The sequence below is a fragment of the Ruditapes philippinarum genome, unplaced genomic scaffold (assembly GCF_026571515.1).
Source record: "Ruditapes philippinarum isolate M1 unplaced genomic scaffold, ASM2657151v2 ctg1780_1_1_1_1, whole genome shotgun sequence".
In the NCBI taxonomy this organism is placed as follows: domain Eukaryota; kingdom Metazoa; phylum Mollusca; class Bivalvia; order Venerida; family Veneridae; genus Ruditapes; species Ruditapes philippinarum.
Window position 1 is genome coordinate 1 of NW_026857615.1, and position 144179 is coordinate 144179.

The 144179-nt window shown below is 33.4% G+C and overlaps 11 protein-coding genes across 14 annotated transcripts in view; all 11 read left to right on the plus strand.

Moving 5' to 3' along the window:
* Nucleotides 1-270: 270 nt before the first annotated feature.
* On the plus strand, nucleotides 271-12495 carry LOC132750346 (kinesin-like protein KIFC3; the record flags this gene model as incomplete). 4 transcript variants are annotated; one of them, XR_009628533.1, is given in 12 exon segments in its annotated part: nucleotides 271-498; nucleotides 1308-1419; nucleotides 2214-2395; nucleotides 2848-2952; nucleotides 4253-4380; nucleotides 5016-5133; nucleotides 6368-6497; nucleotides 7480-7677; nucleotides 8406-8557; nucleotides 9915-9990; nucleotides 10452-10472; nucleotides 12304-12495. XR_009628533.1 is itself a non-coding variant. In XM_060740311.1 (11 exon segments), coding segments are annotated over 10 exon segments (1389 nt in total), but the record flags the coding sequence as incomplete, so codon positions are not given.
* Nucleotides 12496-27201: 14706 nt separating this feature from the next.
* On the plus strand, nucleotides 27202-41881 carry LOC132750347 (uncharacterized). Its single transcript, XM_060740312.1, has 4 exons — nucleotides 27202-27598; nucleotides 36895-37022; nucleotides 37381-37617; nucleotides 38488-41881. Exons 1-4 carry the CDS (start codon nucleotides 27401-27403, stop codon nucleotides 40442-40444), a joined length of 2520 nt encoding a protein of 839 aa, XP_060596295.1. The 5' UTR covers nucleotides 27202-27400; the 3' UTR covers nucleotides 40445-41881.
* A 1842-nt stretch (nucleotides 41882-43723) lies between these two features.
* Nucleotides 43724-46367, plus strand: LOC132750348 (uncharacterized). The gene is made up of 4 exons (XM_060740314.1): nucleotides 43724-43934; nucleotides 44463-44628; nucleotides 45040-45759; nucleotides 46047-46367. The coding sequence occupies exons 1-4, from the start codon at nucleotides 43872-43874 to the stop codon at nucleotides 46223-46225; spliced, it is 1128 nt and encodes a 375-aa protein (XP_060596297.1). The 5' UTR covers nucleotides 43724-43871; the 3' UTR covers nucleotides 46226-46367.
* A 2438-nt stretch (nucleotides 46368-48805) lies between these two features.
* Nucleotides 48806-53149, plus strand: LOC132750356 (uncharacterized). Its single transcript, XM_060740321.1, has 6 exons — nucleotides 48806-48947; nucleotides 49323-49388; nucleotides 49941-50100; nucleotides 50770-51465; nucleotides 51728-51945; nucleotides 52154-53149. The coding sequence occupies exons 1-6, from the start codon at nucleotides 48876-48878 to the stop codon at nucleotides 52589-52591; spliced, it is 1650 nt and encodes a 549-aa protein (XP_060596304.1). The 5' UTR covers nucleotides 48806-48875; the 3' UTR covers nucleotides 52592-53149.
* Nucleotides 53150-55851: 2702 nt separating this feature from the next.
* LOC132750351 (uncharacterized) lies at nucleotides 55852-57210 on the plus strand. The gene has a single exon (XM_060740317.1). It carries the CDS (start codon nucleotides 55852-55854, stop codon nucleotides 57208-57210), a length of 1359 nt encoding a protein of 452 aa, XP_060596300.1.
* Nucleotides 57211-64366: 7156 nt separating this feature from the next.
* On the plus strand, nucleotides 64367-65422 carry LOC132750352 (uncharacterized). Its single transcript, XM_060740318.1, has one exon. It carries the CDS (start codon nucleotides 64367-64369, stop codon nucleotides 65420-65422), a length of 1056 nt encoding a protein of 351 aa, XP_060596301.1.
* A 5588-nt stretch (nucleotides 65423-71010) lies between these two features.
* Nucleotides 71011-72150, plus strand: LOC132750353 (uncharacterized). Its single transcript, XM_060740319.1, has one exon. It carries the CDS (start codon nucleotides 71011-71013, stop codon nucleotides 72148-72150), a length of 1140 nt encoding a protein of 379 aa, XP_060596302.1.
* A 7674-nt stretch (nucleotides 72151-79824) lies between these two features.
* On the plus strand, nucleotides 79825-82617 carry LOC132750349 (uncharacterized). The gene is made up of 2 exons (XM_060740315.1): nucleotides 79825-80340; nucleotides 81024-82617. The coding sequence occupies exons 1-2, from the start codon at nucleotides 80039-80041 to the stop codon at nucleotides 82372-82374; spliced, it is 1653 nt and encodes a 550-aa protein (XP_060596298.1). The 5' UTR covers nucleotides 79825-80038; the 3' UTR covers nucleotides 82375-82617.
* A 6780-nt stretch (nucleotides 82618-89397) lies between these two features.
* LOC132750350 (zinc finger protein 521-like) lies at nucleotides 89398-125488 on the plus strand. The gene is made up of 14 exons (XM_060740316.1): nucleotides 89398-90009; nucleotides 95785-95835; nucleotides 96263-96436; nucleotides 110365-110582; nucleotides 112243-112382; nucleotides 116293-117598; nucleotides 117844-118044; nucleotides 118608-118741; nucleotides 119173-119386; nucleotides 119959-120279; nucleotides 121274-122891; nucleotides 123386-123514; nucleotides 124572-124693; nucleotides 125018-125488. Exons 1-14 carry the CDS (start codon nucleotides 89970-89972, stop codon nucleotides 125207-125209), a joined length of 4860 nt encoding a protein of 1619 aa, XP_060596299.1. The 5' UTR covers nucleotides 89398-89969; the 3' UTR covers nucleotides 125210-125488.
* Nucleotides 125489-132299: 6811 nt separating this feature from the next.
* LOC132750357 (uncharacterized) lies at nucleotides 132300-133892 on the plus strand. The gene is made up of 2 exons (XM_060740322.1): nucleotides 132300-133013; nucleotides 133411-133892. Exons 1-2 carry the CDS (start codon nucleotides 132332-132334, stop codon nucleotides 133818-133820), a joined length of 1092 nt encoding a protein of 363 aa, XP_060596305.1. The 5' UTR covers nucleotides 132300-132331; the 3' UTR covers nucleotides 133821-133892.
* Nucleotides 133893-137435: 3543 nt separating this feature from the next.
* The window catches only part of LOC132750354 (ankyrin repeat and SAM domain-containing protein 6-like), a gene marked incomplete at its 3' end in the record, with an annotated part of 15261 nt that continues 8517 nt past the window's right edge, over nucleotides 137436-144179 (plus strand). Inside the window, exons 1-4 of the mRNA XM_060740320.1 lie at nucleotides 137436-137717; nucleotides 139384-139927; nucleotides 141672-141716; nucleotides 143640-143847. Of these exons, the coding sequence (XP_060596303.1) occupies nucleotides 137568-137717; nucleotides 139384-139927; nucleotides 141672-141716; nucleotides 143640-143847 (947 nt within the window). The remainder of the gene's footprint in view (nucleotides 137718-139383; nucleotides 139928-141671; nucleotides 141717-143639; nucleotides 143848-144179) is intronic.

Sequence of the window (144179 nt, forward strand, 5' to 3'; positions counted from 1 at the left end):
TACTAGAATTTTAGAATTAATAGGTCATCTTCTGGCAGATATTATCGTTTAAGGTGACATGAATGGTGACATTGTCATACTCTCGGTGCCTAATAGGGTGAATGCACCCTCATTCAACCTAAAATACATACATAGTAGCAGAAAGCATCAAAACATTCTAAATTCTTTAAAATTAAAACTATACCAATGGATATAATTTCTAAATTTTCACTTATAGTTTAAAGAAACCTATATTTTGTTCAATTTCAATGTTGTTAATGTATATTTTAGATGCAGCAAGCCTTTGCTGTACAGATTGAGGAGGCTGTACAGACGGAGAGACAGACGACGGCAGAGAAAATGTTGTTCCTGGAAACCAAGTACAGTGAATTGATTGATCAGCTACGTAACATACAGCCTATCTTGTCCGAGTTTATAGAATCTTATATACTCCTGCAGAAAGAGGTTACACAGTTTCCTAAAATTATACGTAAAACTGTCAACAGTGTGAAGAAAGAGGTTTGTTTGAATTTATGTAATCTTCATATGATTTTGTTTAGAGCTTAATGGTCTAGTACATGTATGCAACTTGATTAGCATTAATTAGACATATCATAGAAATTTATTTTGTCAAACCTGTGAAAAAAGGCCATGGGCTGTCAATGAAGGTTTGTCATAAAAGTGGTCTTTAGTTACAGGTTGGTCTTTATTTAGAGGTGGTCTTAAATATAGGTTTTTCTATTTAAAAAAAGAAGGAAAATTTTATAAAACAATTCTTAGGCTTGGTTTGTTATATTTTCTTTGACAGGTTTAATGCCAGTCTATATTGACAACATGTAAAATTCTTTTTTTTATCACATGAAATTTTAAGCCGGAAAATAATGGAAAAGAAAAGAAATCAATATTTGATGAGCAATTGTTTTATGTAATTTTTCATATGTTATGTGTTTAATGATGAACAAAAACATGATACTTGCATCACCTTGAAAATATATACAGGCAATATCACATCATGAATTTACAGGGCGTTTTTCACTTCATTAGCAGGGGCCCTTAAAGTGCTAATTTATCTGAAGAAAATTCTTTAAAATAGAATTAGATTAAATTAATATGAATTCCCCCCCCCCCCAAATTAAGGGAAGGGCCCCTTCCCTTACCTATGAGAAGACAAATCATTCATTTTTTAATAAAATAAAATTTACATTAAGTTTTTTCTACATTCCGTTTTATTTTTCTCCAAATTTAAGTGAAGGACCCCTTACACTACCTGTGAGAAAACAAAGCCTTGCTGAAAAGTTTTGTGATGTTGTAATTTTCATGTTTTACAGGTGGCAGGTGCTATAACAGGTGTTAGTGAGTACAACAAGGAACTGGTACAGAAATATCAGAAGGAGATGAGACTGAGGAAAAAATATCATAATGAACTTGTTGAACTTAAAGGTATGGTAAACTTTATATTAATTGTCACCTAAGTGCAATAACTGGTTAACTAATATTAAATTAAGAAGAGCTTTACCCATTTGATGCACTAAGGTGTCATAATGTTCAATAGAATAAGGGCTTAATGTTCAATAGAATAAAGATGTTTCATTAGATTAAAGTTGTAGGCGTCCGTGGCCGAGTGGTTAAGGTCTTTGACTTCAAACCACTTGCACGAAGGGCACTTGATGTCTTCCTCCACCAGTAAAGCTGGAATGTCGCCATATGACCTATACGGTGTCGGTGTGACGTCAAACCAAATTAAACAAACAAACAAATTAAAGTTGTTACGGGAAGACATTATAACTGTCATAGGTGTATAAATTCACCTTAGGGAAGTAAGAGGTTAACACCCATTTAAATTTAATAGGAGACGAGTTTACCTGTTTACTGCACTAAGGTGACAATATTATATGATCAGTATGAAAGAAATGTAAACTTAATGACTGAGCTTCACTGTCAAATTCTCAGAATTCAGGAAACGTCATGGTAACAGATTTGGGATAGAAGTTTGTTTTTTTTAATCTGGGACTTATTTTTTTGTTTGTTTTTCATACTGTGATACAAATTTTGTTATCATTGTTACTTGTAGATTTATGTTTATATTTTGTGTGTTTAGGTAATATATGAGTATTTTGTAGCATAAGATCTCTGATTAAAGATATATTTATGTTTATATTTTGTCCGTTTAGGTAATACATGGGTTTTTTGTCTTGAAATTGTTGTAGATTTATGATTATATTTTGTGTGTTTAGGTAATATACGGGTATTTTGTCGTGTACGACCTCTCATTAAAGAAGATGGTAACGGTCAGCAGGCTGAGAACATTGTTAGTCTAGATAATGATGATGACGGTGTACTATATATCAACAGTAAAGGTAGAACACAGACCTTTGACGTAGATAAAGTGTTTGGTGAAAAAAGTACACAAAACCAGGTAATTAATCAAATTTTACTATCTTTTGTTTTTATAAATATAACAGGATTTTTTTATCTGATCAACAGATCTTAATTTCTGTTCTTGTACAAAATTTCTGTAAGGATTGAAATAAATAGTATATCAGTTCCTTTAAATCAGTGTTTTACAGGAAAATCAGTATAAATTTGGAAACAAATCATTATAAAATAAATCCATGCGCAATAACTAAGACCCCATTTTAAGTAAATCAATACATCAGAAAATATTTTTACAGACGACACGGAAAAGGTTGGGTAGTTCTGTTTGTCTGATAAAATCATCTTAATATTGCTTTATGGTACTGAATTTGTGGCCGGAAAGTGCTAGGAAACCAGTAGCCTGTCTGCAAATATTACTTGAATTTTTGTACATTTTACAGTCATGTCATCACTAAAAATGTGTTTATTTAAAGATATAATTTATCATTTTAGGTATTTGAGGAAGTGAAGGCATTGGTAACATCATGTATAGATGGTTATAATGTATGTATATTTGCCTATGGTCAGACTGGAAGTGGTAAAACTTATACCATGGAGGTAGGTTAAATGATTAAGATGCTTTGCTGAAGTACAAAGGTACATTGCTGCTGTATTTTTTTTTTTAGTCTTATATGTTCGATCTCTGAATGTGATAATACATGATTAATGAAAAATATCCATAGCTTTCATTTCTTCATGGCTGAATTAACCTCAACTTTGGTCATTTGATGGTTATAATTCCTAGTATAACATCAACCTAATACACAAATGAAATTATTTGTCTAGAATTGACATTATAAAGCATTATTTTGTAAACATGAAAGAGTGTTGCTAAATTCTATATATTTTTTTTTCACTAAGTAAATACTACAATAAAGCATAAAAATATTTTCTGTTTTTATGCCCTTCACTGCTTGGGGTTTGGGGGATATAAATTTGCCCTTTCCTGTTTATCAGTGTTACTGTCAGTTCATAGACTTACAAAACAGTGAAATGTGTGGGCACACCCTGTATCCTTTTGATTTGCTATGTATTGTTCCATGTTTAATATAGAATCAACATTGCATGATTGACGATATATAGAATCAACATTGCATGATTGACGATATATAGAATCAACATTGTATGATTGACTAAATATAGAATCAACATTGTGTGATTGATGATATATAGAATCAGCATTGTATGATTGACGATATATAGAATCAGCATTGTATGATTGACAATATATAGAATCAACATTGTATGATTTACGATATATAGAATCAGCATTGTATGATTGACAATATATAGAATCAACATTGTATGATTGACGATGTATAGAATCAGCATTGTATGATTGACAATATATAGAATCAACATTGTATGATTTACAATATATAGAATCAACATTGTATGATTGACGATATATAGAATCAGCATTGTATGATTGACAATATATATAATCAACATTGTATGATTGACGATATATAGAATCAGCATTGTATGATTGACAATATATAGAATCAACATTGTAATGATTTACAATATATAGAATCAACATTGTATGATTGACGATATATAGAATCAGCATTGTATGATTGACAATATATATAATCAACATTGTATGATTGACGATATATAGAAATCAGCATTGTATGATTGACAATATATAGAATCAACATTGTATGATTTACAATATATAGAATCAACATTGTATGATTGACGATATATAGAATCAGCATTGTATGATTGACAATATATAGAATCAACATTGTATGATTGACGATATATAGAATCAGCATTGTATGATTGACTTAATACAGAATCAACATTGTATGATTGACGTAATATAGAATCAACATTATATGATTAACAGGGTACTGAGAGTAATCCAGGCATAAACCAGAGAGCTCTAGCAGAACTGTTTGAGGAGACAGCGGCCAGGGTAGACTGGGAGTTCAGCATTACTGTTAGTGTGATAGAAATATACAACGAAATGATCAGGTACTTTATACTGTCTCAAAATCTTCCTCCATTTTAACCCTTCACAACCTGATTTTGTGTTATGAATTTGGCCTGCGTTTGATTTAAATTTGGGACAGTCCATCTGAAGTGTAAAGGTACAAAAATTGAGCTTTCAGGTCAGGTGCAGCAAGGCTTTCTTGGTTCTAAAGTGGAGGCAGAGGCTAATTACTTATGGTTACATTAGGGTGAGGGATAAATAGTGTATCAAAGGGTTAATATCCAAGTGATTCCAAGCCAAGATTATTTTCTCGAATATTTCGGAGGGGGGGGGTGGGGAATCATCAGAAGTGCCAAATTTCTGCATTACTCAAATGCATACTGAATGTAAGATTGCGTATTATCATTTCCATAATATGTTTTGAAGTAATGCTGTTCAAATTTCACTAAAATTTTGTTTTCATTCTTGCAATTAACCGTTCTAAAATATGGCCATTTAATAAATTACATAGGGTGTATTTACAAAATATTAAATTTTATTTATTTTGCAGGAAAAATATGAGGTAGAATGATGCTTATTTCTTTTAAGCGCAATGTTTAATAGATAATTTTGTGTTTGTAATCAGGATATTTCTGTGTATTCATGGTTGTTTTATTTTTCCTATTCTATTTACCAGAGACCTTCTAGGTGATGATACATCATTTAAGATGGAGGTGAAGATGAACCCGGACGGTGGCTATCATATACCTGGACTGTGTTATGTTACTGTACAGTCAGTAGCAGATGTAAATGAGGTAAATATTAGCTCAATATAGTAGATGCTAGCTGAGGACTTAATAAAATATGATGCTAGCTCAGGATTAAATCAAATATTTAACATTTGATGTGTCTTGAACAGCTTGTTTAAAATTGAATGCAGCAGATACATATTTCTTGTTATTTGTAGAATATGAATTTTTATATATTAATGAATTATTTCATACATGCCATAACGTCCCGTATACCCAGGACAGTCCCGGAAATAAGGTGTCTGTCCCTGAGATGATTTATGTCCCGGTAAAAAAAAATCTAAAATAATCGACTTTGAAGCAAGAAATTTTACATTTTTATATAATTTTATTGTCAAGTTTTATAAACTAGTCTAGAACGCTAATAACGAGCGATTATCCCCTAACAGTAATGGTGACACTAATCCTTTGATTGGTATATCTACGTGCCCCTTCCAACAAATAATTATCGGCAATAATTTTGATCAATTAAAAGATTAATTGTTTACCCCATGTGGCTTCCTGAGCGAAGGTGTCATACACTGTAATTAACAACTGGCCAGTATAAATTTAATCCTATTAGTGGTCAAACACCGTGAAAATTACCGCTAAATTTGAGGTGATAAAATCTACAAGATTCAGCGAATGTTTCAGGTTAACGACATGGCTAATTGTCATTACTTAACATAGCTTTATTCTATTCTGTGACTGATTGAATTAACGATGCCTAAATACTTAAAAATGATAGAAAAACTATTAATATTTATTGACATTCTGTCTTTTGTTTATGGTGTCATTAAATTTGCAAGTTGTAAATACTGGTAATATAGGTTGTATGCCACTATGTAAATTTTAAAAAAAAATACGTTTGCTGATCAATGCCCCACCTCCAAATGAAAAGTGTCCCGGAAATGAGTGTAAAAATTATGGCATGTATGATTATTTTATTTTTTTTTTCAATGTAACTAATAGAAATTTGAAAACCAACAATTGACTGCATAATGACCATTCTATAAAAGGATAATATTTGTAGACTACTGGAAACAGTTTGATATTTTATTTGACATATCTAAAGTTTGTTTTTAGTTGCACAGAATGTTATCATTCGTAGATATTCTAATCATGCAAGATACTTGGTCATTCACTCACTAAACATTTACTTGACCAGCCATAAATTTATATATGTTAAATTAAAGCAACAATCGCCTGTCTCGTCGTTATCTCTTTTGTTGTCTCAAAGGGTTTAATTGTTTCTCTACAGTGTTTCAGAATAGGAACACAGAACCGTGCCACGGCAGCCACGAACATGAATGAACATTCTTCACGATCTCACGCTCTCCTATGTGTAACTGTGATAGGCTTCAATAAAACCACTGCTGCTAAAACCACAGGTTTGTTACATCTAATCCTTTTCATTTCAATATCAAATATATAATAATATATATACACCCACCCCCAAATTTTTTTTGACCCCTACTGTTGCTTTAAGTTTGTTGCACCCGAGGTTAAACAAAATCATCTTTCCTGTTTTTGCGCAGTATGATATAAATTGTGTTTGTGTGCCTTTAAGCCAAATAAAACCAATAGAAATCTTGAATGGATTTGCCCATCTTTTAATCTGGACAAGACCATTCACCATTTTTAGGGACAATTTTAAGATTTGTTCTGAGTGAACAGTGCAGACCATGATCAGATGATATTATGTACTGGCTGATCTTGGTCCACACTGGTTGCATTGGTAGAATTTATAGCATCCATGGTTGCATTGGTAGAATTTATAGCATCCATGGTTGCATTGGTAGAATTTATAGCATCCATGGTTGCATTGGTAGAATTTATAGCATCCATGGTTGCATTGGTAGAATTTATAGCATCCAGCAGGCTAAAGGTTAATACAGTTATACATGTACATTAGTAATTCATGTTACTTAATGTTATTTCTTTCTCTTTTCACATATATCTCTTAAATGTGCATATCATTCTTTGAAATATTGTTATGTTTTATAGAATTTCTTCTTTTATAACTGATGCAGACACAGGTTTAATTCTTCTATGTGATGAAAGTCAGTAAATCACATAATTATACCCCTTTAATGTGCAAATCATTCTTTGAATTAATGTTATGTTTTATAGAATTTCTTCTTTTATAACTGTTGCAGACACAGGTTTAATTCTTCTATGTGATGAAAGTCAGTATCCAAGTGAGGGAGGATGAAAAATATTAAAAGTTCATTTCTAATAATTAAGTCATGCTTCGGACTGTAGATTTATACCTAAACATACACAAATTCACCACTATGTACACAATTTATGCTTAAAGAACAGATCACTGTTGTGTAAACAACACATGTAGAGAATTATTTTGATTTACAGGCAAGCTCAATCTTGTTGATCTGGCTGGCTCAGAGAGAGTAAGCAAGTCTAAGGCTGATGGTGCTAGACTGAAAGAAGCCCAGTGTATAAACAAGTCACTGTCATCACTAGGGGACGTAATCTTTGCTTTAAGGTCAAAGCAGAGTTACATCCCTTACAGAAACTCCAAGTTGACCTACTTATTGCAAGATTCATTAGGTAAGTTTATATTTTACTACACATATAATTGCTTATGATTTGGAAAAGAAATGGTGTTATTTTGATAATTATTTTGTCACCTTAGTGCAGTAATGGGTTAACTCCTTATATGATTTACTAGGAGTTAGCTTGTTACTGCACTGAGGTGACTATTTGTCCATTCCATCATGTAATGTTTAATGAAATGTCACCAAACTGTATAGTGAGTTACTAGTTGCATGCTGACAGTGTCTTAATATGTTCAACTGGGGAAAGGGTTATTTCCCTTTATATAGTCAAAATTATGCTTGAAGGGGTCTTTCTTGTGTTATAGAGCCAGTCTGCCTTTTTAGGTCAATAATTATTTTTGTCACTATTGATAACAAATATAGCATTTTTGGCTGGGTTGCACAAGTGCAAACCCTGGTTATAGTATGGTGAATGTCATGCGGCGTGTGGGCAGGGAAAAATTTTTCATAACAGTTTTCTCAGCACTGAATTATCACAGCCTCTTGATATTTGGTATACAGCATTAACATGTGGTCTCATATGGTGGGATTTCGATTTCAGGTCTGTCGCTCATCCACTTCCTGTTTACCGACTTAGTTAAATTATTTTTTGACGTTAATGGTAGAAAATTTTCGTAATTCTACAGCATCATGATATTTAAAATGCAACCCGGCCATTTCTGTCTTTGACCATTTTTATTTGTATCAAATGAGATTTGTACAGCTTATAATTCTTTGTAGGTGGTGATAGTAAAACTCTCATGATCACGCAGATTGCCCCAGTTAGGAAAAATGAAGGGGAGACAATCTGTTCCCTCAATTTTGCACAGCGTGTTAGGAATGTAGAACTTGGTGCAGCCACTAGAAAGTTGGAGAATGGGGATGGGACAGAGGTAAACACTAAGATTTATTTCAATAATTTTATTCCAAATGAGTTTATTGACTGTCTTCACTGCAAATATTAACACTCCACTCATCAAGTTGTCATTTAATGCATTGATCAGGGTTTTTAACTCTGAAATATGACTTAACTCTATCTTGATCACTTGCACCACACTGTCCTGTACATACTTTGAACTCCTACATTTAAAAAAGCTGTCCAGCAAAATTAAGGTCTGTGGTTCTACATAGATGCCTGTTTGTGTCTGAAATAATGCATGGAGGGGCACCTGAGACCTTCCTCACCAGCTAAGCTTGAAAGACACTGTACAACTAAGTGCAGGTGTGGCATAAAATTAGTCAGAAGGAAGAAAATGTTTAAAGGTGCATGCCTCCAGATGAGCCAAAGAAAATTAAACTTGAGAAAAATGTAGTAAGATTTTAAGAAAAGTAAAAAGATTTAAGATTCAAGTAATAATTTACATGGTATATGCAATTAGGACTGATTTTACAGTATTTGTCATCATATTTCTACTGAGTTACTAACTATTTTTGCTTATTTTGACCTATTTTTGTAATTTATATGGATTACAAGTGCTGCTTGCAATGTGTAAATTATTTCACTTTTAAATACATTTCTAAAATTTTCATGAAAATAAGTGTGAATCTGGAGGCATGCTGCTTTAAAAGCAAGCCACTTTTAAATAACTTGAAATTACTATTAATATCTGTATTTATCACTGTATTTCATTTTCATTTACGTTTGTTTTTCTGGTTACAAACACATTAATAATAATTTTGCACATTAAAATTTCTTCTCACTACCAACAAAGTTTTTGTTAATAATTAAACGTTATCTTATTCTAACATCTGTTGCTGCTCAAAGTTGCAAAGGCCATTCAAAATAATGTAATTATGTTTTAGCGATTTTATGACAGTATGCAAAGATACTTTATACATGTCAAATGATTTTAAAATAAAACTTAATCTATTCCTGAATTTACTTGTTCTTTTATTGAAAAATGTTGGAAAATATTGTATTCTAATGAAAGCTGTAAGATTTTGGCAAACATTAAATGAATCAGTAAAGTTAAAATTTGCTTTAAATTATCAATTTGAGCTAAAATTGGGGGGAAAAAATAGTCTCTAAAGAACGCCTAAAACAGTAAAATTGAAACAGTTGCAGGTTTGGTTAAATTGCACCTGTTCATGAATAGTACTGGACAGTGCAAGCTACCGTCTACACACCTGCTGGCACAAACCAACTTGATGGAACATAATTTTGAATGGCCTAGCGTTGTTGATAATGTTTTTGTTAATTTATGGTTTAACAACTTTAATGATAATCACCTATGTGTATGTCTATATTAGGCGTTTCAGACACCACGTCGTGGAGTACGAACCTAAATCATCAACATCATCATCACCTTATCATCATTCATCATCAGTAAGAATCTTTCCTTTGTTAATATATAAGATTATCATCTTTTTTTCCCTGTCATTGTGCATGATACGGTGAAGCAACTAACATTGTAATCTACTTCCCTTTTATCCTGTTAGGTTTTGACCCTATTCTAGATATTTTGTTTTGGTTAGTTTATTAAGCTGTCTTATAAAATGTTCAAATTTCTACTTTGGAAGCTTACTCGAGCCTAGAAAAATATTTTAATGGAGATTGGCAGTCTTCCTATGACCATAAAATTTGATATATCTTATTATATTTGACAATGGTTTGGAGGCAAAATTTATATTCAGTCATTTTTTCATCCTTATTTATTCACAAGTTTGGCAGCTTGCCCACTTTTATTTAAGGTTTTTTTTTGGTGTGAATTGATACAAATGTGATACTTCCTGATTAAAGATAAAATTTCATCTTTTAAAATCTGGCCAATCATAAATTTGTTGCAGGAGGTGTGCATTGAAGTTAAGGTATAATCCCTAGATTGGTTATTTGCTTGTTATATATTCTTGTATATTTATTTACACATTATTTACGTCCAGTCTTTTTAATGTGTTTGCTTTTGCATGTTGTGTTATGGTTTGATGTTTGTTTATATAGTACAGTTTTTCACTGTTCACTATATAGTCTTGTTTTTTTTATTGTTTGTATACTCAGTTAACTAGAATATATCATATTGAAAATAGATTTTTTTATGAGATTTATTCATGATAATGAGTAATTTGGGAAGTCCCCACTTGAATCCACACTTCATAGCAGCCATATCATTTTGAAAGATCTGAAAAAAGTACCAAAGATTGAATAATTATAGCTTTGATTGATCAGCATACCCTTCACAGCTGTCAGATCACATACACTTCACTGCTGTAAGATCACATACCATACACATCTGTCAATCACATACCCTACACAGCTGTCAGATCACATACCCTACACTGCTGTAAGATCACATACCATATACATCTGTCAATCACATACCCTACACTGCTGTTAGATCACAAACCCTCCACAGCAGTTAGATCACATACCCTCCACAGCAAGTAGATCACAAACCCTTCACAGCTGTTAGATCACATACCCTTCACAGCTGTTAGATCACATACCCTCCACAGCTGTCAGATCACAAACCCTTCACAGCTGTTAGATCACAAACCCTCCACAGCAGTTAGATCACAAACCCTCCACAACAGTTAAATCACAAACCCTTCAAAGTTGTCCGATCACATACCCTTCACAGCTGTTAGATCACATACCCTTCAAGCAGTAAGATCACAAACCCTTCACAGCTGTTAGATCACATACCCTTCCATGTGTCAGATCTCATACTTTTCAATCAGTAAAATCACATACCCTTCACAGCTGTCAGATCACATACTCTTCAAGTAGTAAGATCACAAACTATTCACAACTGTCTGATGATATACTCTTCACAGCTGTCAGATCAAATACCCTTCACAGCTGTCAGATCATATATCCTTCATAACTGTTAGATCACATACACATTACATCTGTCTTGTCACATATCCTTAACGTCTGTTCGATATTATATTGGCGGTTAACAAAACTTTTGCTCAATTTGAGTTATTCAGGTTCATTCCTGAAATAATTTAAACCCCAAAAATTTATTTGTAGAAAACCACCAGTTTGATACTTGAAAATTCCATTAAACTTTATGAAAAGCTTTAGAGTTATGCCCCATTTTATTTTATAATTTTTGTCAGAATGAGTTATAATTTCAAAACTTATAATGAAAGATATCAACATGATAATTGGAATCCTTGATAATCATGACCATGCATTGTTGTAAGACTATTTTCCTGAAAGCAATATTTTAGGAGTTATATCCCTTTTTAATCTATAATATTTATAAAAAGTGGATATTGATAGTTGTTGCCCTTTACAGATGACCGTTAACACCAGATGGCAGTGCTCTTGTTTTATCTTGTATTTTTATCTCCTTACTGTAAAGATTTATAATCATGTGTGTAAACTGTGTTCTTTTGCATGCAAGTTGTATTTATCAAACATTTAGTATGTTGTTTGTACTTAAACAAAATAACTTGTTTTAAATGCAAGAAATATTTTTAAGCATTAAATTTAATGGAAACTGTACCTTAAATAAATTGCATTATGGGGTCATATTGTGTTTGAAGTTATACATAATATTTTATGACACAAAGATAGTTTATGACACAAAGATCAGAAAAGATCAACAACAAAATGTGACTATAACCATTCTTTTAGATACATTATGTGTAAATGTGTAATTTCATTCTTTTATTTGATTTTTGCCTATTCCAGAATGATCCTTCTTCACCAGCTAGAACATATTCCACACCACAGAGAATGAACATGGTTAACAAATCAAGTACACCTACATCTTCATTGGCGCTGAAATCAAGCACACCTTCAAATATTGCAAATAAAGCCAGTACACCTTCTTCCAGCTCGAAACTCACACCAGTACGACATGCAAGAAAGAAATAATAATTACATGTATTTAAATATAAAAGAAATACAAGCATAAAGTCTTGCCAAGTTACACATACTAACACATTTGTTAAGCTTTTAACATAGAATTACTCAGTGTAAGCTTTGATGGTACCTAAATACATATACCAAGTAACCGATGGTGTAGAGGAATGTCCGGTCAGACCTTGTACATGTGGCAAATTTCTGTAACTAATACTCTTAGCATTTAAAACAAGCTCTTGCCATATTAGGAAAATGAATGGATTATTTATAGCTGATATTAAATGACTATATCTAACAGAGTTTAAATATTAGTTTTTTGATATTAAAGAAATATGGGCATAACAAGATATTATAGGATTTCTTAATTACAGGTTGTGTTTATTTTTAAAGACATTTTTCAATTTTGAAAGAATGTTCATGCACCTTACATATGCTATTTATGTACCGGGAATGATTTCTAGGTGCACTTGTACGTTTGTTTAAATAACAGATTTTTCTTTGTTGATTGCTTATCATAATAATTTTAACTTGTTTACAACTTATTGCATTGGTTCAGATACCAGTTTAATATTCAGGGTTTCACTCTTTATATTAAAATGCTAAATAAGAACTTGATATATTGGGCAAATTTAACCAAAAGTCACAATTGAATCACCATTCAAGATTTTATTTCAAGGCCAACTTGTTTACTTCTTGTTTACTTCTGAATTGATAACAAATATTTTCATTTTGAATGAATTTGATAACTGGTATATAATTTATTTTGATTTTGAATCAGTTTAGTTAGTTAAGGCACAGTGATTGGTTAACTATTTTAAGAAATTAGTGGGTTTTTTCCCCAGCCAGTGGTTAACAACAACAACAAGTTTAAACTTTGAAATGCCTGTACTATATAAAGCTGATGTTACATGCATTTAATTATTAGACTGTAACCTTGCAATTTATAGCTTGTATAATGAACAATTAAAACTACACTATGATTGTCCAGTGCATGATTTTATTGCCTATACTGCTGACCCATGTGTTCTTCGGATTAAGAATTGAGAAAATCATGACATTGTTTTTGTCTTATTTTTTATCCCACCTGTGAGATTGGTTTCCAAAAAATGGTTTGGATTGGTTGCACAAGTAGGACACCGGGTAAAAAATGTGTTTTAAAAATGTAAAATTTCAAATGAAAAAAAAAATTGAAAGTTCAAGAACCTTGACATAATATTACCCTTTCTATGACGGTATATCAACTGCCATTATCCACACACATACATTTCCTCCTAAACCACAAGGTGGGTTTTGATCAAACTTTACTGTTGGCGATCCTCTACAAATACTACATGAATGCTTCTATTCTAATGCATAACTAAGTCACTGCAGCTAAACATGTACTTTTAAGATGAAACCCAGAGCTTTACATATTTGGCATCACCTTGTGTCTGTTACAAAGGCTGTATTAATTATGTTCATGGGGTCAAAATATGCCCGCACTGGGAGTCGCTAGTTTTGATACACTTAAATAAAACAGGTGCATTCGCGCCGCCTTCACATCCACTTCTGAAATGTTCCCAAATAAACCCTTAATCACCTGAATTTAAAAGATTAGCTGTTCTTATTAAAAATTTGTATTCAAAATTTTCTACTCGCAAATGTCAACGTAACGATCGATGCTCGCATTGGTCAATATTTTCCATCTCCGCTTTCTGTCTGTCACCCAGTAATCATTTAGTACTGTTGAAATGGGAGATCGGGACAGCATTAACATTGACAAACCGTATTTGAATGTCTGAATACAACAAAAAGGGTCCAACTGCACAATTTCACACCTTTTGTCCACATATTTTCCCCGAGGGACTCCTCCTGTACCTATCCCCACTCGTAGCTACTCATACAAGCGGATGGTCTTGTACATTGTCAGCCCCTAATTTCCCTTGCGCCACAACTTACCAGAAATCATAGAACCACCCCTGTAAGAAAGCACAGTAGATTTTAGATAATTTGTTTGAAACTACAATGTACAAAGCTTTGGTATGTTGGCATGTAGTATTGCCAAGCGGACCTTAATAGAACTTACACAAATCACGTCCTTTTGGTCACAAGTCAGACTTAAATTATGGGTTTTAAAAAAAACTAATTTAGAAACCACAGTGCATAGAGCCTAGATATTTGGCTTGCGGCATCATCTTATGGTCTTTTAAAAAAACCAAGCTCCTTATTCATAATTTGCCCTGCCCTAGGGGTCACTTTATTTACAGAAATTTATACAGAATTACATACATATTTAGAGTCTCTTATATGAATCTACCCAGAGCTTAAGTATTTGGCATGCATTGCCGTAAATGTATGTATTTCGCCCATAGTTTAATGACAAAGCCCAGGGGGAACTTAGTTTACAAAGAAAGCAAACTATAGAAGTCTTATCAGCAGGAACCACTATGACCATCATTAGATTAGATTAGATATTTGGATTGTAGCATCCGATTGTGGTCCTATACAAACTTTATGAAAATCATGCTTCTTTGGTTGGGTCGAAGTTGGACCTGACCAGGAGGGTCACTTAGATTACATAGACCATACTTTAGATATTTGGGACATGTAATCTTGAGTTTATTAACAAAAGTTACATACTAGAAAATCACGCAACACAAACTCTTTAGCACACACACGCACACTGTTAAAACTTATTTTGTGTAAATTATTTGTGCATCTATCACAACTTTTCAATTTACCAAAAAACGCAGGTTATGCAATTAATCATATCATAGTTAATCTAATGATCAGTGACAAAAACAGTTTTGCGTTTAGATGATCATAAGAAGATAAATAAATAATCGTCACATTTATCTCTCGTTTGAGTTTATTTGCGATGTTTGTTTTTGCCTCTCTATTACTGATCTCTATTAAAGGCACATGATGCCTCAAAAAATAATATATATAAGCCGCGTCACGACAAAACCAACATAATGGGTTTGCGACCAGCATGGATCCAGACCAGCCTGCGCATCCGCGCAGTCTGATCAGGATCCATGCTGTTCGCTTACAAACCCTATTACAAGTAGAGAAACTGATAGCGAACAGCATGGATCCTGATCAGACTGCGCGGATGCGCAGGCTGGTCTGGATCCATGCTGGTCGCAAACGCATTACGTTGGTTTTGTCGTGACGCGGCTCATATTTTTTTTACTTCTTTAGAAAGGGCCACCATGAAGTTCATTACGTTTATATAATGGTTTTAGAGCATGCTAGGTGTTTGTTACCTGAAGAAAGTAGCGCTTTATGTAAAATAATTTGTTATAGATGTAGCAAAATGTAAACAAAGTAGTATTTTAAATTCCATACGAAATACCAAATAACTATATCTGTAGGCAACAGAAGAAAAATAAATGATTCGAGTATTTGTATTTTGCCAATGAGTAGCTTTTCGAACCTAAAAAAGTACACCAAAATGGGAAAAAAAAATTTTGAGAAATGAAAATAAAAACATTTCTGGTGTGTGATGGGCCTTTAAAATTTGTTACAGAACTTTATATACCATAGTTAAATGTGTGTGCTTGCAACTGTTTTTGCATATTACCCAACTTCATATTCTAACTTCATTTTAAATATTACTGTGTCTACTCATGCAGTAACATAAATAACACATAACATTACACTTTTTTTTTTTAGAAATTTATGTCTTTGTACGATGAATTAAACTCGCATATTTGTTTGTTATTTTCTCACGTTTACCAACTGAATGTAACCTATCCGTGTTGAGCGCACGTTCGGCCACTTTCGTTTCGTTGAGTTCATTAATTACCCTGCAAGAAGCAGCAAAAACATATCGCCTTTTAGTTACCATAACAACAATATGAATTGGCACATTAGACCAGAACATTAACTTTTGCATGCTTTTTACATATAACCTTCGAAAAGAAACTGTTCATTCTACTGAAATGTTTAAGGAACAGCTTTTCAAAATTCAAAGAAAGACATAAAGATTAACTCCAAATTTACACGGAATCAATTTTAAGACATGCCGACGGACAGGATGTCGAACCCCCGCTCGTCTTAATTCAAACCTGAACCTATAAGCTTCAGATCAAGGAGAAAGATGTATACATAGGTGAGATGTGCGCAACACATCCTCTTTATACCCAAGATTGCATTATCTTAGGTGTTTTTGGCCTCTGACCCGATGACCATGTTTATGTGCTTGAAACAGTGTCTTATGATGAACATTTATCCTTAAAAACTCAATGCATGTTATTTGAAAATTCCTCCATGCACACAGAAGTTATGGCATGGACAAGTTTAGATACACGCACTCACACACAAACATTGAACAGCTATTTTGACAACTATGTCGAGCTCAGCGTAAGCAGACTCGACAAAAATCCTCTGACCACAAAGCATAATACATCAAAGCATAAGCAAAATACAGTGCGGACAAGCAAATTTTGATATTTTTCGCGCGACACTCCGCCTCACTATGGAGAACATTTGGCACAAGTTATATTAAAATCCCGCCACGCATGTAGAATGCTCCGGACACGGGGTTTGCGCCGACCCCTAAGTGTGACATTCGCCTTTGAGTGGCGGACCTGGTTTTGCGAATGACACACCACCCTATCATGGTGAATATTTGTATCAAACTATTTTATGATAAGACTACATAACTCTTCAAAGAATGAGCAAGATATAGACCGGATAAATCTAGACCGACGTACGGACTGACGGACGCACATACACCAAACTGCCAAAAGTGAAAAGTAGCGACTGTTGTCTCAGATTTTGAATCCAGTCAATCAACAAAGAACAAGTCAATATATATATATATATATATGTATGTATGTGTATGTATGTAGCCCCCCCCCCGCCCCCTGGCGGTGTGTGAATAAGATGCAAGGCTGCAGGACAGGGCTGGGAATCAAAACTGCGTCGTATCCTACAAAATGTAAACAAACGCCGCCATCTTGGAACGAAAATGTAGGTTTTTGTTTATAACTCTTTTTGTTGGAAATGACTGAAAACCAGATATATGTATTAACACGCTACACTATTTTCCGCTTCGTCTGGTATATGTTGCTTGCACAATCATTTTGTAAATCAAAAGTTATAGCGAACTTGCAACTCGAAGTGGAGCAGAATTTTTATGCAATTGTGTGGATACGACGCAGTTCATATTGCTTTATCTATCGTTTTTTCCTTCAAATCAATTATATACTCGTTTTCAGAGTTCACCATTAACTTCAAAACATAATTTTGCATCATTTACTAAACTTTCATTAAAAAGAGTTGTTTATTTTCCAAGAAAATAATAATTTTTTCGAAATGATACGACGCAGTTGAAAATAAAATATGATACGACGCAGTTGTATTTTCATTGCAGGCTGCATATTGGTTAAACTATTTAAATCATGTGCTAGGTATGCTAATACCGGTAACGTCCAACAACATTTCTTGTTTACAACTAAAGTCAAAAGCAGAGGTCACTCATTGGTTCCATAAAAATGGAAATGTAATACAATTCTATTAAGGATGCATTTTCGTCGCATATTAGTTCCTATCATAAGCATCTGTAAATTCCGAAAAGCTGTATCAAATGCAATATACATTGTACATTGAAACACGTGATCGCACACCCATATGACAACCGTGAACGTGTTCCAGTGTTGCCTTAGCATGCTTCTAAAATTGTTCTCGTGAGTTCGAAATGGGAGTGATTACTATTTTTGATACAAAATTCAATATTCCAGTGTAACCTCTCCTGGACCCTGTATTAATCAGGAATGACATTTTTTTTAAAGAAGATAAAGAATTACATTATTACATAATGTACTTATGTCTTTTACGTGCCGATTTTATTGTATTCATTTTCTTAATAATCGGTGAGAACAGATGAGCTTTATTATTTGAAACTGAACATTAAATTTTTAAAAATATATTATAAATGGTTAAGCTAAAATATATTTTTGCAAGTAGGTTATGCGTTCGGATTAGTCATTTTATGTTCAGCGCCGCGGAACTTTACCGCTGATTTTGTCGTATTGCATTTCTTTATCGCCGATGAGGAAAGGTCTAAGGAATGTATTTTCTATATTTGCACTTAAGTATCATTCTTCTCCATCAAAAAACTTTGAGTTTTCAAAATCGAGTTACATATGAGACAACTACAAATTATTTTGTAAAGAAGGTGTCCGTTTTGCAAAAGTATTTTACGCTGTGCACCGATACAGATATAGGCAGACATGATCTTTCAACAGTATTGAAGAAAATTTAGGTCAGATTATCGCATCGAATTTTCAACAGACTAGAGACATGGCATCTTAAAGCTACAGTCTCACTTACATCCCGGCAGAGCCCCGGTAGACGTCCGGGGTGATCCGGGAACGACCGGGGTATGACCGGGAACAACCGGGGTACATCCGTAACTCCAAACTCCTCGCAGCGGTTACTTCCCCTGATCTGTACAGTTAAAGTAGCAAAGCGTGACGTAACCGCTGTGAGGAGTTTGCCGTAACTCTGCCGGCAACGTCCTGGATGATCAGGGATGATCCGGTAACATCCGGCATTCGACCCCGGATGGAATAAAATATTTAATATCACCGGGGTGGTCCGGGATGATCCGGGAAGGTATAGCTTTGCCGGCATCATCCTTAGCTCTGCCGGGAACGACCGGGGTGATACCGGGAAAGCACCGTAGCTCTGCCGGCACAAACCGGGGATGATCCGGGGTATGATATAGCCGGTAGAGTTACGGTAGAGCTACGGTAGAGCACCGGTATATGCCGACAGAGCCCCGGTAACTACAGGCAGAGCCCCGGAGGATAAAGGTAGAGCTACGGTTGATCCCGGTAGAGCCCCGGTTGAGCCCCGGCAAAGCCCGGATCATTTCAAAAAAATAAGGACAATTTGTGATGATTGAACTTGTTTGTATTAAAAGCCTTCCCATTTCCCTTCTATCCAGTATGGCATAAGGATTTTTCAGAAAATCATCATGAATTACTATTCTGGAACAATAGACATTATATTAAATAAAAATTATGTATCAAAGTTATCATTTTCGGGCGTTTTCAATCCACCGGGGTTCTATCGGGGCTCTGCCTGGATCGTCCTGGGCTCTGCCGGGGCTCTGCCTGGATCGACCGGGGCTCTGCCTTGGTCAACCGGGGCTCTTCCGGCGTCATCCGGGAACAACCGGGGAAGCACCGGCATGAACCGTAGCTTCACCTGGGCTCTGCCTGGATGATCCGGAGCGCATCCTGGGTGGTTAGTAGGGAACTACCGTAGTGCTGCCGGGGTAAGTGTGACCGCAACAATAATTTCATCCCGGATCGTCCCGGATCATCCCGGTAACTTACCGGGATGGTCCTGGGCTCTGCCGGGAGTAAGTGAGACCGAGGCTTAACATACCTTCATACTAAAGTGTGATTTTTATTTGATAATGAATTGCCTGAAAACTTAAACAAAAGTTTTCAGAAAATGACTTCACAGAGGATTACCCCCTGTTTACATTGAACATTTCTCTGCAGTCATACCGAAATAAGAAATTTAAATGTTATTCTCTTTATAATTAATTCAAATATTTATAATCTTAAAACTTCACGCCAGAAATTAATAAAAAGCTGCTTATTTGTACAGCTGACGTTAACAAATTTTGTTGAAAAAAATATCAGACAGGTGTGTCCGACCGAAGCCGAGCTGTTTATGTTTACTGAATTCAAATCACTTGAACTGAACTGCTATTAATTCGAAAACCACCAGGGACTTTTTATTCTTTCGTGTGGAAAACCTATCAAGCTAGTTGGTTCTCTGCAGTTCAACATTTTGCCTGAAATAATTCACAAAGGCGCACCTAAGGTCCTCGCCCCTAGTAAAGCTTATGTCTAGAATGAAAGTTTGAAGACAAACCACAAAAAGCAATCATTACCCAGAATACACAGAACCAGTTAACTTAGAGCGTAGCTAGCCAAAATGAATTCAAGTTAATAGATTTCTACATTTTTTTTTTAGAAAAAAAATTTAGGGATAATATTAAACATACAGAAAAATATAAGAAATTATTTCAGATATTATGATCAATTAGGTAACATGTTCATGTTTAACTGAAAAGTAGCTTCCGCAATGTAAACTTTCAAATTAAATGTTATATTGGACATTCTTAATAATCAAAAGCAACGAAACATAGCTATACACCGCAAATGATCTGGGGTTTTTTTTATCTAGCGCAAGTGATTATTCCATAAAATAGAAATAAATTGCCAAAATTATCCCTGTTGAAAAGACTGCCAAAAATACTACTGCGTCGTATCATATTTTATTTTCAACTGCGTCGTATCATTTCGTAAAAATCATTATTTTCTTAGAAAATAAACATCTCTTTTTAATGAAATTTTAGTAAATGATGCAAAATTATATTTCGAAGTTTATGGTGAACTCTAAAACAAATATATAATTGATTTGAAGGAAAAAACGATAGATAAAGCAATATGAACTGCGTCGTATCCACACATTTTCATAAAAATTCTGCCCCGCTTCGAGTTGCAAGTTCGCTATAACTTTTGTTTTACAAAATAGTTGTGCAAGCAACATATACCGAACGAAGCGGAAAATAGTGTAGCGTGTTAATACATATATCTGGTTTTCAGTCATTTCCAACAAAAAGAGTTATAAACAAAAACATACATTTTTCGTTCCAAGATGGCGGCGTTTGTTTACATTTTGTAGAATACGACGCAGTTTTGATTCCCAGCCCTGAGGATGATTATTAAACTTTAAAAAAAAGCTTTTTTATATAGAACACTTGTCTTGGTGCTTGATTGAAATTGCACAACAAATATTCATTTTTTGCTAGGTTTTTTATACTCTTTTTTCCCTGCTTTTTCCCCAAGGAATTCATTTTTATGATTTAATGCATGCCATGTGGAGCTTTATCACATAATTTCAGTGAAGTTTTTGAATAAATGAATATGTTTGAACAATTACAGAGTAAGTTTACAGCATTCCGAACGCGTAGTTATACATGGCATATTGAAACGTATCCGCTTCAATGCAATTCTTTCAAACATTTTCTATTGAAAAAAAGTTGTTTTTGTAACTGCATTCTTTATTTGACTGAAATGTCAAGGTAGGTGATACTATATACATATATAATAACCTACTTGCTGCAGTAAATACTTTTAGGTCAACATTCATATTTTTGGCTAATATTCCGGAGGTAAATTATCACCATTTTGTGCTTAAAATGGGTCCGTTCTCGACAGCGGAAGCTGCTTTTTGTGTCCTTACGGGTGGGAAGATCCTCATTAAGCCTAGAATGCATGTACATACAAACAGGTTTTAGATTAAAATGCGACTAATCTTGGTCTGCACTGGTTACATGGGTGAAAGCAGTGCCCGCGAACAGGCTAAAGAATTATATTCGCTATATGTAGAAAACAAATTTGCCATTATTGCATTAATGTACATGTACTTATATGGATTATGATTTCGGCCAACTCAATCCTAGCCCTCTTTATTCCATAGTAAATCAGTCACATTTGGGGCTTAATTTTAGGTTTAGAAATATACTGTCTTCAATTTTAAACGCCAACACTATTCAGGTAAAATGAGATCAGAATTATATGATGTTAGCCATTTAGATGCTCCAGAAAATCACTCCTGTAACTGTCCAGTTTCAAAACTCTTGTGTGCTAGAGCGAAGTACATATTTAGTCCTTTCATCCAGAAATGAGGTCCAAAGCAACTTTTAAAAGAACCAGCTATCATATAAAAACATACACAGGTGTAATATATATTTACTTTAAGTATAACAAATCAAAAAAGGAATGATTTTAAATAGGGCACTTTAAATGTTTTTAATTGTTTTTCTACAACAGGTTGGGTCTAATATTCCGTACCGGGGTAAAAGATACTGTGACATAAGACTAATAAAAGTACATGCAATGATGTTGCAACATTTTAAGTATTCAAAACACGAACATACTAGTATGAGATGACCTTAAATATATTATTTCTTAAGATACAGATATGAAATATCAGTATTATGTTCGATGCGTGCACTTTTATATTTTGTCTTTTTAAATAAAATTGAGCCGCGTCATGACAAAACCAACGTAATGCGTTTGCGACAAGCATGGATCCAGACCAGCCTGCGCATCTGCGCAGTCTGATCAGGATCCATGCTGTTCGCTTACCAACTCTTTTACAAGTAGAGAAACTGATAGCGAACAGCATGGATCCTGATCAGACTGCGCGGATGCGCCCGGCTAGTCTGGATCCATGCTGGTCGCAAACGCATAACGTTGGTTTTTGTCATGACGCGGCTCATATATAGTTTATAGCTAGATAAAATCTCTTATGACATTGTGGCTATATTTTTTTTTTCTTAAACACAAGTTCTCAGTTCGGTAGTTATACGCCACTTTTGCTTTTATGTTAATTTATTCTGTAGTTCAATATCCAGATTATATCATTGCGGAATTTTTCAGCCACATATGGGGATATGATTCTGCTTAACAGATATTTGTTATAATGGCATAATTAACTTTGCCCATTTTTCACTTTATAAACTGTAGTTGTTTTTATTGATCTCCCCATACTAGTACACAGTTATTCTGCTTATCGGCCGATAAATGTACGACAGGTTATATGGCCCCATATTAAAGTGTTTTTTTGAGATATAACCCTAGCTATATCGCAGACAGTCGTTCATAAAGGGCCATATAACCTGTCAGATATATATAACGAATTTAAAATACAGCAAGCATCTCTCTTCGGAGAAAATAGTGAGATTTCTTCATAAATTCATAAATTGACAGTAGCAACGTCACGATTATCCAATAAAAAGCGACGTTACACACTCATTAAAATAAAAAATAAAATTTTATTCCATTCCAAAATTATAAGTACATGTATCTCGACATCTTAAATATAAAATATTACCAGTACAGATGTTCTAGATTTTTCCTTATGACAGGTTTTCTAGATAGAACCAGAAAATAAATTTCGTCATTTTCGAGACAATGGTCCTTAAATTTGTGCATATGGTATGGCGATTTTATTTTGTCTCTTTAAATAAACTTTCTATCATCTATTTATATGAACATCGGGAAATGAGAATCAATCATTGAACTGACAAAAATACATCTTTTTAAAAACAACTCATGGAAATGCATTTCATAACGAATATGCTTAAATCTCATTTTCAAAATGAATAACGTTACAAAATCCACAGATCCATACAATAGACGAGTAAGAAAATGTGAAAATTACTGACGAATTCTTGGAAGTACCTACTTATTTATTATTCAATTGTCTAATGTGAAATAATTTACATCATCTCATATATTGACAATTTATTAAGAACTCGTAAATGATTGTCCCGTAAGTGACTCAGTCTCCAGATGCTATGGATTGACAGAAAGAAATGTAAATACTTTAAATTATATATTTATAATGATTTAAGATTAACTTATTTTTATTTATGAAATGGAGCAGATATTCCTTTGGCAAGGTTGGGCAATATTAACAATATTTAAACAATTGAACTGAAAATAGTAAAAAAAATGAGTAAAAGATCGTATAAATGGTCTTAGAAGTTCAACAAAATTGCTAGATTTGCATAAAAACCAAGTTAGTGTAAACGAAAACAATAGTACGAATCAAATCAAATATTTTTCCTCCTAGAAAAATCACTGATTTATAATTTTCTTTTGCTCTGGTCATTTACGGGACAAGTCAATCTTATTACTATTATCTTATAATTGAACTGCAAAACAATGTACAGTATGTTTGTTTAAACAGATATTAAGTATCTAGATAAACTTAAGTATTTTATATCAAGATGCATGAAAAGTCATTGTCCATTTAAATGAAACATCTATGAAAATGTTATAAAGTTTTCAGAATGTATTTAATTAAGGACAAATACTAGTTAGTTCTCACTATATCTGCTCCAAAGAACCTTCTATCTTACAATTAATACAATATCGAATGAATATTTCCAAATTAATTTTACCATTTACGGGACAGTTCAGCCAGATACGGGACAGTTCAGCCAGATACGGGACACGCCTGTTTTCATGTTTACTTCATTTTGTGATTGAAGTATTAGTTTGAATGTATTCGCATATGAAAGTAAGTATCCATTGAACTCTATAATTGTCAAAACGTCTGAATACCAACTACAATATCAAAATTATGATTTTTAGAAGCTATCTGCAAGTGAAAAAACACATTTCAGATGCGTATGTTTAAAAAACATGGATACTTCTTTGTTTTCGTGGAAGAATACTATTCCAACAATACCAACGTCCATTAACAAGTTGAAATAATTCAACAAATCTAGCAGAATAAATCACAAGAGAATGTGAAAGAGGGTGAGTCCCGTAAATGATAGGCTCGTAAATGTTGAGAATTCCTGTTGACAAGGGAATTTTATGAGAAATTGTGGAAAGGTTTACATGAATGACAGAATATAAGCATGGCAAATATCCGCTCTAGATATCTGAAGTATTATAACAATGAAATAATTGAAAATATATTGCAAAACGCATGGTATTGATGAGACTCGTAAATGATTTTCTAAAAAATACGCTTGTAAAATCCAAATTAACGTGAAATCCTTAACAAAATGGTAACACAGATACTCTTAATCTTCATACTTTATGTTAACTATGTTACTGTAGACTTAATATTGCTATTGAAATAACCATTTATAAGTTACCATGTATAATTAACATTGTTTTGCAATTAAGACTCGTAAATTATTTCGACTTTGAAGACAAGCAATTCAAATTTGATTTTGAGGAAATTAATTTTCGTAATACTAAAAACAGTTTTATATGTCAAAATCTGCAATAGAATAACTAAAATAAGCTATGTTTACTGTTAACCACGATTATTTGTACGAAGATACGTGCAATGAAACATACTTCGATTTAGTTGAAGACATGCTGTTTTTTGCAAGGAGCGATTGTCACTAGCAAAATCAAACCAATAGGCTAGTAAACTTGAGCTCAAATAAAATCTTTGATGCAGTACCAATTGTTAAAACATTTTACAAGAATGTTCGGGCTTATAATATCTCCACAAATTTTCATAGAACATTGAAGACATGGAATGTCGTACTTAAGTGAGAATGAGTGTACAAACGTGCGGTATTATGACCGTCAGACTCGACCACTGCACGAGATTATCATTATTGATAATCTGTATAATTTTTAAAATTCTATATAGGTTTATTATTTTCTTCTGGAGAATATGAATTATATCCCATTTAAAAGAGATGTGCATTATTGACTATGCTCAGCAGTTTTATAACGGACTAAAATGTATATGAAACATTTCTTATAGTCAAGATTTATTATATATGGTGGCTGATTTATGCCATGTATTTTTAATTTTAAGCCACAAAAATGCAAAAAAATGGGAAAACGCGATACGGCAAAACCCAACTACTCTCTCATTGTGTTTTCGCATTGTCGTGGCAGAAATTTAGAAATAAATGTACATTGTATGAGATTCAGCATTTGTTTTAACTTAAAGCACGATTTTTATTGAATTTGGCCGTATAAATCTCCACGTTATTTCTTCTTACCTTTATAAAGCATTGTATCAAGTTTAAGACAATTGAAGAAAAGTTTAAAAACCAGTAAGTTCAATTGTTGTAGGTCACCGGTCAGACATATTATAACAAGGGACAGAAATGATTTTCCCGCATAGGAAAAGGCCACAGTGACATATCGTGTTTTTTTGTGTCTTTTTTTTAAATCTCGATCTAGTTATACAACTGTATGCGCAGTGCAAAATGATAGAAATGTTGAAAATGTGTAAATGAAATTTTAAATATTACGCGGTTCTTTTTTGTATATTTATCTATCCCAACAAATTTAAAATAGACCTAGATTCATATAATGTTGCTATTGGATTGCTGACTTAATTAACTGTAACAAATCATTCCTAATTCACAAAAGTTTATTAAGTCATAAAATTGATTGAGTTTATTATTAGTTTTTACTTTTACTTATCTTATTTTACTAATTTACCATTGGATATGTAACTGCACTTTGTTATTGCTTAAACCAAAATTCAAACTAAACTATATACATGTATATATTAAAACGTGATAAATGTTCCTTGTGCAGTGTTGAAATAGATAAAATAATAATGTTTAAGAAATAACATAGAGTTTGTTATTTCTTAAACATTATTATTTTATCTATTTGGGTTTTACGTCACATCGACATAGTAGAGGTCATATCGCGACGTTCCAGCTTTACTGGTGGAGGAAGGCCTCAGGTGCCCTGTCGTGCATTATTTTAGGCACGAACTGGTACCTGAGTAGAACCACCGACGTTCCGTAAGCTAGCTGGATAGCTTCCTCACATGAGAGTATCCAAAGTCCCTGTCGGGATTCGAACCCACAGAGGTGAGGGGCAAGTTTGTAACCACTCGCCCACGGACGCCCCCTTTATTTTATCTATATATATATAAATTGATTAATTTTGCTGACCTTAAAGCTTTCGAGGTATCTTCTTCTTCATCCGTGATAAAGAAAATGAAATCCCACCTCATTCATTTCAAAATTATAACATCTCTTATTTAAGTGCCGAGTTGAAGAATCAAATAACGAAATGTCAAGTTTAAACTACAAATGGCCCTAACAGACCTCCGTAGATTTCAGCTTTTATATGCACATCACGCATAAAACGCGTACTTATCGAAAGAAAATACAGTCAGTTATACTTTTGTCCGTGTTTACTGCCATTGTAAATGGACAAAACGAGTTAAAACTTACAGAGCATGAACAATTTTTAAATGACTTAGATGCGGCATGACACCAGGTCATTTTATATGGTCGGCGGTTATAGTAATGCACACATAAACTAACCTTAAGTCTTGCATGAAACCATATCTACTTTAGTCTACATTGGAGCTGTAACGGTTGATGGATTATACAAATAGAGATTCGTACAAACTATCATCCAGAGGACCGGAGGTTGAAGAAGGTAAAATGACGGCTAAAAGGGAGTTTTGTTGCGCGCAGTTATTCGGAGCATTGTTGTTTTGTGTTGGACTTGTCGCAGGCATACTGATAGGAATATATGTGTATCACGGTGGTCCGGATGCTGAAGTTACATGCAAGGTAAGCATTTTATAAACGGGATATTTATTTCAATAATTTATTATTTATATAACAATCTGAAAAAATAATCGCTAAAATAATTTTGCGTAGACTATGCATTACTTCCATAATGGTGTTGTCTTAATTTTGAATTTGAAATAATAAATAAATAATATTTTGTTAAATAAAATTAGCCGCGTCACAACAAAACCAACATAATGGGTTTGCGACCAGCATTGATCCAGACCAGCCTGCGCTTCCGCGCAGTCTGATCAGGATCCATGCTGTTCGCTATCAGTTTCTCTTCATGTAAAAGGGTTGGTAAGCGAACAGCATGGATCCTGATCAGACTGCGCGGATGCGCAGGCTGGTCTGGATCCATGCTGGTCGCAAACCCATTATGTTGGTTTTATCTTGACGCGGCTAATTAATGTCCTGACATCACCACTAGGTACAAGAAAACGAACATGAGTGTGACTGATTACCACAAAGAACAATAACATAAAACCACAAACATACACGACTGAATTAATTACAATGAAGCAATGGTTTTAATTGTTGTCAACTGTAAAATGTATCACTTACATTAATTAGTATTTTTCCATGTTGTTGATATGGCGATATTATACATTTGTAGCCGTTTATGGAGCTCACTTTGTCTGTTTATTTATTTGAATAATGAAAAATTCTCTGTTCTGGTAGAGGGACTCCACTGAGATTTTTTGACATGACGGGAATGAAAATATGTTCTAAGATTTGTGTACCATTTGATGTAGTCCTAGATCTAGAGCAATAACTAAATCTTCCGAGGGATCACTTTGCTTCCAGATTTTTATACTTCACAACAGCAGGTGTTAAGTGCCGTGTGGCAGTTGTAAAAAGTTGCCCCGTACTTCACTTCAGTGTTGTTATATCTTTCTGGTCCTTCGGGATTATTGATGCCAGCACTATTAAGTGTTGAGAATTGAGTACCGCTCTTGAGTACCGCTCAAGCTGGTGCTAGAGGGCGTGAGGGATGTTGCACTTATTCATTATCCCTCATGTACAAACTCAATCAAACCGAGTCTGCAATTTTCATGTTATTTTGTTGTAATTAATGCTTCCGAGGGATCACTTTGTGTCCAGGTTTGTTTGCAAATTTTCAGACCATTATCTAACGCCTTTTTCGACAATAATCTTTTTCAGTGGAGCCCCTTTAGTATTTCAACAATAATTTGTTTTAATGACAAAATAGAGACGCACCCGGACCAACAAAGAAAACAACAACAACAACAACCACAAAATATTAATGTTCTTCCGATTTGACAACATACTTTACGGTTTTTGTCCAGTTAACCATAACTTTTTCTAGCTTTTACAATCGTAGCCTCGTTATGTTAACATTACACATTCAGCGATAGCCATACCGGAACACCGTAGAGCATTAAGCCACTTTTAAAAACACAAATATAATGTAAACAGCGGTTTGACAGATACTCGAAATATGCAAATTTATCTTTTAAAATAGATTCCTGTTTGTGGAGAAGGTTTAAAACGCAAAAAATGATGAATTCGATATTCGACGACGAATAGAAAAAAAATATTTGTACAATATTGATGAAAGCTATCAGTTCAATGTAATTTTAATGGCGTACGCTACAGTTACATAAACTTTAGAAAATCTGTAAACATAAAGTGCGAAATAAATTTCGTTTTAAAGTTATCTGGTCATCTGCCATTGAATCTACCTTACATTATATAAATTATTTTAATTAATTTCAAGGGGAGACAACATAAAACCTTATTTCTACTATTGATAATGCTTATCATTTTATCATATAGATCACAGTACAATTTCATGGAATTGCCTTATATATTTGTTATCCCATGTTTTAAGTCAAGAGACCGAAAATTATTTTAACATAAACTTTTTTATATAAGAAAATCGGCAAAAAAATTAGGTAAAAAAAATAAATAAATAAATAAATAAATCGCTGGGTGGATAAAGAAGATAAAGTAGATGTTCTTTCAATCTTTGATTACCAATTAACCTTTACTCAGCTAGCACCTTATCCTATAAAAGCTTTAGAGGTGTGTTCGAGTCCAATAGAATACAGTTTTTGTACTCAACAAGGTCTATTTTATTAAGAACCGGGAATCTTATGTAAATTTGGCAACATTTGAAAAGTAACATTTTAAAAATAACATTTTAGAAATAATAAATAAATGAATGAATGAATGAATGAATGAATGAATTGAATGAAGGAAGGAAGGAAGGAAGATGAGCGAACGAACGAACGAACGAATGAATGAAACCAAACAATATTCTTTTTCAAAGTTTTTAGTTCCTATAGATATTATTAATAAAGATTTAAGTTACAGGTATGTGCCTATAGTAAGTTGAAAAATAAACTCAAGATTTGGTTGGCGTAACGTTGATGCTTTTTTGGTTGCACGCTATATGTTCATAGTATTTCTTTCCGCTGACATATATTTTGGATAAATCATATTTAGCACATATATTTGACCTTGAGGCTGTTATGAAACTTATCTTATTTCACGATTTAATAACATGGCGACACGGTGTAATGATTTGTACTTTAGGTGGTATGCGAGACTGCTTCAAAGTGCAACTATAAAATAACATTTAAGATAAAATTTAACGACTACATATCAAATTTAAATAACAAAAGTGCATTTAGTTTTTGCTACATGTTTCACTTTCACATAAATAATTTTCACGACATTAAAAGCTAACAATCGATTTGATAACATTAAAAAAGACAGTCGTTTAATTATTCCGAACGTCGAGTCATACAATTTATCATAAAAAATAAGAAGAGGTCACTAAAATGACGGCGAAAAGCGGGTTTTGTTGCGCGCAATTGTTCGGAGTGATATTGTTTTGTGTGGGTTTGGTTGCAGGTATATTAACCCATTACTTCATGAGCATTTTGTGAAAAATGGCTGTTTTCATTGAAAAGTCTCCCGTTACAAGTTCAAATTGCTATAATACTATAAAAACTGCTTCAACACTAATCAAACTTGGCACAAATGTTGACTGGACCATTGCCCTTGCAACAACATACTCAGGCGTAAATTTTCTGTTACCATGGCAACGAGGGGACATCTCAAAATTGCCAAAAATCACTATTTTGCATTGATTTTTTCCATCATAATTGATTTCAAAGTGCTGCAACTTCTCAATGAATTGAGATAGAGTCAAATGCTTTTCAGCGTTGGTTACACGTTACCTTATGATCAATCTGGGGTCATTTATAGCCTCTCACAAGTCCAAAATTTTCTTGGCGATGAGGGGGACTCCGCCCCCCTTCAAACCACCCAAACAGAAGGGGGCACATCCCCCTTCTGGCAACCCCCTGATGTATCTTTTGGTTGGGGGGCCGCGCCGAAAAAGTGGTCACTTTTTTAACAACATTTCTCAAACAAAAACAAGTGTTGGGGGCCTAAATAAGGCATCTTTTCACCATTTGAGACAACAAAAAGGGGGGGGGTGAAAAAGGCGTTAAAAGGCGTGTATATGACGTAATGGGTTAATAGGGATTTATGCGTATCATGGTGGTCGTGATGCTGAGGTCAACTGTAAGGTAAACTGTATTTTTGCGTTTTCTTTTGAGAAAAATGGTCATTTACAACGCAAATAAGTCTTATACTTTTTCTTTGCAAAACATGCAAGAAAAAAGAGCAGAAAGCTCCCTATGGGCCATTTTTATCAACGAATCATAATTATTTGAAAGAATTTTTGTACCTAATCACATAATTATCATTGTCTTTGGTGTCATATTAATTTCAGACTAATATCTTTTTCTTTATAAAGATTCGTTACTCTTTAAGATGCAAATGATTCTTCTTAGCCTATTTGGGCAGATCAATATATCAATAGTATTGAAAACCAAATAAAATTAGCTATGGCAAAATCATCACCATCAACAGTTGTCCTTGTATACAAATAGACGGTGTTATACCGGGCGTATTTTTAGTGAATAGAGTGTAAGTTTTATGATATAAGATAACAAGTGGACGTATTCGTATTTGATTTGTATTCGATTACCGAACAGTTTGCTTTAAGGTGCTTTGACAAGCACAGGATGTTTTTTTTTTAATTAAAAAGGCGATCATCTATGAAACACTTCTATGAAGATTTAACGAGGTTGACACAAAGGTTCAGATGAAAATACATGTATTGTTTAAAAATGTAAACGGACGGACATGCCGTGAGTGACTAATGCCCTTTTTGCATCCACAAGTTAAAATGCCAAAAAGAAGTTTCAGTTTCAATTTTTCATTAAACCAAGGCATGTATACTATGCAACTCGTTATAACAAACTGTTGAACAGAAAAAATAACAGTCATAAAAGAAAATCAACTTATATCATATATAAAAGAATACAATTATGACAAGGCAGAATTAATAAACAAAAGTAAGAGATCAATACTCATTTACAATGAAATTTTCAAAGGATTGGAGCATGAGAAGTATAATCTAAATTTAGATATAATATTTTCACAAAATAGAGATAGTTCAAGTTGTATTGTTTTGTCACAATTCATCCATTAATCCCTCAAGATTAAAAATATTGGGATGAATATAAAAAATCTGGAAACAAAAGATTTACGTCTAATCCGAATAATAAAGAGGTCGAAACATATAAGGTCGTCATAAGATCTACATAAAAAGAAATAAGTAGATCTGAACTTTAGTCAGATTGGTCTAATGGCATTAAAAACTGCGTACAAAAATTTGGAATATCAAGGGACCATCATTTGCAATCGTGGAAAGTCATATCAAATGCACAAAGGTTTCTTACAATATTAGCAATAATTTGACTTTCACCTATGCCAAAGTATATCTTTCTTTTTTATTCATCGATAAATTATATTTTTGTAGCAATTACTATAAAACAGATTGATTTTCCTGAAATAATCACTTTACAACAAACCGTATGTTCATTTTACCGTTGGTGTACATGCTGAATACTGTTGATTGATTTCATCTTATAAACCCCCAAAATCATACTAAATTTTTGCCGTTATGATTAGAATTTAACTTAATCTTACTTTCGGCCATATCAGTTAATTACAGACGCAAAAATTTAAAAATGAGAAAACGTTATATCCCATAATGTGTCTAAAACATTGTTTTCAATGGTTTAAATGATTTGTAAATTCTGGGCATCTTAAATAACAGATATCGAGTGTAAATGAAGTCCTGCAATCTTTGAATATGACCAATCACTCTATGAAAGAAAAGGAACGATAAGTAACGAAGCAAACATACGACTAAAACTTGTTTATGAGAACATCAAATTGTTGAAAAGACGGTTTAAGTTTGCACTCTTTAGTTTAAACAATATTTTATTACTATTTTACAACATAAATATATACAGTAAGCATATACAATCACACTGATATATTTCGTGGATTGGAAAACAAGTCAAATGTGACTTATGTAAATTCCTTTCCACACATAATGTACTTGCAATAAAAAATATGCACATATTTGGTTAGAATAGTACAGAAAAGGGAAATCAGATAAATAATTAAAATGAATAAATTTGCACTCTTTAATAAATAATCTGTACATTCAAATAGCCGTGTAAAGATCTTAAAAGAAACATTTTATGTGGATTTTTAAATTAATAGCTAATAGGAGTACACAAATATCATTTATATAAACCACTTCAAAGTGTTTTTCCTCCAAATAAATGGTACATTAATTACGATACTGTACGATTGGAACGCACCGCCCATGAAAGAAGCCTTTAATAGCCAGTCAATCGGATTTAAAATCAACCAAGTAAGGAAAACAACATAGGGTATAAATATATAGATCTTATGAAACTTAATAAAATTTATCAACAGTAAAATTATATAGGTTCCATTATTATATGGTTGATTCCCGACAAAGTTGCAACATACAATGTCTCTGTTATTTAACACACATGAATAATGTACGTTAACAGAATAAAATGTTTCGGAAAAAAAATATTATTTTGAAATTCGTCGATTTTATAACATCAATTTTAAATGATATTTTTTTTTTCAGCATTAATGCATTGATATATTGATTCTGGGACAGATTGATTGCAAACATGTTGCTACTGATTTTTTTGTTTGACACTGTCCGCAAAACTAAATCAAACTACAAAAGTACAGATGATCAGATAATTAGTGACTTTATGATTCGATCTACGTTTACAAAACAAATAACATGTATTGGGAGTATTAGCTTTTAAGCATACGTTCTATAACACATAGAATATCATAAAGATATATAAGACATTTTAAACAATTCCTTGTTCAATCTTTCACATTTTATAGTGCAAATAGTAGAGCAAATGTCAATAAGTTTTACTATTTAAGTCCATTTGTCCATTGCGCGCTTCTTCTCACCATTGCGGTCTGCGGCGTCGTTATTATGTCGCAACGCCACTGCCACTAATAAATAATTGTCGCACTTACCGCCAAATTTTGCACCATTGCCGCTAAATATCGCAAAATCTTCTGCCGTTAAACATCGACTTGCCCCTCACCACTGTGGGTTACACATCTCCTAAATAGGCTTTGGGCGAATATGAAATTCCCAACCTCATGCTATGGCCCTGAATATTCAAGGCCCCGACATATCAGCTCAAATCTTGTCTTCTTATCCTCGCGAACAAACTACTCTAGGTTGCTCGGAGTCATATCATGTAAGTGTCCAGTTACGTGAAGTTTTATATATGTATAAAGTTATCTTTCTAAAACAATTTCGAAACATCCCAAGAATTGGATTTAAATAAGTACAGCAAATGTTTATTTACGTTATAACTAAACGTTAATATTAATGCATTCAATCTTTCAATGAAAATTACTGGCTCAGACTTTATCGAAAATAAATTTCTAATTATATCCCTTTATTTACATGAAATGTTAAATTCAAATTATGCTTTTTAAATTTACAATATTGAACATCAGATTTTTGAAAATCTGATTTATGCTAAAAAAAACACATAAAATATTGCGTTACAGAGTCTTTAAAACTTCTCATTAAGAAACAAGTCACAAAGTTGTTATTATGTTTATTTCTGCTAATCATGGAAGTACTTGTCCGCCCATTTATTAAAGAGCAAGCTTGCAATATGTGCCATTTCCTTATTGATATTGGTAAGGAGGCTAATTTTCAAAGTTATGTCTTGAACTAGTTTATACACAACAATATTAATGAAAATATAAACAATCAATTTACGTCATGAAATTCTAAAGAGAACATATATATATTTTTTTTGGAAATTTTTGACTTTACAGTTTTTTTTCTACTTTTTATTTTATGTATATAACAGAATCATCTGAAATTTGCAAAACATAAACGTTTCAAAAAACGTTTTATCTGCACTTTGCTTGCAAATATTAACCTGGGGGCATTTTTGCTAAAGGAGGCATTTAATTTTTATATTCGACTGAGATAGATATTTCTACAGTTAGTCAGTCATAAGTACAGAGCCGGTTCAGTCTACACGGATGTTCAGCCTGACTTACATGTATCTCTTTACTGGTACAATCATTTCGGTCCCAGCAGTGTAAAGGTGCAGTGTTGTTAGCAGTTGTCATATTTGCACAAATGCTTTTGATCTTGGCTCATTCAAAGGTTTAAACAAATTCTGCTATACAGTTTTCAATCTGTCTACATGTCAATATAAAGCTGTTTCCATGCACCTTTGGCATAAACATCTTTTTCTGTCATCAGGCATTTTTTTGTACATATTTTTGTTTTGCATTATAACTAAATGTTAGATTTAATTACTTAAAAAGGATGTTATATTAAATATATTTCAAGCAAGTCACGTATACTGTCATACCTATTTTATGCTCTGTAAATCTATAAGAAGGCCTTTAATTATAAGCACAGCTTTCGGTCCCTATCCTTTTTCAAAATTCATGTTTGTATTGTGTACATTATTTCTGCTATTATCTGTATATATACTGTGAATTTGTTCGAAATAAACTATGTTTAACCTATCACCAAGGGGCTCTTTGGCACAAATTTTGGTACCGACTAAGATGACTTCGTTTCAACCAATTATCTTTGTACATCACAGCAAATCCTTTCCTATCTGATAGATAACTGGTCCCCAGATCACCTAGATAACATTATTATTGACATAATACAAGTTGTTTAACATGGATTTAGATATTGCGACATTTATCGGTAGTGTTGTGACATTTAACGGTAAGGGAAAATGGTGAGACCTTTAACGTCATCATTGCGACATTTAATTGCAAAATACATTGAGACATTTTGCGGCAAGTGCGACATTTAGCGACTTTGCGTCATATAACATCGTCATACGGTCTCTTTCGGTGCAAAATGTAAATGTGAATGCCAGTTATTCTGTAAAAGAAGGCCTATTGGAACTATTTATGTATAAATAAGTAAGTCGACACGAATGATCTTAGCTTTCCACAGGTTGCCATAGAAACCACAAGCGTACTATACTGGACGAATTAGCTATATGGTTAAGCTAGCCCAAACAAAGAAGAACTGAAGAAAATTTGCATACACGTCAATTACAGACGTCTTAACTTCAAACTATTTAATCACACTTTATATACACATTGCATCGTGCTACATACACGTTCTTTTTATCTCTTTTAAACTAAAATCGTAATTCAATTAGCAATATTGTTATTTAAAAATAAGCATATAATTTGAAAGTACACCTATTTGTTAAATCATTTTAAAAAAACATTTGCTTATTTGATAATGTTATGGTATACTTAATAGATATACATGTATAGCGTGAATGTTAGATATATTCCAACAAATGACTGTTAATAATAAGCATGGAAGTTACAATAAGCGTGGAAGTTACACAGACAAACAAATGAAATTTTTTTTCAACTACATTGTATCTTTTAATAGGGACATAACTAATCTTTATCTTTTCTCTCTTTTCTTTTCTTCTTATTCTTCATTTATCTTTCCTTTCTTTAAACACTTTCTTTTCTCTCTTTCATACATACTATACACTTTATAATACTATCAGCTTTTATTAGCACTCATTTTCTTCTGTCAAAATCTTTTATAAAAAGATCTTAAGATACAAATATACTTGTCATTATTTGATAACATTGATTTGACATTATTTTTTTATGAATTCAATTACATGAACTATGATTTGAATGTTTGTATATTATGATTGAAAAATAAAAGAGAAAAAAAAACAACAAACAAATGAAATCCTAGTTTGAAAATAATATTGCTTTAACGAATATAAAGCTAATTTAACGCTTTAATATGATCCAATTTATTAAAATATTTGTTATATATATTCCAGAATCTTCCCGATTCAATGATGGGAGGACAAACAACACCAAGACCTACAGCAAAGCCTACGACAATGTCACCGCAAGTTACTACCACTGATAAAGTTCAACCTTCAGATGACTGCAAGAAATGTAAAAGGTAAGTATTTATACAACCAGCAACTATTGTTTACAAAACAGTTATCATACTTAAAAATAAATGTCTAGAAAAAAGAGATCCCTTGGAAGCATTTAAAACAGTAAAATTACATAAAAAATGCAGACTTAATTTGATTGAGTCTGTACATGAGGGATAATGAAAAAGTGGAACATCCCTTACAAATACAACTAAGAAGCGTATATTTAGTATTACCGTCTATAAACAGGCTCAGCAGAACATAGGGTGTTACATTTTCAATCTGACGTATTCTTAAAAGTTTACGTGATATCTATTTCACTTATTATAGCGAAAAACTTCAATTAATCACCCTTTCCTTTATGTTTTTTATAATTTTCAGCCGCCAAGCGCGTATGGAATGGGATGGCTCCGATCCTGAAATATTTTCACCTCTCACATCAGAGGAAATGTTGAAAATATATAATTTCTTGGTAGACAACAACTACGTATATAAACGTAACGTTAGCGAAGAAAGTGTATCTTTAAAGACCAATTATGTACCTTACATGTACATAAATCCTCCGAAAAAGAGCGAGGTGCTGGCATATAAGAAAGGAACTGGACCCTATCCAGGGAGGTAATTGGACTTTCAGACAATTAACAACTTATTCCCACTAGCCTTTTTTGTTTTGTTAAAAGCTAAATACCAAAAATTACCTTCTATAGCCAGATTTAAATGGAGTTTAGGATTTTAGCCATTTAAAGATTAATTTGTTTTCTTTAAAAACGAAACCAGCTAAACAATTACAATATAAATAAGCCTTGCTGAATGTAAAACTGATGATATTAAGCGGTCGTTATAAATTGTTAAGTACATCACTGATTCATTTGAACTCATACACTGCTGCAAAAGCGGTATAAGACTCTGTAATGCCTCGTCCGATAAAAGTTTAGCTGTGTTTCTCATCCAATAGAATTCAGTATTATGCACAAAGCATGTAATACCCTCATAATATCATTCATTTGTCTTATTAGGGACTCCACTGAGGTTTTTTTGACATGATGGAACTGAAAATATTTTTTCCAGATAAATGTACTATTTGGTGTAGGTTTAGACCTCTAATCATTGTGCAACATTTTAGATCATTCGCGCACTTGGTTTTACAGAGTAATTATTCAAATTGTAAAAAATGACCCAAAATGAAAAACGTTTAAACGCTTTCACTTAAATTCGGCTAAGAAAAGCATAAAAATACGATTTTCTATTTATCTCAAAGTATATTTCTTACCTATATTTGCATATATTTCTGTTTAAAGTGCTGCAGCTCATTTATCTAAGAAATTCAAATGTTATGTTTTTAGGCTTTTAAACTTCGATGGAGTCCCTTTTATATACATGTATAGTTGTAACTGTATTAAAATGAATGCAACGATTACAGTTAAGGCTGATATATTTTGGGACATTTATCTAAATTGAATATAAATCTTGATTTTCTTCATGTTCTAGGTACGCCAGGGTACATGTTGTAAGAGGCGACCGAACCATTCCGGATTATATGGAATATAAAATTGGTCCACTCCAAGCACAAACAATGACAATAGAGCAGCTGTTTGCAGACGGAGAGCTTGGCTTTAACAGTCGACCATATGACTATGTTGAAACAGCCGTTTATGACAAAATCCTGATACCAGAATTCGAAATACTCGCCCCTTTGACTAAAGAAAGCTTTGACGGAGCCTATTACCCTAAAGAAGGAAATGACTTCTCGTTCTGGTATTTCAATGGTCCGCCTGGTGATAAAGGTGATGAAAGGGAAACAAGGCTTGTATCATATCTAAACCCACTTGCACCCAATGGTTATGACTTTTTAGAATTGGATTTTCTTCCACTAACTGCCACAATTCATTGTCCTGGAAATGATTTTGATAGTTGGTACGTCTATGATTATTATTATCTGAACCAAGGACCTTTCGCGAATGCTTCTGCACTTATGAATGCATATAACAGCGGATCCAAAAGGAAATTTGCTCTACCAGCTGGTTACAGGAAAACCATTTTGGATCGCCATCTACCAGATAGAGATAGTAATGAACCTTTTAGGAGATATTCGAACATGCCAGCACCACGAACATACGAACCGGAAGGTCCGCGTTACTCTATCAAAGGTCATCAAGTTGAATGGATGGATTGGCAATTTGCTGTAACGTCTGGTCAATTACGCGGACCAGCCCTGTATGCGATTTCTTTCAAAGAAATGAGCATTGCTTATGAATTATCTCTGAATGAAATAGGTGTTATATATGGAAGCGGTGCGTCTGCTCAAACTAATGTCATCTATACTGATTCTTCTTACGGGATAGGAGAATATTACGGTGTTATCCAGACGGTTGATTGTCCTGAACACGCCACACTTTTGGAGACAAGTCACTGGGACGTTTATCTGTCTGAGTCAGTTGTACACAAGTCGATTTGCGTTTTCGAGGCCGACGGTGAAAATGCACTTTGGAGACATAAGGGATGGGATTTCGAGGGAGGACTTAGAAATAACTATCTTGTGGTTAGAGTTTCTGCTACTATAGATAATTATGATTATATTGTTGAATGGCATTTTTACCTAGACGGAAAGATTTACACAATAGTAAGCGCTAGTGGGTACATACAAGGAGCATTTTGGGACAATGAAAATCCATTTATGGGTGCAGATAAAAGCCGGGATGCTTTCGGGTATAAAGTCAATACCAACACACATGGACAAATTCACGATCATATGTTTGGTTTTAAAGTTGACCTTGATATTCTTGGAACGGACAATACAATGGAAGTTATTCATTGGAAAACGGCCGATGTTTTAACTGCTTTACGAAGTCAGGTTCCCGATGTAGATACAGTACCACCATATTTCAAACATAACATAACAAGATATCTTCAGTATGAGTACGTTGAAAAAGAAACTGCAAATCGAATTAATTTAGATGAGCCTAAGTTCTGGGTTGTTGTAAATGAGAATGAAAGGAATAAATGGGGTGCACAAAGAGGTTACCAGATAAAACCTTTAGCGACAGCTGCACAGACAGTCACCGATGCTCATCCTGCAATGCCAGCATTATCTTTTACAAAATACCATTGTACAGTTACAAAACGAAAAGAGTCTGAACAAACATCAACCTCTTCAAGTGATGTTAACAGGCTTGACAAACCCATTGGAGATCTTGAGAGAATGTTAAACGACGAAGCTATTCGTAACACAGATATTGTCAACTGGGTGTCTGTCGGCTTTCTCCATTTACCAACATCTGAGGATTCTCCGATGACAAATAGAGTTGAGTCTGGTTTCATGCTAAAACCTTTTAATTTCTTTGACAAGACTGCTGTGTTTGATTTGCAAGGAGTCCTAAATACACGAGTAAATTGGAGAACAGAAAGACCGCCACCACACGAGCCGTGTTTAGAGCGAATGCCATAGTAACATATCTATAACACAATTTAACAGCTCAAATGTGATCAGGCTCAATATATATGTAAATATACAGCAATTTGTAATTGCAGATTGATATTTCTGTAACGAAAATTACTTGATTTCAATAATTGTTGTATCTACAAATAATGGCAAATTTGTGAATATTTTATCAGAATATTAAAAATGTATGAATGAGCAAAACAATCATCGTAGACAATAGAAAGCATATTATCTACAGATATCATATCATTTCAAAGATGAGACAGGTCATTTTAAGAAATCCAATCATTATAAACATTGAGAAACATTATGTGAATAATTCTCTGAAGGTCATTTAAAAGAGTGATATAAATTTTATTTATATGATATTTACATGACGTATAACTGCATGTGTGCAGTAGATTTGACAACATTACTTTTGTACATGGCATACACAGACTGACACTTATTTCTTAAAAAGCAAAAAGAGGAAAAAGTCTCTTTAATCACCTGGACCTGGTTGTTCAAAACACTGGTTAGTGAAACGGATAAAAACATTATCCACTGGTTAGAATTTGTCTGTTGGATAAATTCAGTTTCTCAAAAGTTATTTATTTCCGATAACAAAAAAAACCCCTCTTTTTTCAAATTTTGAATTGAAATTGCTTTCAATAGCTAGGCAATATTTTAGCTAAGGAAATGAGTACTGATACTTGTATGTTTTATTGAAAAAAGAGAAAGTTATGACTGTTTGACAGAACAACAACAACAACTCCGAATTGAATTGAAAAGTGGTTCCAAAAGCACCTTTTTAAAGAGATGTTTAATTTAATTATATGTATAGGAAATTTTCTAGTTAAGAAAAACTAAAAATATATGTGTAAGAAAAATCTAGTATCAAACATGCTCAAATGATTTTTACTATTTTAATGATGATGGCTAACCACTGGTTATGGGCATTATCCGGTGGTCATAGGACTGGTTAAAGTTAACCACTGGATAACTTAACACATTTATATGTTACTTAAGTTTTGAGCAACATAATTTATCCAACAGACATCTTTTAGCCAGTGGATAATAATTTTATTGGTTATCACCAACCAATGTTTTGAACAACCGGGTCCAGAAGATTTTTCTGAAAAAAGGCAGGCTTCAAAAATAGTTTTTGTGATATAAGCCATCAATCTTTCTGATTACAGTGCAGTAAACGCAACCGTTTCATTAAAATAGGAATTGAATAACTGTGACACGTTAAAGTGATATTTTACAAAGCAAATGTAATGCTGTTCTTTTTCATTTCTTCAATTGTGGTCTTATTAACCCATTGAAACTCTTTCTTTTACTTTGTTATTAACAGTTGTGATAATGCATGCATAAATTTGTGTTGTTTTTTTAACCATATAAATTACTCAAGAATACTATTTTATATGATTTTAAACAGATTAAATTATATTGATATAAGTTTCTTTTTGTCGTAATCTTATCAATTATTCTGAAACACTGAAAATACCTTTAAACTACACAATAAACGAGTAACTCCACATGCAGTTTTTACTACATTTTTTTCAATTAACGTTTACAAAGTGTTTCACTTATCAAGAAAACAGTCTTGATGCTACGCGTTCCTTATTAAAAAACAACAACAATTAAATGAAAAGGCAGCCTTTAACATTTAATGCATTTAATGTATTTTGTGTTAATGCATATATGATACAATATTCACTCACATATTTCACTTGCCTTATCTAAAACTAACATGAATGATTTGATAAAATAATCTTCACATTGTCTAAAGCTTTATATAAAGTTAACTTCCATTATAAATCGCGGCGGGTATACTAACAGAGGAATGCTATCCCACTAAGTTTACATTCTCTTACGATTACTTCCCTTTACCAGATAAATTGGAAAGTCGATTAAAAAATTATGATAGTAGTTCATGTAAGGTGTTATGAACACAAATACATACTACATATAGTTAAGACCTAGGATACATTTTTATCTGTATTTATTTTCAAGAAGAACTTTTCAATGAACAGCGTAGTTAAAGAGTTAAAGTTGCATGTCTCCAGATAACCCGAAACATCCAAGAGAAATCTTGAGAAAAATGCACTTAGAATTAAAGGAAAGTAATAAGATTCAAGATTCAAGAAATAATTTGTGCGATTAAAAATTTATTTTGCAATATTTATCACCATATTTCTACTACATGACTAACGAGGACTATTTTTGCACGTTTTGATCTATATATTTATGATAAATTGCGTTGACTGTAAGAGCCTTTTGCAATGTGCATCAATGCATGAATCAGGAGGCACGCTGCTTAAGGCTATCAAAGCAGTACAGGTATAGGATTTCGGCTTCGGTGAGTACCATGTTTTATACGTAGACAATTCAACAGTCTAGACCTTGATATATTAACCTATTAAAACAACAAAGGACACGTACGGTTCACAGCAAAATGATTCCTCTTTTAATATGAACACGAATCAGTCTGTTATTTTCTTATAGTCTTTAAATGTTTTGTTTACACCCTCTAGATTAAAAGCCCATAATTCTTCACCGGAAATAGAGGAGCATGATGCGCTCTGTGTGGCGGTCCATACTTTATTCCCGAGGATAAAACGTCAACACTTGTTGTGCAGTTACTACCACTTACTGGTGTTGTTTATGAGACTTGCGAGTACTAAATTAACCTGAAGTTGCGTCTATTGCATTAACTTTTCTTTTCATAGAACTTTGTCTGTTCCAGATTGACATGCAACCATGATACGGTTGGTGGTTGACATATTCCTCACTTGAATACTTTTAAATCACTCCCAGGATATGTTGTCTGTTCTTTTTGTCTTTTGACAGCTTATCTGTGATATTCATAACCTCTGATCTTCTTTCAAAATTCCATTTCATTTAGTTTCGGTTAGGGCACATGCATTTTATTTTGATTGCGGACCATATGCCGGCATATGCCGTTTTTCATGGTATGGCACTAACGTGTCATATTGAAGGTTCCATGATAACCGCCATATAAATATATCTGCGGATGTTTCTAAGTTCAAAGTTTCACCATTTTCGTGTTTAAATTTTAAATTTTGCTGACGCCGGTGATAGCGGGCGTGGACGGTGAATTGCATTTTCCAGTACCGTGCATGAACAGACCCAATCAAACTGCCTGAAACATTTTCAATATTGCCGCGTTGGGCTTTCTTTAGGGATTCTGTTTTTCCTAGTACAAGTCATCCTGGTGCATGTTCCTTTGGCACCGGTAAATAATTGTTTTATCTTACCTACTGATCAACATAAACACCAAATGAACATAATTTTATAATCTCAGATTTTACCTGCAGTGAGTTCTAAGATATCTAAAACACGCAGTAGTAAAGTGACCTGATGTTTGGAAACTATCTGGAAATTCACCTGTTATAAAAATATTGCTGGCATGTAGTGTAAAACAAACATGGATGCTAGAATTATTTTACTTACTGTTATGTGTACAGTTAAATGTACGTCAGGCCAGGGGGTAAGTATTTTTATAACCATTTTACAATGCATTTAATCTTCATTGCCATTTTTTAAAATAATTTTATAGGATTCAATAAAGTTTAAAATGATAAAAAAAACATTTTGATGAATGCATTACATTCAGTTTCAATTTTGTTTTCTAATATGTTTGCTATGTACATATGTAAAAATGTTTGTCTAGTGATAAATCGCTGTTCAATATTTGGCGATATTTAAATATTATCCTTTAGTTTTGAGCTAGTTTACACTGCTGCTTGTACGTGACCATTTTTAGCGTCCATTCTCAAGAAAAATTCTCATAGACTTTTTATGTTCCAAACCAATAATGAAGGTACCTAAAGAACTAGACTTCTGCCCCGCCACTCTGAACTTTCACTAAATATATCAAGTGCATGCGTTACAAATGAACAGAATAGGGGAAAAAACAACATGTGCTTGATCTTTATGCGATTGATTTACAATACATACGAATAGGACATCAATGTATTGAATGTCGCCTATATAATGGTCCTTCTTATATTCACAGCAACTCGGATTACACACTCAATCAGAGAATGGTTTCAACGACTTGTTCAGCGCTATTCGTCCGGTAACTTTACATGTCTCGAGTAATGATGGTAAAAACCAGGTGACGATAAAGTACAAGCTAAAGGTCAGCACGGTATCATTCTGGAATATAGAAACAACAGATGGTAATTGCAAATATCCACAGTAATATTCATTAAAGAGATTTTATGCCCCTCTAAGCCCATTAAAGGATATATAGTGAATGATTTTGTGAAAGTAAATATATGTTTACATTTTGCCATAGTTCCTTTCAATTATATAATATACTTAATGAACGATAAATAACTCATGTGAAAAAAGGAAATTTCTTTAAATATCCATCTGATTTACCTGTAAAATGAGTAGGGCGGTCTTTTATGTTATCCTGAAAAAAATCCAGTATCATCTATTGGTCAATTATGACAGTCAATCTTTTGAAATTGAGCATAGTATCACTATATCTTATAAAGAATTATTATGAAAACGAATGCGTGATTAATTTTGATTGAATCCATTGTTCATACCCATAATTTAGTTTTACTTCGATATATTTTCAGCATCCGATTTGACATATAGTCTGGGTAAATTATCAAGTGATGGGGAAATGAATGTGTCGTCAATAGAATTAAATGCACGCACAGATGAATCTGAATTAAACTTCCACATTTCTTCAAGCATTGGTGAAGTTGTCTTGGGGCTGAATTACACAGCGCTAAAAGAACAAGTTGTTGAAATTGAGATACCGGATATAGGTGTAAGGCCTATGGTGCCTCCAGTTTATAAGCCAATGGCGTCTGAGTCGGCGTGTACTGAACAGTTTATTTATGTGAAATTCGAAAGAGACGACGATGGTATAAACCTACGGTATGGCAGAGACGTCGAATTTATATTTGTTGACCCTTACCTTTATGAAGGATTATTACTCAAAGAAGGAGACTATGATTATGATCATTTTATACAGAAGACAAAACATTACTATGGCATGGAAATAGAATTAAAATCAGAATATATACAGAATGGGAGTGAAATACAGGCGAAATATGAAAGTTATAAACATTTTGGAGATGAAATAAATAAATACGTTAAGCAAGTGTCAAAGACTGTGTACTCAGTAATCAAGCCTCCTGTTCCTGTAGAATATGTTATGTTTCATAATGAACTGGGGATGTTTCAAGAAGCAAAGCAAACCATTGACATACCGAGAGAATTGGTAAACTGGGCAGTCACCTGTGCAGCATTTGGTGTTCCCAAAGCAAAGATAGAAATATCTGATCCAAGTAAGTTTTTGTAAAAGGTCATTTGTAGTTATTTAGTTTTTAAGGATAATTTGGCACTCAAAGTTAACGATGTAAGAATAGCAAATCAATCAACCAGAAAAATTACAATAAAAGTTTTTGATCTTAAAGTTCTTTGAACTGTTTGACATCAATCTGAGGGAAAACAAGCTAAGAATATATTTTGTTTTAAATGTATATTTCTATAGTGATTAGAGAATTGGAAATGCTATGATTAAGAATGGTATAAACAAAATAGTACTAACATTTTCTTCACTTTATTTTTTCAGGTGGTAACATTATGTCAGCAATAGAAGTAACGCCAGGTAATGGTATGACAACGCATGTCTTTGCACCATTGACAAATATTGCGCGGGACAAAATGGCGGGAGATTATAAGTGCGTGGCTAGAAGTGGTCTTGCAGTAATAGAACAAACAGTAACATTGAAAGCTACTTCAACACCTTAAAACTATTCCAGATAGTCTGAACGCTGAAATTAATTAATTTGAACGGACTCCTGTTAGGACCGATGTACATAACATCGGCAAACAGTTGAAAGGTGTTCTTTTACGAACTTGTAAATAATTGTTTAATAAATATACATATATCTTTAAAATTCCTTTGTACCTAATACCAAGTTGTCGAGAGACATATATGTAGAGTTCTTTGACGCCTGTAACTATTGCATCATGAACGAAAGTATAACCTGTCAGGTATTTTCACCATTTTTTCTTTGTAGACGCTATTATATTTAATATCATCATGGTTTTTGGCCATAGTCTATGTTTGTTTGTTTTCTGGATTTAAAACCAATTTAAGCACCTTTTCTGACATGGAATCTCCAAATAACGGATTTTTCTTTCTGAAAATTGTTATTGAAGTCCGGGAAAATACTCCTTCTTAATTTAAAAAAAATCTTAAACTATCATCTTCAAAATAGGCAATCTGACAATTTCATTCCTATTATGATATCATTCTTGAAATAAGACACGCTGATCTGGGACACTAACACATAGTTTATTTATTGGTAGCTTAATTTTTGTATTTTGATAATGACATCCCTTAATTTGCATGTGGATTGTCCAAAATTCAAATCAGGACTTTATTATAGGAAATCAGGTGCAGTGATATTAACTGAATATTCTGTATAATTAAATAGTTATAGATCTACAATAATTTAAAGAGGCCTACAGCTTTTATTCTTTTTGTTGGAAAAACAAGTCCGTGTTGTTTTAAACTTAGTAAGTTGTTTCAAACTAAGTAAGTAAGTAATTGTTTCTTGAAAAAGTACATCATATCACTGTAAAGGATTCTTCAACACAGCGTCACCAGAGCTATTTATAACGCGTGAGTTGATTCAAAAAATTTTGCCACAGGTCTGTGAATTTTTTATGCCTGAACTTGCAAAGAGAATATCGTAGTTTCCATATGTAAATTTGAAATGTGAAGCTTAAGAAAATGGGATTAAAATATCTGTCATCTTTTTCCGAATGCTATAAGCTCACACCTGTATTCAAAAACTGAAATCATCATGGCTATGTTATATTAAGATTTAACTGAATTTTAAGTAGTTTCTTTCTGTAATACAAACCAAGACTTCCAAATCTTTATAAATCTAGACATATTGATTATTTATTCTCTATGTAAAAGAATATTAATGGTGTTAGTAGTTTTAACAAAAATTTATGCACTTTAATATATAAAGAAAGAACAAATATTCGGTCCAAAAGAATGACTATGACACGCGGAAATCTCCCGGACATTTTTCTTTGGTTAGGGCTATGGGCCTTATATTGCTGTAAAGAAGACCTTCCGAACTGATGGAAAAACTAATCCGCAAAAACATAAGACAGACGGTGTTTTAACGACTGGCTCGAGAAAATTGAAGTTGCAAAAATGACCATGCTACGCAGAAGTCTCCCGGACACTTTGCTTGTTGTCGGGGCTTTGATCCGTATATCGCTGTAAAGAGGACCCTCTAAACTAACGTAAAAATATCAGACAATGCTGTTTTAAATGTTGACTCAAGAAAATTGAGTTTTGTACGAAAATATAAACACTTTATATACAGAAAGAAAGAACAAATCGCCGTTCAAAAACGAATACGCAGTTGAATCAGAAAAATGATTCTTAAACGATTGCACCGTAAAAATTGTATGTGTGTGCTTTTTTTTCGAAAATTCATACAGAAAGAACAAATCGCTGATTCATGGGTAAGGGCTTTGAGCCTTATATTACTGTAACATTTTTAAGTGCGCGAGTAGGCGAAATTTTATATTTCATTCCTTTTTTGTATAAATAACACATTTCGGTCAAATTTAGATGGTTAGATAATTTGTTTTTTTTTTTTTGGAACATTTTTGCCAGTCCTCGTATAAACATACACCTGCATGTTCTTGAAATATCCAGAAAATGAATACATGTTAACCTGGCATAGATAAAAAAGGCTGGCTGATAAGGAATTGGAGTTCACAAGTTAACATTTGAAGTGGTCTAATCAGGTAATAAGATTCTGAGGTTATCCTTTAGCTGTTAACATTAAGAACTAAAAAAGTAAAGAATTAATTCAATCAGTTCAGGCAATTTCACATTGCTTGCACAATGACTGTACGTTGGTAGGAACATATTTACAAATTACAACAATATGTACATGCACAGTAAATAAGGGAGTAGGATAGCCTCATTTTATTTCCAATAAGCAAGCTAGTAAACGAAATCGAAAAAAAAAACACATTCAAATTTGTCGTGTCTGTGTTTTTAAAATTTTGCATTCTTGTGTGTGTATGGGGGAGGGGGGCTGTGCCGGGTTGTGAGGCTTGATTTCGCAAAGACTTAATTCAATGCTAATATTAATTTTATCTCTAAGATTTTATTAGTTTAAACTGAATAAATAGACACCTATTTGTAATAATTACAAACCCCTATGTAATTTTCAAATTAAGAACCTTTTTTTCTCTTCTGACATTTTCCTGTTAAATGTATTTCAAAAGCATATGGTCCAAAATCGCGAATTTCCAGGTATAAATTCCCGCAGATGTAAACTCACCTATTTCTCTGAATCACATCGCGTGCTTAAAGATTATCTTCATAGAATGATTGAATATTCGCATTGCCAAGATGGAATGTAAAACATGCATTATTTATTTTTGCATACTATTTTTATCACATAATGGAAATTTTAACGCAGTTGTAAGTGTTTTTATAAGCTTTTATTTTTATTTGTGATTTATACATGTACATTGTATGTTTAGAAAAGATAAGTGATTAGTGATCGGATCATGGGTGATAACTTAATCTTACAATGCAGCAAATGCATGGACTTTTTTGCTCGTTAAAGGGTAAAAATGTTTGTACGGTTGTTTTGTATTATGTAGATGTTTAAAATAACAATAGTTCTATCAATAATCATAATACAATGAAAAGAAGATCATCAAAATCACAAAGTCCAAAGTTATTTTACATACACGTATGTATTATATGCAGTTTCACATTTTTGTACTTATATCTATATCATTCTGCAAAGCAATGGTGTTGTTTATCACATATGTTAAAGTGTTGTTTCAGACTGCAGAAACTACTGCCGAGGAAATCAAAGGAGAACAGCAGAAGGTTTATCGCTGGAGACAATATGTAAGTATGAACACATCTGCGGTTGTTTCAAAATTCAAAATTTCGCCATTTTCAAGTTTAAATGTTGAATTCTGCTTAAAATATGATAAACAAGATCAACAAGGAAAGGCGGAGTTAGGCGTTAAGACGGTGCTAGGGGGTGTGGACGGTAGTTTGCACTTGGCAGTACCGTGGACCCATGAGCAGGCCCAATCAAACCGAGCTTGCAATATTTTCAAAGTTTGCCATTTCGGACTTTCTTTAGGGTTATTTATATTTCTCTATTTTAACGGAATGGATATCAAATCCGTATTTCCTACCCGTCAATCTTTATGTGACTCATATGTATATATGTATTCAAGAAAGCTTAATGTAATTGATACATCTCTTGCTTCTTAGATATTTAACCATGTAATGCTTTACATTGTACACTGGATAATTTTATGTTTTAAGACCATAAATTCCATTGTTTACCCTTTCTTTCTAGCTTATACTTAATTACTGTTTGTTTAACTCAGAGAATTGTAAAATGATATTTAATATTATTATAACGATATAACAATATTTTGCCAGGACTATACAGGGACGGAAGAGATTGACATGACGTCATTAGAATCAGTGTTTTATCCTCTTATACTGACGTCAGAGTTACATGGAGATCACGTGGAGATAACGATGTCTTACACTGAAAGAATTACTTCGACACCGTTTTGGCAAATGAAGTTTGATGGAGGTAAACGGAACATCAATTACAAAGAAACAAATCGCTCGAGAAACTGACGCATGGTGTAAAAGAAATTTGTCTGGTTTCAAGTTTTCTTTTTATTTTGTAAAGGGACCGCTGACGTCAGTCTAATCAGATCCACATTTAGTATTATGATTATTTACAATTAAGGCGCCATTTAAAAAATAAAAAAAATGGCACCTGATGATATTCATGCGACCAGTCCAGACCATGATCAGCCGGCGTTTTCATGCCGCCTGACCATCATCTGTACTATACGATAGTCAGTACATAGATGTAAAATCTTAAAAATGAAGAATGAATTTGTCCAGGTTATAATTGGACAAATTCATTGAAGATGTTAAGCTAAGTAACCGTTCAGTCTTTAGCTTATCAACAATGTTACATATTTCAATGTTAATTTTGTCTGATTACTCATTCCATTTTGTTATTTGCGATTAATTTCTGTAGAACACTTTATACAAATATTTGATGCTACATCTTTATCAGATACAATGCTGATTATTGACTTTTTATGATGATTGTAACAGAAATAATAACAATTTTAATAGTATTATTTTGTAATATCCGCATCTTTTTTTTATTTAATTTTAAAGATATATCGTGGGCTGTATTTGCAGTATTTCAACAATTTTTAATGTCGCAATTTATTTTCAGTATCTTATACAATTACTCAAGGAAACGTTGTCAGAAGTGGTAAACGTGTATCAACGACAATAGATCTGCCCGTTTCCTGGAAAAATTATCAATTTCTTGCGTTTAGTTTATCTTCCGATATGGGAATATACTATATTGAGCTCAATTATGACGCCTTAAGTGAGCGTTCTGTCGATATGAGTGTTCCGCGCATGGGAATGAAAATGGTGTTGTCAAAAACATTCAAAAATGAAGAATTTCCTGTCAAATTAGAGAGAGATTCGTCTGTTAACGAAACTTGCTTCACATTTTTAGTCTGTAAAGCTTTACTTAGGACTGTTGACAAAGCAAAGGAAGCGGTTGAAAGGTTGCACGGCTTTGGAGTGTACACGAAAAATAAAACAGATCAACAGCAGGTGAATGTCTTTGGTATCATGGATGACTATCTCGACTACGACTCAGAAGTGGTTGTGTTTTCTTATTGTTCAATTGATGATATGGTACCTCCCCGTTGGTACCACACATTAGGAGTGTTCAAAGACATCAAATTAGTTGCGTACACAAGAAGGAATAGCGAGAAGAACGTAGATATGAAATTTGTTGAGGGGCTTTATGGAGAAGAAGATACAATGAGTGTTGATGATAACTTTGCTCACAGAGCAATTAGCTGCGAGGTATTTGGTTACCCTAAACCGGTAGTGTCTATCGAAGACAAATGTAAGCTGATCATTTTAAGGCATAAACAATTATATAAATATTGTAACAGAGTATTTTATATTATCATATAATTTTAACTCCAATCGTATGAACTTAACTTAGCCCAAATTGAAGTATCCATACTATTTATTTATCGTATTCTTAGTCTTCATTTCAATAAGAAACAAAGTGTATATTAATTTTTGTACATTGTTTCGTACGTCATTTGGCTGAATTTGCTCGCAGTCTAATCTTTTACGCATCATTATATTAATTCATTTAGATGGAAGGTCTATTCCAACTGTAAAACTGAAACAGGCCTCCAGCATGAGTAGTCATGTTATTTCCAGCCTTGAAGGGATACAACTAGATGAGGCTGTTGGCAAGTACAAATGTATAGCCACCTCTGGAAACAGAACAATTAGCAAGACAATTGATGTGAAAAAGATGATTAGACCAGAGATACTAATGGCGGAAGTTGTTGTTAACAACACTGAAGAGGTGAGGTTGATAAGATAAACGAGTCGAGCTTAATGATATTTTTTATGTTTAGATATCGTTATGAACGAATTTTATTTATAAAATACCAATAAACAGAAAATTTTTGTTACTCCATTTGTTAAAAAATGTGGGTTCAATTATTGCTGTAATTAGTAACATCGCCGATATCCAAATGCGTATTACTAGTTCACGATGTATATGTTTTCAGATCATTGCATTTTGTGTAGCAAGAGGACAGCCGGCGCCTAAAGTAAGTTTTTCAGTAAATTTTGCAAGTTATACTAAGATAGAGAAACGACCGCTGCTAGAGGTAGAAAGTACCATTCAACACTCTACAGTTTCTAGATATTCACAGAAAGGCGGTCTAAGTGTTGACAAATGGTTTGAATACAAGGCTGAGAGATGTCCAAAGCCAGAATATTTCTCGCAAACGTCAGTTCAGGAACATCATGACGTCACAAAGACTATGATAGCAGTGAAACCTCTACCATACCTTTCCAGACACCAAGTTCGTGTTCTATATTGTACTGCAGAAGGGTATGACAACGTATATTCTACAACTAAGGTGACCTCAAAAGTCTTTAGTAAAATGAAGATGTTTATGAAAGCGGCGAAAGCAGTATCATTCATGCACGTGTTTGGCTAGAACGATATGATGTTTTAGTACAAGATTACTAGATGTATTTATTCAAAATTAAAGAAATTACTTTGGGACTCTAATATAATGACACTTTATTATATGCAAATAGTTAAATGATGTATGTATGTGTTTAATTAGTAATTCAATTGCCTATGAACGCTAGGTGTTTGATTTTACAAATATCCTCTTTTCATTTTAATTCCAGATAATGATTTGATATTCACTACTTTAGAGAAAGACCAGTCCGCACTTCCATGCATCACTTGTAAAACATCACTTTATTAACGGTGTAAGTTCCAAATTCAACGCAACTGTCTTGCCAGAAGCCAAGTTATGTAAAAAATATCTATTATAGTTTTCTTTTCCTATATTATTTCAGGCTGTTACTGCATCGTGTTCTGTAAATATAAAACATCTTGGATTGTTAAAAAAAACACACACACAAAACATATTTTAGTTTTTTCTTAATTTTGATAAAATTACATAGTTTAATTATTGATAATATATAAACATGCTTGCCTTTGTTTACACGAAATAGGAATTGTTACATAAAGATGAAATATTTATGATATGTTGTCATATCTTGTAACTGTTACAGTCTGAGAGTTCGTGGAAAATATTATATATCAAAAGAATACGTAACACTTAAAAAAGGAATTCTTTATTTTGTGTATTATTTCCTACCCCGTGAATTCTCCACGCTGCTTTCTATCTTGTGTAATAGATAACGAAAACGTAACCAGGTAGTGCATATTTGAAATGCCATTAATTCTATGGGTTTATAAAGAAATAAAGATATAATTTGAACAATCTAAGACCGTTCTTTAATTGATACAAAAACTTTTTATCAATGTTACACAATTTCAAAAACATTTTTTTAAATACTTAAATAAAGTGTGTTGTATGTGCCAGGAAAGAAAAATTAGACTAGATAACAGAATTTTCTTTAACGTTTTCCATGGTGAAGGATAATGAAAGCTGAAACAAAATAATGGAAGAGGACATTGGGGTTATGTGCTCCTAAAGTGTTTTTACTCCTTTAGGTTATTTTAAAGAGCAGATAACTCAAAACTGAATATACCGATACATTATTTCATTTCAAAATATATTTGGCAATTATCTTTCAGTCATTATGCAAAGTTTTAAACAAATCCAATTGAACATACATTTTTGTTAAGATTCATTGAGTAAACCTAATGCAATTTTCTGGAAGAACATGTCTATCATTTTGCATAAACATCTATACAATAAGCTTAATAGCATAGAATTTCAGCAAAGTTTGCTCCATTGCAAGATATAAAGTAACTGATTCGAACTGAGATACCAAATTTGGTGTTGCTTGCTACAGCTTTCTGGTTATTTGGTCTTTAAAATGGCTTTAAATAAGAACTTACTTTTAGGGTCAGATAAAACAAAAAAAGTTTGGTGACACCCATTTTGTCTATAAATTTGTTTCAATTATGATTCTTTTGAATCCTGAAAAGGTTAAGAAAATTCTGTTCACTACTTTACATTTTCCCTTTAAAGGAGAAAATATATAAAAATGCTTTATTAGAGTGATCTCTGAACTGAAAAAGTCGAAAAGATGCAGTTGGTGTTTCCGTTAGATCTGTGAAGAAGGAAGCTTTTCGTTAACTATTTCATTTGGCCTACCATTGACATACAAAAGAAGGTTAAATCACCGAACAATCAATAATTCCGCCGTGATATAAAATTAGCCAACATTTAATTTCAGTCGCAAAATAATTAAAAAAGAATAAATGCAATTATTTTTAACATACTTTTGCATAGTTAGTTTTGATAACAATTATATTTGATATGTAACTTTGTTGTAGATTTTTTATTTTACTCTATTATGCATTTTTATTAAAAAAAAACAAGCAGCATTCGACCGGCACAAATATATTTTTATTATTTCTATATATTTTACGACATAATTGTATTTATATTTATTACCACTTATAGCCTAAGAGAATCAATATTGAATGGTAAAGCTGGGTACTGAATAATTTTCATTCAGAGAGATTAAGGAAATTCATCGGTTGAGAAATTACTGTTCTACATGATAAATTCGATGAATTGGTTTTGAATAAAAAAAAAAGAACAACATGTATAATATGATCACGAAACAGTTCATTTAGTTTGAATTACATTTTGAATTTATATTTTCCTCTATCCACACGATTTCGATATTTCTATTCAACTACATCGTCCATTCAATTTGGTGGCAAAAAAGCTAATAATAATATACAAATAAACATTAATCTGAATAAGCATGTGTAAAGCTCTTGTAGTGCTCAATGTGTCATACTACCTGATATCTATAGGTTGAAATATCTTTTTTTAAATACTTACAAATATGTTTAATGTCATCAATAAGTGTTGATAAAATGCAGATAATTATATTCAAAGTGTTTACCGCGTACATGTGTTCATTCAAATTTTTATATAAGCAAAAGTCTTAAGCGTACTTAAGAGTGGATATAATAACGATGGAACATACTGTATGTTACGCTCACTTCGCAGCTCACTGAATACACTCACGCTAAGAAACTGAGCGATAGTGAAATATTCGACCGATGCGCAGGAGAGTAACTTTATGTAAGTGCAAAACGAAGAATATCATGTATACGGTTGAAGAGATAATACTGTAATGTCTAAAGACCTTTCAGTTTAACAGGACCATAACGAAGTGCTCTGACTGTCATTCATATTTTATAAATGAAATAAATAAATAAATAAATAAATAAATAAATAAATAAATGAATAAATGAATAAATAAATAAATAAATAAGAAAATATTTAAAAAAGGTCGAAAAGTTATGCTTAGTGTTTTTGTAACTATGATATAATTTTGACCTGTGAAAGAAGACTCATTTAAAAGACTTATCCGTTCATTATTTTTTGGCCTACCAATGACATTCTAAGCAATTAACAGTTTCGCCGTTATGCATAATATTATATTTTACCACATAGGGAATATTTGAAAGACCTGAGCACCTAATTTATTTCATGCAGAGACGGAGGATTAAGTTTGGTTGAGAAATCATTGTTCTGCACTGTGATTTCGATGATCTTTTTGAAGAAAAAAAAGCTTCCATTGCTAAAATATTTTTTTTTAATTTTAAAGCGTGTGAACCGTGCAATTCAGTGTGTCACTTGGACAAAGATTTGCCAAATGATCTGTTTATGTTTAGACATTGTTATGGACGAATTTTATTTATAAATTACCAATGAGCAGAGAAAGTTGCAAGAGACATGTAAAGATGTCATCAACAAGGGATGTTCAATTTCAGATGAAAATATGCAAAGTGTTAACTGCTTATGTGGTCATACAAATGTTTATATTAGCAATAGACTTAAGGGTGGAGAAAAGCAATGGAGCAAATGTAAATATGAAAACAAGGAATATCACGTATACGGTTGAAATACCAAACAATTGCAGCACGGTTATAAGACAAATTAGTTCATCCAGTCAAAAACGAAGTGCTCAAAATGCAAGTCATATCTATTGCAATGGTCGATACAAAATTTACAATAACTATTTTGTGGTTCTTTCTAAAGTTATCGTAGATCCCAGCAAGTGCACCGGAAAACGAAAAGGAGGCGAAGATGTAAGTGAAGTGTTAAATCAAACCGAAAGTGATGAATACTGTATCGCAGAACCAGGATTTTTTAAAATGTCATGTGAACAGAAACCTTACCATCTATTTTTAAATAAAGGGCATTTTAGACAATGGGATGCATCTCTTGAAATCGTAAATGAAAGCACATTAGTGAATTACACAGAACAGGATGTTACTTTTGCAATTGTCCGACGAGATTATGCCAACTTGTATTGGGTTATAGTTGATCTCTATGATATATATCACGTGGCACATTTGCTAAATCTTGATATCAAACGTATTGAAATATTGATTGTGGATGCTCACCCAAGCACGCCACTTGATCAACTTTGGTTACAACTATTTCCAAAAGTAACAAGAGTAAGCCATCTTACTCACAAAGTGTTGTGCGGCAACCTAGTGTGGGGTATGCGTGGTTTAGACAGTCCACTTGTGAAATATAAACCTACAGAGAAACTTTTCTTACAGGAATTTAGATATTTTGTTTTATCACAGATAAAGCATTCATCAAAACTTCAAGAACTTAATTGTAAGAACATAACAATTACAATAGTTTTCAGAAGAGATTATGTCGCTCATGCGCGGAATCCATCTGGCAGAGTAAACCGTAAAATGTCAAACGACCTTCAACTTTTACAAAGTATTTCTAATATATTTAGAGGTCATAACGTAAAAGGTGTTCAATTAGACATTTTACCTGTTGAGGAACAAATTCATCTGGCTGCTCAAACAGATATTCTTGTAGGAATGCACGGAGCAGGACTCTCTCATAGTGTATTTTTACCTAGTCATGCGGCATTAGTCGAACTTTTTCCATTGGATTTTCAGACATTTAGTCATTTTCAGTTTATAGCGAAATGGAGAAATTTAACATATGCAATGTGGAAAAATAGAAACAGCGGACGAGAAAAGGACAAAGATTCTACAACAGTTGACATTCCAAGTATACGTTCAATAATTGATAAAGTCTATAGCAAGATGTGTAAGGGTGAGAATTGATAACGCTTTCATTCTGATTTTAATTTATATGAAAAAAAATATCAATGGTTTCATGATTATGAATAATTAAATATGTTAAATTACCTGGTCCTCAGTTTTGGCTTTTATTAAACTTTTATTCTGAGTTCTGTCTCGAATCATGCGTTTTATAACGATAAGTGTAAATTCTGCGTCAGTTTCTGACCAATCAAATACGTTGAACTGGACAGTTTTCTTTTAACATCTGGATCTTTTGACTCCTTTTCTATACGATTCTCAAGAAATGATAGTAACCATCTGTTCAACATAGAAATTGTAAGTCAAATATGAAAAACATGTTTTAAATCATAATTATAGTCTTTATTTCAATTTTAAAAGAAACATATTTGCAACGCCGTTGGTTTATTTTGTCGTTGACCTAAATTCGCCACCCCTGTGTTAACAAAATGAGCTCAAATCATCATTTATGAAAATAACTTTTTTAATCTAAAAAAACATAATTGTGAATTTATTATATAATAGTTTCAACGGTATATATTGTTTAATATGCAAATGTAATGTTCGGACAAGGTCGATCTGTGTTACCATTTTAAATGATTTAAAAGTTAGCAGTAATTCGCTAAGCAAAATCAATTGACGCATCCAAGAGGAACAAAAAGCAGTCACAGACTCCAAACAGAAGGAATTATTATAGAAAGAGGATAATTCATATGAAATATATATCAAAGGGCGGCAATGCCACTAGAGTACAAAGTTTGTATATGGGCTCTGACTCAGCTAAAGTGTTTTTATGTACTGTGATACGTTATGTTAACTTTAGAAGTTACAACTCAGCTAAGGTATTTGACAAGTTTTTGTGGTGTGATGATGATTCGAATATTAATTATCAAAAATGAAAATTTGTACACGGATTTGTCTAAAATGTCTATTTTTTAGTTATGTGATGATAAATATTTTTATTTGTTTCATATATTTACATGACAATAAATGGAATGCTCAAAAAGAGTACTTCAAAGGTGTAACACTAAAAGAACTGGCGTTTGATCAAGATGTTAAACTCGAGAAAACTTGGATATTTACTTCGTATGGTATCAAAGTAATGAATCAGATAAATGTGTCGAAATTTGATCACCCTCTTCTTGCAAAAATGAAAACTGAAAAACAAGCATATTGTAATGGAAGTCTTATATCTTACAATAGATACTGTGTTATTTTACGACAAGTGATAATAAACATATAAACCATTCTTCATCTTTTAGTAAAGGCGGGGAGAATATAAGTGAGGTAATTTCACAAAAAGAACAAGATGAGCTCATCAAAACAAAACCAGGATTTTTTCAAATGCATTGTGATACAAAACCAAATAAGACATTTTTCAACAAGGTTTGTCATTTAAAGAATTGGGCTTATTCGTTAGAAATTACAAGTAAGGTACAGTCAGCAACTATAACAGAAGATCTTCTTACGATTGCTATTGTACGGTATGACTACGCCAATTTATACTGGGTCATGGTAGATGTCTATAATATATTCTTTATTACATCGATTCTAGAAATGAATCCAGAAAACATTCACATTTTGATTGTAGACGCACATCCAATCTCGATTGTTGACAAAATATGGACCTTGTTATTTCCAAAAGTCACCAGAATTGGCCATTACGGATCGAACGACACAATCATGTTTAAGACACTTCTATGGGGATTGCGCAGGGGAGAAAGTCCACTTCTGAAAAAAGGAAATTTTAGATCGTTTCCTTTTCTGGAAGAATTTAGAAATTTGGTTTTATTAAAGACATCTGATCATCGAATAACACATCCTATCAATTGTTATAACTTGACAATAACAATAGTCTTACGAAGGGATTATGTTGCACATCCAAGAAATCTATCTGGAAAAGTAGGTCGCAAAATAGCAAATGAAATAAAAGTATTGAATAAAGTTTCGATAGCATTCAGAAATCACAGTGTTAGAGGCATTCAACTTGATAATTATACCGTTGATGAATAGATTCGACTTACTTCGCAAACAGACATTCTTGTTGGCATGCACGGGGCAGGACTGTCGCACGTGTTGTTTATTCCCAAACATGCGTCACTGATTGAATTATTTCCAAGTACTTATTCAACCATCAGTCACTTCGAGTTTATAGCTAGATGGCGAAGAATAAATTATTTCAAATGGAAAAATTCAGACCGAAAAATGGAAGTGGATAAATACACAACTAAAGTTGATGTTAAGGTTGTGACTGATTTATTAATGCAAGCACACAAAAAAATGTGCTCATAAATAGAATAACACAGAGAACTCTGCTTAGAGCATTGTCTTATATGTAATATTCTTTCCCCCCTACAATCATTAACTTTTAAACAATAATAATAATGGTATAAGACTGTTTCCCATTTGAGTTTTTTCTTTTGAGACAAAAGTATCTGCTGCTGTGTTTTAAGTGATTGAAGTGGTCAGGATAAGGTCGTCACTGAACAGTATAGTGTATTGAAATTAATGAGTTGCTTAACATACTGCTGGATAAGTTGACATTGACAACTCTCTGTTTTACCATCTAAAAGGTCAATTATGTACTTTATAATCATCCCAAAGAATTAATATTTTGATCTATAATCAAAGGCATGTACGTTTTTGATAATGCCGAATAAAAATGACGATGAAACGGGTGAATAGTTTGCACGCTACTATTGTATTTATTTTAGCAAAAGGTGATAGATAGGTGATTGCAAGATAAAAGTGGTTTCAATAAATATTAAAATCACTCCACGAATAATTTATTAATTATAATGCACTTGAGAAAAATTATAGAAATGGTTGACATATTATAATTAGTTACGTACTATTAAAGATGGTTATGGTATCATTAAGAGTGTTTTCATGTGTTGACAAGGGAGCTTAGTATATAAGTTGATATATTTGAATCTACCACTTCTCTAGCGTGTACAGAAGTTATTAGTTCCTTGCGAAAGTGAAGACACTTAGAACTGGTAAACTGCTTGACAGCCTGCCCAGCCGAAGCGGTGGCTGAACTGTGCTCTGGTAAAATCAATTTGGCTTACTGCCGTGATCCGGAGAGCAAACTACCAACACCATCACATCATTGAATTTCTGTTGTTCAGATTTATCTCACTTTAAATGTTTATTGACGTATCAAGCACATTACATGTAGATACATCTTTATGAAATTAACATAAAACTTTAGACGGATTACAATGCGTTAAAAACATTACCCGAAAAAAAAGAGAGAAGACATTTAAGGCAAATGTACGACAAATGTACACATTTTTTCGTGGTCTATTCTATGAAATGCATAATTTAAGTTTCCTAATGTGCGTATTCTATGCTTAATGAGGGTGCCTCCGCCCTTTCAGGCACTGAAAGTACGGATCCCTAATTCTTTTTAATTGATTTTCAAATCAATTGGTCGAGTGTTTATGGTCGTTGCCTTCGAACGACTTGCTTCTCACCTCTGTAAGTTTGAATCCTGTAAGAGCTTCGGATTCTTTCATTTTAGATAATTATCTTTTGTGTGAGAAAGTTATCCAGCTAGCTTACGGAACGTCGTTTGATCAACACCGGTGCCGTCTCCCTCCACCAGTTTAGCTGGAACGTCGCCATATGACTTTTACAACCAAAACAAACAAACAAACAATAACTAAAACAGCCGTTACTATCATTTATTATTTCTTTAGCAAATTGTATTCAACATTAATCTTTAAAATATCGTTTATAGACATATGTTACGTTTTACTTTCCGCATGTAGCATTCGAACAATACAAATTTCTGCATACATCATCTGATTGAATGAGTCCCCAGATTAAATGTACATTATTTTTTACTTAATCTATATATCTTTTCGCAATATGTGGCCAGCCACAAATCATTTTTTACATTCTTTCTTGTTTCTTTGAATGCAACATTGCGGATGCTTCCTTAGAACGAATCGATATTACGTGCAGTTCAATGTGTCATTAGACACAGATTTGCCAAATGATCTTTTTATGTTTATACATGAATGAATTTTATTTATAAAATACCAATAACAGTGTGGCAATACCACGTGACTATGACGTCATTTTCGGCATCATTTCCAAGACAAATATTGCTCGATTCGGAAAAGAAAATAGCCGTAAATATTTTATTTCTGTACCAATTTCTTTGGGATATGCACCAGTCTACGGGGAAAAATATAAGCTTTCCACAGAATGTTGGATCTTTGTCAGTTTATAAGCCGTTTTATCAAACACTTTGCATAACCTTGGAAGTTGCTTGTATTAGAGCGGGCTTCAGTTGCAAGCTATTTCGTTTTCTGGCGTTATTTGGTCTATGCCATGATTAAAAAGTTAGGTTTACATCAACCGGGGGTACGGAAGGCAAAATCCTACCTTAATATGTTTATATGTTCATTATTTATGGCGTAAATCTTGCCTTTTTCTTCAATTGTCAATTCTGGCACCAGTTCCAAGTCGAAAAAAAAAGACTACAGTTTAAAGCAGATTTTATAATCCGTTGCAAATGCAAAGAAACATGCCTTCCGTTCTCTTTCTATAATTATGTTAACCATGAAACACATTTTATTTACTATACAATTTACATAAACACAAATGAATATTTAAATGATTTATACTCGCTGCGCTATAAGTGATTTTAAAAGTCGTAAAATTGTTGTCTGTATTTGTAAAGAAATTGATTTGCTCTTTTCACGGTATCTATTAGTGTCATGTGTAGCAATACTAAACGTGGAATATTCAAAATTGAGAGAAAACAGAAACCCTAAATATCGCCCAAAACGGCAAAATTGAAAATGTTGCAGGCTCGGTTTGACTTAGCTAGCCTGTCCAATGAACGTGCACATTCAGGATCACTTCCATTTGTATGCTGTGAAAAGCGTTACGCCTCAACGCGGCAATTTTAAAGTCAAAGGTTATTCTTTTGTAAAGAGTTATTTCATATATATACTTGGTAAAGAACCTGTATGATAGATTCAGCTTTTTAAACACAGTGGCACTCGTTGATAAAAAATATTTTTACATCCTGGTTTCATACCCACGGTAACCGTTTTTCGTGAACTGGATATAACTTCGTTCACTTAAGAACACTAAACACTTTTTATTTTATTATTGAATTTATTTCTGTTGATAAACTGCATATCTGACAAATTAAGTTAATTATATCAGTCAACCCAGCTTTATCAGAGAGGTCACCAATACACATTGTAAAGAGAGGAAGGGGTTTGAAAACATTTAAATAGAGTAGAATGTTTTAACAATAATGTCTCTATCAACTGAATAAAAACGATAGGGCTATTTGGGACTATTTCTTATCGATGTGGTCATTGGCTGTAAATGCGTGGATTATTGCACGCGGCATGACCTGCAGATGTCCTCAACAGGATTTTTGTAGCATTTTAAGATTTAAAAAAAAGGACCTCATATTAAAATCTAACATATGATAAACATAATGCATATGCCAAATAAGTGAATTATCTGATATGTAAATAAAGAAGTAAGTCATTTGACAGTTGATAGATAAAAATTGAATATACTCTTCAAATGTAATCGTAATTTTACTAAGCTTATGTAATCTATCAATTATTCAATGGACGCATCAGTGTCATATGGACCCCAGTCATAGATCTTGCCATGTTGCTATTACAGATGTTAATGTAAATATTTATATAATTATTGATAATCATTGTTATTTCCGTCTTTTTAAATGTTTTGTTTCAAGAAATTTGACTGTGATCGATGACTGTTAGTTTGTAAAATCATTTATCTGTTTACTATTTTCTACTTTGTTTACTCCACATGGCGGCCATTCTCGTTCTTTATTGGCGACTCATGGCTATTTTGGGCCTTTTTGATAAATAGAGAATCATAAGTAATGCAACTAAGTAACAATACTATCAGGTTTACACGGCAAAGTTCCAAGTTATATGTAATGATATTTAAAAATTTAAAATTGTTCTGCACAAAGAACAAAATCTGACTGATGATGAAAGTGCTTATAGTTTAATAAGCATAAAATGTCAACGTCATGTTAATGCGCGTGACAATTAGATTCATGACTTTAATTCCGATACATGATACATGTGCATAGTACTTCAAATTGTGATTTCGTTTATCAAACTCTATAGAAATTTATTATACGGTAATTCCAGAAAAAATATAGTATATTCCTTTTAAAAGTCTCTCTTTTGAGGACAGAAGAACATATTCGTCACTTTCACGAGTGTGACCAGTGTTTGTCAGTTACTCTTTACAAAAAATAGACTGAAAAGTTACCTTAAGCTTTACAACACTCGCGTTAAAGTGTAACCCTTTACGTAGCATACAAAAGTGTTTTTTTTTATTTTAACTCTTTCGCTCACTGAGAACACATATATTTCTTATCAATTTCGCCAGTGTGAAATAGAATAAAACATATTTTACTACATCATGTACATAGGATAAGATGAGCAATACTTTAAACATCTTCAAAACGAAACCAAAATATTATTTTTCGATAGGAAGGACTAAATCTATGTGTTTTGACGTGCACTATTGCGATACAAGTAAGTGTCATTTGCTTTAAGGAACAATCAGTTTTTTCACAATTTCTCTGTGAAAGATCAACAATAAAAAAACTAACTTGTAGAAAGAGATCGGTAGGCATGTTGCTTCGCATTTGCAACGGATTATAAAATCTGCTTTAAACTGTAGTCTTTTTTTTCGACTTGGAACTGGTGCCAGAATTGACAATTGAAGAAAAAAGTAATATTTATGTCATTCATAATAAAAATATGAACATATTTAGGTAGAGTTTTGCCTTCCGTACTCCCGGTTGATGTAAACCTGACTTTTTAATCATGGCATAGACCAAATAACGCCAGAAAACGAAATAGCTTGCAACTGAAGCCCGCTCTAATACAAGCAACTTCCAAGGTTATGCAAAGTGTTTGATAAAACGGCTTATAAACTGACAAAGATCCAACATTCTGTGGAAAGCTTATATTTTCCCCCGTAGACTGGTGCATATCCCAAAGAAATTGGTACAGAAATAAAATATTTACGGCTATTTTCTTTTCCGAATCGAGCAATATTTGTCTTGGAAATGATGCCGAAAATGACGTCATAGTCACGTGGTATTGCCACACTGAATAAGCAGAGAAAGTTGAGACATGTAAAGATGTCATCAACAAGGGATGTTCAAATTCAGATGAAAATATGCAAAGTGTTAACTGCTTATGTGGTCATACAAATGTTTATATTAGCAATAGACTTAAGGGTGGAGAAAAGCAATGGAGCAAATGTAAATATGAAAACAAGGAATATCACGTATACGGTTGAAATACCAAACAATTGCAGCACGGTTATAAGACAAATTAGTTCATCCAGTCAAAAACGAAGTGCTCAAAATGCATGTCATATCTATTGCAATAGTCGATACAAAATTTACAATAACTATTTTGTGGTTCTTTCTAAAGTTATCGTAGATCCCAGCAAGTGCACCGGAAAACGAAAAGGAGGCGAAGATGTAAGTGAAGTTTTAAATCAAACCGAAAGTGATGAATACTGTATCGCAAAACCAGGATTTTTTAAAATGTCATGTGAACAGAAACCTTACCATCTATTTTTAAATAAAGGGCATTTTAGACAATGGGATGCATCTCTTGAAATCGTAAATGAAAGCACATTAGTGAATTACACAGAACAGGATGTTACTTTTGCAATTGTCCGACGAGGTTATGCCAACTTGTATCGGGTTATAGTTGATCTCTATGATATATATCACGTGGCACATTTGCTAAATCTTGATATCAAACGTATTGAAATATTGATTGTGGATGCTCACCCAAGCACGCCACTTGATCAACTTTGGTTACAACTATTTCCAAAAGTAACAAGAGTAAGCCATCTTACTCACAAAGTGTTGTGCGGCAACCTAGTGTGGGGTATGCGTGGTTTAGACAGTCCACTTGTGAAATATAAACCTACAGAGAAACTTTTCTTACAGGAATTTAGATATTTCGTTTTATCACAGATTAAGCATTCATCAAAACGTCAAGAACTTAATTGTAAGAACATAACAATTACAATAGTTTTCAGAAGAGATTATGTCGCTCATGCGCGGAATCCATCTGGCAGAGTAAACCGTAAAATGTCAAACGACCTTCAACTTTTACAAAGTATTTCTAATTTTAGTACTATGCACATGTATCATGTATCGGAATTAAAGTCATGAATTAATTGTTTAGAGGTCATAATGTAAAAGGTGTTCAATTAGACAATTTACCTGTTGAGGAACAAATTCATCTGGCTTCTCAAACATATATTCTTGTAGGAATGCACGGAGCAGGACTCTCTCATAGTGTATTTTTACCTAGTCACGCGGCATTAGTCGAACTCTTTCCATTTGATTTTCAGACATTTAGTCATTTTCAGTTTATAGCGAAATGGAGAAACTTAACATATGCAATGTGGAAAAATAGAAACAGCGGACGAGAAAAGGACAAAGATTCTACAACAGTTGACATTGCCAGTATACGTTCAATATTTGATAAAGTCTATAGCAAGATGTGTATGATTAAAAATTGATTAACGCTTTTATTCTGATATGATTTTATATAAAAAATATCAATGCTTTCATGATTATGAATAAAGCCTGTGATATAAAACCTTGCCTAACATATAGAGGAAATGAATCAATCGAAACTTCTTATAATTGAGACAGATTGTCGTAAGCAAAAATTGGTTAGATATATTAAATTATCTGGTCCTCATTTTTGGCCTTTATAAAACGTTTTTTCCCCTGTTCTGTCTCAAATCACGGTTTTTTTTTTAATGATAAGTGTACATTCTGCGTCAGTTTCTTAATTACCAATCAAATATGTTGAACTGGAAGTTTTTTCTTTAAAATCTCGGTCTTTGGACACGTTTTTTACGTGTTTCAAGAAATGATAGTAACTATCAGTTCAACATAAATCATATAAGTCAAGTATGAAAAAGCAACTTCTAAATTATAGTCTATATTTCAATCATATTTGCAACGCCGTTGGTTTATTTTGTGGTTGACCTAAATTCGTCAACCATGTGTTAACAAAACGAGCTCATTTTACCATTTATGATAATAACTGTTTTACAGCTAAAGAAATATGATTGTGTATTTTTAAGAATGTTCAAGAAACTAATGTAAAAATATTATGCTGTAATGGACAAGTAAAGTCAATCTGTAAGTTAAAACAAACAAGTTAAAATCAGATTCTGTAGGCCCTGCTAATAAAGCCTAAAACGAAAGTTTGTTACCAATTACATGTGCTTAGAAATATCATAGGTATTATTTTACCAATGTTGTTTACCGTCAAAACATCAGAGACAAACATGCATAGATGCATAAAATAGATGAACTGGAGACAATTTCATTCAAGTTACCAAAAAATGTGATCGTCGAGTCAAGCAAAAAATGCAGCCCGTTTCCTAGACATGTTTAGGAAAACAATAGGGTATGTCCAGACATCTGACAACGCTTTTTATAATGGCAAAAAATAAAATGTAAAAATATACATAAATAAAGTAATTGTCAGTCTTCTTGAAATATAGACAAATGTCTGGCAAATTTCAAGTATGAACAACTTCTGATACTTACGCATTTATTATATATTAGTTTCAAGGATATGCATTGTTTTATATTTAAATGGAATATTAAGTTACCTTTTTTAAATGATTTAAAAGTTAGAAGTAATTTGTAAAGCAAAATCAATGAACGCATCCAAGACGAACAAAAAGCAGTCACAGACTGCCAATTCCTCCTCTAAACAGAGAAATATATTTTAGAAAAAAATTTTTTAGATTAAATATACATCAAAGGCCAATAGCTCAAAAGTTGATATATGGGACCTATTCACCCATGAAATGTCAAGCTGATGTCTCTTGAACATATCAAGTTATAGCAGGAAAAGAAGCAAATTAGGCATAAAAAAAGGACAATAACACGAAATATATAGATGAGTACATTCCTTCTTACTCTAATTTATCCTCAAATTAAGTTTCGAATCTCTAAAGCTTTAAAGGAACTCAATAAACTCAAATGAGATCCCAAAGCCTCAAGCCATAACTTTAAAAAAATCTTATCTAGATCAGCTGGTGCACTTAAAATAGAAAGATATACAAAATATAATTAAGAAATACAATGTATACTCAGAAATATATTTAAAATCGTAGTTTTGTGCTATTCTTAGCCTGATTTGAGTGTAAGCGATGAAACATTTCCACTTTTGAGTCATTTTTCACAATAAGAATAATTATTTTGGAAAAAGGAGCGAATGATCTGAAATTTTGCACTGTCTAAATTAAATAATGTTTCAAATTGATATTGTAAAAACTTTTCCAGTTATGTTCTGGCCGAAAATAAAACATGGAAAATAACAAAGAGCAATAAGGTAAAAATATGAAAATGAGAATCATCATGTTTGTACAATGCATTTCTCCACAAATGAGATCTAACCACCTTTGAAGTTGATATCTCAAATACTTTTCGAGTTAAACTCAAGATAAAAATTAGCATGAAAATAACAAAAGAAAATAACTTAAAAGTTGTGATGGTTAGTTATCACTATTGTGCACTGCACACATAAACTGATACCTCTATCTGTGAAGTTTCAAATTGATATCCGAAATACTTAATAAATTATACTTTGGACATAAAAAGAACGAAAAATAACAAAAGATAATATCTCAAAAAAATATAATGGACAAAGTTATCATTTCTGTGCATTGTATTCCTTCTTAATGATATCTATTAACCTATAAAGTTTTAAATTCATATCTTAAATACTTTTCAGGTAAAATGAAAAAAATAGAAAGGACCATAACTCTTAAGGGTGTCGTGATTATTCTTGTGCACTGTACTTCTTAATGAGATATACTAGTATTTATTTATGAAGTTTCGAGTTGATATCTCAAATACAGTTTGAGTTACGCACCTGACAAAAAAATGTAGAACATTTTTTTTTCATTTAATGACGACTTCGTCACATGTCTTAAACATAAAACTTGTTTCCGCTAATTTTACAACGCATACGAAAAAACTCCCTTAAATATCATAACCTAATAAAGATAACAACGTATACATTCCTTTGAAGTGTAGTCATTGCATGCCAAGATACTGACATAATTCTGTAACGAATAAAGAGCGTGCATTTGTTCAATACTTATATTAGAAAGTAAAAATATTAATGCTAAATTGTAAAATTTTGGTTTTAATTAATATTCACGGGCGGTGGAAGGTTGATGTCCATACTAAAAGTGTCTCTGATAATTACAAAATCTTCAAATAGTAAAACAATTGTGTGTAAGGGTATTTTCTTTTTTCTTTATACCATGTTCGGATGCAGATCCTAAAAATCAATAGTTTATTCTATAGATGAACATAGAAAATGCTTTAATAGATTCCATATCGGTATTAGATATTAATATTCTTTAACGTTAATGTAAAAGGATTTCCACATCGTTGCACCAGGTTCTACCAATACATTGAATTGATTTTCACATTCTATGAGAAAATGTGAGTTAGAGTGTATAGTTATTAACATAAATAATCATATCAACAATAGAAATGAAAAGTTTAAAACAAACTTTATGAAAGTAGTATTATGTCATTTTGCTTGTTAAGAAAACTACAATGCATGTAGGTACACATTTCGATGATTTATCGCGATGGTTTTAATTTCGAAGTCTCGAGCATTTACACTTAAGTCGCCTTTACAAATTTAAAGCAATGCGTAAATTTCATAAAATAAAGGCTTAAACTCAAAATATAAATTATTAACAGAAATAAATAAAGAGAAATAGTGATCCGAAAATCACTGAAAATTACAGCAAAACGACTTTAAATAAAAGATACATCTGTAGAATCATGCTTTATTTAAGACATAAAATGTGTAATCATTTTAGGTACCTGTCCTAGATTGAAATGCTTGCTTCATAAATAGCGAAAACAGAATCCCCAAAGAAAGCCCGACACGGCAAAAATGAAAATGTTGCAAGCTCGGTGTGACTGAGCCTGTTCATGGACTGTATTGGGGAGTCCAAGTTACCGTCCGCGCCCCCTAGCACCGGCTTTAGCAGAATTGAACATTTAAAACACGAAAATGGTGGAAGTTTGAATTTAAAAACATCCGCAGATGTGTTCATACGGCGATTATTATGGAAGATTCAATGTGACACAGTAATGCAATCCCAAGTAAAAGAATGCGTGTGCCCTAAACAAGAAAACAATGGGCAGAACTAAATAGAAAGGAATTTTGAAAGGGGTTATGAGGTTATGAAGCCTGCATATCACAGACAAGACGTCAAAAGAAAAATTCAAAAAGCAGGCAACATATCCTAAGGGCGATTATAAAGTATTTAAATAGGAATACTGAAACCATCCAAGTTGAAAAGGGCCAAAAAGAAGAAACTATAAGTACCACAAAACATGTAAAAACAACAACAATGTCGTGCTGAACGACCTTCCAGGATATAAAATATAACATCTAATAATAAGTTTAATCGTGATCAGAGTAACCAATGCCTTAATATCTCTGCTTTTGTGTAGCTGACTGAAACTGATATATGAAATTCTATTGAAACTGTCAAATGAAATTCAATAAAATCTTGTAATGTTGTTAAGGATAAACTGAAAAGGATACCCCCAACACACCTAGGGCAGCCTTTATTCTATATTTTATATAAAGGTAAAAAGGCTCTTCTCAAAGTAAAGAATATTGTGTACGAATCAAAATAAATGCTCCGGCAACTGCATTCGAAATGATACGGTACAGCAATTTTTTTATTATAGAAAAAAATACCATTGAAACTTCATCCATCATAGTTATAATGATTTTTTTATGTATTTTTACATGTATTTTACGGATTACTCGCAGGTATGCATTTTTGAACCAAACTTATACATTTCGATGTAAGGGAGAATAAAGAGCAAACAACTATCTTAAAAGAAGGAAATTCTCATATGATTTAGTAGCACTGTTCAACATGTTATAAGTCTTCGTATGATTAGAGAAATCAGATAAGGTTTTAGATCTATATTTTTGCTCTTTGACTATATCTGAACTGTCATCGCTTTCTCCGGAAGAATTTATCGGACGAATCGCCTTACATGATTTTATATTTAACCCCTGTGATGCTGGGCACAACTAAAATATTAACATAAATAAGGTGTTTAATATTGATTGCGACGTGTTATCACTTATGAAATATGGAATTTACAACGGTTCTGTTGTACTAAATATGGAAGTTAAAACCGTCTAAAATGTTTAATTTGTACTGTGATATATTTCCTAAATTTGGAAGTTTAAACGACTTATAATGTACTTCACGATATTGTCTTAAATTTGGAAGCTGCTACAAAATACGGTGTTTTATGTACTGTGATACGTTGTGTTACATTTAGAAGTTACAACTTGGCTTAGTCGTTTTAATATACTGTGATATCTTGTGTTGACTTTAAAAGGTACAACTCAGCAAAGGTATTTGACATGTTTTGTGTTATGATGATGATTCAAATACTAATCATCGAAAATGAAAATTTGTACAAGGATTTGTCTAAAATGTCTTTTTTTCAGTTATGTGATGATAAATATTTTCATCTGTTTCATTTATTTACATGACAATAAATGGAGTGCAAGAAAAGAGTATTTCAAGGGTGTAACACTGAAAGAACGGACGTTTGATCAAAATGTTAAACACGAGAAAACTTCGATATTTACTACGCATGGTATCAAAGTAATGAATCAGATAAATGTGTCGAAATTTGATCATCCCCTTCTTGCAAAAATGATAACTGAAAAACAAGCATATTGTAATGGAAATCTTATATCTTACAATAAATATTGCGTTATTTTGCGACAAGTAGTAATAAACATAAACAAATCTTCATCTTTTAGTAAAGGCGGTGAGAATATAAGTGAGGTAATTTCACAAAAAGAACAAGATGAGCTCATTGAAACAAAACCAGGATTTTTTCAAATGCATTGTGATACAAAACCAAATAAGACATTTTTCAACAAGGTTGGTCATTTAAAGAATTGGGCTGACTCGTTAGAAATTACAAGTAAGGTTCGGTCTGCAACTATAACAGAAGATCTTCTTACGATTGCTATTGTACGGTATGACTACGCCAATTTATACTGGGTCATGGTAGATGTCTATAATATATTCTTTATAACATCGATTCTAGAAATAAATCCAGAAAACATTCACATTTTGATTGTAGACACACATCCAATATCGATTGTTGACAAAATATGGACCTTGTTATTTCCAAAAGTCACCAGCATTGGCCATTACGGATCGAACGACACAATCATGTTTAAGACACTCCTATGGGGATTGCACAGGGGAGAAAGTCCACTTCTGAAAAACGGAAATTTTAGATCGTTCCCTTTTCTGGAAGAATTTAGAAATTTTGTTTTATTAAAGACATCTTATCGTCGAATAACACATCCTATCAATTGTTATAACTTGACAATAACAATAGTCTTACGGAGGGATTATGTTGCACATCCAAGAAATCCATCTGGGAAAGTAGGTCGCAAAATAGCAAATGAAATTGAACTATTGAATAAAGTTTCGATAGCATTCAGAAATCACAGTGTTAGAGGCATTCAACTTGATCATTATACCGTTGATGAACAGATTCGACTAACTTCGCAAACAGACATTCTTGTTGGCATGCACGGGGCAGGACTGTCGCACGTGTTGTTTATTCCTAAACATGCGTCACTGATTGAGTTATTTCCAAGTACTTATTCAACCATCAGTCACTTCGAGTTTATAGCTAGATGGCGAAGAATAAATTATTTCAAGTGGAAAAATTTAGACCGAAAAATGGAAGTGGATAAATACACAACTAAAGTAGATGTTAAAGTTGTGACTGATTTATTGTTGCAAGCACAAAAAAGAATGTGCTCATAAATAGAATAACACTTAAATATCTGCTTAGAGCGTTGTTTTAAATGTAATAACCCCCCCCCCCCCTGGTATAAGACTGTTTCCCATTTGAGTTTTTTCTTTCGAGACAAAAGTATCTGCTGCTGTATTTTAAGTGATTGAAGTGGTCAGGATAAGGTCGTCACTGAACAGTGTAGTATATTGAAATTAATAAGTTACATACTGCTGGATAAGTTGGCATTGACAATTCTCTGTTTTACCATCTAAAAGGTCAATTATGTTATTTATAATCATCCCAAAGTAAGTTTTTAAAAACATGTTTTGTCTTTGGATATCAACAGATGAAAGAAACTTAGTTATTTAAAAACCTTGGTCTGGAAAAATTGAATTTTAATTGTTGTTTTTTTTGTCGTTGTTCTTGATTTATTATCATTATTTTCTTGTTCTTGATTTATTATCATTATTTTCCGCTAGGTTTTCACAAGAATTAATATTTTGATCTATAATCAATGGCATGTACGTTTATGCTAATGTCGAATAAAAATGGCGATGAAACGGGTGAATAGTTTGCAAGCTACTGACATGGTATTTATTTAAGCAAAAGGTGATAGATAGGTGACGTCAAGATAAAAGTGGTGTCAATAAATATTGAAGCACTCCATGAATATTTAATTTATTATAACGCACTTGAGTAAAATTATAGAAATGGTTGACACATTATAATTAGTTACGTTCTATTAAAGATGGTTATGGCATCATTAAGACTGTTTTAATGTGTTGACAAGGGAGCTTAGTATATAAGTTGATATATTTGAATCTACCACTGCTCTAGCGTGTACAGAAGTTATTAGTTCCTTGCGAAAGTGAAGACACTTAGACCTGGTAAACTGCTTGACAGCCTGCCCAGGAATGATGCAGTGGCTGAACTGTGCTCTGGTAAAATCAATTTGACTTACTGCCGTGATCCGGATAGAAAACTACAAACACCATTAAATCCTTGAATTTCTATTGTTACAGATTCATCTCTACTGTAAATGTTTATTGACGTATCAAGCAAAGTACATGTAGAAATAAACATAACACTCTATACTGATAACATTGCGTTAAAAACATTACCAGAAAAGACAGAGAGAAGACATTCAAGGCAAATGCACGACAAATGTACACATTTTTTCCTGGTCTAGTCTATGAAATGCATAATTTAAGTTTCCTAAGTACCCTTACATTCAATATATAGGAACCTGTGTTATGTTTATATGTTATTCACATAGAAACCATTTAAAACATTCAGTCTGCACTTAAACAATAATTGATTTTGATAATATTTTATTTGGATTTTAAGTCACTATAACGTTCACAAGACGTCTTTCTAGCTTCCCTGGTGATAAAAAAACTTGAGTGCCCGGTCTCATCCAATATGAATCCTTTCGAGATGCACAAGATGTCATAAAGAACTCTTCCAGAATGACTATTCCACGGTTTTCAGCGAAGCTAAGTATATAAGTTGATATATTTGAATCTACCTCTGCTCTGGTATGTACAGAAGTTATCAGTGTAAAAGTGAAGACAACAAGTACTGATTAACTGCTTGACAGCCTGCCTAGGATCGAAGCGGTGGCTGAACTGTGCTCTTGTAAAATCAAGTTGGCTTACAGTCGTGATCCGGATAGAAAACTACCAACACCACCACATCCTTGAATTTCTGTTGTTACAGATTCATCTGTGGTCTCTTCTGTAAATGTTTATTGACGTATCAAGCAAAGTACATGCAGATTCAATTTTATGAAATAAACATAACATTTTATACTGATTACACTGCGTTAAAAACATTACCCGAAAAGAAAGAGAGAAGACATTCAAGGCAAATGTACGACAAATGTACACATTTTTCCTGGTCTAGTCTATGAAATGCATAATTTAAGTTTCATTATGTGCGTATTCCATGCTAAATGGGGGTTCATACGCCCTTTCAGGCACTGAGAGTACGGACCCATAATTTTTTTATTGATTTTCAAATCAATTGGTCGGGTGGTTACGATCGTTGCCTTCAAATGACTTGCCTCTCACCACTGTAAGTTGTAATCCTGCAAGGAACTTCAGATTCTTTCATGTGAGGAAATTACCTTTTGTGAGAGAAAGTTATCCAGCTAGCTTACGGAACGTCGGTTGTTCATCACAGGTGCCGTCTCCCTCCACCAGTTAAGCTAGAACGTCGCCATATGACTTTTACAACCAAAACAAACAAACAATAACTAAAAAAGCCGTTGCTATCATTTATTATTTCTTCATCAAATTGTATGCAACATTAATCTTTTAAAAGCGTTATAGACACATATTACGTTTTACTTTCCGCATGAAGCATTTGAACAATACAAATTTCTCCATACATCATCTGAGTGAATGAGTCCCCAGATTAAATGTATTTATTCCATTATTCCTGTACATATTTGACCTTTTCTTGGCTCTTCGTAGGAAACATTGTGGAAGCTTCCTAAGAACAAATCGATATTACGATTTGTTATGCAGTTTGATATCCCCATTTCAATATTGACAAATTAGTATATATATATATATATATTAACAGTTTAGATCAATCAGCATTATGTTATAAACTTATTATTTCAATAGGCCGTTAGTTATTATCTTTACATTGGCGAAATGGTTGAAAGCGTTAATGCGTTGTTTAAACAGACCGTAACATTTTTAGATCAAGTTGAATTATTAAAACAAAATCATTTTCTGCGTGCCTTCCTGAATTTTTAAAATTAAAGCTTTGTTTTGAAGAGATGAAAAGCTGAATGGTTACATTTAATACAATTTGATCGTTTAATACAGTACAATCACGTACAATATACTGAAACCTGATACATTATATATTAATATATTATTCACAGAGAATTAAACCATTCAAAAGTAGTACACGCCAATTCATTGCGTGCATTTCACCAAAAAGAGGTCCACTTCGATACTCTTTTATAAAAAAAATCCGTAAAGAATTGCGACAGTGTTATTACGCGGTTTTATTCGTTCTTTTAAATAAGCCTTTAAATTTTAAATGAGCATTACGCCCACTTTAAAAAAAGTGCAATTAGGAAATCGTTTAAAAAATTCGCTCTATTTAATTTTAAAATAAGGGAAAAAAAAACCCCTGTTGACCGTTTTTTTGGGAAATTTTAAATTTTAAACTTTATTAAATTAATCATTTTCTATCCTGTAATATCGCTGATAGCAACATAAAAGCTCTAAGCCATCCCGGATTGCAGCAACAATCTGTATTACCTATTCTTATTAACAGAAATGTATTGCTGCAAAGACTTTGCGTAAATATTGAAGAAAATACTATAAGGCATTTTCAATAGAATTTTTTTCGCATCTTTAAACTAAAGCAATAAAGCGGAATTAACGACATAAATAAAACACCGCAAAGGCCATTTTTCGCTTTTTTCACATTAGTTTAGAAGTGTCAGCTTTGTTATGAAATACTGCAGGCTCTTAAAATACATGTATGTTTAAACATGGCTCCCTTGATCGGCAGTGTAACCCCAATGCTTTCCTCAGTTGTTTGATACTGATAAAAGTAATGTAAATCAGCAAAATTTCAATTGATTTGTATATACTAATTATTTTTATTTGATGCTGAACATTTTAATTTCAAACCCTATTTATTCTGACTTGGTCATACCGTATTTGCGAAGCGGGTTCTTATGGTCCTGATACATGTATATGCACTGATTACACTTTGACCATTGCTTTTTCATTATTTTACTTCAGGGAGTCCTTAAAGGCACATTATGCCTCAGAAATCCATATTTTTTAATTCTTTAGAAATTTCAAACATGTGGTTATAATAAAAATATAGCATGTAACATGTTCAAGTACTTCAGGAAGTAGCGCTGAACGAGGATTAATGTGTCATAAAGGTAGCAAAATGTAAACAAAGTAGTATTTTGACTTCCATACAAAATACTAATTTACTATAGTTATATCAATTGCTTATAGAACAAAGGCAAAAAGATAGTTCATGTAAATGGAAAATTAGTATAATTCTAAAATCTGTATCTAGATACCAAAAATAAAATTCTTTTTGCAAATAAAATTGATAACATTCCTGGGGCCTCTAACATTACTATTAATGAATGAATTGAAATAATATAATACCGAATAAATCAGGACAAAACATGCTGCCCCTACACAATTTAGCATTCTTAATGCCTTAAATACCGTACGTTTGATCTACTTAAACCTTTGAATATATATACACACCTGTCACCTCTGTGTCACCGTACATTTATGCCACCGTAGGTGTCGCTGCTTACCACATTACTATTTCTTAGCTCATTTAAGACGTCATCTCATGACAGTGCTTTCAATCACAACTAATTTTAAATTTCCGCTAGTGTGCTTATTTCCAGGTTTATATGATGGTACAGGATTTGTTTGCGGGTTTGTTACATGCAACTTCTTTAAGGATACGAATATTCGCGGAAATGTATCCACCGCAAAATGCGTTAACTTAAAAATGTGCAAAAAAATCTAGAAAGACAGTAAATAGCCAATGAGAAACGTTTTGGAACTTTTAACAGAACATCAAAAATAAAAGCTTTCGAGAAATTATAATAAATAAAATGACCTTTTGCCATTTCCGTTAATCTTTAGATAAGGGGCTAATACACAATAGAATGTTTACGGTGTTTCGGTTTACCTAATAATTAAACATATGAATAAATAGTTTATTTCATTTCATTGTAAACAACTCCACTTATATTAATTAAATTCATAGTTATATACGTAAAAAGTACATTATTAATAAATAAATTATGTTTTTTGAAACCAAAGTACGTGGTCCTTTCCCTTAATTTAGACTTGGTACTCAGTGTCACTGTGGCCTTGACCTTTGACTCAATTACCTCATGTCCAACATACGTGTAGATACTAAATTTATATGCCACTGTCCTCTTAATATTTGTCAGACAATCATGCCATTGTAACCTTGACCATTGATCTTCATAGCCTTAAAATCAATAGGGGTAAGTTTCTATACACCTGCAAAATCTTATGACTGTATACCGATTTGAAAGTGTTCTCTAGTTGTTGGAATGTTGGAAGTAAATAGTTCTATGTTAACTACTATCCCAGTCTCCTCATGTGTACCCAGGGTTCGGTCATAGGACCTCTCCTTTTTCTTATCTATATAAATGATCTTCCTGACTTAAAAATATCCTGTAAAATAAGGTTGCCATCCCCTTACAGACTACCTAAAACCAGTAACAAGACAAACTTGAATTTCCTGTCCCCTTGCTTTTTCAAAGTTCTCCAACATCTACAATTACAAATTACAAGTATCCAGGACTTTTTTTCATTGGAATGACCTGACCCCCCCCCCCCCCGCAGATGTTGTCCCCTTGTCTGCACAATTTGTTTAATAAGGCTGTAATCCAAATTGAGTATGTTAAACCTTAATCTACATCTGTCATGCTATTTATCGATTTTAAACTTTTATCTCACCTTAAATTCTCCATTTTAACCTGTGCTAGTGACGCGAAATGTCTAGTTTCCTAGCATGGGTATGAATAAATGGAAATAGATAGATGTTTAATAGTAAGTGCAACTTTAATTACTAATGGGAGATTATCCCTGCACCAATATCAAGGAATAACCCTTGATTTCCCTCCCTTCAAAGTAAATTCATTCATGTATATATAAATTCCCTTCGCAGTAAATTCATTAATGAATATGTAAATGAAAACACAGTATAAAATGTATTACGCCCGAGTGAAAAGGTATGAGAAACAATGCAAAACTTGGAGTCATTTCATATCTTATTTTGATACAATTTTATCATGTAGACAACTACTAGTGCATTGGAAAACAGAAACATATATCTTATTTAAGCAAAACAAGCATAACATAGACACATAGCATAGTTACTTCTGTAACACGACGCACTCCTGTCCAATCCGTTGTAGAAAATAGTATTTTAATGTCTGAGGTATCCTGTTTAAAGTTATTCTGAGTTTGAGTGGTCATTTTCAGTGTATCTAAAACATATGTGTGGGTTTATTGTGAGTGACTTTAAAAGTAAGGTTTTTTCCCCATGCATTTTGCAGGACTTCATTTCTGTGTGGAAGAATTAAATTGTTCGATGCGCCATCAGACAGGACTTTCTAAACTGGCAAATTTCAACAAATGGAAATTTTCTGAAGCAACGTGATGGCTAACATAATACAGTCCAATGTTGTTATATTTCGCATCCCATTTGACTTGCATAGAGTTGATGCTGAAAGCCGAAAACAGAAGATTGTTCAACAAGGATTTTAGAACCTGGAATAAGCCTCGAACGTGATGATTTACTATTACTTGTATAGGACAAGAATTGAATGGGCCGACACCATATGTAAAATCTATAATTTTTTTAGAAAACATACGGAAATTAGGGTCTTCATTACAAAAAGTATACTTGACTAAAAGTTCTTTTCCATCTTATTTTTTTAAAATATTAACCATAGGAATACGGATACAGGACCGTATTATGGCGTAGCTTAACCGGCTTTACATATTGCTTGTCCGACCTTTGAAATACATTGTAAAAGCAACTTGGTCGGAAATAGTGGCCACAATGGGCGATTATTCCCTGCGGTCTGAAGACCGCAGGGTATTGGTACGCGTTTAACTTTTGAGGCATGGAGGAGCACGTGACCTGTTTTCGGTACATGGAGGAGCATGTGATCTGTAAATCGTACATGATTGGTTAAATCCCCTTTTCGAAAACCTAGCTAAATACCGTTTGCCGGTACGTTACGGATTTACCTCTAGGGAATTAGTCCGAATTACACCTAATTAACAACAAAAAACTATTACGTGATATTTCTAATTTTCTATTATTTTTTTACCGTTTAAGGTGGAAAAACTTAAATAATGTGTTTGAAAATTATCAATGTTTCTTTAATTTCTATCTCAAATTTTACAAACAATAAATTGTTTATACTGAAAATCTACAAAATTAAAATGTTCGTAGTGGCATCTGCCATACTAAAAAGAGATATTTTCTGCGTATACTTGTGTGCTTACTTTACTTTTTTTGCTCGGAATTATTCAGAAAATGGTATTTTATCATTTTCTTAAAAAAGAAATAATTGTTTTATGTTCGACCTTTTCCGGTCTCAGGTCTTTAACGGTCATCAGTTTCCAAAGACCTTCTTCTATATTGATCGATTATTGTCAACTATATTCCTGATACAAACGTTTGTTAATCCCCCAAACAATGTTGAAAATAGTTAAATGAAATATCTATATATCATTAAAAATGATCCCCGCAGGAAACCATTTTACTTGTATTATAACTGCATGCTATTCTCATATGAAGCTCTACACCTGGCTCTATGATTATTATTCAACATGGTTAAGGGACAAAAAAAAACTTGCCATTGAACAAGCTTAAAAATGTGCGTTAATCATGTCAATTTGAACAAAGTCATGACAATACATATAACAAAAATAACAACCGTGAGAAAAATTAAAACGATCGAAAAATGAAATTTTATTTGTTGTATAAAACTTAGTATCAAATAACAAAATCACGCTCAAGTTTGTATAGAGAATATAGATTACATTGTCCTTGAGGTTTGCAAGTATTTGTGTAAATACATGTGCATTTTCTTAAATATAATAAATTGTTTAAACCACACTTATAAACCCGGAAGTATAAAGATCCACAAGATCTGTTCTTCTTTTGAAGAATGTGATTGTGAAATTGACAGTTCATGCCCTTTAAGATAATATCTTCGTTTTTAAACGCTCGAGATACCGTCCCTGTTTCCTGGTACTTTAAACTATCGGTGCACATTTCGTTACTACAATTGAAAATCGAACAACGCGACAACTTTTAAAACATCACTTGAAAGAGTCAATAAAAATGGATACAAACTTTGTATATTCTTGTTCACCTTGTCGAGAGGACGGTAACAATACAAAAGCGATGTGCCGCTGCATGAATTGTCATGAAAACTTCTGCAGGAGCTGTATTCAACTACATAATAAGATATTTAAATCACATACTTTGGTAGAGAAATGGGACACGCAGACCGGAAGTGCAGACAGTAAGGAAGGAGCGTTACCAGAAGTCACGTGCGAGCAACATCCGCTTGAGCTGTTGAAAATGTTTTGTGAGAATCACGACATGGTGTGCTGTACTGTTTGTATTGCACTGGACCACAGGTATTTTCTATTTTATATAGATTATATATCATATTATTTGCAGTAAAAAGGGAAGGAGGGGCATTGTTAATATCAAGGGTTGCTATGTCAGGCAGCGCGTGTATGACCTGAATATAAATGCCTAAAGCTAGGTTGTGGTGCCAGGCTTCGAATCACCTACCCCTTCCTCGCCATACTTAGATAGATCCATATCAGGTCATGTCACAGGTGTGCGGCATGTTGCTCTATCAGGAACTATAGTACCCCACCAAGACTTCTCTACAACCCAAACAATATTTATATCAACAAAATCATTTAAAGCATAATAATGATAATCATTGCTGTATCATATGTCAATAAAAAAATGTCCAGCTTACTGGCTATCCATTATAACGTATTATATAAATAATGTAGTTATGAATATCAAAGCTAGACGAGTGAGAGTTTGATACATTGTCACATTAAATATATAGTATGTTATTAAATCATTTATAAGGCATAATGGGCCTTGAAGGACACACTTTGTACCGTGACACTGGTTTAGAAATCTTGAATGGTTTTGAAATCTAGGAACACCAGTAAGTTAGTTGCTAGAGGGTATCTGACAGAATTTCTCAAACAAACAAACTGTTGAGTAAAGATAATATATATACTAGTATACATCGTTATTAATTATAACACATTGTACAATTTTCCTGTTTCAGATTATGCGACAAAGTACATTATATTCCTAATATTGCAAAGGAAATCAATTTTACTAAAACAAAAGATGAAACACTTCAATTTATGAGTGAAACAGAAAAATTACTAGCAAATCTTTTATGTCAAAAGCAAGAAGATATGCAACATATTAGCGAGCAAAGGCACACTATAGATAAGAAAGTAGAAGATATTACCAATCGGCTCATTGCTCGTATTAAAGAACTGCAGAAAGAGGTATTGACAAATTTGGAAACCAAATACGAAAAAATCATGCAAGACCTTAAACATGACACCACGTCTTTGAACGCAAGTTTGGATAACCTAAAAGTACGTAAAAACAAAATTGAGAATTCTGACTGTATGACCAAGTCACAAATATTCTTGCAGATGAAAGCTGGGAAAAGCGGATCAGTGAAAGCTAGAAAACAATATGATAACATGAAAGAAATCGGGACTGACTCTTTAGACTTTGAAGTAAATTCCGATATTGAATCTTACTTGAAAGGAGTTGAAAGTATTGGTTACATTAATAATCAAACAAAAAGTGAAGCATCACTGATTGGTGAATTTGATATCAGGTTGCCATCTGAGTCGCAAATTCAGAATATCTACGGTGTTTGTTTGCTGGACAACAATGAAATAGTTCTTGCAGATAACAGTAACTTGAAACTGAAACGAATTGATACCGAATTCCAGGTTTTAGACACGTTAGAGCTGGGTGCTACACCGTATGGCATATGTAAAACCGGGCATTCGGAAGTAGCCTTGACTTTACCATGGCTTCACAAAATTCAATTTGTTTCCATCGGCAGGAAAATGGTTGTGAATTGGGCATTCAAAATTGATGGAATTTGTCGTGGTATATGCTGTCATGGCGGCTATCTTTACATTTGTTGTAGCGGAAGCGGAAGTAACGATCCCGGTCACGTGATTGTGTCAGACATGGCAGGATGTCTGTTAAGAACATTCAAGACGAATAAAGATGGCAAAAGTCTGTTCACGAGCCCACAGAATTTATGTTTCAATGAGCATGATTCATACATACAAGTTGCTGACAAAGACAAAGGTGTTGTAACAGTGGACCAAAACGGTAGATTCGTGTCGGCGACTTCCGGTTCAAAACTTAGGGACGCCATTGATGTATGCGTAGGTGACGGTGCAAAAATATTTCTGTGTGGATTCAACTCGAACAATGTTATACAGGTAGACAGATACGGCAAAGTTGTACACGAAATTTTGAATAAAAATGACCTTACGGCCCGACCTTTATCGGTTTCCTTTTTGAGGAAGCCGCCTCGACTTTTGATTACAAGTGAAGGTTCGAGCGTGGTGAAAGTTTTCAAACTTGATTAAAATTGCGGGCATTAGTCTAGAATTAAGTATAATTAAAGCTCAAACCGACTCAAAAGAATATTTTCAAACAAAAAAAAAATATATAAATACATATATGCATCTACTTTTGTAATCTTCATCTATGTCGACCTATTTTTACCCAAATATGACAATAATGCTTCAAATACACATTATAACAAAACAGTGATGTAAACGCAATGTATATAATAAAGTACACAATGCACCCATCCTTTAAATTTCAATCTAGCTGATCTTCCCTTGCATTCTATTTTTTGTCCACGGAGTTAACATCATGTAATTTATGGCAATTAAGTTTAGGTAAGCCATACTTCAGTCCGTTCATTACATGTTTGAACAGTTTTCGGTTGGTTAAATTGATGCAGCAATAGCAGTTAACTTAAAACGGAACCCTCAAAGGTTGTTGTTGCTTAATGAAATGTCATATATAAGATATAATTACAGTATGAATATAATTGTAACAAACGGACATAATCTTATAATGTAACAGGGACATATACATGTCTAGACAACAAGATCGATATAAACATTAATGCGCATGTACACGTTGAAAACAACGTTTCAATAAATTATAAACAAAATTCTTATATGGTATAAAAGTACATAATTATATAACCGATACACTCTGTAAACAACGTTACTCACTCTGTGTTGTGAGTAAAATAATTATTCACTTATCCCATGTTATAATCTTACTAGAAAGAAACCAAAACAACATAATAGGATATAGGCATTGTATTTGACAACTTTCAAACTTGCCAAAACTACATAATTTCCTTCTCTATATAAATCTGTTTTAGCATTTTCAATATATAATGAACAATGATCATCTTTGAAATCAATATGACAACGTTTTAGATAAAGACCTTCTGAAATTCTTAGAAAACCAGCAAAACAAATCACAAACAATGTAACAATTCTTAAATCTGCCAATGAACACTTTTCAGAAACAAAACTTTTAATGAGTAATTTCAGCACATCAGGAGTAATAGGCTCTTTTTTCTGTACAGGCCTCGAAATCTTTCTTATACATCCTTCTAAACATAATTTAAGCCATCTATCTTGACAAGGATTTTCTTTAAAATAAGCAGTTTCATGCGCCCAATTTATAGCATAGAAAATTTGATTTAACTTAGATTTCCCGCATGAATATGTATTCATCTGAATAAGCGAAACTAAATAAAGCGCGATTGTGACAGGCAAAGCTGGCAAAGAAGATAACTTGCATTTATCGCACCAATTACAATTTTTTTCAAAAGCATGTTTGATTTTATTAACCTGTCAATTCCATACTAATTATACGGTCAATGCACAGCATATATTAATATTCGATAAATGTTCGGTAAATTCCGTGAGAGGTACGCAGTAAGATGTGATTAAACTTATCTAGTTTCGATGAATAAGTTACACTGACCGTTATAGCGCAATAGGGTGAACTACGGGGGTATTTTATCTGAATGTCCAATGTATTGTAAGATCGAGTCAGAATATGTCCAGGGTTTTTTTCTTATTCATAACTATTTTCAACATTTTTAAAGTTATGGTTGTTCCGTTTTTAATAATTATGTTTTTGCACTTTCTTTGTAAATACTGTACTTTTGTATATAACATTGTTATATTATTACTGTTTGTTATAATAGAATTAATTCTGAAAATTCATTCGGATTAAAATCAATAAATGTAATTTCAGTACCGTAAAATACAATACAAAATGTGACAATTCAGGGTTTCTTAGGTGTTTCATATCCGTGTAGACAATTTTGCAGGCGCTTGACCATTTTATTAAAAAAAATCTTAAAAATAAAGAAAGAATAAGTCTAAAAAGAATGCCGAAAGAAGGGATCGAACCTCAGACCTCTCATGCAGTAGGTAATCACTTAACCCGCTGCGCTATTGCGGATGTTACGAGAATCTTCATTAAGATAGTGAGAGTTTTCCAAACGTTATTTATATACTCCATATTAATTCTCGTAAAATAAACGGACACAACCGAAGTGGGATCGAATATTTAAATGAGTGCTATAATGTATTCATAATTGACAGGTCAATAAAATCAGACTATACATATAATTTTTCACTGTACTATGTTCTCTGCTACCCAAAATAGTGTGTTTTACTTCTGAAACAACGGACATCGGAAGACCAGAAATGTTGCATGTGTCTGTTAAGTCTTTCCATCTACATGAATCAAACAAGCCTGCAAATTGACAAAAATATACAAAGGTAAAAACAAGAGAAGATAATAAACGAGTGTTAAATTAAAACCCATTTTACAGTTATCTCCCCTACAATATTGATTTACAATCAAAGCGTATAACAAGCACTTTACTAGTGAAATGTTCCGTACCAAAAATTGAATTTTTATTCTTTCCTTGTACGTAAATGCGCTGTGTGGGCTTAAATAAAAGAATATCTTTAATAAAATGCTTTTGAATTGAAGTTTGTCCAAAAATCATAGGATAAAATGGACTAGACGGCCAAAAAGGCGCGACAAGGGTACCCTGACTTTGCCACTCAACAAGATGATTTATTGCCTTTGGAATCATAACAACTGGAGGTACTAACCAGTTATTTTCAGATGACCAGTCTTGCATGAATGCATCAACATTTTCAGAAGAAGGAGTCCAATAAAGGGAGTTAAATCTTGGCAACTTAGTATTGTAGTCGTTAGCAAACATGTCAACAGTATGAGGCCCATACATGGAATTTACTAAATCAAAAAATTCGTCGGACACACTATAATCATCTACATCTACCATTTTACTGTATTCATCAGCAAGTTTATTCAAATCTCTTTTGACCCATTGAATGTTCAAAGAAATACTAAATTTTACACACAATGAATGAATATCTAAGGCAATAACCTGCAAATTTTCCTTAACACTGCCCTTATTTACAATATGAACACAGTTTTTGTTATCTGTATGCCATAAAACATGTTTACCAGACAATTTCCCACAAAATGACTGTAATGAGTATTTAATTGCTAACAACTCTCTGAAGGTAGAGCTTTGACTAGCTTCAAATTCCGACCAAAATTTATGGGCTATTAAGTCCTGTCCTTCAACTACATAAGCTGCCCCAGCAGTGTTTGAGGCGTCAGAATATACAAGTGTACAAGGTAAACTGCCGACAAAAAGTTTGAGCTTAAAAGGAACCTGCAATTGCGATTCCCAGAAATGTAAACAGGAAATGCACTCTGGAAATTGACGGAGATTGACCTTTGAGTCCCAAGCACACCTGGATTCAATACATACAAAAAATACTTTAGTCTTTAAAAAACAGACATTCCCCAGTACTGGAGCCATGGAAATTATTTTCCCGGCCAACTGTGCTAATTTTCTAGCAGACGATGACGACAAAGATTTTAATAAATTTTCCAAACAAACTCTAGTGTTAGAAATACGTCTATCTGGACTTTTGAGATAACCTTCCTTCAAATCCCACAAATAACCTAGCCACTCTAACATTTGTACTGGAATAAAAATGGATTTCTGCAAATTTATAACAAAACCTGCTTTCACTAACGTTTGCTTAACAAACTCTGCATCCCTGGAAGTAGTTAAGAAATCTTTATTAATACCCCATCCATCATCAAGGAAAACAACAATTCGTAATCCTTGACTTCGCCAAAACGTAACTAATGGTCTAAGCAGCTTAGTAAAAATGTATGGTGAACTGCGAAGACCAAAAGGTAAAACGTTGAAGACAAAATAACGTAACCTACCATTAAGGTACCATGAAAAACCTAAATACGGGTGGTGTAAAGGATTAACAGATAAATGGTGATAACCACTAGATAAATCAAATTTAAACATAAATCCATTTTCAATTAACAATTCTTTAGCTACCCTGTAATCTTCGAATTTAACGTGGTCTGCTCTTACATATTTGTTTAAGACACTTAAATCTAAAATGAGACGTTTCTTGCCAGACAGACAGATAATGGATTAATGTTATATGGCTTAAAAAATGTTTCATACACACAATTTTTATCTAACAGATCCTGTATAGCTGAATCTACAAATTCTTTGTTCTTTAAAGCTGATTTGTTATTCTTTAAATAAAAAGACGGAGGTTTGTAAACAAACGGAATAACATAACCTTGTTCTATAAAAGAAATTATTTCATTGTTAGAAGGCCGAATAGTGTCCTTCCAAAACGAAATACAACTTTTTAATCTACCTTTAACAGAGTTTGTTTGTACAGCAACTTGAGATTCTTTGTATTCACAAAAAACAGTACTTTCAAATAACTGACAAAATTGTTCAAAAAATAAATACTTATCATATTTCGATAGTCTTACACACAAATCATTCTTGTTTGTTGCCTTCTGGTGCGAGGAGTTGGTGGCATCAGAATTTGTTGCTGCTGCTGAAGCTGTTTTGTTGCTGGATTGCTGCACCATGAAAGCTCTTCGGTGTGAGGAACAGAAATTGGCATAATGCCCTTCTTGGCCACACTTGAAACAAATGACTTCTCCCGGAACAAAACGTCGTCCTTCCAGGTATCCAAGAGAGGAGCGTCTTCCTTCCAAATCTGCCTGCTGCTGAACGTAACGTCGTCCTTCCACGTCTCCGTGATTCTGCGGCTCTGGAAATTCTGTTGTTTCGAAAAGAACTAGCAAAACGGTTATCATTAAAATAAGCATTTTATCAGCCTTCTTTTTAGCGCGCTCTTCAGCACGACGAATTCTTTTATCATCATCTGAATCAGACGCTACTTCCAGTCACTCGTACTCTTTTATGTTAGACCACCCAAGATCTGAACCGTCAGCAATACGTATCAATTTATTTCTATGAGTTATAGCATCCTTAGCTTCAGCAAGAAAGTCCTTAGCTTTAGACGCCTCTCTGTAGGAAACTGCCTTATCAATATTGTCAAGTATGTCTAAAACAGTGTTATTGAACTCGAATTGTTTCCTGTTCTGATAAGACTTGAATGAAATTAAAGAATCCTTTTTTACCTTCTTTGTCGCTGAAAAAACAGTCCACTCAGCATCACGTTTCAAATCACGTTGAAGCGAACTAAATTTGTCATCAAAATAACTCTTCAATTAGGAGACAACTTCTTCCCTGGGAACTGTTGAAAAACTTGCACGTGGTGGCGAATTTTCCCGCGACATAATATTCTAAATAACTATAACTCTAAAGAACGTGTTTAAAGCTGTCAAATGAGTGAGAAACAATAGTAAAACACCGAATATATACCCACACACTGGTACAAAACACGTGAAAACCGTGCATTGTAATAAAATATGCATGAAACAAAATATGCTGTAGACTTATCAAAGCATAAACTAAACTACGGACTAGAATGAAATAACAATGGGAAACGTGAATAATTTTATTTTTAATAACTAATAAATCAAATTCCTCTTCATGTAATGATGCATATGATAAACGAAAGGGAAGTCATCACTACAAGAGTGTAATTGCCCGATCGATGAAGTTACTTCCCTTGATTTTTTTTTAATCAAATAAGGTAAGATTGACTACATATGAGAATTGACTAAATATTATCGTTATTCACAAACATTCTTTTATCTATCCGACTGAATATAAAGTGATGTATCACTAATTCACTTAAAGTTATTATTATGTTATTTATTTTAATCTGTAACTTTGTTAACTTACAATCGGATATGCAAAGGTTTCTAAACTGATTTGTTTCAAAAGGTTAAGCATTTTAAATTTGTTTACTTCAATACAAAAAGAAAACAGATACTCAATTGTAAAGACACATTTATTTTCCTTTTGAGATAACCTAGAAAGGTAAAAAATAGCTATATTGACAACCATTTATAACACACGAATAACGATACATGACATTCCGTAATATATAAATTTAAAGCATATTTACGCCAGCATTTTTCGAGAGAGAGAGAGAGAGAGAGAGACAGAGAGACAGAGAGAGAGATGTGATGGGATTGTACCCTTCGCTCTGACAGACACATCACGTGCACTGTGCCATATATAGACAACATGTAGCGGGTTCGTAAAGCCTTGTTGAGACCCCGCATCAAAATTATGTTTTACTTACTTGATGGTGGTGATGTTGTTTATTATTATGGATCAGTAAGCCCATTTGAATTCACAATAGTACAGTTCAGCCACCACGTACATCGTTCCTGGGTAGGTTGTCAAGCAGAAAACTGTTCACCAGTATTACGTAGTGTCTTCACTTTCGACTTCTGTACATGATATAGCAGGATTTCACGATCAATCACAACCAGTGACCTGAACTGTCCGGGAATCGAACACGGGTCGCCCGATTTATAGTCAAATGGTTTACCTGTTGCGCTGATAGAACGGTTAGTTTTTCCTACATAACCATCATGACCATTATCACGCTAAATATATCCCAACAGTTTGAATTCAGTCTAGACAAAACAAGTCGTATCGTTTTAAGGGAAAGTTTTCAAAATATGTACTGAATGTATAGAGACCCATGCTGATTTTGGTCTGCACTGGTCGCATGCTGGCATCAAGCTTAGACTTTAAGAAATATTATTATTGACACCAAAGTTTCAAAATAGTCGTCTGGACATCCATTTCCACCCATGAATCTCCAAGATTTCTTATCTTAAGGGACAAAACTATATGATTGTAGTTCAATCAAACTTTGCAAGAGTTGTTTTTCGTTGCGTACCATGAACGAAGGACGCTCTAAAGTTTTATAGAAGAATTTAAATGCAATTAAAACATGCAATTCTTCTCTGTATTAAAGCATATAAGTTGATTAAATTAAGTATGATTTCACTCTGTAAATCGAAAATGTTTTCTAAATGTATTTCAAACAACACAACATAATCTAGACTCTTAATTCACATGGGATCAATTTGAAACTACTGCCTTATTCGATACATCAACATTTTTATGTAGCACGCCATTTCTTTATGACATGCTGTTTCGATTAATACGCAGCTAGGCTGAGTTCACATCTCCCCAGGGGACAGTCACGTGATATGATTATTTTAAGTTCGATTCCCGCTGGGAATTGTTCGCTAGATATTGATCCAGCTCAGCAGGCTTAATCTCCCGGTAGAGTTACTGTATTACGAACAGAGCATTTTACGAACATTTTGATGTGTACGCATAGCGACTAGCTAAAATTTCAATGGAGCTGTGGACATAATTAGCCCGCTGGGATTTGGGAAAATACTTCTTCACAATGATTTTAGAGGCATACGATTGCAAATTGCTTTCTCTTGATTGAGAATGGGTAGGATGAAAAGCGTCGATCCCAGCGGGTAATCCCCAGGGGGCGCTAGATTTTCCTGAATATTCAATATTCATGTTCCGACACTCTAGGGACCCCGTGCTGAGTTTGTATCGCAAAGTAGGATACAATAACGTGGAATAACGAACGCCCAGCAGACGAAAGTATGAAGAAGCAGACGACTTTATAAACGCATAGCGCGCGGGTCGATTCCCGCGCTAGCTTCAAAAGTTTATCGTCTGCTACTGCGAGTGTCACCAGCACACCTGGAGATTACTAATAAATTAAATGACATTATTCTGACTTTCTATTTTCACTGTGGATATTATACGTTTATATTTTGCTACGCAGGAAAAATGTCACGAAGAAAACAAGCACGACCAAGACTTATAAAACGTAAGTAGTTTATTTAATATTGTACTTTATCTGATAAAAGTGGTCGTTAAAAACTACAATAATTAGTGAGATTCTAGTTGTAAAATAGTTGTGATTAGATCACAATATATAAATGTGTATATAGTATACAAAACATTATTATAGATCTACTGTAAATTTTTATTACTATTTTGCGAATAGTAATGAACTTAAATTTTAATACTATTTTTTTTCGGTATGCGTTTTGAATTTGAACTAACAGTAACTTTATATAATTATGTGTCACTCGCATATAAAATACTGTTTTTATGATATATTTTAATTGTGATGCACATGAGTTATTGATATAATTCGTGCCATTTTCGTTCATGTATTATATCGAATTAGCACTGTTATGTTAAAAGTACACACTGAAAAATGACGTTATATATACATACGTACATTTAGACAATTTGAATGTACTTTTTCTTGGTGGGGTTGTATAAAAAAAGTATGTCAGATACAGGACAGATGGTGTTCTTTTCTTACTGATTTATTTATTATTTGGGCACGAGTCATAGTACAGGAACGCACAGTTGATATACATGTATATTTTACATTGTGTTCTTAGATTAAAGTTGCATACACTTCACCTTGTATCTCACGTCCTTAACTTAAGTCTTGAGTAAATAATACATCTTAATATATAGAAATGTATACATGTATATGCATCAAGAATCAGAATATCAAATTACAATTAGAATACAACTACGAAAGTTTCATTATAATTATATTTTCCCAATTGTTTTTATTGTAATTTACCAATAAACAGTGTTCCTATTAATGTGCCAAACTTTTTTTCTTTAAAACAAATCAAATTAATCAGATGAAATTTTTGAAACGCTAAATGCAATATAAATAAGTATCAATTAGTTTATCTCAGTTGTTTGACAAAGTCTTTGCCAAAACACCACGGCGTTTAGAGTTCGATCAGCAGGTGCACGGCCGCGCAGCCTGGTCCGACTCTACTCGGTACGAACACTGTGACAACTTAATTTGAACATTCCTATTTTAAAAAAAATCTCACTTGGCAGTACCAACGTCCGTGACTCAAAGTTAGCATGGATAAATATAGTTAAGCACTAAGTATTGACCAACTTATATTGACAATAGAGTTCAGTGTATATTTTTGACTGAGGAAATTACTTATCAGCTTGTAATGATATCTTCTTGTAGTCCACCCTTTTTCGTTTTCAGTTTTGTTGACAATTATTACCTATCATCTAAAGCCAGAAAAAATATATGTAATAAAATTATCACGTTTAGGAGTCTGTTTGATCGGGTAGTTTTATGGTTAATTAAAAGATAAACAGATGTTTGTTCTAGCACCTGGAAAATTTACAACCAGTTCAAAAAGTGTAGCTCCTGAAAAAGACTGCCATTCACGTCATCTCATCCCGGACTGGCACCGTGAGTCGGTCCATTTAATTTCTCAGGATGTGTTCGAGCCCGACCGAACTCTTCACCTTGGCATCGCATGTCCAGTTATGCATTCTTTTATAATCGTTAGTATTTGATAGTGGAATATGTACTAGTATATGTTACCAGTTTACAAGGCTGGTAAATGCGCGTGGTTACCAAGGAAGCCCTTGGTTACCAAGTAAGCCTATGGTTACCAATATTTAGGGGAAAACAAACTCGTTTTAAGGGGGGTGGTGTAGGGTGAAGGGAAAAGTCCGGAACTCTTTCGTATTTGGGCATCGGATATTATCTGCTGCCAATAACACCTACACATTGATAATATAGTATCTGTTAATACAAAAAAGCAATTTTCTCGAGTATTTTTGTCTTCATTTTACTTGCATAACTAAAAGACCATCTGTAACAGTATTACATTTCCCCCCTGCACGCTCTCGTCAAATTCTCGTAAACTTTATGCAATTGAATATATGTTGTAAATACTTTTATAAACACAGTCGGTTTATTCCTTTAAAAATAGTGACACTTTTATTTGCCGACCTCATGCGAAGATTGGCAATTTAGGCCTGAAACTAATTGAAGATCTTGAATAGTTTTGTTAAAAGTCAGCTAACGTTATTTACAGAAATTTATATATAAACTGACGATGATAAAACATTCCATTGAAAGCCCATGAGAAAAAGCTCTATGAACGTGGAGTGAGCATGCATACACCTGTAGGCTTTAGCTTTATCTAGCGGAACCCCTGGGGAGGTTCATTATCGGAACCCTTGCTGTGTAACCATGGCAAGGCTATTATTGTTTACCAGGGGACCTAAAAATGTTTCAAATATAAAACGGCGGGACGGGGGTACTTGAAATTTCGGTTTAAGATTAACAGGCGCACAGGGGTGTGTTTTATAGCAAAAGCGATAAGCTGAGCGTAATTCTCTATTGTTAAATAAATGATATCCGTTCAGGTTTTACAATTATCAGCTGTTTGAAATTTCTCATTTTACTTTTAAGAGGATAAAACTACTGAAATCTTTATTTATGGCTTACAATATCAACTCAATACATGTGCTCTACTGTATTTTGTTTAAGCGCTTTTTTTATTTGGAAATAGAATACAATATTTAAGATTTGGGGACTCCTTCATTTTACTGTGACCCGTGGGTACATCAATGCCCCCTGCACAAGTGTCAATGTGACGTGAAACGAATCCGCTCATCAGAAAATTATTATGTCTAAACGGATGTTTCATGTACTGTTAAAAAGTGTGAAAAACACTGTCACAAAATGTTATGATTCATAATAAGTTGATCTACATATTATTTCGTGTCAAAATTGAATGTACAGTGTTATTAAAAAAACAAATTCTCCCCTGTTATCACTTTATGCGGGACTTTGACCACATGTAAGGTGGGGAATTTTGCTTTCCCGCTATTTTCTTACCGCTATGTGAACTGAGGCGCATATTTAAGAACGATTTGACAATTACAAATAAATAGTTTTTTTTTAAGTGTATACCGTTCAAACCAACCTTTGCATAAGTCAAAAACTAACTTATTATAAAACGATTTAAAACCCTTAGATATTAGAAACATAAATTACCGTTGTATAAAGATACATGTACACATATTTATCTCCCTTTGATTTATTTTTCAAAAGATTTTCGGTCACCTTATTTGATAAACTAGACATGAGAAGAACAGGGGAGGTTATTACGGGCATACAACTTTGGGACTTGTATATAATGACAAATCATTATGGCTTACTGCCGTGACCCGGAAGAAAAAATATCAGCACTACTACCATTATACTAATCATTCCAAATATTTTACAGAGAAAAAAGTACATTGTAGCAACGCTTCAAGATTTTATTGAAATTAAAGGAACTCCACTGAGGTCCAAAAACATGAATTTAGAATTTCTTGCAGAGACCAACTGGGGCACTTAAAACAGAAATATATGTTAAACATTGTTAAGAAATATACTCAGAAATGAACAGAAAATCCTATTTTTTAAGCTATTCTTTGCCAGTTTCGAGTGAAAAACGTTGCAACGCTTTTCAATTTTGTGTCGTTTTTTTTTACAATTTGAATAATTATTCTGGAAACTCGGAGTGAGCGAATGATTTGAATTTTTGCACACAAGTTGTTGGACATACATCTACTTGAGCTTTAATCTCGAAAATATAATATCCAGTTCCGCCATATTAAAAGTCACTTTAAATTGTTTTTAGTTAATTGCCATTACTTTCAAAGATTGATCTCTCTGAAAAAATTGGACTGTTTCTACGAGCAAAAATGGGACAGGTTAGAAGGGGTGGATGAATATCAGCTTGACTTGGCTTTAGTAAATAAATGAAGGAAAGGACCTGAACCCTTTGCTAATATATAATAAGGTGATTACATGAAGTTGATAATAGTATAACTTTGCGCAGTTGCTTCATATATTCGTCGATAATGCATGTCCTCGATTATGTTAAAAGGCCCACTATGTCCCAGAAATGCTTTTATTTTCCATTTCTCGAAAGCTTTTATTTTTTGTGTACTTTTGTAGTTTACATAATGATACTTATTAACCATCTTTTTATTCTGTTGCGTTTGGCAATTAGTACAATTATAGTGTCATACATTAAAAAATTATTGTATTTTTTTTAAATCACCATATTTGCAATGTACGTATATGAAAAGGTGGGACTAATAGTAATTAGAACATAATTTATGATCTTCACAGAAATCTTTCAATTCTTGCCGCCTAACTTCGGAAATTATCGATACTGGAAAGATGATTAAGTTCAAATTCATGAAAACAACCTTTCTTCGAATTAAAGATCAAAGTACAGTCGAACGTGTGTTAAAGACCACATCTGAATACTGACACCCTGTGAATAAAGACCACTTTTCGACCAACCTTCGTTGATTAAATAGAACAAAATTACTTTCTAATAAAGACCACTTGTCCATAGAGGCCATGTTTGCATCTCCTTCCGATGTCCTTTGTTAACAGACTTTACTGTAATAGATTCTTTAAATATTATAAAGCTACATATTATTGATTACTGAAATTTTCATGTTTCTTTTTGATGTGAGAGGGCAATATTTACCGCTTTCCAACGGGTGAAATACTGTCATATGTGTACGATATATCGCATAACATTAATTTATTGTGTGGAAGGTAATTCTAGTGCAGATGAAATATTCTCTAATTTATGTGCAAAATAATGCATTTGTGCTTTGTGACAGTGTGTTCCCGGTGAAATATTTTTAGATTGTAAATCTAAATTTAAATAATATATAGAAATTGTGTGTTTCTTGTGAGGTGTGTCTTTCTGGTAAATATGTATATACTTATTTGTTTTGATTCAGGTTAATATGTACTGAAATATGCCTGTTTCATGTGTAATGTACTCTTATTTATTTGTTTCATGTGGCATATGGTTTATTGATGTATTTCTGGTGAAATATACTCTTATTTATTTATTCTATCTGACATTATGGTTTATTTATGCTTTTCAGACGAAATACGTGCGCATACTCTTAATTATTTGTTATTATTGTTTCGTGAAATATAATGTACTCTTATTTATTTGTTTCATGTGACATATTATGGTTAATTAATGTGTTACTGGTGAAATATACTCTGATTTATGCGCTCTGATTTATACATTTCTGGTAAAATATACTCTGGTTTATACTTTTTGGTGAAATATACTCAAATTTATACTTTTGGTGAAATGTACTCTGATTTGTATGCTTAGAGTAAAATTTTTAATATACATGTACTCGGATTTATGCGTTTCTGGTGAAATATACTCTGATTTATATGTTTTGAGTAAATGTGCTGTGGTTTATGTGTTTCTGGTGAAATGTACTCTGATTCGTGAATTTCGGGTGAATCGCACTCGGGTTTGTGAGTTTCATGTGAGGTGTTCCCTGATTTATGTGTTGAGGGTAAAATGTACTCAGATTTAAATGAGAACAATGACATGTGATTCAGATGAAATTTGATTTTACGTGTGAGTTTAAGGTGATATATTAATAATCTTATTTATGTGTTTCTGATGAAGATTTTTATGAGTTTCAGGTGAAATATGCTCTGATTTACGTGTTTCATTTGGCATATATACTTTGATGTATGTGTTTCATGTGCAGTATTTTTGATTGTGCAGTATTTTTCGATTTATGTGTTTTGAGTAAATGTGCTCTGATTAATGTGTTTTGAGTAATTGTGCTTTGATTTATGTCTTTTTGGTGAAATGTACTTTGATTTATCTGGTGTTACGAGTTTCAGGCGAAATATACTCTGATTTATATATTTCAGGTAAAATATACTCTGATTTATATGTTTCAGGTGAGGACGACGAGGAAGAAACAGATATACCCGACGAAGAAACATGTCCTAGTAAGAATACGTATTTTTTCCGCTTACCTCCCCTGAATATAAGATATTTCAAACAAGCAAGTGAATATTATTACCTCCCTTAGTATCAAATATTTCAGAGCTACTTAGATATGTGATATCATAGTTTCTTTCCTTAGGTAACAAGCATCTAAAATATTCTAAAACCATTATTTAAACGATATACTACTTAAGAAGTAAAAATGAAACAATTTCCGAGGCATAATTTGCCTTTTCAATATTTATTAACGCAAATGTTAGAAGACATCAAAGTATTTCACTTTTCCAATTAAAAGTTTATATTCCCGTTCTTTAAGGTCTTGCCCATCTGTCTAATGAATCAAGAAAAAAGTGACGTTTTATCTATATACATGTAGTTATACCCACTTTTGCCTGTTTTAACAAAAATGTTTTGTGATTTTATTTTTAGAACAAAAGAAAATGAAGCTACTCAGTGATGATACTCGTACTAATGAAAACCTTATTTCAAAGGAAATGGAGGACACAGTATTAAAGACCGAGATATTCCGATGTGAGTCGTGTGGCGCCAAATTTGAAAATCTCGCCTGCTTTATGGACCACAAAAATGCGCAATGCGAAAATGGTATTTATTTATTATTTACATTTTCGAATAAGATGTTTTCTATTTAGGATAAAGAGATGAATAGCGTATTCATCTTTAGGAAGATTAATAATTTTACCGTTGAATTTAAACAAATACATTTAGAATCTGCTTTGAATATGGCCCTTAAGGGGAGCGGTGACCTAGTGATTAAGGTGTTTGCCTTTCAACCCAGGGATCATGGGTTCGAGCCCTTATTGGGTCTCGACCATGTTTCTTCATAAGACAACAATACTGGCTGGTTCCGGGAAGCAGACTCGAAAGTGATTAATACATGTATAAGTTACATGAACTTGTTCACAATCGAGCTTAAATAACAAAGGTGCACAATTGGCCCTATTTTATGCATAGGATGTTTGGACTATAAGTTGGGCACCATTTGGACAAGTATGTTGATACTTACAGAGATGTACATGCATATACAATGTACTTGGTTAATACGACTTAAGTTTTCCTATCCGATCAAATATTTTAGACTGCCCAGTATCAGACCTTCTAGAAAAAGGGACATGTCTCTGGAAAATCAGTCTATTTCATTGCATATTTGGTAATAAATATCATGACTCCATGGGTAAAAGTTTGCAGGAATTTTTCCTGACTTTCAGGCTTTTAATACTCTCAGATGCTCTCTCTTATTTTCTATTTATAAAAAAGAATAAATATCATGACTTTATGGGTGAAAGTTTACAGGTATTTTTCATGACTTTCAGGCTTTTAATCATGTCAGAAGCTCTCTTTTTCTATTTATAAATAAAACGTGCTATATTTAGGGTTTTCGTGATTTTTATCTGCCTATGTGACTGTCACGATTGCTGTAGATTTATGAAATGAATATCACACCTGATGAAGATTTAAAGTAAATGTCATGACTGCAGTATACATATTACAAATGTCACGACTGCATTAACTTTATAGAAAGTGTCATGACTGCAGTCAGTTTAAACTGGAAGTATATTTGTTGTAAAATTCATGACTGCGACAAACTCTAGGTAAATATAATGACTGCTGTCCGTAGATAAAAAGAAATAAAATGATGTTATTTTCATATTTAAGACCACTAGGCTGTATATTCATTGTAAATTTCATGACTGCTGTAAATTTATAGCGAATCACGACTGTTGTCGATTTACAGTAAATGTCATAACTGCAGCATATCTATAGTAAATGTCAAGCTGTCGATTTATAGTGAATCACAACTACCGTCAATTTTTAGTAAACGTCACGACAGCTGATAATAATATACTGAAGCATATGTAAAGAAAGAAAATGTCAAGAATGATGTCGATATGTAGCAAATATTAAGACTGCTGTCGATTCATAGTAAATGTCATGACTGCTGTCCATCTATAGTTAATGTCATGACTGCTGTCTATTTATAGTAAATGTCATGACTGCTGTCCATCTATAGTAAATGTCATGATTGCTGTATATTTATAGTAAATGTCATAACTGCTGTCCATCTATAGTTAATCATTAACTATAGTTAATGTCATGACTGCTGTCTATTTATAGTAAATGTCATGATTGCTGTATATTTATAGTAAATGTCATGACTGCTGTCCATCTATAGTTAATGTCATGACTGCTGTCTATTTATAGTAAATGTCATGACTGATGTCGATTTATAGTAAATGTCATGACTGCTGTCGATTTACAGTAAATGTCATGACTGCTGTCGATTTACAGTAAATGTCATGACTGCTGTAGATTTATAATAAATGTCATTACTGCTGTATATTTATAGTAAATGTCATGATTGCTGTATATTTATAGTAAATGTCATGACTGCTGTAGATTTACAGTAAATGTTATGACTGCTGTAGATTTATAGTAAATGTGATGACTTCTGTAGACCTAAAGTAAATGTCATGACTGCTGCAGATTTGCAGTAAATATCATGACTGCTGTAGATTTATAGTTATGACTGCGTTTGCCTTCAAGATTCGTGTTTAATGCTGGGCAGAAACATTGTTAAAAAATACTTTTGTTTAGTGGTCCTAGCAACCAACTGGCGACAGGAACAACTTTTTTGTTCTGTTTCTAAGAAGCACTGTTATATTTTATCTTTATTTATTTATTTATTTATTTATTTATTTATTTATTTATTTATTTATTTATTTATTTATTTATTTATTTATTCATAAATGCACAACAATTTTTAACAGAGTAATTTCCTACAACCTTATATGCTACCTTAAACACTAAAGCAAAGCATACCCCATCGTAAGCATATTTTCTTCTCTTTTTTTAAAAAAAAAATGCTTAAATTATTCTCAATTGGGCGTCCTTTCTCTTCGGGCTTCCGGCGCCAATTAATTTTGATTAAAAATATTTTTTTCTAAAGAGAAATTTATTCAGCATTAACCAATTAACTTGACGTAACCTAGTTTTATAACTAGAGAGTCTGCCTTATTTGTAATGTTTTAAAATGTGTATTTTTATAATTAATGTTTTATTTTATACAAAGATCACAAAAGTTATTAAGAATATATAGGAGACATAGTTTAGAACTTATAAGAAAAATATTTGAATTATTTATGAAATTCAATATTTGCAAGGAAAATGAATGTTTTGTATAACCTTTTGAGCGAACAATATTTCGTATTAAAAAGGCAATTACGCTTAATGATTATTACAAATGTAACAATTCTTATTTGTATTTTATTAGTAAAAAGCAGATAAGATTCAGGAGTTTTAAATTATCAAAGACGCGGGGAGCCTTTAAGTATTAGGCGGATCCATGTAGTATTTTACTATACAATTGAAAAAGCGTTATTTCTAAAATATTCAGATTGAATAACATTCCATTATATCTGTTGGCTTTTTTCGGTTAACAAATTCTTATTTCATTTAAGTAAATTCTAAACATACTTACGTCCATTGAAACATACCACATGGCATAAATTATGGATACTAACAATAGATTTTAATTTCCAACCGCTTTGAATGCCAGATGCGAGATTTTTTTTATCATACATAACACATGTGAAGCCGGAATAAAGTTTGGTTGTTTATTTTTTTTTTAAATATATCAAGTTAGCAATGCACTTAACAAAGCAATTCATCTTTAATACGTTTTGATGTGTAAAACGATCGTGTTTTTTACAATGTAACAGTGTTTATTAACTAATAAATAAATAAATAAATAAATAAATAAATAAATAAATAAATAGTAGATACATGTCCTTCATTCCTTCCTTCCGTCCTTCCTTCAATCCTTCATTCTTTCTTTCTTTCTTTCTTTCTTTCTTTCTTTCTTTCTTTCTTTCTTTCTTTCTTTCTTTCTGGGTTGACCAAACGCCTTTTATTCTGAAAGCGAGTAGTCGTGTTTGGCATGAAAAGATGTACTCAGTATACCAATACTTAAGAAAATCATGTTTATTCCTTTCATAAATAAACGGAAGACAAGTGTAGCGTGTCCAGCCATAATACAAATGACCCCAATAATATACATGTAGATCTACATACATAAAGAGAGACAAAATGTATTGTCTTATTGATGGAAGATTTATATACAGGCGTTTTTTTCTAGAGCACTTTAAAGACTGCTCGTTAATGGATTTTGTAAAGCTATAACAAAAATTGTCCAAAAAATTATTATTATATAATAATAATAATAATAATAATGATAATAATAATAATAATAATAATAATAATAATAATAATAATGATAATGCTAATAATAATGATAATAATAATAATAATGATGATAATAATAATATTACAATAATAATAATAATAATAATAATAATAATAATAATAATCTTTTATTAAAATCCTTTTATACAAACTGATGTAAATTCTTTGCAACAACATCGTTCAATCGTGAATGAGTTTGATTTTAGTTTTCCTTTTTCATGCGAGTCAATATCATAATCATCATCAAATTTTCAAAAGGTCCTTTTTCAAATATGCATCTTTTTTCATGAAATTAACGATGAATCTATGGGAAAATTCTTTAAATAATTGTCACAGAGTTACGATGGTGGTCAACATCATTTGGAAACATTGTAAGTGTTGTATCGTACTTTAAAATAAGGCCCGGGTTATATATGAACTATGGCCCCGGGACATATTTGATCTATGGGCCCAGGACATATTTGAACTATGGCCCGGTCAAATTTACTAATAACACTGACAATGTGTTTTGAGGGTACTGAAAACTTTTAATATTTCTTTCATTGTATTTCTTTCTTGTTTGTGTGTAGGAAATGATCAGTATTTTTAGGTATTTACCCGAAACTACTCATTTTGGTAGTTTTTTATCACATGCACGAGTATCGGACCTGGGAAGAAAATATGACCACATTGATAAACAAAAAACCTCTGTGTTCATAAAAAAACAACAAAAAAAGGGAAATATGTGCCCCCTTAAAATTATACTATAAGTTAAGAAAAGGCCGGAAACTCCAGATTCGAGTCTACGAGCAAGGGGTTCATTTCCCGGGCCGTTGTGAAAACAATTGTCCAGCTAATTAAAAACACCACGTAAACATAGACTAATATATGTTTGTCAGCCGAGTACGGGTCAAAATCACTTGAATTTACTAAATAATCTTACTAAATAAATACATTAAACGGGACCACTCACAACCGTCAGTAGCATTTGATACAAGCGAAATTCGAGTTTCAAACCTTTACACGGTTTTTCGATTGCTTTCTACGCCATTAGGCATCCTTGTGCGAAATGTTGCGGTTTCGTTGCTATTGGCCAATCAGAAGACTTCTTACAAAATACCGAACAGCTGATTTACAATGGCGTAGAAAGGAATCGAAAGACCGTTGAGAGGTTTGAAACTCGAATATATTTTGGTTTCGTAAATGACCCCCTTACCGGTAAAAACCATAGGCCCAGCTTTCGACCAGAGTGCATTATCCGCCGAAACTTGTCCATAATATAGCTATATTTATTTCTTAAAGAAATCACGAAATGATTGCTTTAAACGATCGAGTCAGAAACCAAAAATCCCGGAAAAAGCTAAAGAATCTGGATATCAAGACGCTTATTTTTTTCGCTAAATAAGTAATTGACTATGGCTGTTTTAATCTAAAAAGATTAGTCGCTCTCTTCCCATAAAATATAAGTATTTTGGACACCAATCCCTGTGTTTATGAGCTGTGTTTCACATCTGCGTACATATCTTACGAAGTAATAATTATCCTGACATGTATACGGCCCTGTGGGACTTGTGGCCTCGGAATACGGAAAATGTGTAGGAAATAGAAGTAGTACCCCGGGGATTCTTGAACATTGCATGCTGGTTATTTGTTACTTGATGCATTAGAAATCCTCATCCAGTAGCTAGTTGGAACAAAACCCACAGGGACTAACTGCGTCTGTCCTCGTCTATTTCTTTGTAAATCATAATGCATAATGTAACAGAACTGTATGGGGAGGTCCGCAATTTCGTCGCTAGGATACATAAAAATGTCTTTAAAGATCTAATTTTGGTACAGCTTTTAGCTTTTCAGTCTATAAAAACATGAAACGTTACAAGGGGGTGTGCTTGATTACGTAGAGAAAATTTCTGTCAAAGGCAGACATTATTGCTGAACCGCATGTGGATCTGTTCGCATAAAGCTCATTAAAACAAATATTGGACGGTGTAAGCTCTATTCCGCGACAATATGCGCTCGCTGCAATAAATGTATACAACGATTTCATATAGGCTTCCCTGTATTAAAACTTCAAGTTAAAAAGGCCGTTTGTTGCCAGTTAAATGAAGAAACATTGCAAGGTCGGCTCTCTATATATACCACGGAGCGTTAAAAGGCTCGAGCTTATGAAGCAAAGCCCCTTTTACGTTTTGCTGCCGCGAAGATTTTAGTTTGCGAGTTCCATGCTTTAAGCTGAATATTTGTACCGTGACAACTTAAGAAAATCCATTTATCTTACAAAAAAAATTTTCCTAAAGGAAAGATTTGCACAATAAACAGTATAGGTGAACATGTAAATTACATGAAAATAAATGCCATCAGTAAAGGACGACAACAATAAGAAGATCCGTAAGAGTTACCATATTTCTAGGGAACAGGGTAAAAAAATTTTTTTTTAAAAGAGTGCAATGGGTTTGTCCTGCCTTGAGTTTTAAACAGTTCAGTGTCATTTAAAAGCCATAATATACATGTAAAAGCTAATAAATTTCAGTTGTTTTACAATAGATAAATTGTTTATCCGTTCGACATGTACATTCTTGACGTGTTGTCTCCTCGCGCTTTCTCTCTCTCTCTCTAAAACATACAATCAGTCCCATCTCAAACGCAGCAGGAAGTTTCAGAACAATCTCTATATTTATTTCAAAGGCCTGTTTCTAAATATCGATTTAACTGAAATAGTTTTCTCCCCGAACAATAACTTTGCAGAACCATTCTTTGCCTCATATGGAAATATGTTCATTTTCTCTTCAATTACGCTGTCCCCGCTGACCTATGCACGCAAAAGACAGTCCCCAGGGGTCCATAACAAACATTCCGAATCGTACCTGACCTTTAGACTGGTTCCCAGGAGGAAACGCTATTGATTTGTTTCAGTCTACCATACACTGAGTAACTCTCAGCGGGGTACCAAATAGAAAGCTTAATTGAGACCCAGCTTTGGATTGAAATAAAAACTCAGTCAGGTTTTATGTCAATAGGAGATGTCCTTAATGAGTTTACATCTTCTCTTTGATGGTTTTCAGGCTTAAAATAAACTTGCAAAAAAGCGGAAAACTGTTGTATATTATTTTGTAATCCCTGGTGAAAAGTTACCTTTAAAGATGATATTTTAAAAGTACCACGCATGAATATATGCTCGTGATATGAAGAATTTATAACGAAAAGAAGGACAGTTTAAAACTTGACAATAAAGAATCAAATTAAAGTTTACGAGTTATTAGCATTATAAAAAAATGGTCTTGAGTTACTTCTACATACATGTATATTTTAATTAGTTTTAAAACTTTTAATTCAAATCGATCAATTCGTAATGTATGAAAATCATACATGATAACAGAACATGTCTTATGTTCGAATTTTTATTATGTTTTTCATATTTATTTTTTACGACATGTCTCCTTCAAGGAAACCTAAACAGTAAAATAGCTTATAAATCGATTGAGATTAAAAGTCTGTTCATATTATGACGTAGCAATCATTGTAGAAAAGGGAAGTAATTAATTGACTGCAAATTGGGGGTAAATAAGTTACGCTTATGTTTATCGTTCTTTTTTTCTTTTTCACTTCCATAATTTTCCTGACAATGATGGTAAAATAATGAAAAAGTGTAATTGAATAGCATTTACCTTTGTCAATACATTATAATTAATTCCCAACCGAAGACGTTTTAAGTATACTCGAAATGGATTAAAATGCAGTTTATTAAAGGTTACATCGCTGCCTTCAGTTTGAAATATTTGGCTTGTCAGTTTTGCATTTTGTAGTTGTTTCTTATCTAAGCCATAACTTGCTGGAACCGGAAGTGGGTAGACTGTGCCAGCAGTATAGAACCAGACCAGTCTGCACTTCCGTCTGATCAGACTCTATTCTTGATATTGAAATCCCTTAATCTTCGCGTATAGACTGCTCTAAGTACATAAACTCAGCAGGTTAGAGGTTTGAAAGAATACACACTCTTCAATTTCTGGTATCCGGCTTTATTTAAGTGATAAAAATATTTGAATAACTAAACGGCACGGCAATGATAGAATTTTTACAAGGATCGACGTTTAGTCGGGTATTCGAAGTTTTTTTTTTCGTGAAATAGACTCCTTTCTGGACGTTTCTCCTTTTAAGAAAAATATTCCGAATACCCCGCAGGAGCCTACACACTGGTTTCTAGCATCGTACATGAAAACAGTATTTCATTCAATTTTATACAAGTTAGTAAGGTAACCCGACAAAGAAAAAACACACCCCTGCGGATAATGTGTCTCGTTGTAGTGGTCCCTCTGGTAAACTAGTGTAAGACAGGCAGTGCACGGGTTCTTGTTGAAAGTATATGTCACAGTTTATGACTTTTCTTGTTAAAATTCTTCAGATTGAAAGGCAGCGAATTCAACCTTTAGCTACACTAAGTAAAATGACTGGCGTATCTAAATTAATATACTGTCGATATACATCTATGAAAAAAATATGAATGTACAATTAATTGTGATTTACATTCAACTTAAAAATCGACCAATACTAGGCATAAAATGTATACTTTAAGCCCATCTCACACAGGACACACGGCTTACACGGTTGGCCACCCGTGTAAACCGTACATACAACCGAACTAACCGTAGCGTTATCCGAGTTACACTCGGGCCATTCGAGTATATCCGTGTAAGCCGTGTATGATTTTTAAAACTTTTAAAAAACTGGTACGGATGCCATGTCCGTGTATGACCGTATAAGCGACCGTACAAGACCGTAAGAGACCGTGTGAGACCGTATGAGACCGTATATACAGCCGTATGTGAAGTTCACTCCACGAGTGAGCCCAACCGTATCAAGGTCGTATATAAATCGTATGGAATCGTTCGAGACCGTCCAAAAGTCCTACATCCAACACCCGATTAACACCCGAATGTCACAAGATCACGGTACGATTCAAACGAGTGCACACACGGTTTCATACGATCGCCATACGACCAATACGGTTCATATACGAAACATACATGGCCGACACGGTAAAGCACGGGTATACAGGGTCTCACAGGGCCTTGTACGGTCTAACACGGCCTCTACATCAGCAAGAACGGTACAAAAAACACAACTACCTGCTGCCACCCTACCAAGAGTGCTTGCTGCATCACACTAGAATGTATCCAAAGAAGAAGTGTTGGACGCATAGAAGGAATACAAGAAGAGCCATCCAGGCCCACCGACCACTCCAACTTATTGACCCTTATAAGCTGGAGGACCAACCGGCAATAACCGTGTCTCCCAGGGATTCAGACTCCAATGCCAGCTCGGTGAACCCTCCAGCAACCGCTGCACAACAGAAAAAAGACACATTCATTTTACATTGCTTCACCTTTTTATTTATTTATTGATGTTAATATTAGTTATAAAGATTGTTGACAGGTTATATGGCCTTATATAAACGGCTGTTTGTAAATATAACCCGAGCCGCCAGGCGAGGGTTATATTGCAAACAGCCGTTTATATAAGGCCATATAACCTGTCGACAATCTTTATAACGAATTTATAATACAGCAAACATCATTTTTAGAGGAATAAAGCGAGATTTCTTTATAAATCGACAGCAGCCGTGTATATAAAAATTTATAATACTGCACGTTTGTAACGTCGCTTTTCATTGGATAATCGTGACGTTTATATAGCTTTATATACACGGCTGTTGTCGATTCATGAAGAAATCTTACTTTTTTCTCTAAAAAAATGATGTTTGCTGTATTATAAATTCGTTATAAAGATTGTTGACAGGTTATATGGCCGTATATAAACGGCTGTTTGCAATATAACCCTCGCCTAGCGGCTCGGGTTATATTTACAAATAGCCGTTTATATAGGGCCATATAACCTGTCAACAATCTTTATAACTAATAATATAAACGTCACGATTATCCAATGAAAAGCGACGTTACAAACGTGCAGTATTATAATGATCTATATATAAGTGTTCTTCGTTGAAATTTCGAAAATTCATGAAGCCAAGTCATCAAAATGGGTTAATTTATATCAAAACATACACAAATGTGTGATATTTCGAACTTAACTCGAACAAAAGTCGGCGGGACCCTATGTAAACCCTGTGAAAGTCGAGTAAATCGAGTAAAAGTCGTGTTTAATCATACCAGACCGTACTAGACCGTACTTGGAACCGTACAACAGTCGTACGTATTCGTATGCAAATCGTGTTTAAACCTTGCTTGACCGAGTATATCCGTGCTCAATTCGTACATACTCGTGCTACATTCGAGTCTAATTCGTGCCAACTAAACCACAAGCACGGTTGGAGCTCAAAACTCGTACCAGTCAACCCGTGTATAACCGAGTATACCGTATGGGAATCGTGTGTCCAACCGTGTTTTGTGTGAGACGGGCTTAATTTACTTTTATTCTACCTTATTTAGATCAATTTTACTTTAATCTAGTCTGTAAATAATAATAAAATACATTCTTACAGGAAGTAAATTAAATGTTTGTGAGTAAAATGCATATACATGTACCGTATAAAGAGTGCAATTCTTGTAAATCTTAAGTAGTTTTGTAAGACCCATTTAAACCCATTATTGCTGGCGCATAAACACACCCTTATACAGATAATCTTTTTACAAACATATAAATCGTCTCTAAATTATATATTCATATACACTCCCATATTTTCAAATAAATACTTCCTTATTTTATACATGATCACGCCCATTTTCTGTTCATAAATACACACACTCCTCCGTTTTTTCATGCTTCAAATAATCGTGATAGAAATCAAACTTATTTTGTACAAATGATTATTGAATGAATGAAGCGATGTTTGGATCACATTCAATTTATTTCCATGATACTAGATTCATTCCTTAAACAAAAAATCAACCTGTCTCTCAGAATTCTATGCCTCAGAGATATTTCTTTAATTCGAAATCTGAATTTTAAGACAAAAACTGCACGATCGCAAGGTAAACATTTCCATTTTCATCTAGAATAAAACTTGTGACATGTAATCGTATAAATGCGTTAAATCATTAGTCAACCTAGCTGAAATGTTGTTTAGGCAACGCTGGATAATAAAAGCTATTTTTCTGTGTTTCGGAGGCACGGCGTCCCTGTGGTGATATAAAGTAACTACAAGATGGATTTTCTAAACATGGCGTGATTACGCTGATAAATTAACTATGGGATTTATTAAGGAAATCAACTCCCTAGTGGTAGAAGTTAACTTGAGCCTCGTTCTCACGGGGGAGTCCACTTCCTGTAAATTTACAGGCCAATTCAGAATTTTCTAATTTACCGCTTCCTTCAAACATTTCTGAATGTAACAGCAGTGGGCCTCATTTTCTCTCGTAATTAGCGAGCGGTATTATTCTAAAGGTTGTTCGTGTCCATTCGAAAGAAAGATCTCTTAAAAAGCTTCACACAAGTAAAATACGTACGTATACTTAAGTCATGCTGGAAAAATTAATTATCACAGACATTGCGATATATTTACGTTCCTTATTTGTACTTACAAAACACAGTGTATCTAGGTAATTTATCAAGTCCTTTTAAAGCGACCACCTCAACAAAGTTGCATGCATTTCTTCATTATTATGTAAAGGTAAAATAAGTTTTTCACTACCATAGAGATTGTCATATATACATGTAATGCCAAATGCGGAGTATAACAGTATTATTATATATTATATTATGTAATTCGGAGTATATCAGCCGTAGGCGGTGCGGATATTTGATGTTGATACATTTTCTTGTATATATTCAATTTTGTCTCGACAATCTGATTTTTTTAAAATCAAATTTCCAATATGCTTTCCTTTATTTCTTTATTTGTTACTATTACGAATTTATATTATCATTTCGTAAATATAATGGTAAATTTAGTAGCATCCTTATAAAACGCGTGCTGTGCATTGTGATAATCGGTTATTTCCGTACATTTACGAATCGATAATTGATATCTCGGAAAGTTTCGGCATGTTATCTACTAAGTCGGCGGGCAAATGTCGGAAATGACCGATTATCATCACGTGACTATAATCTATTCAATTACAAACGATTCGTGCATCTGCCACATTACCTACAAATGATTTGGTTTTTTTATTACTTAACCAAGTTTTATTTATCTTTGCCATAGTTATAGTTCACAATTTGAGAATGATTGCATCTCATTTCACTTGATCATCGTGCATATTATATAGCACTATTTACTTTTCCATTTTGTCATTTTTTTATTGTTATATCAGACATTTTTTGTTTGGTTTATTTTACCTTACTTTGCTATAAAATGTTCACGTTCTATTATAACTTTCTAGCTTGAACATACTTAAATGGCTTTTCATATCTGTTTATATATATCAGACAAAAACCACATTTTGAAATGGTAAAATGAGAAGAAAAAAATCACTTAAGGCAAAAAAGGATAGCATGCATCGAATTTCCTTTCATTAGTTCTTTCTATTTGAAATTCAAATTGATAATTGTGCCTATGCCAATTCTGAAGCATATCAGTTTCGAAGACTCAAAATTGCATCATTAGAAGAATTCCATAGAGACCGTGCTATAATTGGCCTGTTGTCGTTCGTGAATTTTATCGTACTGTAGAGAATTTCAAAGTTTTCCAAATTGACAAGGTATTAGCAGGAAATGTTCATACTGTCATAAATCATCTTTTATACATCTCTCGGTTCGTTTCTCTAAAGCAAAGGCAGGGGAAAAAATGATGATAGAATTTTGCAATTTGGAAAATATAACCATTTTAAGATATTGTGTTTTCGAATGTCTTTTTAAAAAAACAAAAAAAAAAACGGTGTGCGTTACTTTAGCACTACCGTGACGTGTCATTGAGATTTCTTATTTGCTCAGATACATGCCTAATATCTTAGAAATTTGTTGCTTGATACATATATTAATGCGATCCAAAATGTCATTATGTCAGTGAGGGAAATGTATCGTTAAAGCTTGTAAGATAAGTTGTGTTTCCCTCTCTTTGTCATTTATGGTGGTCAGTGCATGAGCTGCACTGGTAATTTTGCCTTTACAACGTCTTCGTTGTCACCTTTTTTACTCCCAGCAATTTGCCATTTGCAATCACGTTTTTCGCCTTAACTCTTTTTAAAGCATAGTTCAAAAAGGGCAAACTGTTATACTCGTACACAAAACCAGCATAATTTTAATAAATTTCTTTGATTCACCATGTCAGTTTTGGATGAAACTGACAGATGCCGCACCTTAGGCATGATCGAAGCTGCTTTACAATTTCGTGTGCTTTAGAACACCGTAGACGCCATGTGAAGACGGTACCAACATTTTAGGACCGGCCAATGAGGTCCGGGCATAACATCTTATCGCGAGCATGCGTACATCCAGGTCATTCATTGACTTGAGCGGCTCAGAATTGCTATTTGGTGGGAAGATGTATTCCTTGCCTAAGAAGAATTAGTTCCTGAACGTTACGTCATCGATTGCCTATGACCTGTTTTGCAGCAACGTCGTCGTGACTCATGTAATGGCTGGTGTAGACGGCAAATATACTTCATGCAATAGAACAAGGCACGTGCTCTATTCCCCTCGACAGTACAAGTCTCTGCATAAGTCGTTCTAGAGTGTAAGGTCGCGTGGATTAACATTCGCATTACAGTTGTGTGATCCAGAGACGCCCACAACGTCGCATCCAAAATCAGCCGTTGACGTTACCTTACCTGTCACGTGTGAGGAAATAAGGACTAGTATTTTTAATGCATTTTCCAGCCCACTTGTTATATCAATGAAGCGTCGTTGTCAAACATACATTGATTCCGATAGAGGACATTCACTGTATTGATGAGATGAACTTTGTTTAGCGACCGTCTGTGAAAACTGATCTTTATCCAAGACGCTGCTAATGCAATAACCATATCATTTGAGATAGTGTTAAATGAAGGTCAAATAAAATTCTGTTGTTAAGTTTTTGGCGATTTTAATATATTCTGAGTGAGGGTATATGCTTGGGGACATTGTTGTGCTCCGTATGTACTTATAAAAGACACAAAACAGTCACTACCATTTTAAACTCGCATTAAAATCATTATGAACATCTTCAAAACTCAAGTGTTCGATACATTTATATTCTACATATAAATGTCTTAGTCTCTATAATTGAAACATTCTACGATGATTTATGTTTTTATGTAGTCTATTAATGAAACCGTAAACAAAGAAGAGATGGTAGATAACAAGAGTTTATAATTTTGTTACATTTTTTAAAAACTTTTTGTATGATTTTATTTCAGGTCAGACGACGAGTAACAAAGGCGATGGTAGCAGGTCCGGTACACCGTTATCCCATGTATCTGGAGGTTCGAGCATAGAGTCGGCGGAATCTCCACTTCCGGATCTAGATCCAGAACAAGTACCGTGTCACATCGGTGTTGATGACCAGCATCCGGTACCATGTCGATACTGTGAAAAAGCTTTTGCGAAGAAATCACTGTTGGAAAAACATGAACAGGTGAAATATAATAAATGTTAAATGTAATAACCTATTATTAGCGACGCGCGCCTTTTGTAGTCAGCGATACACTGGTTAATTTCTGTGTGACAGAATATAACAATCAGTCCCAGGTGTATTTATGTTTATTTATACTCACCGACGGTTGCCCCATATGGGCGAGTCCTCCAGAAGAGTATTGGTCATTTTAGATTTTGAGGATAGTGCAAGATATAGCAAGATAGGCTTCTCTTGGTTTTTTACCAAGTGTTAAAGTACGAGACCTCGATTTGAAGTCTCATCCGAAAGACTGTTTTAGTAATTTAAGTAAGCCAGCCCGAGAATCGAACCTTCAATGGGGAGATTACAAGTCTTGCACTCTAATTGATTGAGCTATGGGACTGGCGTTATCTTTATAGACGCCACAGGCTTTATTTATTTATTTAATTATTTTTTAGGATAATGCAATAGATTCAGAAGCTAGAAACAACTGTTTTTAGCGTACCATTACTCATGTCCTCAGTTTTTTATGGTCTCAAAATGCCAGTAATACCGACGCATGCACACACGTCATGTGATAATGTAATAAACTCTTCACACACATGTACTTTTGATCTACATTGCATATAAGTAAATGTTTACAAAAAATGATATGTGTAACCAATCACTTCCAAACGACACAAAATCGTTTTGTTTTGTTTTGTTTCATCATACTTTGCTGAATTTTTTTAAAGGTTTCCATTTACTGCTAATTGTCAATTTAGAAACGGTTTAACATTTCCGTTCGAGACTAATCCATAGATTAATTAATCAAACAGAGTTTTTTTTTTAATGTAAAAGAATTCCGCAAAGGACACATAATATGAAAAACAGTATCAAGAGTAAAAAAGTAGCCGATAGGACATCGTTGAATACGTATTTCAGACCGACGTTCATGCTTTTAAAAGTTCTTTTAAAGCAGCTGCCTTGAAACAGTGGATTATGAACAACACCATAGGGACACATGTTAGTCTGCAGTTTTATACAGAAAATTGACAACTTTGTACTTTGGATATATTATTTTATTTATGTTATATTCTTGCACATGAAATATGTACCTGTTGGCAGTCTATCCGTTATGCAGGCAATGCGTATCTTTATTGTAAAGTTGCGGCTGTAAGGAGGCCCGTGTATATATTATAAGTGTGTTCTGTTTACTAGTAAACCATTAAATACAATATGATTGAGATCAGCATACATGTACATTATAAGAATATAGAAATATGTATAGATGATCTTTATACTGACAAACATCTTCTTACATTTAAATTCAAAGCAAAAAAGTTTGTATCTAACTTAGCACACTTTTAGTGTCATTTATCTAACACTGAGTGATGGAACTGAAAGAAATCGGCAATTTCCGTGACCTCTCGCCCTAGTTCGGCATTCTCCGGTCATTAACTGCAAAAATAATACATTCTGCATTAACTGGCTGTAAAAATATCAAAATCATATATTAAACAAATTTTAATCACGGGCAATTATCTTAAATGAGTTGTGACCCTTTTAAAATGTTAGACAAGTTATTAGATTGAATAATTTTACACGGTGATAACTATTGAATCAGAATACGATTACCACTTTATTGTTATCGGTTGACTAAAATTCTTTTTTTTAATATATATTTTTAAACTTTATTCAGGTTCACACAGACGTGCTACCATATAGCTGCACCGTGTGCTCGCGAGTGTTTAGAAACAAGAAAGCTCGAGACAGGCACGAGAAACTTCACCAAACAGAAAGAATACATAAATGTGTAATTTGTTCAGCTACATTTCATAGGTAAAGTTTACACTCACTTTCAACTAGGAGAAGAATTAATGAACAAGCACTATTTTGTGGCGAGTCAGAGGCCCTTTACAGTTAATACATACGCACGGGTGCTTTTAAAATCTAAGAAGCATTGTATTAATGCTTATTTGACATTGTTTACCTAATATACATATATTTGGGGATATATCAATTTTTTCATGATGACCACGTTCCTGTCCTCAAATTTTACGTCGGCGCATGACCGCTCTTAGTTCTCACATTTACGTCAACCCCTGACCGCTCTTTGTTCTCTTTATGTAAACATGCGACCGCGAGTTGTCCTGACTTACGTTTACACGTGGTCGTTTTGTCCTCACTTTATGTGAGCTCGTAACCGCACTTTGCACGCATGACCGCGCAAGACTCATATTGCACTTGAATAATTTTTCACAATATGGCGTTATACTCGTGCTTAGTGATTGACTATAGACTTTTCATGGTCAAAATAGGTTATTAGACTTTTTTCGCATATAGTCACATAAAGATAAAACGTACTAGTATACCTTAATCTTCATCTCATTCAATTGTAAAGAACTGCACTTTGCGCAATATCAAATTTTTTAATCATAAGTTGTGATTTACATCTTTTATGCCCCCCTTCATATTTCATAAGTTACTTTTTGATCAATTCCATTTTTCCAAAAACATATTTTCTTTATGACATGTGCAAACGTACAATTTATAGTAAGTTATTTCAGAACTAATTTCAGATTAAAAACCTCAGATACATTTAGATCATATTTAAGAAATATAAATGCTAAATGTTAATAGCTCCTCTGGAACATGCTTAAACTTCTGCGTAGATAAAGGCGGTTTCATTTAAGTTTAGTTTGTAAATGAATAATGGTATTTCATTTCGTTACCAGCTTTCATTTCTGGAAAAACTGCTAAGTGAAATATATGTTCCGATATACACTCTGTACATAGAAGGCGAACGTAATTACACCGCAGGGAGGGGTCTAAATATTACTCTGGCCATAAATTCTAGAGACAGTGTAGTTGGATACGTCTGAGACACCGAATTCATCTTGAAAATGCTTCTTCTCTGATTTCCCGTGGGGCCGGGGAGATTTTAATGTACCCCAGGTGACCAAATTGCATCAACTGATTATAGAAACAGCTCCAAAATTCCAATGAAATTATCGAAAGAGGAGCGTGACTTACCGTTTTAATGGGCGAATATTTCATCTCGAAAAGAAACAAGGACAATAAGCCACACACGGCAGTAAACGATTCGGGAATTGTAATGTAACGTCTGTAATTGGCTCAAAAGATTTGTTGTCATTTAAGCGAAGATGATATAATATAAGAACGCATATGTAATAATAATAAGTGAAGATCGAGTTACAATATATAAACGAACAGGGAAATCACAGTCGTATTATAACTGATGCAGGAAATTGTGTTTTATGGTTGATTCAAGCTTGGCTGCCCACGTGGGAGCAATACAAATTCTGTAAAAGAGTTATATAGTATCATTTTTCTCCGTATTAGTAATAAAGCTCGTCTGTAAAGTGGTAAGATACTTAGTTAGTATTACTAATTGTGCGTCACACGCATGTTGTTTAGAATTTAGATTAGTAATTTTAAAGATCTCTCTAATCGAAACAAGCCACGTGGTGCTGACGTAATAAGCCACGTGATGCTGCTATGCACTAGGGTTTAACAAGTTTTTTTAATTATAATAAAGTAGGCGTTTCTGGAGACAGATTTGTGTATCCGTATTAAATATTAAAAACTAGAAACAAGTTTCTGAAATTATTGCGAAATTAAAACCGTTTCACAAGTGTTTTCACTACGCGAAAAAAAAAAACACCGAGTTATTATTTTCTTCACTTGACATTTAAGATGATAAAATTTGTAAAGTAACAAAAAAATGCTTTCCTTTGGGGGTAAATTTCATTTTATTTTTCAAAAATATTTTGAAATATACATTAAATTTTGAGAATATGCGCATTAAATGTTTGTTAATTTTTGTTTAATGTCGCTGCATGTTGCCAAACACTGTAAAACTATCAAATACAACGGGAAAGAGCATAATAATTATTGTTTTGTTGATAATACTTGGTGTAATTTTTCAAATTTAATAATGTTCAATTACAAATAACAAATACATACAGTATATCATTATATTATGAAGTTTGACGTTAAATATGTGTAAGTTCATTACCAAATTTATTGAACTCGTTGAATAAAATAATATTAGGAACTTACACGTATTTAATTTTCTATTTATCACATACCAAAAAAAAGAGACCGTTTGAAACGAAAAAGAACCATTTTTTTCATTGACTCCCTATAGTATATAGCGTGTCTTAACGTGACGTCATGTCAAAATATATGCACAGCCGTGCAATACCATTTTACAGAGTCGTAAAAGCTGCACGGGTATGTGATAGATAAGGTTATTTACTGTAATTAACAAATAAAATCCCCCTTTCCCTCGTACTGTTGTTAGTGACTTCATTTCAAATGTAGACAATTACTTCAGTCATAAAGCCCTCACTCCATGCTTTTTCATATACGATGCAATATAAATGAACCAGTGAGGAACGTACCGGTATAAAATTCTTGTTATTTAAAAAAAAAATACCCCAGTTATTTCCCGCTATAAAGCTGTATGCCCCTAGATGAGCCAAACATTAAAACTTTTCAAGAAAGTCAAACTCTAGAAAAATGTATTAAAATATGCTTTTATGAAAAGTAAAAAGATTCAATAAGCAAGTAAAAATGTGCATGTTATGTGCGATTAATGACTGATTTTGTAGTATTTTTCATCATATTTCTACTGCGTGACTACGCAGTAATGGTTATTTTTGCATATTCTGGCCTCTAGTTTTTGGTAATGTACGTAGATTGTAAGTACCCTTTGCATTGTGTAAATAACTTTCTTTTTTTACGTCACATTTTTTGACTTTTAAACACATTTTCAAAATTTTCATGAAAATTAGCATGAATCTGGAGGCATCATGCTTTAAAGTGTATAGAGCTATATATATTTGCTGCAAAAATTATATAAAGATTGTTTTATTTTTTCTAAATACTTCTGAAATAAATGTGTTTGTATATTTCTTTTAGAGCAAATAGTGCGCACACAAACAGTGCTTAACGGTTTTAAACCTACTTGAAATAGTTGCATACTATTTTGTTAAATATTCACGTGTGTTGAAAAACAGAGACATTCTATGTAACAATTGTTTCGCGAATCTACTATGATATAACGGAAGCGACATAATTTTACTGTTTATAAAGTCTATAAAAATATTTCATAAGATACAGCTGTATATCAATTAAGGCCAACATTTTTGGGGTGTTTGCATGGTATAATCACTTAAAATTTAAGTTACTGAAACCGCGCGTCTAAAACTAAAGCACAATTTGCCCAAGTCATTTAAGAGTAGGTAAATGATTTCTTTAACTACGTTCGGATATGCCGGGTGTACTGATATGGTTTATAGTCGTAAACAAACTTTTATATCGTTTTAAATGACAATTTAATTGAAAACATAAATCTCGGTATAATTGTCTAAATATCTTAAGTGAATTTGCCAAATCAATTTGAAGACAAAACTACTCTGAACGATCAGCACGAGAAAGCTGATACTTTTAAAACTCCCATCAGACCAGGATTATTTCAAGCCTTTATTGAATTTGATGTTATGACTCCCAGGGGACACGACTCCATATGACAATATTATTTTATGAAATATATAACTTTGTACGGTATGTATCTGGTTAGAAGAAAATTTTAAATCATTAAGAGCTATTAAATTAGCCGTTGGATAAATTGATAAATATTCTTTCCGTGTCTTCAGGGAGTTATGCAAAAAACTTAACGCTTTGATACTGATAGTACATGTATTTCTTTCTCTATTTTCAGACCAGAGCATTTAAAAAGTCACGCGCGGGTACACGAGTCAGGCGAGAGTTATCCCTGTCAAACATGTTATCTCGAGTATCCGACCATGGCGGCGCTCATGTCACATCAGAACGCTCACAAGCCTAAACCAAAATCGAGCTCCCCTATGCCCGGACACTCTTGTCCAGATTGCGGTGATTTATTTTTCACATCCGCAGAAAAAGAGTCCCATATATGTTCTGAATTCGGCGCGAAAAAGACATTCCAGTGTCAACATTGTGCCGCCATATGTGTTGGCCCTACAGCATTGGCTCTTCACACTGAGCATGCGCACTCAGGATCTGGAACCGAGCAAAACAAGTGTCCACTTTGTTATAAATGTTTCCTAAATATAGACGAACTGACAGCCCATATGAAGGTTCATGAATTATCAGACGGAGACAGAAAATCATTGCTTGGAACTCAAGACATGTCCAGCCTTGACTTTGGAGCAGGCTTTCTTGGTGGGGCAAATTCGCTGTGTCCAACAGATATATTAGTATGCCCGTATTGTCTTAAAGATGACTTTGAAACTTTGGAGGGCCTTGAGTTACACATGCAGAGTGTGCATTCAGTGAAACCGACAGAAGTATACACATGTAATTACTGCAATGCTCCTTATAAGAACTTATACAGTCTTCATGAGCATATGAGAGCAATTCACCAGAATCAACCGAGCATGGGAATCAAATATCCTTGTAGCAGGTGTGGCAAGGAATACCCGAGCATTGAATCATTACAAGACCACAAAAAGAAAATGCATTTTAAACCCAAGCATTCGGAAAATGTTATGTCTTGCCAGTATTGCTCTCTCGGGTTTACAAGCTCGTCCGTTTTGTATGAACACATGCAAACAGTTCATGGTGACAGAAAAAGAAATGAAGACATAAAAAGTCCTCAGGTCAATTTGCACCCACCAAAGACATCTCGGCAGTCTATTGAAAGCAAAATGAGTGACCATTTCCATGGCTATTCTGATTCACATACAATTATCAACGTACCAGAGCCTTCACAAATACTTCGTCACCTAAAAACACCAGTTCGATCCCCTGTCAAAGCAAGTACAAGTCCTACAGCTACAGTTCACCATGGACCTGTTTCATCCGGGCATATTTCTATGGCTTCACCGAGTAGGCCGCCATCTAGTGGCAAGAGTGATTTGTCACAGGAGAAGATAACTTGTGACCAGTGTAATTCGAAGTTCACGGACATGACGAGCTACCAGACACATATGAAGATACATATAGACTCAGTACTTGGTCAATATTCTTGTCGTCAATGTAACAAGGTATTTACATATTAATATTTACATTTACGTCATATTGCTGCAATAATATTCCCTTTTTGTAAATAGGCGAGTTTTTTAACACTATACGTTTATACCATGTTAAGTTTCCCAAACGAATTAGCAGTAATAATATATTCGATAAGTACAAATATTTATAAATATTTCTATGGCAGTTTCATGCGTTTCCTTTTCAGCAGTTTTGCCTTTCAGAATACAATCTAAAAAATAACGCTCTATATTTTCAGCTATTTTTGTCAGAGGAACAGCTAGAGTCCCACCTATCGATGCATTACCTTTCAGCATCGTCCGAGTTTGGTTGTTCCAGTTGTAACAAAACATTCAACAAACCAGACGAGTTACAGAAACATCTGATGGATATACATGCCCATCATTTGTACAGGTGCTCCCTATGTAAAGACGTCTTTGACTCTAAAGTCAACATTCAGGTAAGTTGTTCTAAGTCCATGAACAGACTCAATCAAACCGAGCCTGCAACATTTTTTGATTTTGCCATGTTCGGCTCTCTTTCCGGATTCTTATTTTCGCTCTTTTTTGAAGACTTATTTTGAATTCCGTATACGAATTTTTTATCTAATATTGTTTTCTTCGCTTAGACAGTAGGAGTAGTGTAGGAATCGTATAAATGATGTCCAAGACAAATGTTCTAATAAAGCATTAAAGTTTTTTCTTTTCTTCTTCTTTTTTCTCTTCTTCTTCTTCTTCTTCTTTTTATTCATCTTCTTCTTCGTCTTCTTTTCCTTCTTATTATTATTTAAGTCAATCATACGATTTTAACATAATATCGCATTTTATTGCCTACTGACTTTAAGTTTGTTAAGATATAGTTCTACTTTAAAAAATAGTGGCATAAACTATGAACTGGTCTTTAACCAACGTGTCTCCGGATCAACCTCGGCAAACGCCATGTCAACTTAGTCGTCATATAATTTTTTTAATATTAAATAATGTCATGTGTGTGTATTACAATAGAATTTTATTTTCATTTAAGGTCCATTTTGCTATAAAGCATAGCAACGAGAGTAAGTTGTACCGGTGTGTCGTCTGCGACATCCTCTTCCGGTCGGATACAGAATGGCAACTTCATCTGCGCGTGACCCATCTAAATATGGCAAAACCGTATAGGTTAGTTATTTATATTAAAAAATATGTTTACTGACCTTTTTATCAAGATATTTTATTTTGTAACGAAAGGAAAATTCTCTTTCCGCAATATTACTGAAATGCAAATTTAGCACAAAAAACAGCCACACTTCCTTACCTAACAAAGTTTATTTCTGTATTTAAAGACAGAACTCGCTTCTTTAATGTCGAAGAAGCAGTTTGCAAAATTCCTTTTCAGTAATTAAATGCGCGCTAGTTTTCACTCTTGAGACATACAAACACATGTCATATGTCATGGGAATTTTTACTCTGAAATTCGCAGCAATTAAATAGACGAAATTGCGCTTTATTATTTCCATTTACTTCACTCGATACATTAAGAAAACTTTATGAAATGAAGAATTTTAATCGAACAAATTATTTCTATGAATTTAATTCATTTATGCCAACAGATGTTTATTCTGTAAAGAGTCGTTCAGCTCAGAGATGGATCTTCAATGTCACTTAGCAACCCACAACAAACCATTTAAATGTTCCATGTGCGAGGAAACATTCTTAGTAGAGTTTCTGTTAGACAAACACATACAGAATGTACATTCGGCCATTCCGGGGTCAGAGACAGCGCACGATTCACAGGAAAAAAGTCCTAAAACAGTCAGTGTAAAGGTACAAAAGTGTTTAAATAAAATCAAGGAATTGTCCTTGTCAAACATTGTTAACATTTGTATTTTTTTCTTATGAATGATTCACTCACTTTGGAAATATGAAATAACATCGGGAAAAACTCTTTTAATTTAATACCTTTTTAAATCTACTTAGTAAATTATATTGACACAAATTACATTATAATATTGTTTGTTTAAAGATCTTTGTGAAACATAAATCACTACTTATATAGAAAGTGTTTGATATTATACAAAATCATAAGCCAAGGCGTAGAAAAAAAGGAGCTTAGACCTTCATTTTTTCGTGCCGAGCGTGATAAACTTTAAAATATCAAACACTTATTTGATTTTCTATTTATCATGTTTTCAATTTAATATGGGTTTCTTTCTTTAAACTTCAAATGAAACCTCTCAGGTTCACGCCGCGCGAAGTAATATGCTAAGTGTCACATCGATAGGAAATAGTCCCGAAAATTTTTAGTAATTAGCAGAAATCAATGTAGTGACATAATAATAATCACTATATGCATTTTGTTTCGGAAAAAGTTTAAATAAAAATGTATGTATTATCAGGTTGAGAAAGATACTGGTATAAATGCGAAACAAGAGCAGGGAAGCAACTCAATTTTATTCAACTCGCTGCTGTCATCAGCCGAGAACCAATCCCCGGTCCTGACAGCAGGAAGCGCCACTTTACTCGGAGAGGGAAGCCAACTCTACCAAAATATTTGTGGTGTCACTAACAGCGGAATTATTAACGATTTATCTAGCAGTATGTACCAAGGTTTAAGCCCGGGAAGCACCGGAAGTGGATCTATGGTTTGGAAAAGCCCGGAGGACCTTTATAGATGTAACATTTGTGACATTAAATTCAGCCAACTGTCTGGACTGCAGGTTTGAATAATTTTAGAATGTCTTGTCGCAAATAAATCTGCATGCTTCCAGATAAGCCAAACTGTTTTTAAAAATAAATTTCAGAAAAAAGTGTGTTAAGATTTCAAGAAAAGTGAAAAGATTCAAGATAAAAGTCATAATTTTCATGTTATGAGCGATTTGCAGTATTTATCACCATATTTCTTCTATCTAACGAAGTTATGGCTATTTTTGCATATTTTGACATCTTTTTAGTAATTTACGTGGTCTTTAAGTGCCGTTTACAATGTTTAAATTCTTTTCTATGTTCCCTTAACAATATTTTACTTTAAAATACATTTTTTTTAAAAAATCACGAAAATAAGGATGAATCTTGAGGCATGCTGCCTTAACTGCTCACAAAGAACTTTTTTTTAAAAATATCAGATTTAACATCTTTTAAGCAAATCTATTATACAAAATTCATTGTTATTGATTGATTAGTATCATTACAAAATACAAGTGATTCAATGAATGCTTTTTATCAGAAGTTGAAATTGACAGGAAACCTAACCTACAAAGTAATGATAACTAATATGAAAGTTTTGATAACTTATATTTGATTTATGATAACCTATATGAATGTAATGATAACTAATATGAAAGTAATGATAACTTATATGACAGTAATGATAACTAATATGTAAGTAATGTTAACTTATATGAAAGAAATGATAACTAAAATGAAAGTAATTATAACTTATTTTAACTCCAAACTTGCTTGATAGTTCTATTTCTTAATGAAAATCATGTAGCTTTTAGTTTTCTCGGCATGTATGTCTATCAGTTACAAATTTTAATCTGTTGCGTTATAGAATACTTCGGGTATTAAATTGCTAGATTGCTTGAACAAGGCATGAAAGCAAAAAATAAAAACAAATAAAAAAAAAACTTAAATGCAACATAAGACCGTTGAAAAAAAGAGAAAATTTCATGTGACATAACGATTAACAATCAAATTTTTTATCCTTTTCAGAGCCATAAACTTCAAGATCACGGCCTGAAATTTGCATCGGGAAAGTACAGTCCAAGCTCGAGCCCAAAACTGAACAGTATTGATAATGGCGAAACAATCACCAGTATGTACAACACCATGATTTCCCGCCCCAGCTCTGAATCAAGCTTCTCGTCAGCAGACAAACAATCATCTTTGTTACAAGACGCTTTGACATCATCGTATGTTCTCCCGGCCAGTATCGCATCAGACGCGCTGATAGCTGGAAATGCATACACCGAAAAATTAATTTCGTCCTTTGGGGAGAAAATATGCATGGCGTGTCCTTTTTGCAGTCAGACATTTAAGTGTAAGGCTGATCTGGAAAAGCACAGTAAAATCCATTTGAACACGGGTTCACAGAAGTGCAACATTTGCGATGAAGTTTTTGCGAGTTCCGGTATACTTGCAGAGCATAAGCTGACACACTGTAAAATACAGCAAGGCAACGTCTGCGTTGCTTGTAAACTTTCAATACGGAGTGAGGATCAATTTTACCTCCACTCACAAGAGCATGGCTTTCAAGGGGCGGTAATGCAGTGCATCGTATGTCGCCAGACGCTTGCTTCAATGTTAGAGTTACAGATGCATGGTAGACACCATTTCCAAAGTAAATCCTCCTTTCATACGTGCTGTGTATGCTTGAATAGTTTCGAGACAAGTGAAAATTTGGTTTCCAAAATAAACAGCTCCGGACGGACATACTATGTATGCAAACCTTGTTACCATGGAAACTCTTCAGAATTTTCGTGCAACCAGTGCAGCGCCTCGTTTTCATCTAAATCCGGGTTAGAGCTTCACGAGGCATCCCACAAAAAGTCCTACCAATGTATTAAATGTCAGGAATCATTCAGCAGCGAGTATGAAATTCAAATGCATGTAGCTACACACATGATGACGGAAGGCAACGTGCACGAGTGTTTCTTGTGCTGTGTCATTTTAGATTCTCCTGCCAAATTACAGTGTCATTTGATCGAACATACCTTCAAAAAATCAGAATACAAATGTAGCGCATGTGGGCGTGACTTTAAATCCGCTATGGATATCCAAGCGCATGCGCTAGAGCACGGCGTCACAGCCAGGCGATTTGCCTGCAACCAATGTACTCAAAGGTTTTTCTTCAGTGCGGAGCTAGAAAACCACAAGTATTTGCATAAAATGAAATCTGATCAAATGGGAAGAGCAAATTCGTCTACAAACAAATCTCTTACTATTCAGCCGTTAAACACAAATACGCTTGATTACCTTTCTACAAGTCCAGCATCTTCTCCAATGGAGCACATCTCTAGTAAAGTAAGTCACCACTCGAAAGCAAATTCCGACGACGGGTTTCATTGTTCCAAATGTGAGGCAAAGTTTTCAGATGTATTTGAACTAGCAAGTCATTACAAGGAATTCCACAATGATTTGGAGAAGAAAACACACAAATGTCCGACATGTCCCGAATGGTTTGGTACCGTGGTACAGCTACAAGCCCACTACTTTGCTAGACATGCGTCAAGAGAGCCAGACAAAAAACCCAAATACTCTTGCATGGAGTGTGGAAAAGAATGTTCCTCTGAGCATAATCTTTTAACCCATATGAATACACATAGAAAAGGTATTAAATCTTTTATTCATTCTTTAAACACTAATCAACATCTGTTTTATAATATGTATTAATATATATATTTTTTTACAAAAGCCAAATTTTTCATGTTTTAATGAGCAATATTCTCTTTGTGAAAGTTAATATATCAAAGTGAGGTTAAGGTGTGTGCCTCTCAACCCAGGTATTATGTGTTCGAGTCCTAATCGGTTTATAATCATGCTCCTTCATATGACAACAGTACTGGTTGGTTCCAGGAAGCTGACTCGGGAGAGATTTATGCAAGAACTTGTTTCGCAATCGATTTTAAATAAATATGTTTTAACTAAATCTATCAGGGACATGAAATGGAGATTACGTTGCGAAACCTTTCTGTGCAATTTTAGCTAGATTCATGTTTAAAATAATGTTGATACTGCATATTTGTCAATGCAGAGTGATCCGTTTTCTTTTCAATTTAATTGGCTTTAACGAACGCACACATTAATGTTTAACATTTCGTTTAGGAAGCAAGATAACTTGTCCAACATGTACAAGGTCATTTACATCATCCAGTGGGCTGTCAGCACACATGGCCGGACTCTGTGGACAGAAACAAAGCCACGAGTGTCCTGTTTGCCATAAAACGTTTACAAGTAAGTTATAAACATTGTAGAATTTATATTAAACGATATTTTAGATATTTTGATATTTTAGATATTTTGACGAGTTCACTTTATTGAAACGATGAAAGTATATACTGCACGTTTGTAACGTTGCTCTTCATTTGATAATCGGGACGTTTATATAGTTTTATATACACCGCTGCTGTCAAATTCTGAAGAAATCTCTATTTTTATCTCTAAAAAATGAAGTTTGCACTTTTATTATTCCGTAATGAATATTCCTGATAGGTTATATGGCCATATAAAAAGGTTGTTTGCAATATAACCCGAGCCGTGCGGCTTAGGTTATATTTCCGATTTACCGTTTATATAAGGCCATATAACCCGTCAAAACTCTTTATAAATAATAACATAACCTGCTCATCCCAATTGTTTGTGTATATGCCATCAGCGCACTTGTGGCGCTGAGGGGTTGCCTTTAAGGGTTGAGGCATCAGACTTTAAGCCGCCGTTAAAACCTGCGTGGTCGTAAGTAGCGAGTAAATGGGTCTATGCATTGCTTAGCTCCAGCAGGTGAGATGGTTGGGACCCCTGGTGTTGCTTTTAAGTTTGAAGCACCCGAGGTTAGCCAAAATAATCTTTCCTGTTTCGGCGACATACTACCTAAATTGTGTTGATGCGCCGTAAAACCAATCAAAAAGTAATATGCTATCAGAATACCAGATGATAATAATACTCTATGCGTGATTTCAGAATATTGGTACTCAAATACCTGAAAGTTAATGAACTAGTTTAATCACCAATTATCAGAAATTAAAACAAAACAATCTAATTGAACATATGAACATATACATATATGATAATAAAAAACAGTTCGATTAACATATTTTTTATAGTAAGAGACAAATTGTTAAGCTTCATGGGATGTGGAATAAAAAGGACTGGAATGGGACTTAAAAAATCGTCCGGTTTTGTGGGAACCCGGTATATAAAGAGTACGGATATCAGCTTTTCAATGTCTATTATTTTATTTTTTAAACTTAAATGTACAACATGTTGTAAATGCTTATCTTTATTTGTTATTCAGAGAAGAGTAATAAAATGGAGCACATGAAAACTCACAGTGGTGATAAGATATACCCGTGCACATCGTGCGGTAAATTGTTCTCAGGAAGGGCAACTCTGGACGAGCACATGAAAATACACCAGGTACTTTACATAACCATTGACATCATAAAGTTGACTCAAACTAGTGTTGATGTGTTTTTTATAAATCTTGATATATCCATCCAAGAATCATTTATTGTAATACAAGTACGATAATTGTAACAAATTTGGTTACAAATGGTGAACTGCAATTTTAGAATTCTTACGTTTGTTATTAACCATATTTGTAATAACCATATTATGAAGATTTTCAACTGATTTGGCAACAACCAGAAACAAAAAATGGTTAATAGAACGTTTTAAATTGCGTTAAAGCGACAAATGTCTTAGCAAGAAGTGCAAAAATATAAATTTTATGTTCTACAGGAAGTAACAATTGAAGATGATCAGCAGGCGGAGTCAAGGAGTGGAACAAGTGAGGAAACTCCTCCCTCTCTGGGCAATGCCAGTGATGAGGATGACTCCTCCCACAACATCTCAGACGTCGAGAAAGACTGTATGAAACAGGAAGTGACTAGCACGAGCAATATAGCAGAAGATTCGAACGAAGCAAAATGAAACTTTCAAATGGTTGACATTTATTCAGTTGGCTTTGTGTTAAGGATTTTTCCTGTTTTTGAACAACTCTTTTGTATTTTAAAGTGTTTTAAGTTTTAGAAGCCAACAAGTTAAAACCAGCTTCGTACGATGACTCATTCAGGGTAACAAACACGTATTTTACTTTAGAACTCTTACATGTACAGTACATATTGTACTGACTAAACATAAGGACGTTCCTGTATATAATCTCAAAATTAAAAGAAATATACTTTATCTGTAATGCATTCCTAAAGATCTGACAAAGAGCAAGGTTCACTAAGCACCAAAAATGGCCCCATCTTAGATATTGATAAAAACCTAAAGGTGTATAGTACAATGTGTTACATTTTCAAAATTGACATTTATTAGGCATGTCTGGTTACTATGACGACATAATGACGTCATAATTAGAGCACCTGTTTAATTCAATTAAATCACAGATTTGACGACAACTTTCATACAAGACTTATAAATTTGTGTGTTTGACTGAATTAAACTCATAAAGATAGCAATATATTTCTTATATATTGTAAACAAAATTATAATTTAGTTAAAATTAGACTATTGTGTCACAAAACTAATATAAAAGATAAATGGGGCTCATTTCGGATATTCCAAATTCGGATATATAGAAATGAAAATGTGAATGCATATTATTTTTCGCCTAACTAAATGTATTTATTTTTATTTTTATAAATACTGTAAGTTTGTTCATTTTTTAATAATAAATGTCGAATTTGCTTGTTTTATTCATCTACCTCTTACCTAATGCTTAAAATAAGGATGTATAGAATCAATCGCAATTTTAACGGCCTTTTTAGTCAGTTTTTTGACAAGGACGTTGAACATAATAATAATAACAATAATAATAATCATTATTATTATTATTATTTAATAATAATAATAATAATAATAATTATTACTATTATTATTAAAACACAAAACAGATAGGTATTTCTGTCTAACTTAAAGCAGCACGCCTCCAGATTAATGCTATTTTTTGTGAAAATTTTGAAAATGAAATAAAATTTATATTATTTTATAGTAAATTAAAGAAAGCAATTTACACATTATCAATGACACTTACACCCACGTTCATTACAAAAAATACTCAAAATATGCATGAAAAGCCCTTACTGCCTTAGTAACGCAGTAGAAATAAGGTGAAAAATACTGCAAAAATCAGACATAAATCGTACATAACGAGAATTTTTACTTTGATCTTGAATTTCTTTGCTTTTCTTAAAATCTCAGTACATTTTTTCTCAAGTTTGATTTTATAAAATATTTTTGCTCATCTGGAGGCATGCCGCTTTAACTAAACTTACACTGAGTAACTATATACATGTAAGCAAATAGTTTGTAAATACTAGGAATTGTTGACTTATTCCAATGTAAAGTGTAAAAGTCCGACTAAATTAAATAAATTAATAGATATAAAAGTATGTTAGATTTTTTTTTTGTCAAGTAAAAATAATGTTTGACTGTATGCTCTTTCGGAGTATACGCAATATTTGATACTGAACTGCAAATTTGATACTATTTTCTTTTATGAATTATGATACAACCAAATCCAGAAAACGATTTGTGTTATTTATAATTATGGAAATCAGACTTTTATTACAAATGTAATGTAATGATTTATGACGATATGAGATCTGAGAAAAAACAAGAACTGTCACAGAACGTGACAAATGCCCCCGAAGGATTCTAGTTATAAACCACTTATTACATGTTAAGTGTGGTGGTAAAAATTGACAAAGTTCGAACCCCAGCAGTGAACTATATGTTATACAAAGAAACCTAGGTCTTGTTCACAACACACTACCCATCTATGGTGACTTTATATTTTTAAATAAAAATTGAAACTTTCATGTATATGGAAGTTACAGAGCGGATACACCAACCACCATTTATATGTTCATATATAACATAAATATTGAAAAAGTTTAAGCCCCAGCAGTGACCTTAAACTAAGGCGTAGGAACACGGGTCTTAAGGGCAACACATCATACATTTATGATAATTTCATATGTGAAATAAAAAATATAATCCTTTCATTCATATTAGTTTCAGAGCAGACACAACCATCTCTGCCTATATGTATATTAATATCAAAATTGACAAAGTTTGAACTCCCACAGTGACCTTGACCTAAGTCATAGAAACCAGTCTTGTTCGTGACACACCATACATCTATGGTTATTTCATATATGAAAGAAAAATTAAAACCCTTTCATGCATACTGAAGTTTTAGAGCGAACACGACCACCACTGTCTATATGTATAAAGCCTGAATGACTGACGGAATGACAGACTGACAGACAGACAGACGGTTCGATTTTAATATGCCACCCTTCGGGCGCATAAAAACATTTATTTACATGTAACCATAATTAATGTGACATAAAACAACCCTAAGTAAATTTTGGTTTATATCATTCCAATATGCCCTTACATCTATATAATGATTGTAAATTAAACATTTAACATAAAGAAGTCTACAATTAAAAATTTAGTTTAGCATTGTCTCTATTACTGTTAATTTTATCAATTCTCTTTCACACTGTATTGAATGGCTATCAATTTCAAAATACCGCTACATGGTCAGCAAGATTGTCAGCCCAATTTCTCACTCCTGACTGAGTCTCACCACTCCTCATGTTGTCCATATGCGAGGTACCATAAAACGGTGGAGACATCAGAACACATTTTTAAACTATGTACATGCACCAGCCGCAAAAAGGCAGTAATATGCATCAATGCTGTCATTCATGTAGATAATCCAATCTATGTAGTTATGGCTGCTTACATGTATGGTCTGCAATTTCGTGCATAAAATAAAAGGATCCTTTGTGTAAAAGGACAAGTCAAGACTTCCTGTGTAGTTATTCTGGGAAACAGCTAGAGCTTAATACCATGTTTTTTTCTCATCCTGGGAAAGTCTACTGAAGACATTTCGTCCGTTGACTCCTAACATATTTCCTGCTTTGGCAATTTCTTGTGAATATTTTTTAATGAGAATAATACTAAATTAATAAGATTTAAACCTTCTTGCTGAACTTTTAAGCAATTAAATGTCTAACAAATCTTTAATACCTTAATAACTATGAAATAGCATTGACTCATAATTCTAAAAAAAAAATGAAGGAATAAAACTTAATACATTAAGGAAATAACATATTATTTACTGAAAAAGTACTATCTATTTTATTATTTATGAAAACGATAATGAAAAAAAAAAAAAAAAAAAGAGTTCATGATCAAGGTTTGAACTCAATTCTCCTGGGTGAGAGGCACCCATGCTACCACTGAGCTAATGCAACATTCCACCATGTAATGACATCATTTAACAAGTAGTTTTACATATACATCAATGCAGACGATGTGGAGTTATAGAGTTTAAATACTCTACATACAGTATTTTTAAATTGTTTTGAGACTTGCAATCATTTTATTTTCACAAAGTAAATTGAATTCTTCTAATCTGCCTTTTAAAAGACATGAAAACCTATTAATCACTGTGCAGTTGTTTTTGTTGTTGTTGTTGTTTTTGAGGGCAAAAGAAAAGTAGGCTATTCAGCAATAAAATAGCCTGAACAGCATAACTTCTTTCAATGAATCAATAAAATTACATAACAACACCTTGCTAATTCTATGAATGAAATAATTATGGCATAAACATAATTTCAGCATTTCTTTATAAACGTTTACATTTAATTCTTTTAACCTGTCAGAGTTTTGTTTACAACCATTACAGTGGAAACCGTCGAACTCGTACCAAAACTTCATCGTACTCATTTTAGTGAAAGTGCCTTTAATTTACTAGAAATTATTTTCCTGCAAACTTTTATTAAAATATATGTTATGAATCATATTTCAACAACTTAGAACAAATATTAATAATGTTGAGTGCAATATACATGCTCCATGGTTTGCATTTAATGAAATAAATGTCAGAAAATGACGTTTAGATATTAGATAAAAATCTAATTTTGGAATAGAGCACAGGCAAGCCCCAACTTTATATTGATAGAGTTGAAGCCTTTGATACATTACAACACAATGGTGTAATGATTTTGTTGGGGCTCGACTGTGCTGATACTTTAATTTTCGTTTAAAACACCAAAAATACATGAATTTTCCTAATTTTGCTGGAAATAGGGGTATTTCCATAGAACATAAATCATACTAAATGTAAACATATGTCTTTAAATGCATATGTTTTTAACAATTTAAGGAATGAACTTATAAATAAAACTTAAAAACAAGAACTTTGCATCAAATTATTTTTTGCCAAAATCTTGGGCAAAAATCCATGGTTAGTGAACCTAGCTCTTTTGACTGGCTCCTTTCATATGACGTTTGTGATATAAAGGAGCTTTATTGACAAAGTCTAAAGTGTTTACTTGTGTTGCTGGCGACGAGTGAATCTATCCATGCGACATTGGCTTTACAAGGTACGCCGGCATACTCATGCTGTCTGATCATGGTCTGAACTGTTGGCTAGTTATTTAGTGAATATTTGTCCTTAAAAAGGAGATGAATTGTTTTGTCCAGATTAAAAGATGAACAAGTCCATGTAATGTATTCCCATTACACATTTGTAACACATTTGTAACACCAGTTAGCCACTTACAAATGCGATCCCATTCGTAACAGGTGTTACAAATGTGATCCGTTACGAATGTGGTCCAACAATGCTTTCTGGTCATAGTCTGTACTGTTTGCTACTAAGTACATATTTTGGAAGTTTTCCAAAAGACGATGAATGGTTTTGTCAAGATTGGAAGATGGACAAGTCCATTTAAGACAATAATTTGCCTTATAAGTCTTAATTGGGCTTCACAGGGAGAGACTTATTCGTTTTGTTACATACATTTATAGTATTAGAAATGGCATTTTGATGCATGTTAAAATTGGACATACAATTAGTATGTTTATATTCAGACTTGGTTAATTTTTTTAAAAATAATTTAATTTGCAATTGTTTTTTTTTATTCAAAAGTCCGTGATTTAAGTCTGTAAATGTTATCCATTTGTTTTGTTTCTTGTTTATTTAATGTAACACATGGTCAAGAAGTGCTTGGGGTACTAATTAAAGTAAAATATTAACGTATCAAATAACGTGCCATCTTATCATTGTTGTAAAGTATTGACTGTACATTCCTTCATGTGTTATGTTGAACTGTTTACGTAGTTTATATTGAATAAAATTGTGGAAAAAAATCAAACATATGTTATTATTTCTTCTTTTTTTCACGAATCATAGCATATATAGAAACTATATCATTTTGGCACAACAGTTTTGACTCTTTTACTTACAAAGATACAATTTCTGCCACGTGTTTAGCTTTATAAAGCAATGCTTATTGGCTAAGTTTTTGAACAAAGCTTCATATACTTACAGAAGAGCTATCCATGCAGCTAGATTACGGAACGTCGGTGGTTCTACTCATGTGCCTGTTCGATTTCGTTTCATGGCATTCGAGGATGGGTATCCTTGTACATATAATGAAACATACGTGACTTTATACATATAATAAGCATGGGTGATTATATACATATAATAAAATATGCATGACTTTTTACACTTAATAATCAAAGCACAGAAGGCGCTGAATTTGCTTGGGTCTCAGAATGTCAGAAAGGTGAAGGTTGTGAGATTTTCAAACAATTTGTTTTTGTATAGTGCCACCAATGCTTTCCAGCGTTTTAATTGTAGTAGATTGGCTATAAGACTAATTGCAACACTGATATTCAATCCAATGTTTATTTGACTTAAACAATTTGAAAAAAAATGAGTTGCCTTAACTGGGATTTGAACTCCAGACCTCTCGGCCACGGTGAATTTATATATTAACGGCCTGAAGAAAACCATATTATTCTAAATTAGGGGTTGTAACGACGCTAACTGTTGTTTAACACTTGTGTAAATAATCATGGCGCTTACTATAAGCATGTATATCTATAAGGAATAAAACAATATTAGAAATCTTCGACCATTCGGGAATTATTTTGCTTAAAAATCAATGCGCCTGTCATGTGACCATATTTACGCAGTGATCTCCCCTGAATTTTTCGGCCTTAGTGTTACATATTAAGGGAAGTAACCGCTTCAAAAAAGCGGACTACTTTCGGCATTTGCAATTAACATCATTAGAATCTGAAATTTCGCTACCATTATTTGTTTGGTCTGACGACCCAAACAAATAAAAAATGGATGACTCTCGATGTGATAAAATATAAGTGACCATACATATAATAAAATATGAGCAACTCTATACATATAATCCATAAAAGACTCTAACATAAGTGTAATAAATATGAGTGACTATAAATATAATAAACATGAGCAACTCTATACATATTTTAACATGAGTGACTTTAAACATTAATTAGAATATGAGTGACTCTATACATATAATTAATCCACACGCGACTCTAAACATGTAATAAAAGTGAGCGATACTATGCATACATGTATAATTTAATATGGGTGAATCTATACATGCAATTTAGTATGAGTGGCTCTATACATATGTTAAAAGATGACCTATAATTTACAGAGCGAAAAGCGGACAGTCCATGCAAAAAAGAACATTGGGATGAAATGGAAAATGGTTTGATATAAAAGTAGCTGTTGGCATCTTAAGGAGCGGAATCACATGCATTAGGACATTTGATTTGTTTGGTCAAAACATAAGATAAAGAATAATATCTTAAATATAATCTCACTTTAATAAACAAGGACAAAACCACTACTCAGTAAATGGTATATGTATTGTTATGGGATGCTGGCTAGAAAATTGTGCCCTTAAATATTAAAAAATTATTGACTAGAATGTGATAAATCCTTGTGAACGGAATCATATTCCATTGAAATACAGGAATATGCAATGAAGACAAACACAATTTAAATATCAGTTCATACCCAAATGAATTTGGCGAGCATATAATATGCAGATAAGTTAAAAGGTTAAGTATATGTATGTTTATCTGTATTCTATGTAAGATTACATATCACGTATCACATGCTATTATGATATATTTAATAGATATGAAATTTGTTTTTGGATCAATTTATACCAAACTTTTAAAATGAATTCTGACCAAACTTGTTCCATAATGTCTGTCAAAGTTATTGTGGTGCTGTATATAATGCTTGGATTTGCGAGTTCTTTTCTTCTCGTGAATTCAAGTGCTAACATAGGAGCCAATGAGTATAGGGATCTTATTAGTCTATTTGTCGATGAGAAAAACGCAAGGCATATACTTGAAAACAGACTAGATAAACTGGAACAATTCAACCTAGCAGTTACTAAGGAGCTTCAGAAAGACAAGAATAATCGCCAGCAGTTAATTGATGAAAATACAAAGATAATCAAAGATTTGGAAAACGCTACGAAACATCTGACAATCTTACAGCAAGAGAATGATTTATTAAAAGAAAAATATGTAAACCAAAGTTATGTTGTAGATGAAATGTTATCGAAACTTGTGAATGTCAGTGTAACCTCTTCAGAGCTATCAAAGCTGAATGAAAATTTGACAGACCAATTTCAGAGTTTGTCGAACAGTCAGGAGCACCTATTGAAGAATTACCATGTCTTACTTGACCAGTATTTAGCTTTCACTAGCCAAGATAAGGCCAATTTTGTTGAAAAACATGACTTTAACGAGGCTTTAAGTAGAGTTAATAAAAGCTTACTGTATGCGAATGAAAGCATTCACAACATAACTCTGCAGACGTCGCTGAATCGTGAAAAAATATTGAAAACAGGTAAATACTATCAATTTTTTTTGGCAATAAATACTGATTTCAATTCATTCAATGGCCTGAAATTATGAACATTTTGTGTATTATTTCTGTAACATTATCCATTTTGTTATTTCTTCAGCATTATAAATTATATGAGCCGTGCCATGACAAAACCAACATAATGGGTTCACGACCAGCATGGATCCAGACCAGCCTGCGCATTCGCGCAGTCTGATCAGGATCCATGCTGTTCGTTATCAGTTTCTCTACTTGTAATAGGGTTGGTAAGCGAACAGCATTGATCCTGATCAGACTGCGCGGATGCGCAGGCTGGTCTGGATCCATGCTGGTCGCAAACCCATTATGTTGGTTTTGTCATGGCACGGCTCATATGCCTTTTATCTTTTACAACATTTAGATATTCAGCTTGGATTCTCTTTGAGAGAAGTCGACAAAGCAGCCTCCAGAAAGAACCGGCTTAAATTTGAGACTTCACTTTTTAACACAGACCACGTGTTCAACTTGTCAACCGGAGAATTCGTCTGCACTCGAGCTGGTGTCTATTTCTTTACAACGACAATTGTACGTGAGCCTGGAATACTTCAATCTTACTGTGCCATAGGTATAACACGAAGGAATACTAATTATAGTATTTGGACACAGGCAACTAATGGTCAAGCGAGCAGTACTTCTGGATATGCGTCTGGTACAACTTCACTCCTGTATCATCTTAATGTTGGCGATAAGGCGTTTCTGTATGAATGCAATGGTATAGATCATATGTATTGGACTTCGAGTTTTAGTGGGTTCCTAATTTTTCCAGACTAAAGCTCAAGTAATTATCAAATCGGATTAAAGTAAATGCTGATAGAAATACTGAATAAAGATAAGATAATTTGATACCATTACTGAATAAAGATAAGATAATTTGATACCATTTAGAACTTACACATTTCCAAATGTTACGAGGGTTTATCAAGATGTTCGTAGACCTTTCTTCTAATTCTGTTTACAACAGGCCGATTTCAAAAAGTATGTATCTTTACAAACCACCACCTTCCTCAATATGATTTCATGAAATCAGTGGAAAACAAACTCGTTTATTGCCGTTAAAACGTGTTTATATTACCTTAGTAACGCGTCGACGCCCCCGCCGTTATAAGATACAATATCATAACTGGTAGAAAACAAAAAAAAATCATTGCAGATGATTATGGAGAACAGGACATTTGATTTTGATACTGTATCAAACAATATAAATTGGTTCAAAGTTTCAACCAACTGTTACCTAGGTGAATTTTTACGCATCGAAAGAAATAACACTTCAAGCCCGATTTTTTCGAGGACAGAATTCAAGCTGTTGCTACAGTCATCGTCCGTTCCAGTTGCAGTCCAGAAACTTTAACATCGGTCACAATTTCTATATTATCTTTTAATTGGTTGCCCTTATACATGTATGAGGACATCTAAAAATAAAGAAAATAAGAATCCCTAAAGAAAGTCCAATACCGCACAATTGAAAATGTCACAGGCTCGGTTTGAATGAGCATGTTCATGGACGATACTGTCAGGTGCAAACTATCGTCCACGGCCCCTAGCACCGGCTTAAGCACAATTCAACATTTAATCATGAAATGGTAAAATTTTGAATTTAAAACATCCGCGGTGGTTATCATGGAACCTTCAATGTGAAACTTCCGTATACCATTCTATGAAAAGCGTCGTATGTTCCCCGAGTAATAGACAGCGTGTGTCCTAAACGAAAAAACAATGGGTGGAACTAAACAAAATGGAACTTTGAGAGGGGAAATCAGAGGTTAAAAGCCTGCATATTACAGATAAGACGTCAAAAGACAAAGTTAAAAAGCAGGCTACATATCTTAAGGATTATTCAACATCATTCAAGTATAAACATTGTAATCAACCAAATAGAAAATCCCAATACAAATACAGCGGACCGAAAATATAACATCTCTGATTGAATGTACGGGCGAATTTTTACAGCCTCCACACGGCACAAACAACGCTGATGTGGCAAAAAATAGAGTAAATAAGAATTCATAAAGAAAGTCCAAAACGGCAAAAATAAAAATGTTGCAGGCTCGGTTTGATTGAGCCTGTTCATAGACGTTACTGTCAAGTACAAACTATCGTCACGCCCCATAGCACCGGCTTAAGCAGCATTCAACATTTAAACATGAATTAAGAAACATCAGCAGATGTGTTTATAAGGCGGTAATCATGGAATCTTCAATGTGACACTTCCGTGCCATTCCATCAAAAGCGGCGTATTATCCCGAAGTAATTTAAATATCAATACTTTGACAGTAAGCAATTTTTTGAGCTATACGTTCGTTTAAAATATGTCCACTTATGCTAAAAGTCTCCACTAAGAGTGACGAATACTGTTAACCATTATTCTTTGTAAAAAGATACCTGCAATAAAAAAAACTTCAATTTAATAAACGACACGCCATTTTTTCTTAACCTTTCCGCCCAGGGTCACTAGTCAAACCCAGAAGCTAATCAACTTATGTTCAACTTATTTCACACATACAGTACAAGATATTAAGTTATTTTGCAGGAATCAGCATCACACATAATCCAGATATTTTTTATATATTTCCACCAACTGTCATGGAATATTGAAGACATGGAATGTCGTGTTTAAGTGAGAATTAGTGTAAAATGCATCTATATATATATTCATGGCAAAGCAGTCGCCCCTACTAAACATATTTTGGTGATTTATTTAAATGGGTGCCCTCAATACTTCCACTGTAGAGCCCTCGACCAAAACAAAGCTGAACAGGTAAACACAGTTTCTAAATAGAATATGATTGTTTTCAAAAATCATAGAATGCTATGCCACGTAGAATATTTGCTTAGCATTTGAGATGACCGAAGTTTCGATACAAAATACCCTTTAATAAATTTGCTAGAATTAAATGTGTACCAAACATTGACTTGTGTGATTTCTTTTCCATGGAAATACATATATTTAGTGATTTCTCTACCGTGAAGTTAATGTCAGTCCACTTTATATATCAGGCATGTTCCATGATCCCAACCTCCTCTTTGGCTGTAAACAAAAAAAGTTCACAGACCTCGGTCAAAAATAAAATACTATAGCATTTATTCAAATAAGACCCAACCAGAAGAAACAAGGACGCCAGATTAGCCTCCTATTTTTCCTGTATGGCGATGTGCTCTTCTTTCTGTGTAATAAACTCTTCGAATTAGTTTTGTGCCTACCGTTAATTAAAATTCCGTTGCGGATAAGCGAACCCAAAAGGAAAATGGCTTGGAGAGTTCCTCGTGTCATTGTTTGTTTTTTTTTTTGACCGGTGATTCGTTTTTTCTGTTAATTGTCATTATCAAAAAGGAAAAAAGGAACATACTTTTTAGAACCAACCGTGTTAAACTTACCACACTTTGTCATATAAACAATATGTACAATGTGGTAGATTCTTATTTTCAACATTCACCAAGAACAAACTTCAGACAAATGACAACAATGTTTATAAAATTTAACTTAGCTACATGTAGCTCTATACAATTTCGTTCTTATAAACGTAATTATAGCCCTAGATTTCTGGCGCATACAATTAATTATGTTTTGCCAAAATTTTTCTGACTTTTTGATCTATATAAACCATACAGTATCGTCTTTGAAAATTCATTGTACTAGCAAAAGTTTTTTTTTAACTTGCAAAATTTTTATTACATTGCATTGCAATCATCTCTTGTGTTTCGGCCATATGAACTTTGGTGTTATTAAGAAACCTACGAAATCTAAATACTTAAAATATGAACAAAAGTATGTTAGATTCAGGACATAAAATGACGTATCCCAGCTTAAAAGCATTTTCATTTTGTTTCAAAACACCACCTTTCTGAAAACATTTTTTTCGTTTTTACTAAGTTTTCTTCACGGATTTATATTACATGTAATATAAATCCGTGGTTTTCTTTAATAATAATAATAATAATAATAATAATAATAATAATAATAATAATAATAATAATAACAATAATAATAATAATACTAATACTAATACTAATACTACTACTACTAATAATAATGATAATAATAATAATAATCTTTATTTAACGAAGGTAGCTTATTAAGACAATACATAGACAACAAATAATACAAAATCTAATTTTCAACAAGGCCTTCAAAAACATAACAATGGACATATCATAAGCAATTATAAAGATTACAAACATTCAGTAAATCTTTGACAACAAAGAAGACAGATTTTAAAGGAATAGTGCTCCAGAACTCCATAAATGTCTTCATATTAACAGATTTACAATTTCATTATAGCTTATTTACAAAGCTATCAAAATATTATCCACGCCTACTACATCTATCAAACTTTTCAAAGCCTTTCGTTTTATACTCACTTTCCGCGATTTATGTAGAAACAAGGGAAGTCACTCTACGATACGTTTCAAAATGGAGGACGAAATTCCAGTGTCAGATTAAACAATTTTGTGTTTTATTTTGTCCCAGACTGTAAATAATTTAGCTTTCAACATGTGACTAAGGTCAATAAGTGTCCTAAAATGGATTCCGTCCAACAGTTGATGACATCGTGCGAGCAGGGCGATGTTGATACTGCACAGGCGGTGTTGGACGAGGGTCTTGGAGTCGATACTCCTGACGAAGATGAAAATACTGCTTTAATGGTCGCTGCAGGAAATGGACATGACCAGGTAGGAAAAATACTGTCATGTAGGGAGTGTAATAAATTCCAATAGAGATTTAATGATGGCTATCTTTAAGTAAAAATGCACAGACACTGGATTTGTGTGTGGGTTGGGGGGGGGGGGGGCAGTGGGTCACTCAAGTTTTGTTTAAAACTCATTCCTCAGTGTTGCATCTAGGCCACGGGATTGTGCGATTTGCGCATATTTAATGTACATCGCGCATTTTAATGAAGTCAATGTGCGCCAAGTCGCGCATCTGATGATCTTTTCAACTTAATTCAGTTTATCTTCATTGTATCTTGAACGCTACATCCACGTTTGTTTTCACTCGCGGTTATGACTAAAATACGTACTAAATCGCGTGAAGCAGTCAACTGGGTCATCTTGCATGTGTTTTGTAATATTCATCAATATTTTATTTTTTCTATTTCCGTTTTTGAGCGGATGATAGCTGTCAAAAATGCCTGAACGTAAAATAAATGAATTCTTTTCAGTACGTCATATTGTAAGGTAAATATTTGTCCCCCACATTTTTTTCAAATCCCCCATATTCTTGAATTGAGTGGGGGACAATCCCCCATAATTTTGAAATTCTAGATGCAACACCTGACCGATTTCTTCATGTCTTGTCAAAATATAACTCTACTTGATATAAATCAGAAAAGTCACTTTCCTCCCTTTTTCTTGCTTTGTTTAATTGAACACTGGATTAGAATTTCAGAGGTTTGTAACAGGGTTTTCATTTATATTAACAGACTGGTGATCAATATCATCGATTGAAATGCTGTTAAAATCACTTGTAGATAAAAATATTACCTTGAAAATTGGCCAAGTCGGTTGATTTTGTTAGCACATCTGTTGCCTCAGGTAAAAATGAAGACCCTTTCTGAGTTTCTGTAAGCTTTGATAACAGGAAAAACATAGTTGTCATTCTGTGTTTGTGATATGTAATTTTAAAACATGTTTGCATTCAATACACCATGATATCGGTTTATTACACATGTATTCATATGTACAAGCAATTGAATTTGATAAATCATCAATATTCAGCTTTTGATACAACACTTAATATGAAAGGGCAATGCGTACGAACAGGGAATTCAGATAAAAAAAAATTGTTCATTTTTATTTTACAATTTAGTAACGTTTTTAAGGTGTCATTCGATATTTCATGCATTGTTTCCGTTTCCAATCTAAAAACCTCTTTGATTATTATTAGGCAGTTTTATGTATTGAACTGTATCAGACAAGTAATTATTAATATTATTTGTGTCCTTGATTTATTCCAAGCATCATTCAACTTTTCATTCTTTTAGCCCTTTTGTCCCAAAAATGTGTTGTTTAGGAGCAACACAGCAAAATACTGACAGCCATCGGTATTCAACACAGCAAAATACTGACAGCCAACGGTATTAGGAATTTTACAAAGGTTGAGCCACTGAGGTTAAATTCCTCAAAATTAAAACAAACAACAAATTGTTTCACATTTAAATAATAAGAATTCTGCATTCCAGCTAATTCAGTAATCATTTACATCAAGGACACTTATGTCAAGATTTTCAAATACATCTGTAGCTCATTTGTCACATGTGTAAAATAGCAGAACTGAACTGCCCCTTCTTTTAGGACTAATTGGAGAAGAATCAAAGCATAATATAAACATTTCTTTCAGGTGGTAAGATTATTACTTATGAGAGGGGCATCAGTAGACAAGACTAACTTATATGGGTGGACCCCTGTAATGCAGGCAGCAAGGCATGGGCACGCTAACATTGTGTCTTTATTGCTGCAACATCCAGTCGACATTAATGCTACAAACAGTTTTGGTGCTTCAGCTCTTATGCTAGCAGCTCGTGGAGGACATCTACAGGTGGCTAAACTCCTGGTGGAGGCTGGGATAGATATCAACGGGTCAAGTCAGTGCGAGTATACGCCCCTTATGACAGCAGCTCAACAGGGGCATGATGCTGTGCTGAGATTGTTGCTTGACCGAGGCAGTGACGTGAATTACCGCACACCCTCAACCGGAGTAACGCCCCTCATGTTGGCCTCGTTGAATGGTCACATGACTACTGCCCAGATTCTTATTGAGAGAGGTGGCGACCCAAATATAATAAATGGGTTAGATCATACTGCACTAACAATAGCTGCAATAAGAGGAAAGCGGGAAGTGCGGGGATTTTTGGAAAGGAAAACAACTAACAAACCTATCATAGGTAAGCATACAGTCTGGCACCTACTATGCATTTAGAAGTAGAATTTTCCTTTATACATGTAATAAACTTATGTTTTACAGTCTATTAACATTGTTGGATTATGAATTCTTAAGCATTTCAAATTTACAATTTCATTAAGGGCTTTGTTATGTGGAATATGTGTAAGTGTATTGAGTGCCCTACTTGGGTTAGAACTGAATAATCTTTCGTTTCTTTGGTTTGTATAGAAATGCTACACATATACAATAACAATTGGCATGGAATTAAAGCTGCATGCCTCCAGATTTATGCTAATTTTCAAGAAAATTTTGAAAATGAAATTAAATGTATAATATTGCATAGTTACCAAAAAGAAACAATTTACACTTACAACCCACGTTTAATACAATATGCCAAAAATGCCCTTACTGTGTTAGTAATGCAGTAGAAATATAGTTACACATAATGCAAAATTCACCATAAATCACTCATATATAAACATGTAAATTATTACTTGACTACTTTTCATAAAGTCTTAGTACATTTTTCACAAGTTTGATTTATTGAAATATTTTTGCTGATCTGGAGGCATGCTGCTTTAAATACTCGTATCTAAAAATTAGTTTTTGTGTACTGTTTAATGTGTTTGTCTCTATTTATACCAAGGGATCATCATCATGGATTCAACTGTTACAGAAGTTGTTTTAGTGTTACAATGTATAATAGACATTTTGATATACTCATCTAAATAATCTAAATCTTTTTATTTTGCTATACATGACTGTACTTTTTCATGCCATATTGAAATATCCTGAATTTATACTTGTAAACAACAATTTGATCCTGAAATTGTTTTCAAATGTCATATAAATCAATAAGTGTTTACTAGTTGTTTAATATGATATATTGAATATATTTATATGGCTAGTTCGGTTGATGACATATCTAGAATCTTAACTGACTAATATCTGGCACCAGGTGACAATATACACTGTAATTTGGATATTTGATCCATAGGCTTTTATAAAATTTATGAATGGAAATAAAAATATTGTTTAAATAAAATACAGCCTTGTCATATTCTTATAATAATTTTGAATGGAGAGAATTGCATTGTGGGAAATACAAAAGTGTATAACCATAAGGCTGTCTGTGCAATAGATTCTCTTTATAAGTTTACTTGGCTGTACTTCTATTTATTGACATGCTTTTGTTTGAATCAGTGGATTTCAGTAATAATTATATAAAAATATTTTGAAGCGAAACTTCGCATCAGTAGTCTAGCTTACCCTTAACATTAACATTTGGCATAAGCTTGCTTTTTAAGTTGTCTGTAAGTCTTCAAAACGACCAGTCTGCATAGCTGAGTAGGTTAGAGCACAAGGCTTGTAATCTCTACATTGTTGGTTTGATTCCCAGGCTGGCCAACTAAAAATAACTTATCAGTCTTTCGGATGAGTCATTTTAAATTGTGGTCCCATGTATGAATGCTTAAATACTTGGCATGCTAGAAAACCAGGAGAAGCTTCTGGAATTGGGGTATATCTTTCTGTATCTGTACCTTGCACTATCCTTGAAAATCTAAAATGACTAATACTCTTCTGGAGGACTCGCTCATATGGGCAACAGGTGGCTACTCCTAGTATATGTAAGCTGAAATACACACACTAGACTTCAAAGAAGTCCTAACATAAGATTTGCATTGTATGGTAGCTTAAAGATACTTTTTTTCATTCATTGTAGTTATTTATGATTTTATTTTCAGAGCCTGAAGACAGAAAACCTGATATAATTGATGCAGCTAAAAGAGGTTTGTAGCAATATTTTAAGTCAGTAAGAATATAACATGCATTCATAGAACCCCAAATTTATGTAATGGTTATGGGGCCTTGACTTCTAAAAGCTTGTCTGCCCAATAACTTAAGATTCCTTTGACCCACAGTCTTCATATTTGGTATTTAGATTGATCATGGTTAGAAGATGATCCCTATTGATTTTGAGGTCACTGGGTCAAAGGTCAAGGTCACAGGGGCCTTGACTTCAAAAAGCTTGTCCGCCCAATAACTTAAGATTCCTTTGACCCACAGTCTTCATATTTGGTATTTAGATTGGTCATGGTAAGTAAATGATCCCTATTGATTTTGAGGTCACTGGGTCAAAGGTCAAGGTCACAGGGGCCTTGAATTCAAAAAGCTTGTCTGCCCAATAACTTAAGATTCCTTTGACCTATAGTCTTCATATTTTGTATTTAGATTGGTCATGGTTAGTAGATGATCCCTATTGATTTTGATGTCACTGGGTCAAAGGTCAAGGTCACAGGGGCCTTGACTTATAAAAGCTTGTCCGCCCAATAACTTAAGATTCCTTTGACCCACAGTCTTCATATTTGGTATTTAGATTGATCATGGTTAGTAAATGATCCCTATTGATTTTGGGGTCACTGGGTCAAAGGTCAAGGTCACAGGGGCCTTGAATTCAAAAAAGCTTGTCCGCCCAATAACTTAAGATTCCTTTGACCCACAGTCTTCATATTTTGTATTTAGATTGGTCATGGTTAGTAGATGATCCCCATTGATTTTGAGGTCACTGGGTCGAAGGTCAAGGTCACAGGGGCCTTGACTTCTAAAAGCTTGTCCGCCCAATAACTTAAGATTCCTTTGACCCACAGTCTTCATATTTGGTGTTTAGATTGGTCATGGTTAGTAGATGATCCCTATTGATTTTGAGGTCACAGGGTCAAAGGTCAATGTCACAGGGCCTTGAACTTCAAAAAGCTTGTCCGCCCAATAACTTAAGATTCCTTTGACCCACAGTGTTCATATTTGTATTTAGATTGGTCATGACTAGTAGATGATCCCTATTGATTTTGAGGTCTCTGGGTCAAAGGTCAAGGTCACAGGGGCCTTGACTTCAAAAAGCTTGTCTGCCCAATAACTTAAGATTACTTTGACCCACAGTGTTCATATTTGGTATTTAGATTGGTCATGGTTAGTAGATGATCCCTATTGATTTTGAGGTCACTGGGTCAAAGGTCAAGGTAACAGGGGCCTTGACTTCTAAAAGCTTGTCCGCCCAATAACTTAAGATTCCTTTGACCCACAGTCTTGATAATTGGTATTTAGATTGATCATGGTTAGTGGATGATCCCTATTGATTTTGAGGTCACTGGGTCAAAGGTCAAGGTCACATGGGCCTTGACTAAAAAAAAGCTTGTCGCTCAAATGCTTAAGAATGCTTTGCGTCAACATTCTTCATATTTAGTATTGAGGTTATTTATGACTAGTAGAAGACCCCTTTTGATTTTAAGGTGACTATGTCAAAAGTCAAGGTCACAGGGATTTTAATATAATAAGCTTGTCTGCTCAAATGCTTAAGAATGCCTGTCCACAGTGTATTGATTTTTACATTTTAAGCATGTAGAATACATAACTTAGCAATGCACTGGCTTAGTTAGCTCAGATTTGGCAGGGAGGTTGTCCTTGAGCTTTAAATGGCCACTGTTGATTCTGACAAAGTGGTATGCGGAGGTATTCACGCCTTGGCAGTGGCAGTTCTAGTTTATTCTATGTTTCTTTTTTTGTGAAAGAAAAAGGCTGGTCTCCAAATATTTCAAAGACAAAAAAACATTGGGTATCTTTAATTAAGATAAAAGAGTTTTAAAAATTTCAAGTATTGTATCATTCAATCTATTCATTTTCATATCATTTAATGTAGCAATTATAATATATAACAGGTGATATACAACGTATACGTGATATACTAGATATCGACGTCAGTCAGCGTGACACATGTTCTCCACAAGATGGCGCCACACCTCTCATGTTTGCTGCGATGACAGGGCGAATTGATATAGCACAGTTATTGTTCGAGCGAGGTTGTGATATAAATAAGCAGGATACGATCAGTGGGTGGACGGCACTAATGCAGGCAACTTATCATGGGTAAACAGGGTGTCCGTTTGACCCTTGAAATGACTCTTTGACCCTTCAAATTTCCAAAATGCCTTGTTTGACCCTCAGGATTTTAACTGGAGGGTCAAATTTTGTTAAAATCATGAGGATTTGGCCTTGTAGTTGGCAAAATGACCCTCAGGATTTCATGGTTAGTGAACACCCTGGGTAAAATTTTAAATAAACATTCTGATTCTTAAAACATTTCTAGTTATAGAATCCTGTTAAAGGGATACTCAGGCAAATTTATGGCAAAAATATCAAAATTATCTTATGTACTTGAATCATGCTAAAATGACATTTGTAAAAGTCCCAGCATGAAT

Coding starts and splice junctions, on each gene's coding strand:
- LOC132750353 (XM_060740319.1), top strand. CDS start 71,011: ATGATAACTGAAAAACAAGCATATTGTAATGGAAATCTTATATCTTAC.
- LOC132750347 (XM_060740312.1), top strand. CDS start 27,401: ATGGATTATACAAATAGAGATTCGTACAAACTATCATCCAGAGGACCG. Junction 27,599..36,894: donor ATGCTGAAGTTACATGCAAG/GTAAGCATTTTA, acceptor TATATATTCCAG/AATCTTCCCGATTCAATGAT. Junction 37,618..38,487: donor ACTGGACCCTATCCAGGGAG/GTAATTGGACTT, acceptor TTCATGTTCTAG/GTACGCCAGGGTACATGTTG.
- LOC132750352 (XM_060740318.1), top strand. CDS start 64,367: ATGTCATCAACAAGGGATGTTCAAATTCAGATGAAAATATGCAAAGTG.
- LOC132750356 (XM_060740321.1), top strand. CDS start 48,876: ATGGAATGTAAAACATGCATTATTTATTTTTGCATACTATTTTTATCA. Junction 50,101..50,769: donor GCAAATGAAGTTTGATGGAG/GTAAACGGAACA, acceptor ATTTATTTTCAG/TATCTTATACAATTACTCAA. Junction 51,466..51,727: donor AGTGTCTATCGAAGACAAAT/GTAAGCTGATCA, acceptor TAATTCATTTAG/ATGGAAGGTCTATTCCAACT.
- LOC132750349 (XM_060740315.1), top strand. CDS start 80,039: ATGGATACAAACTTTGTATATTCTTGTTCACCTTGTCGAGAGGACGGT. Junction 80,341..81,023: donor TGTATTGCACTGGACCACAG/GTATTTTCTATT, acceptor TTCCTGTTTCAG/ATTATGCGACAAAGTACATT.
- LOC132750350 (XM_060740316.1), top strand. CDS start 89,970: ATGTCACGAAGAAAACAAGCACGACCAAGACTTATAAAAC. Junction 117,599..117,843: donor CTTGTCGTCAATGTAACAAG/GTATTTACATAT, acceptor CTATATTTTCAG/CTATTTTTGTCAGAGGAACA. Junction 124,694..125,017: donor AGCACATGAAAATACACCAG/GTACTTTACATA, acceptor TATGTTCTACAG/GAAGTAACAATTGAAGATGA.
- LOC132750351 (XM_060740317.1), top strand. CDS start 55,852: ATGTCATCAACAAGGGATGTTCAATTTCAGATGAAAATATGCAAAGTG.
- LOC132750348 (XM_060740314.1), top strand. CDS start 43,872: ATGGATGCTAGAATTATTTTACTTACTGTTATGTGTACAGTTAAATGT. Junction 44,629..45,039: donor GAATATAGAAACAACAGATG/GTAATTGCAAAT, acceptor ATATATTTTCAG/CATCCGATTTGACATATAGT. Junction 45,760..46,046: donor GATAGAAATATCTGATCCAA/GTAAGTTTTTGT, acceptor TTATTTTTTCAG/GTGGTAACATTATGTCAGCA.
- LOC132750357 (XM_060740322.1), top strand. CDS start 132,332: ATGAATTCTGACCAAACTTGTTCCATAATGTCTGTCAAAGTTATTGTG. Junction 133,014..133,410: donor TGAAAAAATATTGAAAACAG/GTAAATACTATC, acceptor TACAACATTTAG/ATATTCAGCTTGGATTCTCT.